Here is a 144,179-nt window from a genome sequence, read left to right as displayed (position 1 = left end):
TCCCATAAACTGTGAGATCATGACCTGAGCCAAAGTCAGATGCTTAACCAACAGAGCCACCCAGGCACCCCTTCCATATATTAGTTCTTAACAGGATATAAAGATTTTCTGGGATAACAAATAATAGAGTAAATTTTCCAAATAGTTTACACAGTTCATGGCCTGTTCCAAAGTACTAGACAAATTAAATGATTTGATATAACAAAACTAGAGTAGCACTTTCAAAATAAAGCAAATCTCCAATGAACTGAATGTGGCACATCTTGGCCTATTTCTATGGTAGAGATTGACATGAGGAGAAAATATATATCTCATTCTTGTTCAAGGACCCAGAGTTTATAGTTATTTATGTATATGTTTGTTTGATTTATTTAAAGTAATAGACCTGGGGCGCCTGGGTGGCGCAGTCGGTTAAGCGTCCGACTTCAGCCAGGTCACGATCTCGCGGTCCGTGAGTTCGAGCCCCGCGTCAGGCTCTGGGCTGATGGCTCAGAGCCTGGAGCCTGTTTCCGATTCTGTGTCTCCCTCTCTCTCTGCCCCCCCCCCCCCCGTTCATGCTCTGTCTCTCTCTGTCCCAAAAATACATAAAAACGTTGAAAAAAAAATTTAAAAAAAAATAAAGTAATAGACCTAAGATAAGAAGTGTACTGTAAAATACATACTACGTGGCCTCAGACAATTCATCTGTTGATACCCTAGATAACAGCTGAAAGCATGGTTATGATTTATCATAACCATGTTTGGAGAAACTACTAACTACTATATAATTTAATTTTCAATAATGGCCTGAAGTCTCATCTTCTAATCAAAGTTTCAATTATCCTCCAAATTCTAGAATTTCTGAAGTCAAATGCAGTCCCAGAAATATATACATACTTGATCAGAAAAACACTGATGTGTTCCAATGGAAAAAGTTTACTGTGAGTGTTGGGGTGGAGGAGGGGGTGAGGGTGACAGAAAGCAAAGTAGGAGAGAAAATTAAATATCTAGATAGATTTAAACTACATGAATATATATACATATATATATTATACGTATATATATATACATATATATATATATATATACATATACATATATATATATATATATATATATATATATATATTAAGGACTGCAAGGAAACTTGAAAATCTCTTAGCAATATCTGGGATGGGAGTAATCAGCTAAATTCTATATGGTTAGGCTTGCTTTGATGGTTGGGATTCACAGTCTAGCAATGTGCATTTGGAATATGAATAATCATTCTTCCTTTTGGGTATAGATTAAGGGATTTTGAGCTTTTATTTTATTTTTTTAATGTTTACTTATTTGAGAGAGAGAGAGATAGAGTGCATGAGCTGGAGAGGGCCAGAAAGAGAGAGAAAGAGGATCTGAAGCAGGTTTTTTGCAGTGAGCACAGAGCCCGATGCGGGGCTCAAACTCACTAACTGTGAGATCATAACCCGAGCCAAATTCAAGAGTTGGCCTCTTAACCAATTGAGCCACCCAGGTGCTCCGAAGATGCCTTCCAGAAATTAGTTTACTACATGCACTACATTCTCTACATACACTCATTTTCAGATGATTTGCCTCTTACCCTCAAAGAAGAATACAGAAAGTAAAATCAGTTATTGAAATAGTTTTATTGAATTCATGTGATAACACATATGAGCTAGACCTATATACCCTAATAATCAGCTTAGGTTGGGAATTCCAAAATGTGAATTTTGTGTCCTTCCGGACAACTCAGATGCTTTTAGAATGAGCAATTAAGATATTGAATAAAGAAAAGTTAGGAAGTGGTGAAGTAACAACAAACCCACTGACATGGTTGACTACGTCATAAAATTGAGTTTCTCCCCTAGAGAGTAGGCAGTCTCAACAGCAACTACGAAATGTCATTGAAAGATTACCCAAGATAATTTTTACCACCAGGCAAGTTTGGCAAATACTATCTTAAAGGAAATTGGAGCCCACGTCGAAAGCTCAGAGGAAGTGTTCTTCCTAAAGATTAGAGGCAAGAATGAGAGATGTGTTTGGCTCCAAAGCCCCTAATATTTTACTACACCAAACAGAACCCCATTACCACCTACCTCCAAACTCCTTCCAGTGCCATAATCACCTAACCAAATTCAGTTAAGTATGCCACACATCATGGTAGTTGTTACTTACATTATTATGATGTTCTTGTCTGAGAAATCACAATTTGCAATTCTATCTCCATTTTCATTATAGTGACTCTTCTTGGTCTAAATGGAAACCGTCTCACTTCTGCATAAAAGAAGGAATTGTAGATGCAGTTAATAAGCTGTAATATTTGAATTTAGGATGCCTTTGAAAATGTAGGCAGGCAATAAAGAGCATATTTAAATTTGACACTGCTTTTTAAAAAGCAAGAAACAGGGGGCTTTTTGCTGTAGTGTGAAATTGGGCCCTTTAGCATGAATCACAACAAAGAAATAATTTCCTCTTTTTCTTGAAGCTAAGTTGCTCTGAAACTATGCTTCTGAGTCTCACAGCTTAAGGCTTTTAAAAAGACTGAGAAAATATTATATGGATCCATTTTAAATATCACGGGACTTTCCAGCTTATTCACCATTGGTACTCACAGGTTCCCAGTCAATAGTCTAAAGGCCAATGGAGTTCACTAATATTACCCCCATAACAATTTTAAACAGATTGTAGATTTCAGTACCCAATGGAAATTTAAAGACGTAGCTTGAAAAGATCAGGAAGCAGCTCTTTTTGTGTCTGTTACCTGGCTAAAGCATAGAGAAGCCCCCCACCTACTTCTTTGTACTCACTCAGGCAGGTAAGGAAAGTATATGGACCACTTCCATCTTCTAGGTTTTTCTCAGTGGACAATCACCTCATTGCAATTTCCTTTAGCTTACCCTGCTCCAGATATACTGTACCTTTTTGTTTCTCAAGGCCAAATCCTTTTTACCTTAAGATTCCACCCCCAATATCATATCCATAGAGAGGCCTTCTCTGATAACTGTAAAATAGCCACTTTTGTTTACTTTCCATCATAATGCACATTTCCCCCCCACAGGACAGAAGATTTGTCTGCCTTGTTTACATATGTATACCCAGAACATGTAACAGTCCCTGGGTCACTGAAGGTGCTAACATAAAATGAATGAATGAATAAAAGAGTGAATTGGTAAATCTATCCTGTATTCAGCATTCACCTAGACATTAGAGATGCAAAGTTCAATCAGACATGGGAAACTCATGGAACTTACTAGACCAAAAGAATGCTAGACAAATTTAAAATCCAAGGTTCATATTTTGGAAAGATTACTGTGGATAGGAAAAGTTTACAAATGGATTGTAAAAGAGCTGGACTGGATGTAGGCTGCATATTTTGGAGGCTATTCCATAAAGTAAGCAAAATATTATGAGGCCCTGAAGTAAGGCAGTGTTAAAGGGAAAGACAGAGGACTGATCCCAAAGATGTTAAAGAGGATGAATTAATTGTAAGATATGAAGAAGATGTTGGAGTTTTGACTTAGAGTACAGTCTTAGGTAGCTACATAAATAAAAATAACATGCATTGAAATAAGGATATAGTAAAACATAGAAAGAGGGAAGATATCATGTATTAACAATCTAATATATTGTGTTTGCACTGTCCAATATATGTGTTTTTTCCACACCACCAAGTAATGAATTCAATTATCCATGGACACTGACAGTGCCTCCCACAAATTTAACTCCCTTCTGATACTATGTATCTGGAGTTAGCCATCAAATCATACAGGTTAAGGATTCAGACCCACAAGACTGCCCTCCCTTGCCCACTTCAGACACCAATTCCCAAGTTCAGATTGTCAACTGGTTTTCTGACCAACAAGCTATAGATTGGAGGTTCCAACTGTTGCCAAGTGGACTGGAGAGACCTCAGGCCTAAGGCCTCAACCCAGCCCACCCAAAAGATGTCACTGGAGGCTCCTGGTCTTGTCACAAGAAAGAATTCAAGGATAGACACAACACAGCAGATGAACAGTGCAAGCAAAAAAGCTTATTAAAGGGAAAGTACACTCCTGACATGTGAGAGCAGATGTGTTCCAGGGAGGACTACACTCCCTGGGGTCTGGGTTTCCATCTTTTATTGACAGTTGTTAACAAGTGGGTGGAATATTCATTACTTGAGGAAAGGATTTCTTGGAAGCAGGTGGTCTCTTTAGGAATGGGGGTTACATACTTTGTTTTTCCTTATTTGGTCACGGGTTTCCTGTTATGACACCCTTCGGGAGGAGATTTTAGCATGGCAATATAGTCTAATAAAGGAATATTGTGAACTTTGGCCTACTTTGTCAGCCATCTTGGGCTTGTCTGGTTTGATCAGGTTCTGGTTCCTCGTGGTTTTGTCTTGGAGTGCTGCCAGGACAGGCCCCTGACTCCCCCAGTGTTGGCCATGACTTCCTCTTTGTTGGCCTCTAGGCCTCCTGTTTTACAACCTAACTACCTATACTAACACAACGACTCACTCCTGGGGCTTGATTAATTTGCTAGAGCAACTCACAGAACTTAAGAGAAACATTTACTTACTAGGCCACCAGTTTATTATAAAGGGTATTACAGGAGCGGCTGGGTGGCTCAGTTGGTTAAGCGTCCAACATCAGCTCAGGTCATGATCTTGCTGTTTCTGAATTGGAGCCCCGCTTCAGGCTCTGTGATGACAGCTCATAGCCTGGAGCCTGTTTCAGATACTGTGTCTTCCTCTGTCTCTGTTCCTTCCCCACTTGCTCTCTCTCTCTCTCTCTCTCTCTCTCTCGCTCTCAAAAGTAAATAAACATTAAAAAAATAAATAAATAAAGGGTATTATAAAGGGTACAAATGAACAGCCAGAGGGAAGAGATGCATGGGTCAAGGTACGGGGAAAGGCCTGTGGAGCTTCCATGCTCTAGAAGTGTACCATTTTCTCCAAATCTCTACATGTTCTCCAATCTGGAAACTCTGGAGGTTTTTATAGAGGCTTTCTTTCTCAGGCATGATTGACTGAATCATTGGCCACTGGTGATTGAACTTAATCTCCAGCCCATCTCCCCTCCCTGGAAGTAGGGGTGTGGGGTGGAGACTGAAAGTTCCAACCCTCTAATCAGATGGAGGTTGGTTCCCCTGGCAACCAGCCCCCATTCTAGGGTTAGCCAGCAGGCTTTCCAAAAGTCACCTCATTCACATAACAAAAGACACAGGCATTGCTCTCAGCACTTAGGAATCCAAAAGGGTATAGGAGATCTGTGCCAGGAATGGAGACAGAGACCAAATATATGTTTCTTTTTGTAAACCCCAATACCATAACTGTTGGATACAGAAGTTGAGATATTCAGGGGGCATTTAGATATATGTGCCTGAGTATTCAGGACAGAGATAGGGTTAGAAATTTAAATTAGGTAATTGGTACACACAGAGACAGTACTGGAAACCATAGAAAGAAAGGAAATAAGCCAAAGAGCATCAATAGATAACAGAAAACAGGAAAGTCAAGGACAAAATCTGAAAGTGTACGTGCAAACTGACATTCCTAGGAACACATGCAACCTTTGAGTGCGGGGGGTGGCTATCTAAGCATTCATAAAAGGTGTAAAAAAATCCTACTGCACCTAGCTAAAGCAGTTGCACATAACAGCATAATTATAGAGTAGAACAGTCCCATTGGGAAAGGCATGTGCTGAATGGGAGAGTTGGAATAAAGCCAGACACTGTCTTCTGAGTAGAGTGGTTCCAGTACATCATCATAGCCTTTCGTAACTGTTGCCCTTTAAGAAAACAAAACAAAACAAAACAAAACAAAACAAAACAAACCTGACATTTACCAAAAATGTAAAATTCTTTCCTTAGAAAAGTCAGAATTGTCAATATAATTTGGTGGACTAGAAAAACAGAAAATAAGATAATACAAGTTTTCAGGCTCCTGATGTGTGTCTGATCCTCATGCTCCCAAAGGAGTCTTCTTATTCTAGAACTACGTACACTTGAACTACAAAATTATAAGGGTAACGTGTTTACTGAGGATGTGCAAATTTCAAAAGTCCCATGACTGAAGCACTATGGTTTTTTTTTTTAAGTTTATTTATTTATTTTGAGATACAGAGAGACAGAGAGCACTAGAGGGGTAGGGGCAGTGAGAGAGGGAGAGAGAATCTCAAGTAGGCTCTGTGCTGTCAGCACAGAGACTGAGGCAGGTCTCGATCTCAGGAACCGTGAGATCATGACCTGAGCCGACATCAAGAGTTGGATGCTTAACTGACTGAGCCACCCAGGCATCCCAAAGCATTATGGGTTTTAATAGCCAGTGAAGGCTTGGTTTCATCCCCACCACCCTGCTGTATCCTAAATCACCAAATAAGATACACAGATATTTGTAATGATGGTTTGAAATGATACCTGGAATTATTTCTTAAATGCAGAATTGTAAATGAGAGCAAAACTTTTTTATTTTAATTAAAATATAAAAACAGGCTGTTTTACTTTATATACAGCTATTAATGATGTATTTTATTATATTATTATATATTATATATTATATATAATATATATTATATATTATATTATATATTATTATATAATACAATATATTATTATTATATATAATTATATTATATTATATTATATTATTATAATAAATTATAATGTAATAAAATAAATTATATTACATAAAATAATTACATAAATTATATTACATAAAATAAATTACATAAAATAAAATATATTACATACATACTGTATATATGTATATATGTAATATATACAGCTATTTTTTTTTTTTAATTTTTTTTTCAACGTTTTTTATTTATTTTTGGGACAGAGAGAAACAGAGCATGAACTGGGGAGGGGCAGAGAGAGAGGGAGACACAGCATCGGAAACAGGCTCCAGGCTCCAAGCCATCAGCCCAGAGCCTGACGCGGGGCTCGAACTCACGGACCGCGAGATCGTGACCTGGCTGAAGTCGGACGCTTAACCGACTGCGCCACCCAGGCGCCCCTATACAGCTATTTAATGACATATTTATTTCAGTCTATAGTTTAACATAGACTTTTGAACTTCCGTACTACTTAGCTTTGCACACTCTCCCTTCATTCTTTTATCTCTGTTCTAATCAAACAACCAAGTCAGTTGCTGAACGACTCACTAGCCCTGTGTTAGATGGTGGGATTATAGCAATGAACTAGACCGTGTGCCTGCTGATAGATAGCTCACTGTCAGGTGTATATAGCCCAGCTCCTGCTGGATTTCTGTGCTACTTCACTCCATTATGATTTATTTTGGCAGATCCTTGCTTTGGGCTTTCACCTATTCTACCTTCTAACAAAAGAGCCCTATCCTGATCCAGGATACTAGACCACCTGCCCTACCACCCCTAAGAGCAGACAAACCCACAAATCCACTGGCTCCTTCTTCAACATTTGTGTTTTTCTTTATTAATTTTGGCTCCAGAGTAGAGAGAAAGTAATTTCAGAGGGAGTAACATTGGAGCTGGGACTTTAAAATAAAAGGATATTGAAAAGAGTATGAGGAAGGGCACAGAGGTGCCAGAATTTTTAAATATTAACAATGTCTGGGGCACCAAAAGGAATGGGATACAATAAAGACATTGCAAATACAGCGAGAACATGCATTTTACTAGGCCTTATAACAATGGTAGATAACGATGTCTTCTTTTTTGTTGAGGAACATTTGCTTAGAAGCATGCACTGTACTTAATAATCTGTGACCTCATTAATCCACACAGACTCAATGAAGTGATTCCTGTAGTTAGCACCATTAGAAGAGGAAACTAATACCTAAAGAACTGAAATCTGCATCGAGCTCTATCTTATCTCAGAGCACTTTCTTTTACATTAAATTTATTGGACAAGCCATGACACTTTCTAGCACTTTGGGAATCTAAGTCCTATTTCTCACATTGCTTCCAGAAGAAATAGGTTATAACTTCCAAAAAATTAACTTTCAAATGAACTTCTAGAACACAACCTATTTATAACTACACGGAATTGTCTACATAGTTTAAAATGCCTTCTGTCCTCACGCAAGATGATGTTTCCTACACATCTTGCTACAGCAAGGCACAGCAACATTGCTAGATACGTGAAGTCTTAAGGGAGAACATATGAACTCATAGAACATATTTTCTCATTCTAACCTGTCTGGAAAATGTAACTGAGCATTGTGTACTATATTATTTGTTTCCTTTTTCTTTTCCGTTACATCATATTTATCCAAGGCATATCTCGTGGTACCAGTAGATGTCTACAAAATAAATTATCCAAAAAGAAAGCATTAAAAGATAGTTACACTGGGGCGCCTGGGTGACTCAGTCGGTTCAGCGGCCGACTTCGGCTCAGGTCATGATCTCGCGGTCCGTGAGTTCCAGCCCCGCGTCGGGCTCTGGGCTGACCGCTCAGAGCCTGGAGCCTGTTTCAGATTCTGTGTCTCCCTCTCTCTGACCCTCCCCCGTTCATGCTCGGTCTCAAAAATAAAAATAAACGTTAAAAAAAAAAAGATAGTTACACTGTAAGAACTTAAATGTCCATATTTACCATTCACACCCACATCTGGGTTCTGACTTTCTAATAACCTTTTACTTCTAGGCCTTTGTCATTTAACCCTTTGTTTCACAATTTTTTTCCACTTGATAATGCATACTTGTATTAGTCTCTCCCATTCAAACCTGACACTACCACCACCCCAGGCAAAATCACATTTATCATATTTCCATTAATCAGTCAGAGCTTACCCATCTAATAAATATGAAGATCGCTTTATGTACTAGACACTCAAGTGTACTAGCACTGCTCAAGTCCAGTGCTCTGTGCAGGATGCTGGGTGTACGTAATCCACATGTGTTTCAATAGAATCACATGTTCTCTCTAAGTTAGGGAAATCCTTTGACTGAGGCAACTGTCTCTTAAGCCACAGGCCTCACTTGGACATAGATATACTGATTAAAATGTAAGGGACTTCATGCTTCTCCTATTTACTAGGAATACTTTACAGTTACCGACTTTTTTTTTAATTTTTTTTTTTTAACATTTTATTTATTTTTGAGACAGGGAGAGACAGAGCATGAATAGGGGAGGGTCAGAGAGAGGGAGACACAGAATCTGAAACAGGCTCCAGGCTCTGAGCTGTCAGCACAGAGACCTACGCGGGGCTGGAACTCACGGACCGTGAGATCATGACCTGAGCCGAAGTCGGCCGCTTAACCGACTGAGCCACCCAGGCGCCCCCAGTTACTGACTTTAATACACACTCCAAAACAGTAAATATTGGGAATGGAGGGTTAATAACTGTGAACACCAATTACTTCTAACAACAAACAATATTGCTAGAGATGTTGTCAAAAGAATTAAACATAAATCTTTAAACTTTAAAGGGAAAAATATACAAATCTAATATTGCCCCTTAATTTATTATCAGCATAATATTTTATTTTTAATTATCTACTAAGAGCTTTAGTGAAATTTTAATTGTAGTTCTTTTATGGTGGTTTTTTTCTCTAGCACTGGGAATAAGAACTGAATTTTGATATCTGTATATTATAGGAATAAAATCAATATTTTATATTAACAAAATCAAAGGGATTCTGGTTCTTCCATTCAAAACATTCATGATTTTGTGAAATTTTCCATCAGATCAAGATTTTTTATTGCAACCATGAAGAAAAAAAGAGTAATTGATTTCTATACCATTAAATAAGAAGGCTTTGGCTATATCTGGAAATTCTGTTGAAAAACATGGCGGAAATGTGTTTGCTACCCATAGAAGGAAAGAAGAGCAAGTCACTGAGAAGGATTATGCCCAAACTAAGAAATATTATGGCTAAGAATTGAGAAACTAGAACAAGACTACCAAGGGTCACATACTGTCATTACCATTTACTAGCTCTGTGACCACAGGCCCCACCTTCAAAATGAGAATGAAAAGACAAAAAGAGACAATTCTTGTTAGACTCCTTAGGCCAGCCTCTGGCAAAAATAAGTGCTCAACAGAAACAAACAACCCATCATAAAATAAACTGACTGTCATATCTGGCAGCATGCTAAGCCCCTTATGTAGTTTATCTCATTTAATCTTCTCAACAACACCAAAAAGTAGATTTTTTATTACCCTCATCTTCCGTGAAGCCAGTATTATGCTAAAGATAGAGAGAGACAGAGACAAAACACACACACACACACACACACACACACACACACACACACACACATCGAGCTTCTTAAAAATGAAACGGTGATAACAGAGAACTTGTGTTAGTTTGTGTTTAACAATTCTGGATGTTATAAAAATATGTTAACTAATTAGCTAGATATTTAGAAGCAATTCTATTTAATTATAAACATTTCTCAATTATTCAGTGCTTAATATGAAGGCTATTTATTATCTGCAAATTTCATTGCTTTTTCTCCCTCCATCCCTTTCATGGAACATACAGTTATTGTCAGGAAAATAAAGCTAAGTCAGACTTTAATTCTATAGCACATATTTAGTGAATAGTTTATACATGTGTGGCACTGCAAAGGTCCCTGTTTGGAAGGGGAGGGGAGAATTGAATCAAGAAATAATATTGTTAAGGATGTGGGAGAGATTGAGCCAACAAAATCTGGTGGGAGAAATTAAAGATACACAGCCTATCATTATGAATAATCAAGACAGATTTTTAAATACTTACTAATAGTTAAGCTTCAAAGTAAATGAAGATGTCCATTTAAATAACCATTCACAGATTAAACACATTTTTTTATATCATTTCTGTGAGTGTTTTTCCCCCTAGCACTCCACTATCCTCCTTAAAATTTATATGAATCTTTTGTTTCTCAAATTTCTCCTCAGGCAAATTTCCTGTGCTATATCTCCAAAGACAAATAGAGGTGAAGAATATGTCTCCTGGTAAAATAATAATTTCCCCATCACTATTAGTTAATCTCTGCTCACAGTGGCTGTATTGAACATTGCTTTGGCTCATTCATGCATTTGAATGATTTATCAGTATAAATGTAAAAGAGAAATAGTATATTTGTATAGTGTATACATGATTCTTTTGCTGTTCAGCTTTGCATAGTGTATACATGATTCTTTTGCTGTTCAGATCTACCCCATTTAGGATATTTCCAAACCTGACAGCCATTTTTCAGTCCAGGACAAAGCTCTCATTTCAGAATTTCCCAAAATAAATTATTCTAAAAAGTTATTTAAAGTTCTCTACTTTTGTTTTTTAATATCCATTCCATTTTAGTAGCAAAATGTGTTGCATAATTTTAAGTGTCTGGGCATAGGGAGTTTATTAATCACTATTCCATTTTATTTTGTGTAACTGGAAAGTGTTAATTTACTTCTAGAATCCCACCTCTATAAGGAAGGTATAATGGGCTGTCATAATTTCTTCTTGTGATGGGGGGAAATGTTAATGCATGAATGGTCACAGCCTCCTTCACTCCCCTACCCTTGCTTAGTGTCTGAGTTCTTCATTATATTGGTCTTTATGTCAGTCAGGATTAGAGTTAGGTATTAAGTGACACAGTAAAAAACAAAAACAAAAAAATAGATTACTTACATTATGACAGCTAAAATCCATTCTAGGAGAAAATAATGAATTTGGAAAAGAAGGAGGAAAACAGAGAAAGAAATAGAGAAGACCAAGAGTGGTTTGAGTTTCAGAGACAATTTTTGGAGGGAGAGAAAGACAATGAAAGAATGTCGAAGGGCATCTGGGTGGCATGGTTGGTTAAGCCTCTGAGTCTTGGTTTCAGCTCAGATCATGATTTGACGGTTTGTGGGAATGAGCTCCGCGTTGGGCTCTGGGCTGATGGCACGGAGCCTGCTTGGGATTCTCTCTTTCCCCCACCCCCCTGTTCTCTCTCCTGCTCATGTTCTCTCACTCTGTCTCTCAAAATAAGTAAATAAACATGAAAGAAAGAAAGAGAGAGAGAGAAAGAGAGAGAGAAAGAAAGAAAGAAAGAAAGAAAGAAAGAAAGAAAGAAAGAAAGGAGAAAGTTGAGGGAGAAGCAAATAAACCAAGAACTGGGTGTGAAGTGAAGTGAAGGTTGAGGGCAAAAACCTTACTGTGATGACTTGGGAGATATTTGGGTGTAGCAGATTTTTCAGATATTTTGCAGTGGTTCATGTGTAATCAATCACTCTTGGTATTTTTCCAGAATACATAAAAAAGTAATTTAAATTGGTTTTCAATTTCTAGACTGAGTTCTTCATGCATGCCATCCCCTGTGGGACATTATTCTGTTGAAATGGGCCATGTGGGGGGCATCTGGGTAGCTCATTTGGTTAAGTGTCTGATTCTTGATTTTAGCTCAGGTCATGATCTCACAGTTTGTGAGTTTAAGCCCTACATTGGGCTCCATGCTGATGGTGTGGAGCCTGCTTGGGATTCTCTTTCTCTTCCTCACTCTCTGCCCCCCTGTTCGTGCTCCCCAGCCAAAATAAATAAATAAACTTAAAAAGAAAAAGAAATGAGCCATTAGGAAGTTCAGCTTTATTCAGATTATTTACTATGATATTTACCTTTGTTGTAATTGTGTCTTTAGTGGCCTGTGCTTCTTACTAGACTATAATCCCCATAAGGATAGGAATTCTGTCTTAATCATTTTTGTAACCTTATCATCTTGAACAACATCTGGTTGGTACTAGATGTTCAATGAACATTAATTTAATTAATTAATTAATTAATAAGATGCCAGAAGTCTTATACCAATGTCAGTCACAATAACATGGAGGAAAAATGTCTTAACATAGAAAAGTTCTTCAAAGTTTGGAATCAGTTATGTAACAAAATTTTTCCCCAAAGGTAAGAACAGACATGGCCTACATTTTTCTGCAGCATTGATTTATCTTTTTGCATGGGCAAATTACACATCAGAGCACCCACACACAGTGTCTTGCAAAAGAGGACAAATATGATAAAGAAGACATTTTACCGATTGTAAGGTGAAGAAGACACAAAGTAGACAGTAGAGACAATAAATGTGTTGATGTCTATAATTTACTGCACCTATGTGATAATCTACTACAGTTTTTAACTATATTTTTCCCAAAAGGTCAACATATTCAAATCAGATAGTTACAATCTTAAAATATACTGGTTGATTGTGAATGAAGCCAGTAGGAGATTCAATTTTTTGAAACTTCAAAGTTTGTAAGTCAAATTTTATTATATGGTAAATTATATTTTAATTGCCTTTTTGTCAAGAAGTTTAATTAAGGCAATTCATTCATTCATTAGCCAGATATATAATGAGCATTATTATGTACCAGGCACTGTGCAATGTACTAGAGACTGAACAAAGAACAGACACAATTCGTACTCTCAGGAACCTTGGAACAATAAAATACAATACAATGACTATACAATGGAATTGTACATGGGGCAAATGAGAGATCCTCAGTCTGTGAAAGAGCCAGGGAAGGGTTCACAGATAAAGGCATATCTGAAGCTATACTGTGAACCAATTCCCTATGCAGGTGAAACCAAACAAACAAACAAACAAATATAAAGACAAGGAGCTCAGGGCCAGCTCAGTGCACTTAGTGAAGGGCAACTTTTCCAGTATTGTTACCACTTAGGAAATGAAAAATGATGGGAGAATTGATGAAAATTGAGGCTAGAAAGGAAACTAGCGGCCTTGTATGCCTTCCTAGGAAGCATGGATTTCATGTTGAGGGAGAGATTTGTGTCCTGTGGTTGCATCGTGAGGTAGGTTAGAGAGTGTGAGACTGAAGGCAGGGGTCTTAGAGGACCCGTGGTACTGTCCAGGGGAAGAGTGATGAGGATCTAATACAGGGCAGAATTGGTAGGGGAAGAAATGAACGGTGAGTAGGAAACACCTTTAGAAATTTGCAAGACTTGGTATCTGACAGGATGGGGAGAGGAATAAATGTAAAAAATGACTCTCAGCTTTCCAGATGGGAGACTGGGTAAACAGCAGTGCCAAACCCTGTATCTGGGAATACCGAAAAGGACAGAAAGCTGATGAGTTCAGTTTGAGGCATGTTGAATTTGATGGTGATGTCTAGAGATGTGCTCAGGAGCAAACTTCTGGCTCAACAGAGAGATTTGAGAGTTTTGTGGGTCCATATGGCCGTTGAAGACTGAAGAGAACACCACAAGTGTTTGGAATATCCTAACAAAGCTATTACCTTCAATTTGTCTACATTCTAAATCTAGACTTTCACAGATGAAGGTTTGTTGAAAACAGTGGTTCATAAACTTTTGTTTCCTACTGCATAACATGCAGGAAACATGAAACACTCTTAAAAGGTACCAGAAGCTCAGTATAGCAGGATTTTTCCCAACAAAAGTTAAAGAAATTCATGACCACTAAACCAGCCCTACAAGAATTATTAAAGGAGACTCTTTGAGTAGAAATGAAAGACCAGACCATAAGCAAGAGTAAAGAAAGTAGGAAGTAGAAAGACAGAAAAAAAAATTATGCCTATAAAAATCAGTCAAGGGACTCAGAAAATAAAAGGATATAAAGTATGACACCATATACCTAAAATATGGGGAGGCAAAAAGTAAAGAATGGGTTCAAACTTAAGTGACCATCAACTTAATATAGACTGCTATATACAGAAGATGTTGTATACACACTGAAGGGTAGCCACAAAAAAGAAGTAATAAATACACAAAGGAAAAAAAGAGAGAAAGGAATTCAAGTATATTACTAAAGAAAGTCAACTTATTATGAGAGAAGAGAGCAAGGAAAGGAATAGAAAAGTACTACAAAACAACCACAAAACAAGTAACAAAATGGAATAAAGCTATCGTAATTACATTGATGTAAATGGACTAAACACTCCAATCAAAAGGCATAGGGTTACAGTATGGATTAAAAGACAAAATCCATCTATATATTGCCTACAAGAGACACATTTCAGACCTAAAGACAAATTGGTTGAATTTGTTGAAATTCATTTATCATGCATTTATCATGCAAATGAATGTAAAACAAAGACTGTAACAAGAGACAGAGAAGGACTATATAATCATCCAGGGGACAATCCAGAAGATATAACAACTGTAAATGCACCAAACATGAAAGCACACAAATGCTTAAAGCAGTTAACAAACATAAAAGAAATATATGATAGTAATATAATAATAGTAGGGGACTTTAACACCCCACTTACATCAATGGACAGATCTTCCAAATAAAAAATCAACAAAGAAACAGTAGCTTTGAATGACACATTGGACCAGATGGATTTAAAAGACATATTCAGAACAGTCTATCTTAAAACAGAAGAATACACATTCTTTTCAAGTGCATATGGAACATTCTCCAGAATAAAGTACATATTAGGCCACAAAACAAGTGTAACAAATTCAAAAAGATCAAAGTCATTCCATGCATCTTTTCTGACCACAATGCTCCAAAATTAGAAATTAACCACAAGAAAAAAATCTGGAAAGAGCACAAATACATGAAAGTTAAATAATATGCTACTAAAGAATGAATGGGTCAACCAAGAAAGCAGAGTTCAAAAATACATGGAGACAAATGAAAATGAAAATACAATGATGCAAAATCTTTGGGATACAGCAAAAATGGTTCTGAGAGGGAAGTTTATAGTAATACAAGTCTACCTCAAGAAGCAAGAAAATTTTCAAATAAACAACCTACTATTACACCTAAATGAGCCAGAAAAAGAAAAAAAAATGGCAAAGTCAGTAGCAGGAAGGAAATAATAAATATTGAAGCCCAAATAAACAAAATAGGAAGTAAAAAAACAATAGAACACATCAGTGAAACCAGGAGCTGTTTCTTTGAAAAGATCAACAAAATTGATAAACCTTTAGCCAGACTAAAAAAAAGGGGGGGGGGGGGGAGGCAAGAGGACTCAAATAAACAAAATCAGAAATGAAAGAGAAGAAATAACAACTGACACCACAGAAATACAAAGGATTATATGAGAATATTATTAAAAATTATATGCCAACAAACTGGACAACCTAGAAAAAAAATGGATAAATTCCTAGAAACATAAAGGTTCCTAAAATTTAATCAGGAAGAATAGAAAATTTGCACAGATTGATTATCAGCAATGAAGTTGAATCAATAATAATAAAAAAAAAATCCCAAGAAACAAAAGTCCAGGACCAGATTGCTTCACAGGTGAATTCTACCAAACATTTAAAGACTTGTTAATCCTTTTCTCAAACTGTTCCAAAAAACAGAAGAAGGAAAACTTCCAAATTCCTTCTATGAGGCCTGCATTTCCTTGATACCAAAACCAGATAAAGACACTACAACAAAAAAAGAGAGCTACAGGCCAATATCTCTGATGAACACAGATGCAAAATCCTTAATAAAATATTAGCTAACAAAATCCAACAATACATTAAAAAAAAAAAAAAACATTCATCGTGATCAAGTGGGATTTATTCCAGGATGCAAAAGTGGTTCAATATCTGCAAATCAGTCAATGTGATATGACACATCAATAACAGACAGGACAAAACCATATGATATTTCAGTGGATCCAGAAAAAGCATTTGACAAAATACAAAATCCATTCACAGTAAAAACCCTCAACAAAGTAGGTTTAGAGGTAACATACCTTAATATAATAAGGGCGACATATGAAAAACCTACAGCTAACATCATACTCAAAGGTGGAAAACTGAAAGCTTCCCCCTAAGACCAGGAAAAAGACAAGGATGTCCGTTATCACCACTTTTAATCAATAGTACTGGAAGTCCTAGCCACAGCAATCAGACAAGAAAAAGGAATAAAAGTCATCTAAATTGGAATTTGTAATGAAGAATTAAACTTTTACTAGTGCAGGTGATCCTGCATATAGAAAACCCAAAAACTCCACCAAAAAAACTTTTAGAACTGATAAATGAATTCAGTAAGGTCACAGGATACAAAATTTGTGTACAAAATTTATGTAATGCATGTCTATACATTAATAATGAAGCAACAGAAAGAGTAATTAAGAAAGCAATTCTGGGGGCATCTGGGTGGCTCAATTGGTTAAGCACTTGACACTTGATTTTGGTTCAGGTCGTTATTTCACAGTCGTGAGATGGAGCCCTGCATCAGGCTCTGTGCTGGGTGTGGAGCTTGCTTAAGATTCCTTCTTTCCCTTTCCCTCTGCCCTTCCCCCTGTTCATTCTCTCTCTAAAAAACAAACAACAACAACCACCAAAACAAAAACAAAAAACAAACAAAAAAAAAGAAAGCAATTCCATTTACAATTGCACCATATAATAATAAAACACCTACGAATGAACCTAACTAAGGAGGTAAAAGACCTATACTCTGTAGACTGTAACACACTGATGAAAGAAATTGAAGATGACACAAACAAATGGAAAGATATTCCATGCTCATGAATTCGAAGAACAAATATTATTAAGATGCCCATACCACCCAAAGCAATATACAGATTTAATACAATTCTTACCAAAATACCAAAGCATTTTTCAAAGAACTAAAACAAATAACCCTGAAGTTTATATAAAACCACAAAAGACTCCATATAGCCAAAGCAATCTTGAAAAAGAAAAACAAACCTGTAAGTAACAATTTCCAGATTTCAAGTAATATTACAAAGTTATAATGATCAAGGCAGTATGGTAGTGACACAAAAATAGACGTATAGATCAATGGAACAAGACAGAAAACCTGAAAACAAACTCATGATTCTATGGTAAATTAATCTTTGACAAAAGAGACAAGATTATACAATGAGAAGAATACAGTCTCTTCAATAAACGGTGTTAGGAAAACTGGACAGCTACATGCAAAAGAACAAAGCTGGACCAATTTTTATATCATACACAATAATAAACTCAAAATGGATTAAAGACCCATATGTGAGATATGAAACCATAAAAATCCTAGAAGAGACAAGCAGTAATTTCTTTGACATCAGATGTAGCAATATTTTTCTAGATATGCCTCCTGAGGCAAGGGCAATAAAAGCAAATATAAACTATTGGGAGTACATCAAAATAAAAAGTTTCTGCACAGTTTCTTTCAACAAAACTAAAAGAAAACTTATTGAATGGGAGAAGACATTTGCAAATGACATATCCAATATCCAAAATATATAAAAAACTTACACAACTTCATAAAAACAAAAATCCAATCAAAAAAAGGGCAGAAGACATGAACAGATATTTCTCCAAAGGAGACATACGGATGGCCAACAAACACATGAAAAGATGCTCAATATCACTCATCATCAGGGAAATGCAAATCAAAACTACAATGAGATATCACTTTACATCTGTCAGAATGACTAAAATAAAAAACACAAGAAACAACAGATGCTGGCAAGGATGTGGAGAAAAAGGAATATTTGTGCACTGCTGTGGGAATGCACACGGGTGCAGCCAGTGTGGAAGATAGTATGGAGGTTCCTCAAAAAATTAAAAATAGAACTACCCTACTAGCCAGTAATTGTATTACTGGGTATTTACCCAAAGAATACGAAAACACTAATTTGAAAGGATATATGCACCCTATGTTTACTGAAGTATTATTTACAATAGTCAAATTATGGAAGCATCCCATGCGTCCATTGATAGATGAATGGATAAAGATATAGTATATAAATATATACTATATAAATATAATATATTTATGTAAATACATAATACATTTATAAATTATATTATATGAATATGCTTAGTATATAAATATATACTATATAAATATAATATATTTATGTAAATACATAGTACATTTATAGATTATATTATATGAATATGCTTGGTATATATTATGTATACTATATATAGTATATTATAGAATACATTGGTATGTAATAATATAATATAATTACATTATATCATATAAATATAATATATTTAGTATATATGGTATACTTATATACTATATCTTTATCCATTCATCTCTATATATACAATGGAATATTATTCAGCTACAAAAAGAAGGAAATCTTGCCATTTGCAACAACATAGATGGACCTAAAGAGTACAATGCTAAGCAAAATAAGCCAATCAGAGAAAGACAAATACCATACTATTTCACTCATGTGTAGAATTTAGAAACAAAGCAGGGGCGCCTGGGTGGCTCAGTTGGTTGAGTATCTGACTTCGGGGCAGGTCATGATCTCGTACTCTGTGAGTTCAAGACCCACGACGGGCTCTGTGCTGACAGCTCAAAGCCTGGAGCCTGCTTCGGATTCTGTGTCTCCCTCTCTCTCTGCCCCTCCCCCACTCATGCTCTGTCTCTCTCTGGGTCAAAAATAAATAAAATTTAAAAAAAAAATTAGAAGCCAAACAAATGAACAAAGGAAAAAGAGAGAGAGATACCAAGAAACATACTCTTAGTTATAGAGAATAATCTGATGATTACCAGTAAGGAGATCAGGGAGGGAATGGGTGAAATGGGTGAAGGGGATTAAGAGTACACTTCTCACGGGTCGCCTGGGTGGCCCAGTTGGTTAAGCATCTGACTTTGGTTCAGGTCATGATCTCACGGTCGGTGAGTTCAAGCCCCACGTCGGGCTCTGTTCTGACAGCTTGGAGCCTGGAGCCTGCTTCGGATTCTGTGCCTCCCTGTCTCTGACCCTCCCCCATTCATGCTCTGTCTCTCTCTGTCTCAAAAATAAATAAAAATTTAAAAAAATTAAAAAAAAAAAAGTACGCTTCTCGCGATCAGCACTGAGTAATCTATAGAATTGTTGAATCACTGTATTGTACACCTGAAACTAATATGACACTGTGTATTAACTATACTGTAATTAAAATAAAAAACTTAAATTTAGTCCTTGATCACAAAAGTGATATAGTTTACTAACGACATTTCAAGTATGTTATTTCTAATATTGGAAGAATTTTGTGGCCTTGATTCTATTATATGAATTCTCATTTTTCACAGAAACACACACACACATACATGCACACACATAGTTTGCATTAGTAAAACATTTTCCTCTTTTTTCTACATTCGAATTCATATATCAGATGCTACAAGTATCAATTACAGCTCCCTGGCTACAATTTGTTTTTTTGTTTGTTTGTTTGTTTGTTTTTAATTTTTTTTTCAACGTTTATTTATTTTTGGGACAGAGAGAGACAGAGCATGAACGGGGGAGGGGCAGAGAGAGAGGGAGACACAGAATCGGAAACAGGCTCCAGGCTCTGAGCCATCAGCCCAGAGCCTGACGCGGGGCTCGAACTCACGGACCGCGAGATCGTGACCTGGCTGAAGTCGGACGCTTAACCGACTGCGCCACCCAGACGCCCCTACAATTTGTTTTAAATTACTTTGCTGGCAGGATGATTATTTAGATGGTTTCATTATTTAGACATTTGTGCTTACTTAATGTGCTATGGCAAAAATAATAGTACTATTTTATGATTATATTTAAATTTTTTTTAATCTTTATTTTTGAGAAAGAGAGAGAGACAGTGAGAGCAGGGGAGGAACAGAGAGAGAGTGAGACGCAGAATCTGAAGCAGGCTCCAGGCTCTAAGCTGTCAGCACAGAGCCCAAAGCAGGGTTCTAACCCACAAACCATGAGATCATGACCTGAGCGAAGTCGGTCGTTCAACTGACTGAGCCACCCACGCACCCCCCGTGATTAAATTTTAATTATATTTGCTTCATGTAAATGAAGAAAGTAGATCTCAGAAATAAAGAGGGATTGACCTGAGATTCTCAAAGTCTATACCCATCTGAAAATATTTAACTCCTTTGCTACTTTTTTATTAGGAAAAAGTAAACTCGCATATCAAGAATATGAACACATCCACTGAAAGCCCATTATGTCTGAGCTGTTTCCAAACAGGCCCACCACCCTCACCAAATTTAATCTTTGTAGAGTGAAGACTAATCTACATCTTCCCTTACTGTCATCCTTTTCATTTCCACCTTCTCTTCCCCTTTCTTGCCCCCCACATCCAAGCCTGAAGACACCGGAGTATAATGAAGAAAGGGAGAGAAGGTCACACACAGAGTTACCAGTGGCTGAAGAAGTGAAATGGTGAAGGAAGTGAGGTACCCAAGCAAGCAATTAGCATAGGGCAAGTGGCTAAAGGGTCAGGGGATGGTGGTGGCAGGCAGCATGGATGAGGGGAAAAGGTAGAGGAGGCAGCTGTAGTGGTTGGAGAAAGAGTTGGTGTCCTTGAGTAAACAAGGTAATTTGTAGAATAAATAAGTACATACATGAAGAGCCAGATTTCTCACCACTCAGAAAGGATTTACAAAGAGGAGGGGAAGACTACTGTGGAAAAAAGTTGTGAGAGACTTTGAAATGGACCAAAACTACCAATGAAGGTCCTTGGAGGAAAACTAGTGCTAAGTGTACGCTTCTGGGATGTCTGTTTCTAAGGGGTCTCTGTGCCTTTCATTGTCTTTGAGCTACTTTACTGTTCTGTAAGCCGTAGATATCAGATATCAATGCAATCTTTCTCATTTAACACATGTACATGAATGTTGTCAAATGGAAACATAATGGATCTCCCCCTTACCCCTCTTCCAACCACCACCCTTGGAATAAGCCAGTTTTGTATCTAGTTTTAAAGTTGCTTAAGCATTCCTTATCTGCCTTTATATGTGTGGCTCTTTGACTTCTCCTTTTAGCCAGATGCAATTATCTTGCTATTCACTCATTAATGTGAGTTAAGTAAAATATTTGGGTAGTGTTCATTTCATACCTGCATAAGAAATCTAATTTTACTGTTAAAATTTATCTTTTAACACTATTAAGCAATCCTGAAGGGTTGAATTGGAATTGAAAGTATCTGTATGTACTCACTGAGTTTTCAAAATATTGACATAGATTTAGAAATAGTCATGACAGTATATAGTAACACCTCTCTTTCTCCCATTCTCCACTGAAAGGAACCTGGGCTTCCTGGGGACATGGCTGACACAAGGGAGAAACAGGGAAAGATGATAAACTTGGGACGTTTTTTATGCAATAAAATTAAAATATTCTGAAAGGAGTCAGCTTGAAGGATCTCTTACAGGTCAAAATTTATATAATTTGAACATCAAAATACATAATGAGTGTACAGAATTATAGCCTACTAAGTAAAATAGGAACCTATTATTCTATACTAAACAAATAAAACATTCTTTCTTATTTCTAATAAATAAAAATGATACAAATGAATAATCAGTTTTGGGCAACTCTCATAGTGCTAATTGATAAAGATGGATGCTACCAATAAATCTTAAAACTGATAAGATTTGATGAAGACAGTGTGTTGGGGCAGTGTCAGAATAACTTGACACAAAATACGAATCAAATTCCAAAGGAAAATGATGACTTTACATTGACAAAATTTGGCAACCATCAAACTGACCAGGTGATCAGTGGTGGAAATTCGCTAAAATTGTGTGTGCTCTGATGTAGTACATGGAGAATGAGAACAGCACTTTTTTCCCTTGCTCTTTTAAATATTCTTGCCAAGAATGCAGGAATACATTCTTAGACTGAGAGTTTGCTCATGAGAAAACATCAGTCAGACTCAGCTTGAGGGCTATTCTACATAGTGAAAGACCTGTACTCTTTAAAACACTGTCAAGGGAAGGGGAGACACGAAAAGTGAGCAACTATTTACAACTGCAGGAGATTGAAGACACCTAGCCACTAAATACAATGTGTGTTTCTGGATTGGATCCTGACCCAGGAAGGAAAAAGATGATGTGATGTTTAGTAAAATTTGAATGCGATTTATGGATTGTATGATAGGGTTATATTACTATTGATTTGGTAATTTGAAAGGTTATAATGTATAGTGATAATGCAGGAGAGTTTTTTTAATTTTAATTTTTTTTTTTTTAGAGAGAGAGTATGACTCTCTCTTTTAGAGAGAGAGGGGTTGGTGGGGGGGAGAGAGAGAGAGAGAGGGAGAGAGAGAATCCCAAGCAGAGTCCACGCTTAGCATGGAGCCCTATATGGGGCTCCATACCACAAACCCGGGATCATGACCTGAGCCAAAATCAAGGGTGCTCAGGGGACTGAGCCACCCAAGAGCCCCATGTAGGAGAGTTTTGATGTCTTAGGGAAATACATCCTGGAATTTAAGTATAAACTACATGCCAAAGAAAAGCCTCACATAAGTGTGTAAAAATAACAAAAAGGCCATGTCATCCGGTGAACGTTCTAAGCATGAATTGATCAGGGTCTAGATAGAAACAGATGTACATTTGAATTGGGCAATTTAGGACAGATTAATAAAGGGACTATGTTAAAAAATAGGGGCGTTATGTGGAGAAACCACAAGCAAGAGTATGATACTCCCAGACGAGGAATGGCAGGATACTTTGTGGAGAGGTTCATTAGTGATTCAGGTGACATGAAGGGAATCAATACCTTTTCTCATGTTATTTGGCTCTGGTGATTTCTGTTTTATCCCACATTTCCCTGGTGCTGAATAACTCCAAAACCTTCACCACAGCATTCACTCTGGAGCCACAGTGACAATGATAGTACGCTGTCTTTATAACCTGAATCCTTGCTCTATTTTGGGTTCGCCAAGTGACCAGATAATAAGATATTTTGCTTCTTCCCTTTTCCTCCAGGCTGAGTATGCTAACCTTGATTAATCACTCAGCTTAGCCTGCCAAAATTGAACTGGTCACTAACATTGTTTCTGGCACTAAACAAAGCGGTTGACAAAAGATTATTTGAGTGATCAAGCAGAAATCTTAAGGGATGTCAACTGTTGGCATCATTAACTTGTAATGCAGAAGCCAGCATCTGTCCTGATGATCTGCATACAATCGCTGCTGAACTTTTCTCGAAGTGCTTAGTGATTGTGCAACCCAACTCCACCCAATGTTTTGCTACAACAATCAACAGATATATTCCAAAGTTTTACCTTTGGGTTCATGGATAACAATTTAAATCATGTCTTTTTGGGAACATAATTGAATTTGAACAGACCAGCCAGGGTTATCAACGCAATTGTTACAAATGGCTGTTGTCCAAACAACCCTCCTCACAAGGGCTGTTTCTAACACATCAGCCTTCCTTTATTTGCATCACATATCACTCTTTGTTACTTGTTAGGATTTTCCTCCAGTTCTAATACCAAAATTCAGAAGCGGAGGGCATGGCAAAGACACCATATTGCTGTAGTTTTCAACACTTTTGTTCCCAACCCCAAGTACTTGAATGAACATATACTTCAAGGCAGGATTTTGAAGCTCATTATAATACAAATAAATGCTTGCCTTGGTGTAGATGAATCACCAAGGTATTTTGTTTCACTGCACCAATATTGCCTCATTTTTATTTATGCACACACACACATGTGGCATGGGGTTGGGGGCATGTGTGTAATAAGATGGGGGAGAAAAATGAAGGGGTGAGGAAGGAAGGAAAGGAGAGGGGAGGAAAAAAACAATGTTTAGGTAATAGATATAGTATAGATATGTCCCAACATAACTGAGAAGAATATGGTAGTGATCAAAACAATGAAAAGCCGCAAGACTATGTTCACTTCTTTACTGGCTATTCCCCACTACACTGGTTTCCTGAGGCTTCTGTAACAAATTACCACAAACTTTGTGGCTTACGATATGGAAATTGTTTCTTTGACCATTTTGGAGGCCAAAAGTCCAACATCAGTTTCTCTGGGCCCAAATCAAGGTGTCATCAAAGACTCCTTTTTTCCCCCCAAGTATTATAACATTCACAGGTTCCAGGGATATGGGTTTCTTTGGGGGGCTATTTTTCAGCCTACCATGCCCACCAACACACTATTACAATCACTCCTCTTCCACTGTTAACAGTTGTTAAAACTTGTAAAATGGTTTTTGGACACAAAGAACTAGATCAATCTGGCAAAAAGGCTGAGTCTGAAATGATGAGACAACTCATTATTATTTGTAGCAAATGGGCCATACCTGGAAATACAGTCTTTCCTTTTCCCTCCAGTCTGAGAGCTCTCTGAAAGTGGAGTCTGTCTTGTTATCTTGGGATCTTTCATGATCAGCTCAATATTTCCCACACGGTAATAGGGAATAGTGTCCATGCAATAAACAAACAAATGTGTGAATTATGGTCATGTATCATCTTATAGTTCCCATGCTTCCTTCTACATTGACAAGATCAATGATGGAGGTCTCAGTTACAGTGAAGTTAACTGATGGGTTCTTTAGTCCTGGGGCTTTGCACCTCTGATCCTGAGGGCCTATTTTGTTCCTTTTCCCAGCACAGTTTCGTGTGGCTCTTTCTTCTTTCTGTGTCTTCCTCATGCTACGAACCACAGTAGCCAGCAACTGGCTCTTTTCCCAGTACTGTCGCCTCCAGCAATGTAGCTCTTGAGCAGAAACCCAGCATGTGGCAATCCTTCAAGGATAGACCATGAAAGGCCCTGCAGAGAGACACTGCCATTGGCCAAGACATATGCAATGGTGCAATGGGCCTTCATCTGTGCCCTGATTTCTTTTTGTTACATTCTTTTCTAAAACTAGGAGAAAGTCTTTTCTTCTATATATCAGCAAGTCTCATTGGGTATATTTGGTCAGGGAAGTTTTTTCACTGTCTTTCCCTCCTGAAATTAAAGCTTTTGCTCTGCTTTGAATGCTGTGTTAAGAGAATTCCTCTGATTTCTCCACCATTTCACCCACTGACCATGACCCCCACACTCACCATGACCCCCACATTGACCTCCACACTCAGCCACATCATACTTTCTCATACCTTTTTTTTTATTCCTTTAAAAACTTCATCTTCAGACTTTGGTTTTTGATTTCTTATCTCTATTCAACCCCCAAAAAAGTATGTATTCAACTATGAGGCTTGGGGAGAGATAACCAAAGTGGAATCATGTCATGTTTGGGTCACACATGTTACACAAAAGGAAAGTTTCTCTGAGGCTTCCTTCCCAGAACACCATTGCACTAAAGGTGTTCGTGAATTTACTGTAGGATTTGGGGTGCTAGTTGAGTAGCTGCAACCTTTATATTTAAGTTCAGATTTCAACCTACGAAACTGTTCCAAACAGCTGACATGTTTCCTTCTACAATGGCTCCAAAAAACATTTTCTTTTATAAATTGCAAGACAGACAAAATAGAAATCACCTAAGTCCTCACTTAGAATATATAGACATCTTATAGGCAAGAAGAGACCAGCTCTTTTGTTTCTTTTTCTCTTCTTTCTTTTCTTTTTTTTTTGTTTTTTTTGTTTTTTTTGTTTTGTTTTGTTTTGTTTTTGAGAGACAGAGAGAAAGTGCATATGAGGGAGGGACAGAGGGAGGATCCATGCCCAGTGAAGAGCCCAATAAGGGGCTCAATCTCACAACTGTGAGATCACGACCTGAGGCAAAATCAAGAGTTGAATGCTTAAACAACTGAGCCACCCAAGCGCCCCCGAAGAGACCACCTCTTAAAGATGATCTGTTTCATTGACATAAAAAGGACGCCAAGGTCAGTATTATTAATGAAAAATATGAAAAACCACTTCACTGGGAAAAGAATGGCAGAAGAATAAGCGTGGAAATGGAGAAAGGGAAGTGAGGCCAAAGGAAGCACAAAATAACAAGGGCAACTGATTTGCCCAAGATCACAGGACTAATAGTTGTAAAGACAGGATTGGAATTCAAATATCCAGAGCCATAATGCAGAGTTATTTCCTCTACCCAGAGTTTCCCAGTCAGCGTGTCAAGAGTGAGCTATAAGTATAGGAAATAACGATTCCTTTTGCACAGCAGATGGAGCCCGGGATGGGAGGACTCCATAAGCCAGTTGCTGCTACCAAAAATAGCCCGGTTCTATTTACAAGAGTGTGCTAATGTAAATATAAATTTACTTGTGTTCTAGGATATAAAAAATACTGGGAAGCACTGTGGAGTCTTGACGAGACTTGCGAGGCTTTGCAAGACCTGGAGGGAAAGTTTTTGACTGGGATGGTAGATAGGCATCTTTCTAAAAATGCCTTGTCTCACGAACCTGAGAGGACCTACAGTCTATGTCAGGGTACCCCGAGATTCTGTGGTAGGTATAAGGACAGGGAGTACTCCTGGAAGACAATATTATATTGAGAAGACCTACGTTAAAGAAGGAGATTACTTGAAATTGCACTGAAAAACAGACTTGACATGTGAAAAATCTTTTCACACATCTGTAATTGAGTCATCTAACATAGAATGACATTGAGTCATCTAACAAGTCAGCTTTATGCAGGCTGGCTTGAGGACCAGCTAGTAAGCTTGTGGAAAGCTTCCACTTTTGGCTACTCCCTTCTAGCAGGTAATAGAGACCATTTAATGTGGCTGATATGAGGGGTTTTTATTGTCTCTGCTAGTGTAATGTTAGTGAGGAGGGCTTCCTGAAACAACAAGAGTGAGAAGTTCAGAAAAATCTCTAAAGCAACATGCAGAGAGCCAGCAGCAGCCACGGCTTAATTAGAGCCATGCCTTCAACAGCAGCTTGATCTGGGCAGAGTGCAGAGTTTCCTTTTGTGGTCCTCTGTTCTGCTTTCTGTGGCCTTTAATTCACAAAGCCTATGTCAGTTTCAAAACATGAATCCAAATTCTTTGCTTTTTGTCATCAAGAAGTGTCATCACCCTTCTCTTGAATCTTGGTGAACTTATTAATGCTGTGACCAGTTGATTGCAGTGAAAGAATGCTGTGGGACCTGAGACTAAGTGGGGAAAAGCCATGCAGCCCCCATTCTTTTTAGGAACTCACGTATGGAGCCCTGAACCATTATGTAAAAAGTCCAACTACACTAAAACCTCTATGCTATGAGGAGGCCCAAGCCACAAAGAGAGGCCAAGTGTATGTGCTTTGGTCAACCGGCCCCAGCTGTGCTCCTAGCCAACAGCAAGCATCAATTGCCAGGCATGTAAGTGAAGATAACTCCAGGTGATTCCAACACGTAACTGTTAAGTCACTTTCAGTATCTGAATTTTACAAGGTGAAAACCAAACACCCAAACCATTCCTGCCATAGGCCTTTGTAACCTCCAAAGCGTATCATGTAAGCTATCGCACTGCTCCACTGTGTAAGGTCAATACTGAGTCCAACTCCCTGCCGAAGCCAGATCCAATTTAAATGTTTTGTTACTTTCCCCCACATCCAATGCCCCTTTGTTGCAGATCTGTTACCATTTTCAAATGGTCATATATTAATACTGAAGACTTGTAATGTCTATATTTAAATACATATTTAATAATAACTTTTCATGCTCTATCTCTGGATTATTTAGCATTAAAATCCATTTTTTTCTGGCAAAGAAATGACATATGGCAAATAACTGATACAAGTGGAATTAACAGAATAGCAAGAATCTAGTTCCTAATACCCAGCTCTGTCCCTTGCTCAAGAAATGCTTAGTGACTACAAACATAGGACAAAGAAGAAGGGTACAATAAATGGCCTCCATTTCTCACTATTTGTTTTAATGCTTCCACGTTCAGTACTTCTCCCAGAAGAAAAAAAATCCTTTACTAAAAGTACAACCCCTTCTCCACAGAATCTGTGGTTCTATGAAGCACACTGAAGATATTCCATTGCTTAGTCATAAGTCCATTTATCTAGGTTGTCAAAGAAAGATAAGATGGTCTGGATTCTAAAACACTCATTGCACACCTGCTTTTTTTTTTTTTTTTTTTTTTGCCTTTACCAACTATAGTTCAAAAGAAACAAGATATCAGTCTTTTAATCCAAAAGGTCAGGTAGTTAATACACAGACCAAACTCTTAGACAACTTACCTTTTGGTGTGACCTGACTCACAAGTTCTCCTCTATGCTTGTTTGAAGAATAGAAACAGGTCAATAAGTAATCGATGTTGCATTGAGAAAATTACCAAAAGCTAATGATCACTTGAGCCTCAAGCTGCATACTAACTGGAAAATTCCTATATGGAAGTAAATGGTATCATCTGAGAGTTACTCTGAGCACCCTAGTATTAATGCCACATCAAACATATACATGACCTGGGGCAAATCTCTTAACCCCTCTGGCTTCTATTACTTTAAACTTAGAAAATTGGGGTGCCCGGGTGGCTCAGTTGGTTAAGCGTCTGACTTTGGCTCAGGTCATGAACTCGCAGTTCCTGAGTTTGAGCCCCGGGTAGGGTTCTGTGCTCACAGCTCGGAGTCTGGAGCCTGCTTGGGAGTCTGTGTCTCCCTCTCTCTCTCTCCCCTGCTCACACCCTGTCTCTCTTTCTCTCTCAAAAATAAATAAAGATTAAAAAAATTTTTTTTAACTGGAAAATTGTACTAGATCATCATGTGGGAATGTGGATTCTCAAATAAATTTGTACATTTAGGCCAGCTTCTTATTCCTAGACTCTCTGTTTATGCTACCCAGAAGTTTGTGCTGCCTGCGTTTGCCTATGTGCTTTGTGCATGTGCCCACTTGTGCTTGTGTGCGCACACACGCACACACACACATATACACACAGCTTTTGCTACATACAACATACTATTTACTTAATTATATTTGTATAATTGTAGTAGAAGCCCTAATTTTTTTTTCTGTTTTGTAATGTGAGTGCCTGACTTAGGTTTTGATTGCTGAGGCATCCACTTCAAAAAGGCAGCCACTTAAAAGACAGCTGTCTCTAATAAACACCTTGCCAATTGCACAATGAGATCAAAAGCCAGGCTGCCTCCCCCCACCTGAGTCTCCTTTGTTTTAGAGATCTTTTCTTATTTTCTGTAAATAACCATTTGGGCCACTTGTTTTTTTCTCTTCGCATGCTAAATTCCTGCTCTTAGGTATTTTTTGTTTCAAGTTTATTTATTTTGAAAGAGAGAAAGCATGCAAATGGAGTAAGAGAAGGGGGAGAGAGAGCAAAAGAGAGAGAGAGGGAGAGAGAATCTCAAGCAGGCTCCATGCTGTCAGCACAGAGCTGCAGGGCTCAATCTCATGAACTGAGAAATCATGACCTGAGCAGAAATCAAAAGTCTAACACTTAACCGACTGAGCCACCCAGAAACCCCTCCTGCTCTTATGTGTGTGGGTTTTTTTTTTATTTTAAAAATATTTTATTTATGTTTGAGAGAGAGAGAGAGAGAGAGAGAGAGAGAGAGAGATGCAGAGTATGAACGAGGGAGGGGTAGAGGGAGAGGGAGACACAGAATTTAAAGCTGGCTCCAGGCTCTGAGCTGTCAGCACAGAGCTCAACACAGGGCTTGAACTTGGGAACCTTAAGGTCGTGACCTGAACCAAAGCCGGACATTTAACCGACTGAGCCACCCAGGCGCCCCGGTTCATATGTTTTAAATTTGCCAAAAAAGAGTGAGCCTGTGGCACCTGGCTGGCTCAGCCAGTAGAGCATGTGACTCTCGATCTTGGGGTTGTGAGTTAAAGCCACATGTTGGTCATGGAGCCTACTTAAAAAAAAAAAAAAAAAAAAAAAAAGAGTGACCCTGTGAAACCCTAGGCCCTTACTCACTACCCCAATAAAAGCAGAACCCCAGGCCCACACCTCCCTCTCCCTCAACTTCTCTGTGTGATGCCAGGTATGCCAACTAATTTTTAAAACTTGTAGGTAATAAACCTTTTTGTTTTCAAAGTTTCCTGATGGTTATTGCTACAGGCATCTTCCAATCATAATAAGAACCACCAGGGTTAGTCCAGCCACAACAGTGGTTATCAATAGGCTGAAACCAGCAAATACTATATTTGCATAAACTTGTATGTCATACATTCAGAAAAATGTAGAAAATATTGAATGAAAACCAACATGCCCATCATCCAAGCTTACCAAATACTATTATATTATTTTGGTATACATAGTCTTGACCCTCTCTCTTTTTATTTCATTTTTTATTTTTTAAGTTTATTTATTTTGAGAGATGGAGCATGCTTGCTCATGAGAGTGGGGAAGGGGAGAGAGAGAGAGAGAAAAGAGAGAATCCCAAGCAGGCCCCACGCTCAGTGCAGAACCGAACCCAGGGCTTGATCTCATGATGGTGAGAAACCAAGAGTCAGATGCTTAACTGAGCCATCCAAGCACCCTGATCCTCCCTCTTTTTAAAAACAAGTAAGATGTTGCAAACATAACTAAGCAAACATAACCAGGGAACATATTCCCCACCCACTCTAATGTTTTCCACTTCTTGCCTTATCATTCTATAACATCCTGAAGGGTGTATAGAGCTTTCTTTTTTTTTTTTTTTTAATTTTTTTTTTTCAACGTTTATTTATTTTTGGGACAGAGAGAGACAGAGCATGAACGGGGGAGGGGCAGAGAGAGAGGGAGACACAGAATCGGAAACAGGCTCCAGGCTCCGAGCCATCAGCCCAGAGCCCGACGCGGGGCTCGAACTCACGGACCGCGAGATCGTGACCTGGCTGAAGTCGGACGCTTAACAGACTGCGCCACCCAGGCGCCCCAGGTGTATAGAGCTTTCAATGCGTATTTTTAGATTTTACACATATGTAGAATTCCATTACTAATATAATATAATATAGTAATATAATATAATATAATATAATAAATATCCTCTGGACTTCTAAAAATTACATAAATGGGATGATACCATATTTTTCAACAACTTGCCTTTTTCTGGATTCATTCATGGTAATACATTTATAAACTTCATTCACTTAAACACTAGTTGGTACATTTAAATGAACGTACTACAACTTGGGTGTGTTTTCCTTTATTGTTAAAGATTTAGAGATTTTCCATTTTTCCCCTTTACAAACAGTGGCACAAGGAATATCCTCTTCCGTACCTTCTTGTGCACCTGAGCAGGGTACATTTAGAGTAGTGATCTAGGAGTGCAGTTGCTGTGTCACAGGGCGTGTTTATCTTCCACCACGGTGGTTACCACAAGGCAGCAAGCCAAAGTGGCTGTGTCAACTTAAAGGCCTGCCTGGAGTGTGCAAGAGCTCCCATTTCCCCACATCCAAAGTGATACATCCAACTTTTTTCCGATCCAGTGGGAATGATATCACAGTTCATTACTTCTATTGGCATTTTCAAACTTTTTAAATGTTTATTTATACCCGAGAGAGAGAGAGAGACAGTGTACAAGTCGGAGAGGGTCCATTTGCATGTAGAACACTGACACAGAGGCTAGGAATTTTTATGGTTTTTCTTATATTTCTTGGCCACATGGCCTCATTTTCTGTGGATTGCCTTTCTTCTAGTGCCTTTCACAGAGAGGACTCACTCGGAGGAGTCAGATTATAAAGTAAAATTGGGGGTGAGGGCTGTCTTCCAATCTCTGAGCTCAAGTCTTTAGCCACGTCCATGCCTCCTTTCCCCAGGTGAGTGTTAAAATGCTAATTCCACAGTCCATTTCCAGGTAGGCTATCACCCAGGCTGCAGACAAGCCACACAGGGCTTACTGGCTTTGAATATCCTCACTGATTCCCACTTATAGATCCTTCGTTCCTTCCTCCTTTCTTCCCTCTCTTCCTTCCTCCCTCTCTTCCTCCCTTCCTTTTTTCCTTCCTTCCTTCCTCCTCCCTCCTTCCTTCCCTCTCTTCCTCCTTTCCTCTATTCCTTCCTTCCCTCTTCCCTTCCTTCCTTCCTTCCTTCCTCCCAGCTTAGTCATATTTTTAACTTCTTTTGTGGTGCATTTTTTCATAAAGAACCCATAAAAGGGAGAAAATGGTTGATGCCTTCATCTACCATGTTGCTTGCACTAGAAATCCCTGCTACTGTTATTTCATTTTAAGCCAGTATCTCTGCCTACTGTTCTGCCTGAGTCCCTTTTTCTCTCCAAGATAGCTGTGGAAAAGTATTGCATTTCAAAACTTCTCTATTCTGGTTTTCTGGACATTTTAGAAAACTATCTACTAGTTGATCTCCCGTCAACCACGTAGAAAGAGTAATTTTCACGAAATGAAAAAAATGATAGAAGAGGTTGCGAGAGAGATACGGCAGGACAGAGAAAGCTTGGTCTTTAAATCTTACCTGTACTGAAAGCTGAGCCCTTTCTTGGCACAGAGTAAGACTAATTCTATTTGGCTACAAGCCATGGATTGCTCTTAGTGTAAGGTTTAGTTTTCTTTTTCTTCTTCTTTTTTAATGTTTATTTATTTTTGAAAGAAAGGGAGAGAGAGCACGAACGGGGGAGGGGCAGAAAGCGGGAGAGAGAGAATCCCAAGCAGCCTTTGGCACTGACAGCACAGAGCCCAGTGCAGGGCTCAAACTCAGGAACCGTGAGATCATGGCCTGAGCCGAAATCAAGAGTCAGACGCTTAACCGACTGAGCTACCCGGGTGCCCCAGGTTTAGTTTTCTTGATCAAGTCACTGAAATTTCAGATCAGGGAAGATTCCAGGTGGCACTAGGCACAACCTAGGAAAATCTTAATTATCCTCAACATTGCTCTTTTGGTTGTGGAATCCCAAGATATTCTACTTTAGGCAGACTTCAGTTTAAAGTCACAGTACTTCTGGGCTGACAAGTACCTCAGGGATCAAGGAAATAGTGCATATGATAAAAGGGGTCATCATGGCTTCAAAAAACCTGGTAATGCTGGATGTTTTTAGAATTCAGATATCCTGTTCCCTCCCTAACTTAGAGGTTTTGGGTGTTTTTTAAACTACCTGTATTAACAAAGGACCACAGACTGGATGGCTTAAAACAACAGAAGTGTATTATCTCAAAGTTTTAGAGGCTGGAAGTCCAAAATCCAGGTGTAGGCAGGGCCATGTTCCTTGGAAACCCGCAGGGGAGAATCCTTTCTTGTTTCTTCCTGGTCTTTTGGTGGTTTATTGACAATCCTGGGCATTCTTTGGCTTGTAGCTATCTTCAATCTCTGCCTTATCATCATGTGATGTTCTCCATCCTATTTCCATGTCTCTTTTTCTTGCAAGGACACCAGTCATATTACAGTAAGGGCCCACCTTACCTCTGGTATGACCTCATCTTAGCTGATTGCATCTGTAGTGACTCTGTTTCCAAAAAAGCTCACATATTGAGATAGTAGGAATTAGGACTTCAACATATCTTTTCCGGGACACAACTCAACATACACCATTACACAATTTCAATAATTTGTAAGAAAGAGCTTAGTGGTGATAGATCTCTTAAAATAGGATTTTCCCAAACCATCAATGAGAACTAGTATCTGCTCTTACAATGTATTAATATGACCAAGTGAATATTTATGCATTTCATCATTTTAAGTAGTTTTGTATAAATATTCATCATAGGTTGAATAGTATAGGCCCAAAATTCATGTCTACCTGGAACCTCAGAATATGACCTTATTTGGAAATAGGATCTTTGCAGATGTAATTAAATAAGGATCTTGAGATGAAATCCTCCTGGATTTAGTATTGGCCTTAAATCCAATCACTGGCAAACTTATAAGAATCAGAACACACAGAGACACGGGGAAGGAGACCATGAATAGAGCAAAAATTGGATTTATGCTGTCACAAACCAAGGAGTGCCAGGAGCTACCAGGAGCTTGAAGAGATAAGGGAAGATTCTTCCCTAGAGCCTTCAGAGGAGTGGGACTCTGCCAGAACTTTGATTTTAGATTTCCGGCCTCCAGAAGCATGCAAGAATAAATTTCTGTCATCTGAAGCCACCAAGTATGTGATAATTTATGGCAGCCCTAGGAAACTAATGCAGTATTCCTTTTACATAGATTGAGATAAGTTTAGTTTGCCAAGCCCTTACTGGTAAACAATCAGGCTGTCTCCAATTAGAAAATAACAATTAGGTTTTTGGATTTATTTGTGGTGGGTTTTGCATTTTTGCTATTATAAACAACAATGAAGTGAATACTATACATACTTTGTGTGGTAATCTAGTAGTTTCATTTTTTAGGATTTATTTCTATACATGGAATTGCTGTTCGAAGGATTTTCAGACTCATACATTTAGCAAAGGGCTCTCCATGCAAGGCTACAGAAATGCATACTTCTAGAATATTCAAGAATATCTCTTCTGTCATTCCCTTCATGATACTGGATGTTACTAGTTTTCATCCTTGCAGGGGGTGAAAATCCTTTAATCATTATTTTAACTAGTATATTCTTCTTTTTTTTCTTTTTAGAGTTTACTTATTTATTTTGAGAGAGAGAGAGAGAGCACAAGCAGGGAAGGGGCAGAGAGGGAGAGAGAGAATCCCAAGCAGGCTCTGTGTTATCAGCGCAGAGCCAGATGTGGGGCTTGAACTCACAAAATGTGAGATCAGGACCTGAGCTGAAATCAAGAGTCAGGTGCTTAACTGACTGAGCCACCCAGGTGCCCCTGAAATGTCTTTTTTAACTTGTAGTTTTATATTATGTTGGGAGAATGGATCAAAGGGGAGAAATTCAGGAAACAGGAGGAACTGTTGGGAGTATTTTGCAATGGTTCATATGATGAAGGTTTAAATTAGGGAAGTAGTCATAGGACAGAAAACAAGGATAGATTTTGGAAATATTTATGGAGTAAAATCAGCAAGACGTCTTGCTTAATTGGATGTGTGGGAGGTGAATAAAGAAAGGGAAACATCTAAGATGAACATGAAGTTTTTCGCTTTGTTTTGATTTGCTTTTTTTTACATTAGCTTGAATAAATGGTAATGTTATTAACTATTAAAGTGAGTTTTGAAGACGATGTCATCGTGAATATAATTATCTTGAAGGGCCTATAAGAAAAAACACTCACTAAACATCAAAGTGTGTGATTGTGACTTTCAAGGTTAAGTTCAGGGCTGGCAATCAAAACTCAAGGCTCTTCATTAAGAATGTGATTATTCAAATCAGGACAATGGACATAATTTTCCAAGGAAAAGACATAAAGAAGGAGTTCTCAAAGTTCATGACACATAATAATCATCTGGAGATCTAGATAAAAGTACAGGTTCCACTCACAGAGATTCTCATTCACTGGGTCAAGGGTGAGGGCCAGGAGTCTTCGTTTTCATCAAGTGATCCAGGAGATACTGATAGAGGGTCGTGGTTCTTTTTGAGAAACACTTTTACAGAGTAAGAGAAGCTATAAGCCAGAGTGAAACACCGAAGAGCTAACAACACTTAACATATCCAGGAAAAAGAATCGAGGATGGAGTGTGCGAGGAATAATCGAAAAGGTAGTAAGGTTCAAGAGAGGACAAAATGGAGCACAGCCTTTCAGGAACGAGGAGCGAGACCCAGCAGTGGTAAATGCAGCAAATGGGCCAAATAGTTTCAGGAGAAGGAAAATGCCATGATTGAGAAGCTTTTTGTGACTTAAAGGGGAAAGGGTTTGGTCAGAAGGAAAATCACTGATTTATGGTACTTCATTCTCAACAAGAGTGATAGAATTCGTGTTCCATGTGGACCTAATGCTGGCAAGCAGGCTCTGGGGACCCAGAGAGGGTCCAGCAGGACAAGTCAAGAGGGTCCCTGTCTGCATGTAGGATGGAAAGCAAACGCAAGCCAGCAGGAAGTGAAAGCAGAGTTTACTGAAGATAGCAGATACAAGACGATATAGGAGGAGTGTCTGGGAGACTCAGGAAGGAAAAGAGGGCCTCTCCCCTTTGTTTGGGGTCTGAGGGTTTTTACTGAGGACAGTGGTCTGGCGTATGTGTCCTCTCGGGCGTCCAGAAACAGAGATGAGGGCCCAGGTGTTATTCCTCACCAGTGGTCTGGAACACACCTATGAGAGCTTTGTCGGGCATTCTCACCTGGTCCTTCCTTAGGTCTTACCTATTCTAGAGAAATCATTAACTCCTTGTCCTTTACAAGGGAGACATATGCTATTTGTATTACAAGGCAAGTGTAAAGTGGGGTAGGGGTGTAGGTCCTAGCAAGGAATAGAAGCAGGAAAAAGAGAAAAAAACGGATTTTTATGGAGTCCTTCAGTGTCCTTGTTTCAGACAATGTGTTGTTTGGGTTTATACTCCATATTTTTTTGAATCTTTAGAAATCATAGTGACCTCTTTGACATGTGAAACACTTAGTTTAAAGAAATCTTTGTTTATCAAACATGTGTTCAGTAATTTTCAAGTTAGTATATCAAATGTAGAGCAAGAGCCATTCAGTTTTCTATTTCAACATGAGTTTGATACAATTGTGTGCAAAGTCAAGCAGTGTAAGTTTGGTTTGAAACTAAGCTTCGAGAATAATAAAGACATTTCTTCCATCTGGACAATTTAAAACTTTATGCCAATCCCCGTACTCTCTGGAGAGGGAAAAAAAACTATTTCATAAACTGCTTAAAATTCCTGGGAATTTTAGTAAATAACAAATGAATTTTCATATGTAGAATAAAACAGATGCATTCACACAAATAACTAATTCATGAGGTTATAGCAAAAAAGGAGAAGAATAAACAGCATAATTTTCTTCAACTTATAAAATAAGCCAATAAAAGCGTTCACCTTATTTCTTGGAAAGCATTTTTACCTTCATCCTATTTGTCTTGTCGATGTACATACAAGTATTTATTTATTATTATGTGAGATTTGATATTAATTCAAAGAACTCTGCATTTGGGCAGCAAAACACAGGGACAGTGACATTTCCTTTGAAGGGTTGTTTTGAAGAGTAAATGACATTTCTGCACGTGACTAAGTACTTTGCATATAATAGTTACTCAGTGAATGTTAGTGGCTCTCCTTTTTCACACGGTAGAGGAAATAAGGGAACAGTTACACAAAGGCCTCATTCTAATTAGTAAGAGCGAAATAACTGCCATAATAAAATTGACAAATTCCTTGGTAAAAAATAAACACATAATCTCAAAGTTTATTGGGAAGTTGGCCCAGTTGGGGAAAGTGAGCATTGTAATATTTTAGACTTTGAGAATTAAACAGTCAAAATGTCAGAGAAAATATTGGCAACAAACCCTCACTGGAGGGAGGTGGGGGAGAACATAGCAAGAAGCTAAAATATGTATTTGAACCTGCTGAAAAGAATGAAGGAGATACTTGCATTACCATAAAACCTAGAGCCAAAATGAATGGGAAGAAACTATCAGAAAACAATTTCAAATCAAAATAAACATTGTTTACTAATAAATACAGTTCAAACTGGGAAAGTGGCAGCCTTAGGAGAGACAATACCTCTTCGTCCTTTAGGCACAGAGGCGAGTGAGTACTCGGTGTAAAGTATTTAGAGGATATTCAGGCATTGAATAGTGAGTTGAACTTGACCATTAAATGTCCTTTTATTCTAAAAGTCTGAGTCTGGCCTCGGGAGATAGTGCTATGGGGAAGAAAAGTAGGAAAGAGAAATATCACAATGGAGGAAATTCATTGAAACAACAAACCAGACCCCACACAACTCTCTAGCGCTTAAGAACATTACCACTTTGCCATTTAGAAACAGGAGGTTTAAAAAAGAAATTTTAAAAAATAATGTTAATGGCAAATTACATCTGCCGGGACAGGCTTAGAAGAACTGATTCGTTGAGCATGAGCATCGCTAGGGGGGTATTTTGCAGACCTTTTTGTCGAATCCCCTCAATGTGTGAGATGCAGAAACTAAATTCAGGAAAGAGCGATAGGTCCTAAGTCACTTAGCTAGTTAATGACAGAAGCAAGACTTCAATCTAGATTTTAGATCCGACTGCCAAACTGATTTTACATTTTCTTTAAACAGAGTTAGAACTGAAAGAATTTTTCTGGCATTGTTCTTTCTTCTTCTTCTTTTTTTAAAATTTAGATATTTAGTTGGAGAAAGAGAGAGAGTGCAAGGGAGGAAGGGGCAGAGAGAGGGAGAGACAGACTCTCAATCAGGCTCTGCACTATCAGCACAGAGCCCAACACAGGGCTTAAACCATGAGATCACAAACCATGAGATCATGACCTCGACCAAGATCAAGACTCAGATGCTTAACCAACCAGGGACCCCTGGCATTGTTCTTTCAGCTGATATTTAAAACTCTAGTTTCTAAAGGTTGTAACAAATTACCCTCCACCAGAGGATGACTGTATAGATATTTTCATTTTTTCAGGGCTTTCCAAATACACAGAACCTTTATTTTTCCAATTATGAATCACACCCAGGTGGTGAGATACGGAAATCTTGAAAATATGTTGAAAGTCAGAATTTAATCATCTGCGCGCTTGTGAACTATTCCAACATTAAATATATTTACACCCACATTAGCTAATCTTATATAATTATCATGCCGAAGTTTTTAGAATAAGAAAAGCCTGATCTTTTTCCCCTTGTAAATGAATGTGAACTGAATATTATGGAAATGTCATGTTTATGTATTTCTCTTTTAGTGTGTTAACACTGCTATTATTCAACCACTTTCAAAATACCCCAAAAGACTATATAATATAGAAGGTTATAGTAATTTGGGAAAGTGATTATGAACTAAAAATGTGAAAACATTTATGATCTCAAAAACATAAAGTATTAACAAAAATGTGTGCATATAAGGCAATAGATCAAAATGCTAACAGCATGAGGTGATCTTCCCCACCTCTCTTGTGTTTTTCATATTTTCCATAATGATCATGTATTTCACAGCAATAGCCAAAATAATATATTCTACAGATTAAAATGAACCTAAGAAACAAAATAGTTTGAAAATCTGATTTCTCAATAAAAATCAAAAGCTCATCTATTCTTTACCTAAAGGGATAAAATTCATTAATCCATAAGATATGATCTGATATATAAAATGAATTTCTAAGTCTCACTGAGTGCTTCTACAGAGGGTTGTTGTAAATAAATATCTATCTATATGTTCCCTTGGGTAGTTGATGATAAATACCTGAACAATCTCATAAAGTTTTAAATGTATATGAACACTGAATGTGGAATGCTTTAATGTTAATGTAGTACCTGGCATTATAAAATTTGCTCACCATATGCTTTCTTTTTCCCCCGTAGCTTGTTGTGCATCTATTCAGATTATGAAGAAACTTTCTGGATCTTATTCAGCAAGAATCCAGCTGGAGATCATTATCAAATTAATATGCAACTGATACGAACATTAAATTTGTAAATTCTTTAAAAAGAGAATTATAATGACTTTGTTTAGAGGTCTTGTTTACCAATGGTTAAAGGTAAGTTGGTTTTCCACATCACTGTTTCCTATCCAATCTTGCCAGCTGCAACTGGCCTTTCAGACAAGTGATGGTTTATTCTAAAGAAATCCTATCAATTTTAAAGAGATTTTCCATTAAAATTAAACTGAACAAAGAAAGGGCACCTATGAGATAAACTGAAACTCATTCTTGACCTGCCATCGTGTCAAGTTTTTGTTTTTGTTTTTGTTTTTACTTTTAAAGAATTTACTGAAATGTATGCTAACTTAAAATATATTTACAAATATTATCCTCCCATGAGGATACTGTCTTTAAGAAACCTAGATGCTTCTCAGAAATAAATATGATGTGTGCACCTTGAAAAAAATGTGCAAAACAAATAGGGAAGGTAAAATAGCACGCAATAGCTCACAGTTTGTAGACACATATTTCCACTGATTATGTACCGGCATATTATTTATCAATATCAAAAATACCAATTCAGGGGCGCCTGGGTGGCGCAGTCGGTTAAGCGTCCGACTTCAGCCAGGTCACGATCTCGCGGTCTGTGAGTTCGAGCCCCGCGTCAGGCTCTGGGCTGATGGCTCAGAGCCTGGAGCCTGTTTCCGATTCTGTGCCTCCCTCTCTCTCTGCCCCTCCCCCGTTCATGCTCTGTCTCTCTCTGTCCCAAAAATAAACGTTGAAAAAAAAAATTAAAAAAAAATACCAATTCAGCTGCAAATTAGATAGAACTCATTATAAAGAGTACTACAGATTGGGTATCCACTGGCATCCAGAACAAGTACAAATGGGATTCCTAAATGCCTAGTTTGATACTTCATCTCTTTCTCTAATGGTCTTCTTACTTCTACATTCAATTAACATGTATCCTTATTTATCCTCTCTCCGCACTACTGCTGCCTTTGTTTCTGGGCATGAATAAATACCAACCCCTCCTTACTGGAGATGGTAGAGTAACAAAAGTTTACGAAGACAACATTTATTATGAATATTTTATTCTGACTTTCCAATTCAGTAGTTCTCTCTAGTTCTGTTTATAATCTTTTGGTGGGCAGATCCTAAGATCATCCCGTGATTCACACCTCCTTCTATTCATGACCTTGTGTAATCCCCTCTCCTTGTTCCTGGACTGGCCATAGTGGCTGCCGACCAATAATAGTCTTGTCAGCAGATTCTCTCTGTAGGCTCTTTCGTCAAGCTGCCTTGTCGTAACCTGCTCTACTGGAGAGAGGCCCATATGGCAAAGAACTGAAGGATGATGCCTCCTTCCAATGGCCTTGAAAGAACTGAGGCCCCCTGTGCAACAAACTGCTTGCAACCGCAATCATTTGAAGCAGATCTTTCCGTAGCTGAGCCTTCAAATGAGACCCTCCCCCTGGCCAATACCTTATTGGCCAATACCAATACCTGATTGCGGCTTCTGAGAGACTCTGAAGCTGACCCAGTTAGGCCATGCCTGGACTCCTCACGCACAGAAACTGTAAAACAATAAACGTGTGTAGTTTTAAGAAGTTAAGTCTGCAGTTAATTATGCAGATTGGATAACTAATACAATGTTTTTAGTTCTTAATTTTATTTACTTTTTTTTAGTTCTGAAATATGACTCTTGCAAGTCTTCAGTAATATTTTTTATAATTTCCAGTTCTCTACTGAAATTTTAATCTTTTATCTCCTTGAACACAGTAGCCATGTGAATTTTAAAGTCTATCTCACAATCCAAATATTTGGTGCCACTTTGGATCTGTTTCTATTGTCTACTGTTTCTGCGAGTTTTCATTCCTGTTGTCTTTCTCCCCCTGTGCCCAGTTATTATATGGAAAAACTGTATTTGAAAAATTATTTGTAGAAATAATTTGAGGCCTAGGAAAATGTTCTTTCTCCAGATTTGCATCTTTCAGATTCCTAGGGACATTAGAAATCACATTTCATAGCAATCTGCTTTCAAAAGTTCCAATTTTTCTGAGCTGTCTAGATGACTCAATTGTAAACTATATTCTATGTGAATGGTTAGCTTCTGGCTCACTCTTACTGCTGGGATGTGGATCTTTAGGTCTCACACCAAAGAATCCTACCAGAGTCTCAAACTTAGAGGTCCTACACCCTAACTTTTGTCCTTCTGGTCTCAGAAAGTTATTAAAATATTAATCCTCCTCTCAGCTTCCTATTCTTAGTTAACAAATCTTCCCTTCCAGAGCAAAAGCAGTCTCAATACCAGACTCATCTCTTCAGATTTCCATTTTCTTCCAGATATCAGCCTGACAATTATTCACTACCTTGTTAGCTCTCTAACGCCTCCAGAAGGTGTTACATTTAGTTGGATATTATAGCAGAAAGATCGGAATAATCTAGTCCACCATTTCTGGAAGCAGAAGCTGAAGTTCTGTTTTTTTTTTTTTTTTTTTAATTTTTATTAATTTTTATTTTTTTAATGTTTGTTTTTTAGAGAGACGGAGTGCAAGTAGGGGAGGGGCAAAGAGAGAGGAAGACACTGAATACAAAGTAGTCTGCAGGCTCTGAGCTGCCAGCACTGAGCCCAATGGGGGCTCCAACTCAAAGAACCCAGAGCTCATGACCTGAGCCGAGTGGGATGCCTAATTGACTGAGCCACCCAGGCCCCCTGGGTTTGTTTTTGTTTTTGTTTTTGTTTTTGTTTGTTTTTGTTTTAATGGGTTGCCTTACATCTTTCTAGCCAATCTGTGTTTGAGCTGCCATTTGGGCACCTTCTGTAGTCTGATAAGTGCTGGACTCTGTAAGAACCTCCTAACTATTCTACAACAGGGGAGGTCAATGCTAGAGACAACCCAATTTAAGCTAGAAAAGGAAACTACTCGTTGTAGTGTCCGAATATTCTTTGGTTACCAATTTTGGTTCTATGAAAATGGACAAAAATTCTCCCGACCTTGTTATAACTGTCAAACAAAACAAATCTGGATTCACTTTGCCATTCATTTAGCAGAACAGAAAGGGAACAGAAGTTTATATATTTTGCCAAGTAACTGTATATAGCATCCTCCAACTCAAAGGCCAGGTTTTGTTTCATTATCTCAAGTGAAATTGAATTCCTCCGAATTTATCATTACTTTCATGTTTGTTGTTAAAAAACTGAATTTTTAAAGCTCAAAATGTAATTGTAAAGGTTGAGTTTTGCCACCAATAATACAAGTTCTTATTTGCAATCTGGCCTGCAGGGGTCATAAACTCAATGTTCAGGGACAAAACATCGAACAGGAAGTAATGAGGTATGCCTGATGATGGCGGCCAAGTGAAGGAAAGAAGGAGTGGGGGGATTGTGCCACTGGAGAGAGTATGTCCCCTCTAAAGGAGCATAGAGCAGATAATTTCAAGCTATCTGTTGTTAACATGCAGAATGTATGTTGACCCCGAGTAGAATGTAAACCGGGAGTCACCGTATCGTAACAGTTTTCAAAAGAATATGAAACCTGGATGTTTAAAACCCCTCTCTCTTTTATTGTTGACAATTAAAACAAAAAACCCACACGGTGTAGCATAAATAGCATAAACAAGTCTCAGCTGCTAAGGTAAATTATCCCTGATGCCATTTCAGCTTTAAATCCTACCTACCTTCTTTATCAGTACTATTAATGAGTGAGAGAAAACTCTTTTTGAAAGATTTCACAAGATCTTAATAAAGTGCTTGTAACATGCATATTGTTACTTTGCAAGTAAAAGCAAAGTTTTATATGGACTAACGATCCAAAGAAATACTTCCCAAGCGGCTAAGTATCATGCAAGCTTTCATTTTCCTAAAATCAGGACAGTTTTTAGTTTCAAACCTGGAATTAAAATAATAATTAAAAAATACAGCTAGTGCATTTATAAAGCTATTTGGGGTACATATTGCTGCATTATGAAATATTTTTACAATATGAAAAAAGCCATAAGTCCATAGCAAAAATGAGTATCATGATCCTCATTTTGTATATACACATCACACCTAAAAGATGCTACATTTGCAAATGTCTTTATATCACACACAATTGTCATAAAAGTATTCTAAGGGTGTATATATTGAATCAAAATATTAAAGCATCAAGTTTATAATCATTTATACAGTTATCTAATTCGAAAATTTTCTAAACTGACTGATGTATTGGTTTTTGCTGATTAAGTATATATGTCACCAAGCCAGCACTAACGTAAAGCTTCGTTTATTTTATCCCAAAACTAAAAAGGCAAAAAAACCCACCACCACCACCACCAACAACAACAAACTAATGAGATCGCATTTGCATTTATCAACTTGGGATTCCATACATTTAATTCATTTCTAGAGAATATTGTATTTTAAATCCAATGGCAGTACTTTTACACAGTTTTAGAAACAAATCAAATGACTACAACCGTAACCTTCTTTTAAAAATGCAGAAAACCAGGGGCACCTAGGTGGTTCAGTTGGTTGAGTGGCCAAATTCCACTCTGGTCATGATCTCACGAACCCTGAGTTGGAGCCCCACATCAGGCTTGCTGCTGTCAGTGCAGAACCCACTTTGGACCTCTGTCCCCACTCACTGCCCCTCTCCTGCTTATGCTCTCTTAAAAATAAATAAGACATTAAAAACAATTTAAAAAAAATGTTTTTAATGTTTATTTATTTTTGCGACAGAGAAAGACAGAGCATGATCAGGGGAGGGTCAGAGAGAGGGAGACACAGAATCTGAAACAGGCTCCAGGCTCCGAGCTGTCAGCACAGAGCCCGACAAGGGGCTCGAACTCACAGACTGGGAGATCATGACCTGAGCCGAAGTCGGATGCTTAACCGACTGAGCCACCCAGGCGCCCCTAAAAAATTTTTTTAAATACAGAAAGTCAGAATTACAACCTATACGTTAAACCTCAGACTTACATACAAACTATCATACAAGTTTCAGAAGCCAATTTGAAGTGTCAAATGCTATTTACAATTCTACAAAGTGTCATGCAGAATTCTGTAAGATGACAATGAACACAAAATGCAATCAAGATCTGGGACAGAATTCAAGTTTTGTTTTGTTTTGTTTTGTTTTACACAGGAAAAGAACAAACAGGAATGTGATTGAGAAAGGAGGTTAAATTGTACTAAAAAGAATGACTTAGAGAAGCATTATTTAAAGCAGGCTAATTATGAGAATACTCAAAGTTATCTAGTCCTGTAAGCTTTCTGCAGAGATAGGCTTATTTTGATGGTACCTATGGCCAAATTTTAGTCTACAATGCACTTATTACTCCAAGACAGTAGTCATGTCTATATATTTGGGATATAATTACGTATACATTCTCATTCTTTGTGGAATTACTTCTTCTTCTGGTTTGGGTTTTTTTAAATGCTATTGTTGGTTTTATAAAGCTTTCCATACCAAACTCTGGACAACTAAGAAGACCTTTCTATGACAAATTCAACCTGCTCCAATTAAATATTGGTCAGTATCAATGTTGTGCACCTGCGGCCCCGTTTTTTGTTTTTTTCTTTTCTAGATATTCACTAGAAAGGTTTTGCTCATTTAGTTTGCTCCTCATGCTTTCTCCTGCCTCTATCCAAAGACATTTTTCCAATTTCTGTAATAGTAAATGAGCAAATTTCAAAAATTATTGTGCCTAACATTTTATGTGAATTAACCTTACCTCATATGTAACTTAAACATCATCTAAAATGGGCTAGAATTTGATATAAAATGCAGAATGCATAGTAATTAACTTGTCTATTAAAATATCTCATGAAAAAAACTAAGATCTTCATGTCTAGTATCTAAGTTTTCAGTGTCCAGGGGCCAACAACTTAAAATAAGTTAGAATACTCGTGTGATGAAATTTATGTGAATCTTGTTGAATAAACATTTTCTTAAATAACTAATATAATTTAAAAAAGCTTTTTCAAATACAATTTCACAGTGAAGTTGTTTATGAGGGAGTGGAATTTGACAGAGAATGGTTGTTCCGTATTAGAGCCCATTTAAGAAAGATGACTAGTTTCAATTAAAATGAAATTATTTTTTTCTGATTCTAAAAATCATATGTATTTTCTGGGAATTTAGAAAATTTACAAATGAGAAAAAAAAAATCACCAACACTCTTAATTACTCACACCTGTTCAGTTACAATAGTCATGCACACAGTTCAGATATGCAATATAAACTTGAAATCAAACTGTAATTTTGAAAGCGTTTATAAATATATTTAAATCCATGAGACTTGATAAGGTGGAAAGGGAAAGAGTGTGGACAAAGAAAAGATGGAGCCTAGACAGAACATGGAGGCAAACCAATATGCCTCGAATTAAGATTCGAGGAAGAACAGCAAAGGGGAATTTGAAAGACCGGTCAATGAGAAAGGAGGAAAACCAAGAGTATTTCTCACTGAAGGCAATAGGATCCCATATAACACTAGATGAAGAATGAAGGGGTGGTCAACCATGTCAGATGAGTCAGATATACTGAGTTAAATAAGGTCATAGAAGTGTCCAGTGGACTTTGCTACCTGGAGGTTAATAACCGTCCATGCTGATAAGCAGTTTTAGAGGAACCCAAATCAGATTGGACCTATACACCTCATGAGAATCAACTAAAAAACCCCTTCATTTAATGAGCCAATTAAATGGACTTTTACAAAATATATATCCATACTAGCTACTTAAAGCCATTTTTAAAAGTTATAAATCATACAATTGGAAAGAAAAAAAAATTCATTCACAATTACACAAAAATCTAGGCATAATGAAGAAATCTTTCATACAGAAAATGTTAAATTTTGCTGAGATATAAAAAGTGCAAACAAATAAGGATATACACCAAATCTCAAATTAGAAAAACTAGCTTAAGTTCATTAATTTCTATCCATTCAACAAACTTTACTTCTATGCTTCCAGCACTTGAATTAACACATAAAGGTCAAAGCTGGCAGTCTTACCAGACTTCAGTGGGAATAGCACCTATATTTCACCATTAAACCTAAGTCGGATGTTGACTAAAGGCTCTCATTAAAGTGTCTTACCTAGGTTTCTTTCCTTTTTTAAACAAGGATAAGGATTTAATCAAAAGCCTTATGTTTCTCCTTTGAACTAGTGATGTCCTCTATTAGCATATTTCCTAACATCATAACAACAACCCATTACTTTAAATCTACCTTTTTAGGATGGATTCTTTTAATTGTTGAATTTGGTATGTTGGCATTTTATTTGGGATTTCTGCATTTATACTGATATGTGCATTTAACTTATAATTTCTTACTGATTTTTTTTTTTAAAAATTGGGAGACTATAGAACCAGTTATCGCATTTATGTGGTTTTTTTTTTCCTCATCATCTTCTACATTTGTTTTTTTTGTTGTTGTTCTAATTTTCCTTAGTTTTTTTTTTTTTTTTAACTGTCTGGCAAATGCTGATTTTATTTTAAATTGTTTTTAATGTTTCTTTGTTTTTGAGAGAGACAGAGCATGAGCAGGGGACGGCCAGAGAGAAAGGGAGACACAAAATCCCAAGCAGGTTCCAGGCTCCTGGCTGTCAGCACAGAGCCTGACATGGGGTTCAAACCCACTAACGGTGAGATCCTGATCTGAGCCAAAGTCTGGCGCTTAATTGACTGAACCCCCAGGCGCCCCTATTTTCTTGATATACACATATAGCATTATAAATTTGCCATTAAGTAAATTGGCAAACAGGTCTCAAACCTAAGACTATAAGGAACAAAAGCTCTTCCAGAGTTCTTTTTTTTTTTTTTTTTCAACGTTTTATTTATTTTTGGGACAGAGAGAGACAGAGCATGAACGGGGGAGGAGCAGAGAGAGAGGGAGACACAGAATCGGAAACAGGCTCCAGGCTCTGAGCCATCAGCCCAGAGCCCGACGCGGGGCTCGAACTCACGGACCGCGAGATCGTGACCTGGCTGAAGTCGGACGCTTAACCGACTGCGCCACCCAGGCGCCCCCCTTTTTTTTTTTTTTTCAACGTTTTATTTATTTTTGGGACAGAGAGAGACAGAGCATGAACGGGGGAGGAGCAGAGAGAGAGGGAGACACAGAATCGGAACAGAGTTCTGAGATTAGTGAAAATTTCTTTGAACTTCATGTTTTCTCTCTTAAAATATATATGGCTTTTTACATTCTACTCCATGTGTTTTAATATAAATATAATTTTTCTTGGGGTATTAAAGCAAAGACAGTTGACGACTGCAGAGGGAAGACGGATTATGTTTAGTTAGTGGTTGCTTCCTGCAGCATCTTCATGTATCCAGGAGTAAACGTGTTCAGAATAACTTTATCCCGCTAGCTTTGTATGCACTTTACTACATTGTAGTCTAGTTAGAGTTATATTTTTACATTAATATAATGCTCTCTTGGTCAAAGAAATTAGTTAAGCACAGAAAATGTACAAATATCTAGATTATATAAAAATATCTGACTAAAAAAGGAAAGGGAAGTAAGACAGTTTTCATTTTTAGATTGTGACATAGCTCTGGAAGTGTTTGATTATATATTGAATATTCTGTCCAGGCAAGTTAATAGCAACTCTATAGTTATTTAGGGATACACTTTTATTTCCCAATGATTACATGCTCCTGGTTAAAAACTGTATTAATAACTTTTTGAATATTCTGTCCAGGCAAGTTAATAGCAACTCTATAGTTATTTAGGGATACACTTTTATTTCCCAATGATTACATGCTCCTGGTTAAAAACTGTATTAATAACTTTTAGATGTATTGTGGTGTGAATAGAGTTCATGACCTATATAATGCTGACTTTTAAATTTCCCGAGACTTTCTGTAATCTAATCAATGATTTTGTATACAAGTTCTATCACATTTTTAAAAATCTGGTTTTTTTCTAAGTTACCAAATTTTAAGTCAGCTTGACTAATTATTCCTTATTTTTAGTTACTACAGCTTAAGATTTACATTAACATTTCATATACTGATTACAAGTTGCAACACATAATGACCTTTTAATACTGGAATTTGTTTTTGCCTTGAATTGTTTGAAATTAATACTGCTAACTCTGCCTTATGCTTTATTTTGTCTGATATGACCTTGTGTACTCATTATATTCATTTCGATTCTCGTTCATTGATCCCTAGTATCATTTGCTCATCAATTGCAGTACATTTTCATAAACTTATTTTGTAAGTGACGCGGGTGTTCCGACATTTTTTTTCAATTGTTCTGCATTATCTAGATCTAGGCTGGTCCTAGATTTCTTCTGCTGTGACTTTCCTCTGGAAGTCTGTAACATTGCTGCACTGTTTCCTAATGTTCAGAGCTATGCAGGAGTCTGAGACCTGTTAAGACTTTTTTTCTTGATAAATAATTTTTGTTTTCCCTAACTGCTTTTAGGCCACATCCAACTTGCATAAATCAAGCTACTACCTATTTCCCAAGTACGTCCTGAAGCTTTCCATCTTCACTCACAGCTCCATCCACTCACTGACTATCTCTCTGTTTTTGGAAAATGCCATCTATCAAGAACCAATTTAAATGCCACTTGCGCTAACACACATTTCCAGGATTCATATTAGTCAGAATTAACCTATCCTTTATCTAAATTTATGCCACTGTTATACAACTGCACCACTGACATCTACAGTGTATTGCTGAAGAATATATACCAGAGTGGTGATGAGTAGGTTCTGGAGTCTGAGCACCAGGTCTCAGATTTCAACCCTGCCATATTCTAGTTGTAAGATCGAAGTTATTAGGCTCCCTGTGCCTTCTTAACTCATCTGCAAAATGGGAATAGAATCTAGCTCATGGAATGTTTGTGATGATTAAACGAGCTAGCATGTAAAATATCTAGACCACGCTCTAGAATATACTTAAGTGCTATGTGAAGTCCTGACATATACATATAGGTATGTATGTATGTATGTATTTATGTTATGTTCTCCATTTGTCATGAGAAATATCATTACAAGAGAATGAAACAGGTGCTACTATAGAGCTAGAAGTATTCAAAGGATGGAAATGAAACATGAATTAAATATAATCAGTTTAGGGAATGCAACGGCATTTCTACTGAATCCAACATATCTTAATTACATAGAATTTTAAAGGCACTTTAGTTTGCACTAGCTCATTTAATCCTTAAACTTTGGAAGATAATTTTGTTTTGCAGAAATAAAGGATGGCAACTCAAATTGCTCAAGGTACAGAGTTAGAAAGTGAAAGCTAAGATTAAGAAAGGTGTCATTGTACTTGGAGCTTGGTAAGGTCGCTTCTCTCTACACATCTGCATTTTTCCATCAGGGGTAAATGGGAATGCAATAGACAGGTTGAACAGACAGGACCCCGGGTAAAGAACAGTATTCCAAGGTTTGGAAACTGCTTAAATAAACAAATGGTGGTGTGTAATTACATGGCTTTCTGGGTAAACTGAAACTAACATAGCACACTGCCTTGCAAAGGAAGCTCTTGGCTGAATTGAATGCCATTGTTCAAATGTTATTCCTTTAGTTTAGCAATCATTTGTGGCAAATAATCCCCAGGCTTCTGGCTGAGGAATCTATCAATGTAACTGTGGTCTCCATCTTGAAAGAAAGATAACAAGAGAGGGAGGGTGAGAGGGAGGAAAGGAGGAAGGAAGGAAGGAAGGAAGGAAAGAGAGGAGGAAGGAATGAAGGGAGGAAAGGAGGAGGGAGGGAGGGTGGGAACAGAGATTTTCATATGACTACAGTACATAATGGGGTTTTTAAAATATTCATAACAGGAGGTTATATAAAATAAAAAGCAGCATGACTATACAAAGGTAATTCTTTTTTCCTCACTAAAATGTTTCAAATGAATCTTAATTCTCAGCAAGGTTAACAATTTTATCAACTGACAACTGATTTTGAAACATAATCTTTGGGATGGAGCAAATTACAAAACAGAAATATATTAACATTACTTCTTAGTGCTAAGAACCTAAATTCCACATATTTCATCAGCTATATTATTAACCATCTGTGAAATTGTGGAAAATTCACTTAACTCCTCTGGGCCTCAGTTTCCTATCCTTGCAAAATACTGTTCAGTTTGAGTAGGACTCTGAAACTATCATGTTATTAATGAAAAAAATAAAAACAAAAAAGAAAACTATAACACATCTACATACTCAAGCTTTTGAGTTACTGCCCTTAAAATACTTTCAAAATAACATGTAATTAATACCAGATATTGAAGATAGCTCAGTCTCATCAGTTAGTCATATATGAATAAAATTACCTTAAAATAACATACTATATTTCAAATGAAATCTTTCAGTGTGTACTCTGAGCAGAATGAGAGGTCTAATCACAGGTTAACATATGAAATATTTGTCTCAAAATAATGCACTTGACAGTTACAGGTCTCGTCATTAAAATTCTTTTTATTTTTCCTCCAGTGAAATTTAAGTATCCCCAAAGTCCTGAATCAATGATTTCTTCTTAGTTTTCCAACAGCTGTGATTTATCTTCTTTTGGTCTGTTCAGTAGAAAGTGAACTATCTGAAGTAGGACATCATCATTAAAACCTTTCACATTATTATCTTCGATGGTTTCATAAAGAGGCTTACTTTGTGTTCCCCAACATATATTTTTACGAGGGTTATTTTGATCAGCTTGTGTAGTCAGTGCCAAAGTATTTAACTGGTAGCAGAAAAAGGAAAAGTATTTTCCATCTGTGATCACTCCCTGAGAGACAAAAGGTCGAGTAACATCTGCTTCACTCCAGAATCCTATAGAAAAAAGTTACACTGAAATTTACACATAGAATATATTTTACCAAAACAAAATATACACATTAGAGGGATCAAAAATACCACCTGAAACCTAGATATTTTATCTACCAAATTCCTGAAGATCTTGAGGTCTTCCTCATCTTCTCCATTCTAACCCTATATTCTATATCTGCATCAAAAATTATTTCCTCCCTTCTAACATCTCCAAACTCAGGACACATTCTCAACAACTTGGGCCTTCAACAGCTTTCAACCTTAACTCACTTCACCTAAAATAAGCAGCCAGCTCGATCTATGCCGATGTCCCCTGTATCTGGTACTAACCATGTGCATCATTACTGACTTCAAATACATTCCCATCTTCCCAGCACCAGCAGCACCTGCCATCCAATAACCATTACGGCCCTTTACTTCACCAAACCTAAAAAACATACCTTCAGACTTTCTAAGGACTTCAGTCATGTCCTTAGACAAATTCTATATCTTCCCTTACATATTTCAAATTTGGTTTTATGAGGTGCCGTCATTTTGTCTTGTGTATCTTGTGTCATAAGGTTCCAGGAGGCCTTTGAAGCCTTTACTACTCAAATTTGCTGGCTGCTTCTTGTTCTAGACTGACTGGTTTTAGTACTTAGTGCCAGGGCCAAGCAGTAGTATTATTTCTTCATACATAGCTTCTATCAGCCTTAATGAAGATAGCCAATGAATAATATTGTTAGTTTTGTAATTAATTACAGGAAAAAAGAAGCACTTTATCTTTAATGCATAAACAGTGCCACTCTAATCTATCTTTGAGAAAGATTCCTCTGTTTCTGCTTCTGTCCAATTCTATTCTCATTCTCTCCATTTAAGTCAACAATTGTGAGTAAAAAATTACAATAAATTATACATATTTACATATCTATCTATATAGATATATATATAGATATCTATCTATCTATATATAGATAGATAGATAGATATGGAAAAAAGTGAGCTTGGAAATAATTAAATCAGTATTAAAATTCCTCCTGGGAACTCATATAGGATTAATCTGGTTGGTTACATATTACAGTTTATCACTTCGGGTTTTGTATTAAAGCCCATGCTTCACATTGGGCTCTCAAAGTCCTAAGTGATATGGTTGCTGGCTTCCTCTATCTCTTCCTCCATCATCCTCCCCCTCCCTTTCTTCATTGTTCTTTAAATACTTCAACTCTGTTCCTACCTCAGAGACTTTTAGTTGTATTCCTTTTGCCTGAAAGTGTCTTTCCCCCAAGTTTATGCTTAGGTAGCTCCTCAACAGTCAGGTCTTTGTTCAAATGTCATTTTTTGGAGACCTCTCCTGAATTACTCCATTTAAATAGATTCTGTTCCATATCCCATCTGCACCCCATAAATCATTCTATCCCTTATGTAGTACTTTTCCTCTATAGTATTACCACTAGCTAAAAGTATTACACGTTTATTATCCTTTACTCTTCTCACTATAGGCTCCTGGACAGCAAGATCTGCCCACCTCAATTCAACACTGTTATCTCCAAGGCCAACGGTGCTTGGTTCATAAAAACCATGCATTCACTATTTACTGAATGAATAAACAACCTCTTAATCCACCACATCCTGGATATAGCCCTCAAAGATATTACATAGGATAGTCGTAATTTAATCTGAAATTTAATCCACCAAAGCACTTTCCTTTTCCGGCTTCAGAAAGCTGCCATCATCTACAAAGTTGACTTGGTTGGTTATAGTTATTCACATGCTTGAGAACATCAGAATAAAATTCATTCATACAAAACTGGTCAAAGTGAAAGATCAAAATAACTACCTAAATGCCACTTGCCAACTGCAAATGTTAAATATTTAATTATGAATTTTAAAACAACTATATTTTGTTGAAACTGCAAAACCGCAACCAAAGTTTTCAATGTGATAAGATTCAACCTACATCTTAACCCAAAGAAAACAATTTAAACCGGTAAATTCTTAAAATGTCACAGAAATCTTCCAAGAATGGCAATGGCATAAAATTAGTTTTACCTTGATACATAGCTTGTGCTCCAGTCCAAGCAAAAAGGCTTGCGATAGCATTGGCTCTAAAAACAACTTCTATCTGATCAGCACAGTTTTGTTTCAAAAGCCTTTCCCTTTTTAATTTGTCAGGTAACAGATGAAACTGGGTATGACCATAACAGTATGGATCTGCTGTCTTTGAGCCTGAAGAGCAAAATAAAAACATTTCATTTTTTTTTTTTAATTTTTTTTTTAATGTTTATTTATTTTTGAAGAAGGGAGAGAGCCTGAGAGGGGGAAGAGCAGAGAGAGAGGGAGACACAGAATCAGAAGCAGGCTCCAGGCTCCGAGCTGTCAACGCAGAGCCCGACGCGGGGCTTGAACTCACGAACTGAGAGATCATGACCTGAGCTGAAGTCAGATGTTTAACCGACTGAGCCACCCAGGCGCCCCAAAATGAAAACATTTCAGATGAAATGTACATGTGAACATCTGCAGCACGTCGTTAGTCTTTGCTTCAAACCCACCCTTCTCCTCTACACATCATGTGATCACTATTCAAAATACACAATTGGGAACGTTTATTATTTATTTCATGGATTATAATAAAGTTAAACTTCACGTGAAAGTACAATCTGCTAGCTATCATCAAGCCCACGATGACACAGGGTAAGTCAACAGAATGTATGTAAAATTTATTTAAAAGTTTCCTTTATCATTTTAATGTAATAACTACATACTTTGTTCTTATTTTTAAAAAATGACTTTTATACTATATTTCCAAATAGGGAAAAGAATAGCCAATATTTCATAAAATGCTGATATTCTTGAGTTTAGTAGTAGTCTTTTCAACCAACAGTTCCCATAATTCACTCTAAGACCATAATGACCCAGAGGGAGCAGGTCTGGAAGACTAGTATAAAGCTGGTTTCTTAAAACCATCAAATCGACTAGGAATTAATAGACAAAAAGACAGCAAAAGTACAAGCTGCGCAAGGACAGATATCAGGACTTATTAACTTTTATATTCTTAATGGTTATCACAGTGTGTGGTACTAACAGAAGGCTTTTATAAAAAAAAAAAAGAGAAAAGAAAAACAATCACTGCCTCAAGTCTGATTCTATACTGGTTTACTTTTGAAAAAATACAAATTACTTTTTTTACACAATAAATCAACAAAGCCTAATACATGTAGCTATTTTTTAAAGTACTGCTAATTAAGTAGAAACAAGTAAAATTTTAAATGGTGAGCTGAAAGAATATTTTCTTCTCAATTTTCATGCATACTGCAACAACCTGAGATTATGGATTATACTGCTTGTAAACTATGTGAAACCTCTTGGTCATCAAGAATTATGTAAATTTGCATGGGATCCTTTGGACACATTGATGGCACAATATTTCAAAAGGGAAACTTACCAGGGTGCCTGGGTGGCTCAGTCGGTTGAGCATCCGGCTTTGGCTCAGGTCACGATCTCACAGCTCGTGAGTTCAAGCCCCGTGTCTGGCTCTGTGCTGACAGCTCAGAGCCTGGAGCCTGCTTCAGATTCTGTGTCTCCCTCGCTCTCTGCCCCAACCCACTCTCATTCTGTCTCTGTCTCTCTCAAAAATAAATAAACATTAAAAAAAGAAAAATTAACAAAAAAGGGGGAAACTTACCAGTAAATATGGTATTTTCATATTGTCGTTTGAATAATGGAAGTTTGTCTGGCTTACAATTCATCACAGGGATTTCGACAGGTACAGAATAATCCAGCGGCACAAACTTAAAGGAAAGTCATAAATGAATTCACAGAAACACTAGTATGTACACATTTTACTCACATTCCTAATAGATTTAAAAATCTTAAAATGAGATTTTTTTTTTTTTACAAAATGATTTGGTAACACCACCAAGTGGGCCAAATCCAGCCAGCCACCTACTTGACAAAGTTTTACTGCAACATAGTCACACACATTCATTAACATATGGTCCATAGCTGCTTTTACAGTATAGGAACTAAGATGAATAGTTGCAACACAGACTTATGGCCCCCAAAGCCTAAAATATTTACTGTCTGGATCTTTACCAAAAAAATGTGCCAACTTCTGATACAGATGCAAAGATAACATTCAAAATATACTTATTTTCTCCAAAAGAACTGTAATATATACAATGACCAGGTTATAATTATAAAAATGCCTTGATTGATGATCAGGCAGTGTAATCTATTATAAATTACAATCATAAACTATTTTCAATTGTTTCTGTTTTTATAGTAAGAAAAAGTATGGTCTTGAAAACTGATGCCTTAATCTTATGATTATTTGACCTTTAAGGACTAGACATTCCATAAAGGTTAAAAAGCTAAAAAAGAATTTCAGATGAGATGTACTTGCAAGAAACTCAAAAGGGACCCATCCAAAACTTTTTATCCTACTAAGCCCATTACCTAGGCTGCCTACGACATTTCCTCACCAGATGTCAGTAGATATATAATGCAACAAATCCTTACCTCTGGGAGTTGTTTGGACATTCGAATCTGGTTGTGTGGTTTATCATTTATTTGGTATCGCAGAGCATCAACTCGACCTTTCCGATGACCACTAGGAATAATTTCTTCACCACGCAACCAGTAAAAGTGAACTGGGCGTTTACAATCTATCATGAGATATTCAAAATTTTCTTATCTCATCATTTAGATAAATTTGGTTATTATTAAAATACCAGCAATACAGAACTCAAGAATAATTGTGTAAATTAAAAATATATCAAAAATTACTCTGATGTAAGATAGAGTCTGGCTTATAGGATGATTTAACTTCAATGATCAGGACTTACGCTCAAACACTTATTGTCTACTTGTGCGATGCATCACACACTAAACACTGTAATGAAAGAGGTTTCTCAGTTAAGAATAAACAACGAAAGTAAGACCAACAGGAATATCACTCATGAAAAATAGTAAGTTTTTTTAGTAGTCAGAGCTGTCTTAAGAATTACTAATTCAAGGGTCGCCTGGGTGGCTCAGTCGGTTAAACATCCGACTTCGCTTCAGGTCATGATTTCAAAGCTCAGCTCATGGTTCCAGCCCCATATCGGGCTCTTTGCTGACAGCTCAGAGCCTGGAGCTGGCTTGGGATTCTGTGTCTCCCTCTCTCTAGGCTCTTCCCCCACTCACGCTCTGCCTCTCTCTCAAAAATAAGTAAATGTTAAAAAAAAAATTTATATAAAAATTAAATTAAAAAAATTACTAATTCCATCTTCACAGTAACTCTCAAAGGTATGTATGGTTGTCATCACCTCCATTTTATAGAAGAGGAATTTGGGTCTTGATGAAGTCAAGCAAGTTTCCTTAGGCCAACAATTAGGAGTCAAAATCGGTGAGGATCGCTCAAGACCACTTCTTTCCCAACTGCGAGCGAAGTAAAGTAGCACGCACGCTACAAAACTCAGCTGAACACACATCTACACTTACAATAATAACATTAATCCAACAGGTATTTATTAAGACACCTACTAGGCCGTAGATATAAAATAAACAGGACGTCAGAAACACTGACTTTTAAAACTATCCATTAATTATTTTTCAAGTCTGCACTAAGCAGTTCATAAAAGTTGCTGACTGTTTCCTGGGAGCCCAAAATGGCTAGGTTTGAGTCCTTAATTCCAATCTACCAGCTAGAGGCTCTCGACGAGGTTCATTTTACCTTTTTGTACCTCAGGCTGTTTTTGCCCCATTTATAAAACAATGCTACCTGCCATAAACGGTTATTGTGAGGATTAAATTGGTTGGCACATATAAAATTTAGAACCGGGCCTGGTACACAGTAAGTACTTAGTAAATGTCAGGTATTTTAATCCCTATCACCCTATCACCTTTAATGTTCACAATTCTATGAGGAAGTGAATTGACATAAAGTCACGGGACGTTTTGGTGGAAGAGCCAAAAGCCAACTCCAGGCCTGTCCCCCCTCTAAGAGCCCCTTTTCCTAACCAACACTGCTCTTCCGTTTGGCTGGATCTTCACAAAGCAGAGCCAAGGACTGGAGGCGTGCAAGGTTGTACAGCTAGTAGGTGGCAGCACCGGCCCGGGAACCCACCCAGTCTCCAGACTGCTAGTTCAGTACTATTAAACCTGGTGGCGCCCAGCAAGGCGCGAAAGGACTAGGAGAAAAAAAAAAAAAAAAAAAAAAAAAAGACAACGCAGAGAGAAAGACATGAACAGCCCCCACCACCCTCGCCCGACGTGGCGGCCCCAAGGCTCACCGAGGGCGGCGGTGGCCAGAGCAGGGTTGTGTGCGCTGAGCAGGCCCACGAGGGCCGCCACCAGCTGATCTAGGAAGGGCGAGGCGATGGCCTCGCGGTCCTGGTAAAGGGGCGCGCGCCGCTTGCGCCGTAGGTAGAAGTGCTCCTGCAGGAGGCAGTCACACGCGGCGGCGCGCAGGGCCTCCAGGTCCAGGGTGGGCGATGGCTCGGCGGGCGGCGGCGGCGGCAGTCCCGACAGGAACACTGTCTTGGTGAAGCCCTGATACCAGCGGTCAGCGTTCAGGGCGAAGGTCTGCGGATAAACCACGTACTTCATGAACTGCATCTTGGTGAGGATTCGCAGCTTCTCGTCCACCGACTCGGCCGCGTGCACCGTCGCCTGCCACCGCTCCACTCGCCGCTGCCGTGCCGCCTTGCTTTTGGCAGTCAGAGAAGCCACAATCGGCGGGTAGCGCGCGACGGGGGCCGCCGCGACAACTGCGCCGGTCACTTCTGGAGCCGCGACAGCGGCCTCGGCCGCAGTGTGCAATGACAGCCGCGACCCGCGGAGGGCTAGCCTGCAACACCTGGCCGCCGCCATCTTTGCTCGGGGTTTGCGACCCAGAGGTTAATTTCAGCAAATGTCCCTGCCCTCTTTGCCGTAAGGACCAATGGAAAGCGGAATTTGAGAAGGAGGCCGATTCTCAGAGGGCCTGAGGTACGTTGCGTCATTCATTTCTTAGCCAATCATATCACTCCTCCAACTTAGTTTCCAGTGTCCAGCAATGTTTGTAGACCGAAGGCAGAACTTGTGTGCCAGTAGGTTTCCCACCGGCCTGGCTGGGAAGAGCAAGACTTTTAAGAAGGAATTGCCGCCACCTAGGTTGCTTTTCCCACCACGGCACAAGCCTCCTGCAGGAAACCATTTAGGAACGTTCTGCACCGTAACCTCTAGCCCTTGGTTACATTTACTAGTTTGCATTGTGTGTGGCGCATCCACCTCTGTGCTGTTTTAGTTCTTAGGGTTGAAATTTGTTAAAAATATTCTTCTAAAATGTTTTATTGATAATACGTTATTTTTTAAACGATGCAAGCAGCACTTAAAAATGACTATTACTAACCTTTGAGAAAATAATTCCATGTCTCTGTATGCTAATTGATATGTAGATAATTGGCTTAATTTGTTTTAATTCCCCTGATTTTTCAAAACGGGGAATTTACTTTTACATGGCTTTAACTGGAAAAAAAAAAAAAAAAGGAAGGAAATAAAAAAAAAAAACACTAAGGAGTTATGTTCAAATTTTGCTTTGTGTTAAAACTCATTATTTCAACATGAGTTGATTCCTACTAATCTGTGAGCTCCTTGAAGAAAGGAACTTTTATTTTTTTAATCCTCAGCAATCAATACCTGTGCGTAGTAGGTCATCACTAAATACCAGCTGAAAATGTCACCTAAATCACTAAAAAGTTTAGCTTATTTCAGGCAATCTAGTTTATGGACTCACTCTCCATTACAACTAGGAACTGGAATCATGTTTGTTTGCATTTATTGCAATAATTCTTGAGGGTATTGAAAACCAAACATTTTGTTGCTAAAAGAAGTTATGACTTATGTATACCTTTGCATAAGAAGTGATGGTACAACTTAACTATGAACTTGCAGGTCTATTAAACTGACATTTAGAAACATATACTTTAAATTCATTACAATAATATCTTCTGTGAGAAGTTGCTAGCAGAATTCTCAAATATCTTGACATTAATATACCAAAAGGAGGACATAAGAGAGTTAAGATCTTTAAACTTTTTTCAGTATTTAAAAGGTAAAAGCAACGTGTTCAGTATTACCCAAAGTGACTCTTCTTTGTGTGAAGAAATCATAAATATATTTTTAGAGAATATATCATAGAAATCCTAGCTCAACAGTTGTAGGTAGTTTCATACTATTCCAACATAGATTTTAGGATTAGAAATCAGAACTAGAGACCAATTAACACTGTAAGACAGAACAGTATTTTCAGAAATTGCTTTTATACTTTTTTGGTCTGTGAATCAAAATAATTTTAATTATCCAATATTTGCTGATTGTCAACATTATGAACCAAGGAGGGAGGCTCTGGGAAAGGAAAGAGCATGCTTACTGAAGGCTGGGGCAGGACCACATAAGTATAAACAAAAGAGCATACTAGTGAGAAAGAATCCAGTCAGGACCATTTGGAAAGAAGTAGGCTTTCTTTCCAGTATGATCCAAAGTTCTTATATTACACACAAAGAAAGAGATATAAAGGGCAAGTCATACAGCATGGTAGGGGCAATATCGGGACTAAAACCCAGGTTATCTGCCTCTCTGTCAGTTGTATTTAATGAATAATTATTTAATGCATTTTATGTGGTAGGCAGTGTACAAAGTGCTTGGGATACTCAGTGAACCAAACAGACAAAAGCTTGTACTCTAACGGAAGGAAACACATAATACAATGTAAAAAATGAGTAAATGATATGATTTGTTAAAAGGAAGTAAACGTTATGAAAAAAAAACAGCAGGGGAAGTAAGGCTCATCAATGCAGTCTGCAGGGAGAGGGTTTGCAATTTAAAGTATGTAGTCAAGAGTAATGCTCATGGAAAAGAAAACACTGGAGTGAAAGCCTGAAGGAAGTGAAGGAGTGATTCATGCTAATATCTAGGGAAAGAGGATTCCAGCAGGACGCTGAGATGGAAACATACCTGGTGGGTTCAAGAACCAGGAAGGAGGCCAGTGAGACTGAAGGAAATGACACATGTGGAGAGTAGAAGGAAATGGTATTAGAAATGGAACCAGAATTTATAGGTTCCCAGAGGCAATTGCTAGGATTATTAAGACTTCATAGTCGGGGAGGAGTGGGAAGCCATTGGAAATTTCTACTCAGAGGGAGGTCCTCGTGTGTCTTAGGTTTTAAAAGAATTACTCCATGTATTAGGTAGCTTGTGTGATTTAACAACAAAAATGTATTTTCTCCTAGTTCTAAAGGCTGCAAGTCTGAGATCAGGGTAACAGTATGGTTGGGCTCTGGTGAGAGCTCTCTTCTGGCTTGAGGACAGTTGCCTTGCAGTGTCCTCACATGGCAGAGAGAGACTGAGCTTGCTGGTGTCCTTTATCATAAGGAGAGAAGCCTGTCAGATTAGTGTCCTAATTGTATGACCTCGTTTAACCTTAATTACTTCCCTAAAGGCTCTACCTCCAAATACAGTCACATTGGGGGTTACAGCCTAAACATATGAATTTTAGAAGGCCACAACTCAGTCTAGAACACTATGGCTGATTGGGAAATAAAGATTGTGGAGGGTCAAATTTGGAAGCAGTGAAACCATTAGAAGACAATTTGGCATATTTTTGATTCTGGCTAGAAGCAACAATAGCAGTACAGAAGGTGAGTGGTTACAGATTCTGAACCGAATGTAGGTATGAGAAAGTCGCCCAGTCAGATAAGAGAAGGTCTATGGACAAGAGATGCATTTTTCCTTTAGTCTCTCATATTTTTCTGGGGTGGATGTTGGAGAGTGAGTTGATTTGGGGAAGGAAATAGGAGAATTTGTGAAACATGAATTTATTTATATGTGTTTATATAATTGAGACTCTTCTGGGGCGCTTGGGTGGCTCAGTCATTTGGGCGTCCAATTTCAGCTCAGGTCATGATCTCGTGGTTTGTGGGTTCAGTCCCCATGTCAGACTCTGTGCTGACAGCTCAGAGCCTGGAGCCTGCTTCAGATTCTATGTCTTCCTCTCTCTCTCTGCCCTCCCCCACTTGCACTCTGTCTCTCTCTCTCAAAAATAAATAAACACTAACAAAATTTAATTGACATTCTCCTAGAAGAAAATGGATATTAACATCTTCCCTAGTAAGGTTGCCACTGGTCTTCAATTTAAATATTGTAGTCAAAAGCTATGACATTCACCAAGGATTTTTGAGCCCTCTCTACTTGATTCATTCAATAAATATTTATCAAGTGACTTATTACATGCCAGCATATATGTGTTCTAGGTACACAGGATATGGCAGTGAAATAACGGCTTTCATGGAGCTCACATGCTAGTGGATAAAGTCATCTAACCAAAAAATCAAATATACGTGTCTATGTTAGATGGTGATAGGAGGTAATAGGAAAAATACAGCAGGGAAGGAGACCAAATAGTATAGGGTTGAGTGGAGTGATTTCAATAGACAGGGCAGAGAAGCTCCCCTTCCCCACCTCCCCCGGAAGGATAGGGCCACGTGGACATCCAGAGGACAAATCTGAGAAAGGGCAAAAGCCACAGTATACCTGGAAAGTGGGAAGCATATGGAGGCCAGTGGGCTAACATGGAATGGGATGTTGCCATTTTGTCAGTGACAGCCAGTATCTTACTCAGAAACAGGTTCTGATGAGTTGGGTGATATTTATAATCACAGTTTCTCCCCTCTGTCGTGGTTGGGCATCAGAACAGTTCTGCTGATGTTTGGGTGAGACAAAAGCTGCCTAGTTGATTGTAATCCTTAGCCGAGCTTCTTAGGTCTACAACTGAGGATGTGGGAAGGAAATGGCAACAGGATATTTTCTATGTGCAGATAGGGATGGGAGTGACAGCTGGTCCTTTTGAGCTGTTTCCTTCACATATATTTCTTACCTGGTTGCATATATAACACATTTACATAAAACTGAAAATATAGGGGCGCCTGGGTGGCGCAGTCGGTTAAGCGTCCGACTTCAGCCAGGTCACGATCTCGCGGTCCGGGAGTTCGAGCCCCACGTCGGGCTCTGGGCTGATGGCTCAGAGCCTGGAGCCTGTTTCCGATTCTGTGTCTCCCTCTCTCTCTCTCTGCCCCTCCCCCGTTCATGCTCTGTCTCTCTCTGTCCCAAAAATAAATAAAACGTTGAAAAAAAATTAAAAAAAAAAACAAAAACAAAAACAAAAAAACCCTGAAAATATAAAGTATTACTAGGGGAGGGTGTGTGTGTGTGTGTGTGTATGTGTGTGTGCAGGTGTGAAGTATTTTTGATGGTTGGTTTAGAATCCACAGGAAGGAAGCTAAGTATCTACATCTTATGCCAGGTACCATATTAGATATTTCATATGTGTCATCTCCCGTAATCTCACAGTCGTGCTCCAAAGGGAATATTATTTTTCTTCTGGTTTATTTGCAAAATCATGGAACTCTTGCTCAGAACAAAGAATAGCTCAAACAATTTTGAAAAAGAAGAATAAAGTGGGAGGATCAGGCTACTTGACTTTAAGGCTCTCAAGATCATCGTCAATGGAAGAAAGATAGCCTTTTCAGCAAATGGTGTTGAACTAGACATCAACAGGTCAAAACCAAAACAAAGTAAGAAAAAAAAAAAACAACATTTGACCTCTTACATCTTTTGGAAAAATTAAAGTGGATCAAAACTTAAACATAAAATTATTAGAAAAAAGTAACTTGCAAAGTACCCTCTTAAGAACTTGAAAAGTATAAGTTTGTATTTATCATTCTTGGTGGTGGTGCTGGTGGCATTGGAGGTAGTTAAGCAGTACACATGTAAATAGGGGTGTAACTCTTGTTTTGACAAAGTATATATGTTGGCCATTTTCATAATTGAAAATTTCAACTACAAAAATAACTACACATGAGAACACGTCTGTGATTTTCACTCCTCAAGATAAGTTTGATTAACAAGTAGATAGCATTTCAGACTTACAAGAAATTCAGGATTCTCCAACTTCTTGGTTAGCTTCTTTTATTGGTATTCTTTTGATCAGAACTTGCTACTTTTCAGCACGTTTACATAATTTATAATCAATGTTTTACAAAGGCAAATCAGAGCCACTGGAAGGGTTTAGTGTCCCCCTTAAAATTAATTTTTCTTAAATGATACATGGCCAAGCTAACCAATGCAGAGTCCAAAGAATGTGCAGTAAAATTCTCTGTTCCTTCCTCATTCCCAGTCCCTCCTTTTCCTTCTCCAGAGGCAATTACTGTCAACAGCCTCCTGTACATTCTTCTAAAGAATGACATTCCTGCATAAGAATATCTATGTACATATACACATACTCAGAAGTCGTGTGAGATGCTGTTTATTCTTGTTACTGACTGCCTATTCAAGCCTGCTCTGAAAAGCTATTTCTTTCCTGCATCTTGGAAAAAATTTAGGGCAAGTTCTATTATTTTTCTAATTGATCTTAGATAAGTCCTCCAGTTGCTTCTAGGCACAAAAATATCTTAGTCCTATAATTACATGCTCAGTTCAGTGCAATAAGAAACAGAAAAAAAAAATGCTGTCAACTTTATTTAAAGTTCTGTCTTCTCTCCGACCTTTTCCCAGTCGGCCTAGGCTGTCTGCTTGCTGTAGGAGGAGGGCAGGCTTGCCACAGGCTTCCTCTGTTTCCCCACAGCAGCTTCTCACCCAGCTCACTAGGCTGCCAAGTTGTGAATCAGGCACCAGTCCACTATCCTCCCAAACTCTAGAAGACCAGTACTAAGCTCCTCCAAAGGGTCCCATTAGAAGGTCATTTTCTAGCTAAGTTGAAGGTAAGGGCATCACCTTTTCTGCCCTCTCAATGATGACGTTGGGGAGATAGATTCTCGGTGTACCCTCTCAGTCTCTCCTGTCTTTTGGGATGGGGGAAGGGGTTAAAAACACAAAATTATGTTCTATAAACTTCTTTGCAATTCCTGCATGGGTAGACTGGCAATTTACCTAAAGTGGAACTAGCTGGTACCTCATGTTTTGGGGCTTTACCTGAAAATAAGACAGCAATAATTATATATACACATATATAGATATATAATATTATTATATATACATATATGCATATATGCCATATTATATATTATCGTGTATACATGTGTGTATATTATATATACATATCTATTATATATGCTAAGTATATATATTAAAGTATATATTATACGTATAATGTTATGTATGTGTACATATAGAGAGAAATTGAGAGAGAGATGGGGTGAGGGAGAGAGAGAGAGATACCCTCTTTTTTTTAATATGAAATGTATTGTCAAATTGGTTTCCATACAACACCCAGTGCTCATCCCAACAGGTGCCACCTTCAGTTTATTCTCAGTTATGCCCTCTTTTTTGAAAGCATTTTACATATATAATTAAGGACTCAAATATTCTCATTATAAGTTTTGAGTTTTACATTCTAATACAAGCATGGGTCACTCACTGGAATGTATGGTCATTTTATAAGAACAAAAACATTTGATTAATCAAATCACCCATTTCCTCATCTTTTGCCTTACTAAGAAAGTCCCTGGGGAAAGCAATCTTTCCAGAACATAAAGACAAGCTTCACAAGGAGAGGCTCTTTGCCCCCCCACCCCAACTCTTTTTTTTTTCTCTTCCTGAAATGAAGACGCAGGAAGACATAAACCATCAAGACAAAAGCCCCATCCTAAGAGTGGATAAGAAGCAGAGAAATAGGTGCTCCTGGGACATTCATGTCATCTTTAAGTCATACACTAGTCCAGACGCATGCCTCCAGCCTTTTTGTTATGTGAGGGGGAAAAAATGAACAATAAACACAGGTTTATTGCTATGCTATAGATATGTTTATCTGCAATCTGTTTTCTTTTACTCTTGGCTTCAGAGCAGCAGACCTGATCACTGCCTCCCACAAAGCTCATAAAACTATAAATATTGTATATTGATGCTTATATAGAGAGAAAACATATGAATTTTTCTGTTTGAGGAGGATTTATTTTAAATAAAAAGAGAATTAATCTCATACATACCACGAACAGTCCTCTAGGGCAATAGATAAAAATATAACTCACTTTTTTCCGTAGCTGCATTATAGTCATGCTATGCATTTACCATAATTTATTTAGGCAATCTCTTTGGAAGAATATTCAGGTTAATTCAATTTTTTAAATATCTTTCTTTCCTTTTTTACATTATAAGCAGTAAGGTAATAAATATTTTTAAGTACTGATGCTTTTATTTTTGTGGGCTAGACTCTAAAGAGTGGAGTTTCTGGGACACAAATAATATGCATTTTTTTTTAAAAAAAATTAATGTTTATTTATTTTTGACAGAGAAAGAGAGAGAGACAGAGCATGAGCGGGGGAGGGGCAGAGAGAGAGGGAGACACATAATCGGAAGCAGGCTCCAGGCTCTGAGCTGTCAGCACAGAGCCCGATGCGGGGCTTGAACTCACAGACCACGAGATCATGACCTGAGCCGAAGTCGGACACTCAAGCGACTGAGCCACCCAGGCGCCCCGCATTTTTATATTTAGACTTATTACCTACCATTATGTTCCCATCCTGGTCATAAATGCACATTTTCTCACATTCTCACCATATTTGCCAAAGTATATGAAATGTCACTGTTCTTAATAATACCTCCATATAGGTATTATCTCCCATAATATAAATTCCATGAGAGCAGAATCTTGTCTTTGGCACAGCGATCTCCCTAGCACCAGGAGAATATAGATTTCCACAGTAGGCAACTAAGAAGAGATCTTATCTTTAGGTATATTCTTTTTAAACACATATATATACCCAAAGAATAATAATATAATTACTTTTCAATATTCATGTGCCATATAGATTATCTATTATCTTCCTTACAACCAGCTAGGAGAAGAAATCTAGGAATAGAATGTATTTACGACTTATTTGGTGGCAGCGAGGTAAGAAAGATGGAAGTCTGGTTGGGAGAATATAGCAGGAACTTCTGATTCTTTTGGTGGTCACATGAATATGCTGTGCTCCTCAGGAGAGACAGGACTAAAAGGGGAGAAAAGAGTTAAGTGGGGCAAACATGTGGAGCCAGTAATAAGGTGTCTCAGTCACCTCCAGTGCAAACCTTAAGGGGTGCAAAAAACTCAGTAATCAACATAAATAATAATTTAATGAAACATCTTTAAAAATCAAAATCAATATCAAAAAGTCCATGATGAACAAACTATGAACATTTTTTTAAAACGGCAGGATCAGGAGAAGCACTCATATAGTCACAATCTACTCAGAGTCAAGAAGTGAGCCTCGACAAGCATGCATATGATGCTTTCTTAAATGTTAAACGGTGAGTTTCCCTTCATCCTTTTCTCTATCTGCCGGTTGTTTCTGGTCCTCGCTCCCCACCAAGAACTTTTTAGGAGCATACCAATGAAATTAAATATACTTTTTTTCTTATATACAGGGCTAGATTTTAATATTGCTTAGTATCTCACCAATCTGATTATACCCTAAACATAAGGCTACATATTTTCCTATTTCTTTGTCATTGAAATGTGAACATGTCTGCAATATAAAGTTTCTGAAATGCAAACGTATATTTCAAATGTTCTTTCAACTTACACAACACAGTGTTCCTTAGGCACATGGCAGTAATCTGTTATATTTGGAACATATGGCTGCATTTGATACATCAAGTGTCTTTTACAAGTGAAGTCATCATCCCAGTTTTATGGAAACTTGTCTGCAATATGACACAGGGGAAAGACCATGATTTTCCTCTCATTATTCATTACATTTTTTTTCAAATTCACATCAATATAAGTGGGTCTAAAAATTAATTTTTCCTAAAATAACTCAAGTAGTTAAAATAATCTTAAACAACTTATTATAAGCAGTCATCAAAGTATGGTATTCACAGTGGGAAAATAAATTGTTACCGCCTTTTGGGAGAGTACTTTGGTGATACAGTTGAGCCTCCTAAAACGCCCATTACTACTAACCCTGAGGAAATTACTCATAATTCAAAGAGAGTGACTCAGTATAATTTGAGTGCTGCCCACTCCCAGGAAAAAGTTGAGCTTTGCCCAAGTCGGGGCCAGAGGCTGACCTCTCACTGCACCATTACCATCACTGTCACCACCCCCTACGCGATCTAAGTCCCTGCTGTCTTATCAGGGATGTTTGAAGATCCCAGAACCACTGAACCACATATGGGATCCATCCTCCGTCTAGGACTGCTTGTCTGTGCATCCTTCCACCCAGCTTCCTGGTCCTCCACCAAGAACACTCTTCCCTCCCCTTTCCAATTAGTGCGCCCTCTGCCCTGTCGACTGTCTTCTTTCTTGCATTTGTGTCTCCACTTTGCCTCTTCCTCTCCTTCCTCTAGGCTCTGTTTTATATAGTCATGCATGAGAAGGAAAACAGCCCTGAAAACATGGTCTTTACTTCAGGTTACAGGAATTCAATCACTGTTTACCTTGCAGTGACATCTGAGGTAGAAAAAATGGTCTCAGGGTAAAAGTGAAAGAGGGTAAGAGGGAAAGACATAAAGAATAACTTGCTTGGCACTTTGCAATATAATGTTTGTTATTTGTCATAGGAAATTTGTGATCGTAAGTAGTAAACATTTGTAATTGCAAATAGCATACTTACACACAATTATCTAATAACAAGGGATTGTTTAGATAAGGTGTCGTACATTTAAATTAAAAAATACTATGAAACCAATGAAATAAAATTTATAAAACAATAAAATGCTGGGGCACCTGGGTGGCTCAGTCGGTTAATGCCGCTTTTGGCTCAGGTCATGATCCCATGATTTGTGAGTTTATGAGTTTGAGCCCTGTGTAGGGCTCTGTGCTGACAGCTCAGAGCCTGGAGCCTGCTTCAGATTCTGTTCTCCCTCTCTCTTTGCCCCTCCTCTGCTTGCGCTCTCCCTCCCTCTCAAAAAGAAATAAATAAACATTAAGAAATTTTAAAAAATAACAATAAAATGCTTTTGAAATAAAGACAAATTTTAAAACCAAGATTTACAAGAAAACCTGCATAAACCACATGATCTAATAAGACCTATATGCACACAAAGACACGTAGAAAAACCCAGGAAAGAAGTGCAATTAAAATGTTGACGAAGGTTGAAAGCAGGTGATGAAATTATTGGCATTTTTCTTCCCTGTAATTTCTAATTTATCTTTATTCTTTCTTTCTTTTACAAATCAGAACAAAATTTAACTTAGAAGAAGTTAAGAAAAAAAGTAAGATATTACCAGAATCTGAATAGATGCCTCAGATATTATTCCACCAGATGGCCAATTACTTGCTAAATATATCTGATCATATAGTAAAATTCTAACCCAAAGTAGAATTCTGGGTTAGATTGTATTGACCTTCCATGTCAAAGTTTAATTGTCTGCTCACCCAAGTTCAAATTGGAGAGAATAAACTAGAAAATTCAAGGGCTAGAATTTGGAAGAAGCTATCAGAAGAAGTGGAGTCAAAACAGAGAATAACCTGAAAGAAGCCAGTGTGGAATCAGAACAAGTTAACAGTTACCCCGGAACAAGCTCACTTTTGGTTTAAGTGCAGGCTTAATGGCCTACAACTTGAACTGACAAAAACAAAACAAAACAGCAACAACAAGATGGCTTCCCAAGATGGCTTCCCAGAACCCAAGATGGCTTCTCCTTGCAGAGGCTTCCCAAGGAGACAGGTAGCAGGAAGAGGACCAAGATGAAAGGCACAATGACACATCCAGCCTGTCTGCACTCTACATCAATGGGAGAGTAAACAGAATCTTAGACTTGTGCCCAGGAAGTGTCATTCTGAACTAGCGAGAAAGTAATGTCTTTGACAGAGGAGCTGCCTTTATAGCCACACCTCCATGGTTCCCTGAGCCCAGCAGTCATCGAAATATGAAATCTGTGATGTGGGTTGAAGACTCTGGACCTGAGTTTATCCTTTATATTGTAATGGCCATATCTCCATGTAGAGTCTTGTATGCCATATAAATTTCGTGTATGATATTTGAGGCGATGGCCAACTAGGGCGGAACTATGAGCAGATAAATTATTCCATATGAGAAAGTTGCTGATGACAGCAAAGATTAAATATAAGGGGTCAGAATAGAGGCACAGGAAATTTTAATAAAGCTATTGCAATGGTCAAGAGAAAAATGATGAGAATCTGAACAAAGCTAGCTGAAGTAGTGGTGGAAAGAGCAATCTATAGGAGAGACATTTTGGGTGTATGATGAACGGAATTTGTATGAGGGAAATAAAGAAAATGAGAAATCTTCTGGAATAACTCTAAGGGAAACAATACAGATGGTGGCATCATTTTCCAAATGTGAAGAAAAAATGTTTGTGGGAGAAGATGATGAATCCAGTTTTGGATAGCTTCTTACCAACCATTTGCTATATGACAATGGAACTCAGGACAGAGGATGAGGCTAGAAATACAGATGTTGGGATCAATAAATATGTGGTAGGTTGAAACCATGAGCATCAGTGAGATTGCCTTAAGACATTATTGAGAATGAGAACAGAGTGGTTTGGAGACTTGATGGCTACCAATATTTTAGGGGTTGACAGATTAGAGAAACTTTGCCAAGGTAAAGGGAGAGAAACCTCTTCAGAGGGAGGGAGAAGGCCAGGAAAGAGGTTTGGTAGAAATCATACTAGGGAATCCCAAATAGTGTTGAACCCTGAAGAGAATTCAAATAAGAAACAGATCATTCCTATTGATTTGAGAACAAAGAAGGTATTACTGACACAAGTAAGAACACAATTATGGAGTAAACTGAAAATGATATTGCTGTGGGTTGTGTAGGCGAGGAGGTGGAATCCATGAGTTCTTTTAAAAAACTGTAATTTAAGATTGAATACGTGCAAGATGATATTGATAATATTTTTCTAAAATTTAAAGAATAAAACAAAATAAACAGGCAGGTACCCAGTGCTCAGTTCAGGAAGTAGAACATTACCAGTAGCTTTGAAGAATTCTCCTTCCACTGAGACCCCAATCTCATCCCTCTTTCTCCCCACCCCCGAGGTAACCGCTATCCTGAACTTTGTGTTTGCAGTTCTTTTGTTTGTCTGTATAGTTTTATCTGAGTGGATATTCTTAAATATTTACTCTCTGAATGTCAGCCCTGGACTTGTGCAGTGAACAACTGTTGTGACCATTCAAGGTAGTCCTAGTTGTATATTGTTCAGTTTTGATGTTTTGGAACTTTTTATAAATGGAGTCATGCTAAGTATTTTCATCTGTGATGAGTTTAGCCATTCAACTTTAGGTTTCTGAGACTTACCTATTTTGGATAGGTAATTGTAGTTTGCCTTTAGGTTATATAGAATTACCTTTATGGAAAGATTTCAATAGGGTAATCCTCCTGTTCAACATTTGCATCGTTTCTCATTTTTGGGTATTTCAAATTATCCTCCTTGAATGGATCTTCCCTATGGTATATGCCAGAAGTGGAACAGTTGGGTCATCTTCAACTTTATTAGGGTGTCAAATATTTTTTCTAAGAAATTGTTTCCACTTACTAGAAATTTATCATCAGCAACACTTGATATTGTCAGAGTTAAACTTTTGCTCATTTGGTGTGTGTAAAATGATCCTTTTTGGTGTGGTTCTAATTTACATTTCCCTGACTACTGGTGAATTTGAACATGCTTTAATACATTGACTGGTCATTTATATTTCCTCTGTTCTGACATGCCTGTTCAGGAATTGTTCATCTTTTTTCAAATGATTTGTAAATGTGTTTTCCAGTTTATGACCCGACTTTTCACTTTCTTTATTGTATCATTTGATACATATAATTTCTTAACTTCAGGGTGGTCATATTTATGTTTTGCTCATTTTTAAATCTGTTTGAAGTGATATTTAGCAACCCTGATGTTGTAGATATATTACTTGTTTTATTAATTTTTTCACATTTTAATCTTTAATTCATCTGGAATTGATTTTTGTAGATGATGTGAGATAAGGGTCCATTTTTCATGTGTTTCCTTATGACTAATAAATCATTTCTTCCCATACTACAGGTAGCTGAGATCAATGGTAACATTCCTGTAATAGCTGCATTTCTGGATTTCCTGAAAGCAACTTTCCTGCCTCTAATTTCCTGCATTAACACATTCTGCTCTCAACAATCAGGCTGAACTCTGAGTGTTACAATATTGTTGAAGGAATAGTCAAATGTAGAAACTTGAATTTGCTAACAAATCTAGACGATTCTAAATGTTTTCCCAAGCAACGGAGTAAAAAAGACAGCTGGGGATAGTACAGAAGGATATTGCAAATTTCAGAGGATGGGACATTGAGGTTTATAGGTTGAGTGATTAGAATAATCACAAATCAGATAGGAAGGATAGTATGTTCACCTGTGCACACATGAGCACACACATGTATGTACACAGAGGCAACCCTCAACATTCTCAAGTTTGGTTTTTGTACATTATTCAGCAAATATTAATATTTCTCAAATTGCCTCTTGTACAATGAAGTTGAACTTTTATGCATCAGAAAATAGTAGACTTCAATCTCTAGTTCAAATAGTAGATGGCAAAGATCCTTAGAATTGGTAGCACTTAGAGATCTATGAGGATCAGTCTAGTTCATTCAGGATTTAAATCATTTGAGTTGTTGAGTTCATCTTTAAAATGGAAACAATAGCCTATCTACCTGATAATAGTATTAGGTTTAAATAAGATGATGATACTTCAGAGTGCTTCCAAGAGTGATAAGCATGTTGTGAATGTTCAATAAATTTTAGCTGCTGTTGTGATTATCTAGCGCTCTGTCGTCTTTGGGATAGGGATCAGGAAGATGAACTAATCCACACATCCTAATGAGATAACAGACACTACTTTTCCTGAGCCTGCCCTCACCGCCTAAACCCCCAACACTCACAATATCTATTTTCTGTTTGTGAGAAGTTTTCATTTATAACACCCCTAACACGTACCACTTGGGATCATAAAATAATATTCTGTAGAGCAGTGATAACATTGTATGGACCTCAAACTAACAGTATCAGCATCACCTGGGTACTAGAAATGTATCTTTGGGAGCCTCACCCTAGATCAACTCAAACAGAAACTCTGGGGGTATGGCGCCCAGCAATGCACATTTTAGCATATGCCTTAGGTCATTCTGATGCATGCTAAAATTTGAGAAACACTGCTTTAGGGTGTCATTCTGGGTCATGGTTGGGAAAAGAATTTACCCCATATGGTACATATAGATTTTAACTAAGACTACTTACAGAGGGGTAGACAGGGTTAACAGAGCAAATGAGGGATGGTGAAATACTCAAAGACTAGCCACTGTCGTCAGACATGCCCACCTCAAGTTCTGAACGGGCGAAAAAGAGAAAGCATATTACCAGAGCCCTGAGAGACCTGTGCTCTGAAGGAGGAACCACTTGATGGGATCTGTCATCATGGGAAATACAAAACAGGGAGGACATAAGGAAGAAATACCCTAACTTCTCTCCTCTCATATTCTTTATCCAAACCAGCTACAAACCAGTCAGCAAAGGAGCCCCAAGGCAGGCAGTCCTCAGGACTCAGCTTCCCAGTTTAGGGAGCATGGCAGAGAAGGACAGAGAATAGATTTGGAAGCTGGGTGCAAATGGACAATAACCAGCAGCTATACTGTGAAGGCTGAGCAAAGAGGCCGACAGAAATAGGAGCTGAGCGCACTGTCATTAATATAGGCGGTAATTCGAAAGACAGATCAGGCATCTCCTCAGTGTCTCCTCTTCCTACTTCCAGTTAGAAGGACTGAAATAGTAGACACCAGTTTCAGATGAGAAAATTTTAGCGTCATGGAACAAATGGCTATCATGTGATTGACACTGGACTGGGCACTGGGGATTCAGCTGTGACTAAAACAAAATTCTTGCTCTGATGTGCTAGCCTAGGGGGATGGAAAATAAACAAGTAGGTAATACTCCATGTGGATAAGCACTCTGGAGGATGATAAGATACAAGATTAGAAAACAGAGAGTGATGATGGGAGGTTGCTTGTTTAATCAAGTTGATTTAAAAAAAAGAAAAAAAAAAAAAAAAGAACTTCACTATGGGGGATGCCTGGGTAGCTCACTTGGTTAAGTGTCTGACTCTTGGGTTAAGCTCAGGGCATGATCTCCTGGTTCATGGGTTTGAGCCCCTGCATCTGGCTCTGTAATGGCAGCTGTGGAGCCTGCTTGGGTTTCTCTCTCTCCCTCTCTCTCTCTACCCCTCCCTCACTTGCTCTCTCTCTCTCTCAGAATAAGTAAACATTAAAACAAAACAAAACAAAACAAAACCAAAAAACAAACAAACCTCCCTAAGGGACATTTGAACAGAGAACTGAAGGGAATAAAGGAGTGAGCCTTGAAGATATCTGAACAAAGAGAGTTTCAGGCAGACAAAAGAATAATTGCATAGGCTCCTAAGGAGCAGAAGGAGGAATGGGAGATAATATCAAAGGTAGCAGGAGTTACTTCCATTGTATTTCTAATCCCATAATGAAATCGGCTTGTTTATGGTTGGTATCCAGGGCTAAGCCCTAAGCCCTCTTTCTGTAAAGAAATAAGGTTTTTATTAATTGTATATTTACAGCAATACAAATTCACTGCATAAGATCTGGAACATTTAGAAACTGTTAACGATCTTTTTCTTTCTGTAAATCTTTGTAGTAGTTGTTGTTTGTTTCTTATTTTTGGAAAGGGTGATACGTCCCATCCAATAAATCCCATCATATTTCATAATCTGAGAGTATTTTAAAATTTAAATAAACTTCTAAAAATTTTAGAATACTTTTAGATTTACAGAACAGTTGCAAAGATATTATGGAATTCTATTTCTGTATACCCCTCAACCAGTGTCTATTTTTAACATGTTACATTACCATGGTGCGTATGTCACAGCTAAGAAACCAGCACTGGTGCATATTCATTAACTAAACTCCACTCTGTTTGGATTTCATTCGTTTTTCCATAATGTCCCTTTTCTGTTCCAAGAGCCCATCAAGATACCGCATTACATTTAGTTGTCACATCTCTTTAGCATCCCCTGGTCTGTGAGAGCTTCCCAGGTTCTCCTAGTTGCTCATGACCTTGACAGTTTGGAGGAGTACTGGTCAGTTTATTTGGAAACTACCTCTGAAAGAGGTTTGTTTAATATTTTTTCATGGTTAGATTGGGGTTATGGGTTTCAGAGAGGAGCACCACAGAGCTAAAGTGCCATTCTCATCAAATTATATCAAGCATACATGCTATCAACATGACGTATTTTTGTGATGATTTTAAACAAAGAATTTAACAATTACAGACTTGCATAGGGGATAAACACCATATATATATTTGGAAATGCAAGGAGAAATTGGGTATTTTTGTAGTAAGGTAAGATGATATATTTCTGTACTTTGCATATATATACACAAACACATATACACGCAAAAGGATATAGTTTTTGCATACCTACATATGCTTTTTTAAAGTAAAAACTGACCACAAGATGTCGCTGTTAACTAATGTATGAGCAAGACGGTTGCTTCAAAGAGCAGTTAGGTTTTGCAAGGCATATGTGGTTAGAACCCATAATTTTAAAACTTTGGCAATAAGTAACCCCCAAAATGTTTCAGTTTTACAAAACCACTAGAATGTTTTGAGTTTGGGATGTTACATTTTTTGTCTTTGAGTTTCACAAAAAAATGTTCCCTGGAATTCACACCCAAGTCTATTTATTTGGAAATTTAATTTAAAACAATATGTTTTTTTTTTTTTTTTAATGAAGTTGAATGCTCTATTCTTAAATAGAAAACAAATCCACAGAAATCACTCTGAGTTTATATTATCCTTTTGACCAGTAACAATAGCGTTATTTTCACTAATGAGGATTTCCTCAAGAAAAAAATTTAATAGAAAATGAAAGAGCATCATACACGATGCTTTACATAACTAGAATGGGCCTTATCCCCAAATAATAATTTAGAAATAAAATTATTAAATTTGGATCTTTTACTTTTCCACTACATAATTTTAAAAAATGACTCTGCATGTAAAGAGGAAAGAAGTCTATTTTTAACCCCCTACTTCCAGCATATCCATATTTAAACTTTCCTGGATATAACAGTTTTAATTTCCAAAGCAGATCCTGTAACTCTGACTCTGTTATGGTTTTGCTGTTTACTCACCCTACTTTCTCTAGAGTCTTCTCTCCCCTTGTTTTTCTTCTGCCCCTGACAGTACCTTTCATTTGTTCCATTCTTTATGAATTTAGGGTAGCCTTGTCCATTGTTGAATAGCATTAATGACCAGAAAGGTCTTAATAGTTGAGCTACCTGTCTACCTCTCTGTAGCTTTTACCCACTGGCCCTACTTTTGTCCTTGGGAACCATGCAAAGCTAAATTCTTTCTTGCTTTACATAACAGATTTTCAAATACTTGGTGACAATTGTCTTTTACTTCCCTAAGCTTCTCTTTCATTTTCCTAAACTCACCCAGACTTTTTGGCCATTTTAATATTAGTCCTGCTTTTAGATCTCCATCATCCTACCACTCTCCTCTGATATTATAGACTTGCAATGGTCTTCTTAAAATGTGAAGCACAGAACTGAAATTTAATATGGTAGACATAGCTGGAGGAGCGAAGAATGCATTGGGGCCATTTTGGTAACCTGAAGACATTACCCACTTTATTAATTTATCAACCCTTTGTAAACCCTCTGCTAATGAAATACTGCCACCTGGGTTCCTAGTGGTCTGATGAGTGTGTGTGCATGTGTCTGGTGTCTGTGTGTGTGTGTGTATGTGTCTGACTCCCATCTACCTCTCTAGCCTTATTCTGAACTTTAATGCTTCTGACATCTAGGTTATGGCTGACCAAACAGAAAAAAAGTTTCACTTCCTCTTTTAATGACACAGGCCAAGATGTGTATGTTTGACATAAAATTCTCTCTCTCTCTCTCTCCCTCTCTCTCTCTCTCTATATATATAGATATATACATGTATATGTATGTGTGTGTATATTTCTATATATCCAATGAGTTCTTATATCATTCATGTGGAATCTTTCCATGTGATTATCAATAGTACAGAAAAGGGGAAAGTCATATTTGCTAGATTTCTTTAATAATGTAGCCAAGGCAGGCCAACTGGAACTGGACTTGAAATCCCAAATGTTTGAATTGTCATCTAGATTTAAAACCTAGGACCTAAATTAACTTATGAATTAACGAACTCTCTTGGAATACAACGCCTAAGCTGGATGGCTATATAAATAGCACACAATGGGATAGTAGGATAGTGAAGTGGCTTAGGATGTAAGGATAAGAAACAGATGGACTGGTTTCAAGTCTGTGTCTCCCGCTTACTAGCTATGATACTTGGGCAGCCCCCGTATTTGCTTTGATACCTACTCCCAGGGTCGGTGTCAGGGTTAATTGAGGTGAGGTATATAGGCTCTTAGTATAGCACCTGGTCCATAGAGTGCACTCTGTGAAATATAGCTATTATGATTAATAGCAAACAATTCTTAAATACATTCGTGCTTTCTGTATACATAGAATTGACATATTTAAAGAAACACATTGATGGATTTACAATGATACCAGAATACCTGGCCTCTCTGTAGTCCAGTTAGTGCTTATGAAAAAGCTGTCAAGAATTGGAGAATTGGCTTCCTGTGATGGGATAGAACTATCTCACAGAGGATTGATTTTTACCTGAAGCTTAATCAACAATCTAACCAAGTGATCTTTCTCCTTTCCTGAATGTGGCAATAGTAGCATTTGGCTCTGGTTTATTGGACCACCAAATTTTAGTCTGCATGGGGTCATGACAGAGAGGGTAGCTAAACCTCCTTCGTTTCCCTCCTCACTACCTCTTCAAATTCTGGGTCTTCTTTTCAACTTGGGGCTCTCAAAAAACTGAGACTTGCTGGAGGAAAATAAAAACCTTCGTATGATAAACCACACTTTATTCCCTTGGTATTTTAGAAGATGGTTCCATTAAAATCAAGGCCTCTGTATTGGTTCCTTTAAATGAAGACAGTTTGGAGAATTTCAAAAGGCTTTCACCATTACCTCATTCCCATCCCATGGGTGCCTTTAAACAGCCAGTTCAGCAGGAAATCAGATGATGGATTTCTCAATACTGTGTTATAAACTAAAGAACGACAGACTTTCCTCCCATGTCCAGTATCCATCGTTATCAGTCTTTCACCAGAAGTTCATCATCTGGCACAGGTCTTACAATATGTTGCCCCAACACAATTTGGCTCTGGCACAGTGACCATTTCATCTTCACTGATAATCTAGTGATTTGTTCCGACTGATTTGTCTGACACTAGAATATGTCACAGTTACCAAATAGATCTGCTATTATGAAATATGTATGTTATTGAGTTATTAGGAAAGCAGATTGAGCCATATTTACTTACAGCCTCTATGGTATCATGAAATTTAAATTAGGCAATTTGAAAAAATTTATTAATTCTTTTAGCAATTTACTACATAAGTTCTGTAGTCACAGGTATTTTGTCAAGTTATTCATACAGATATCCTGACTACAGTCCTGACTTAGGGAATCTATAAGATCTGTAGGGGTTTCCCCTTCTTTTCTTTGGATCTTACTCTATTAAAGAGACAATTTTATCATACATAAAGCTAAAACTTTATTTTTGCATTGATAATTGGCACGCAAAAGATACCTTCTTAAGTCAGGGAATTTCAAATTTGGATCCATAGTTCCGTTCCTTTCCAGTTTGTGAGAACAATTTTTTCCCTTTGAAAGGAATCTATACATTAGCTTGAGAGGCAATACTTAGAGTGCATTTATAAGCAACAAGCACAATCTCATTAAGTTCTCTTTAATTTAATTTCAGTGATATTGATTTTATCTGAAGGACACATCATTCTTGATTTTTCTGATGTGCAAGACTGTACACAAATTGCTGTAAACCTCACTCTCTGGCCTTTTTCTCTCAGAGGATGGTTAAGGTCAGCGATGATGTATGTTCCAGGACATTGTCAGGAAGGACAGTAAAAAGTCCTCTCTAAAAGCTGTCCTCTTCACTTGTCTTGTTATAATTGGAGATGGGCGGGGGGTGGGGACTACCCACCAACATGGTTGCTGGCTCTAAATCTGTGTACCTGCTTCACTCTGGAGCTCAGCGCAATCTGAGCATTGGGACAGACTCTCTGTGGGAGTTGGTAGAAGTTCATCACTCAACCCTGTGCTTATAGACCATAAATGTTCCAGGAAAACATCACAGAGCACTGGGCCTGTTGGCTCAATGGCCCCAGACTCTCAGTCAGTCCTCTTTGATATAAGTGAAATAATCTGGGTTCTAAAACACAATGCCTTTGCAATCCAATGGATCACTAAACAATTTATATGACGACGTTGACTCAGCTTCTAAAGTTGGTCGGTGAATACCAGGAGCGGTGTGCTGACTTACAATTGGAAGACAGACCTAGCTTTACTTCATGTTTGTTTTTTGTAAGATAGCTAACCAAAAGAACTACCAACTTTGGCATGTGAATACGAAATGGATATTTATACCACAATTCACTTATAAATGACAAATTCGTGAGAACAGGGAGGCTTATAATGATTGATCTCCCCATGTGCGCATGGCTCTGTAATGTTACAAAACTGACATGATTTTCCAAAGAAAAGCATGTTTTCCTTCTACTGAGTAGATCCCTCAGATTCTGCTCTCATTTATGCACTATGGGCATCAGCAGGGAATCTGGCAGAGACACTCTCTGCTATTAATGACTTTGGACCAGGAAATTTCCTTGAAATTCTTATTGGCACTACAAATATCATCTTCACTTAATTTCTGGAGTTTATAGGACTTGTTGGATTTGCAATGGCTCATTTTAATTTGCGGTTCTAGATGATTTCCATGGATCATCATCAAAAACTGTGTGTTAAAACTCTGTCACTTAACTCTATTACCTAATATGGATTAGAAGCCTTCCAATGAGGTAGAATGAACTGGCTATGGATCTATTTCCGCATCTGAACTTAAGCACTGAACTCCGGTAATGCCAGCAGCTCGTCACTGCCCTCATCTTTGTTACCTGCCCTTCCCCCAGTGATCACACAGACAAATGTAGCTTGAGTCCCCTCCCCCTTCCTGTCCATCTGCCACATATTCACTTTTCACCAGCACTTAATTCTCTATCAAAATATTTTTCCAGGATGAGAAAAGAACCAACTTCCAGGCAAAAGAAAAAAAGTGATTCTAGTTAATGACTTCCAGATAAGAATTTGCTTATTTTCCTAATGGCCTACTGTGTCCTGCTAAGCTATCATGTCACAAACAGAATAGATAACTTTAATGGGAGAACTGCCTAAGGATCTTGGGACATAGCCACAGCCCCTTTGTCTACATAAAGTATTTTTTTTTTTTAATAAATAAATTAATGGGAGCTGCAAACAAGTGGAATCTAAGAATAATATAACTAAGTCTTTGGGCAAAATATGTTTACAACATGTGAAATTAATAAACATAAAATCTCTAGAGACTAAATGCATCATTTTTCATCTATCATGAGAAAACATTTTCTGTACATGGGAGACAGTGTGGAAAAAGGTGACTGTGGTGAGAACGCGTTTGTTCCCTCGAAGGCAAGATGGAGAATTCCAGTCTTGCATTGTGCCACGCACGCATCCCCCCGCTGCTTTCTGCCATAATTGCCTGAGACACATCACCCAGCGCAGCCACTAATATGAAACCCCTGCTCAACAGAATGTAAGGACTACACAAACAGTAATGATGGTCTTTAGCTCACCACAGTGGGCTGACCACATCAAACGTGAATGGATAGTTGGTTTCCAGAATACTGTCAAATAACAGAAAACCATCTGTTGCTGAAAATAACATTGGGTGGTGGAAAAAGAGATCCCCAAATTGTTTTTTTCCCTCATAATAATAAATGAAATACAGTAAAACTATTAATAAAAACACAATAGCAGACCGGAGCTATCATTTAAGAAAAACATTTCAGTATGTTTTATTATAGTTAACAGTTACAGAGAGGAAAAGTAAAAATTTGGGCAGAACTGTGGTTACCATTTTCAGAACTGCGCTAACATGGAGAGTACCTCACCTGCCTCCAGGAAAACACTTCCTTTTTGCCTGTTTTTCTCAATCTGTAAATGATGCCCAAGGGGGATCTCTTTAAAGAGATACTGGGTTTAATGTTTGTAACGTGGTTTTTTGCCCCGAAGTTAAAAAAAAAAAAAAAAAAAAAAAGTAAAGTACAAAGTATTATTATAGCATTTGTGGCATTTAAACCTATAATTAAAGTGACCAAATATTTTCCATACCCCCCCCTTACATTCAGTTCTTTACAAATTTTTTGCAAGTTCATAATTTGAAGCTAAAACTTTCCCCATTCTCTTCATTAGTAGCTTGGAATCACTTAAAAATTATTCAACCAAGTTTATGTTTTGGTGATCTGTCTTGGATAATTTGAAAGCCACTGATGTTTCTATGTAAAGCAAAAATAATTCTGTATTTTGGATTAGACCTTAAAATGAAATGTAGCATGCAGGACACCAAAGGGAGCTTAAATTCAGTTGGGAAATAATAGTTTAATGATAATAATATCATTCATAGATTAAAACCATGATGTAAACATGTTCTGTTGCAAATTTTGCTTTGGAAATGCATTATTGATACTTGGATCAGTTCCTCCTCTCTCATTTGACTTATTACCTCATCAACTGGTTGTTTGAATGCTGTACAGAAAACCTAGAATATAATAATTGTTTTCATATTTTGAAAAAGATTTTATTTCTAGAAACAAGATAGATTCCAAAATTTTCCCTTACATTATGCTTCTTCATCGTTTAAGAAAAACAGTAAGCATGTAAACTTTTAAGATGAATTATGATCTTATAAACATATACTATAACAAAATTCCATCAGAGATTAATGATAATATTTTAGTTTTTGCTCTTTAACACTTAAGCAATAGATATTATGAGGCGGGGGTACAGGATGAGGGCGGAGAGGAGGAAGGTGAATAATCCTTTCAACTTTAGGTATTACATATACATTTCTTTTATATTTGTTTCAAATCCAGTAACCAGAAAGTACAACTGGCCAGGCTATTCATTTTATGTTGTCAATAAAAGGAACCAGCGGATGAAGACTTGTTTTTTTCATTCTCAGAGGTTTGGTAAAGATACTGCATATTTTGCACACTTAAGAGCACAGATCATCATATGTTTTTTTGAGAATATTCCACGTTCCACTGGATCAGGCAAAAGCAGCACCAAAGAATTAGACACAGAGAGTTATTTCAAGGAATTGAGAGAAGCAGAAAGTAATTTCAATACAGCGTGTTGAATGATACCTTGAAAGTAAATTTTCAGGGTTTGGGCAGTAGCTGGAGGAGAAAGTTGTAACAGCCCTGGACAGTCGGCAAGGACAGTTTAGAGGATGGTGAACTACCTCAGACCTTTTCCAGTGAGTCTCCAAATGCTCTGGAATTTAATGGTCATAGTATGGTCCAGGGACTGGCATCATTGCATTTCCTGGAAGCTTGTTGATATACAGAATTTAGGCACCCAATCCAGACCTCCTATATTTTAGGGATTACTAGGCAATTCATGTGTACATTAAGTTTGAGACGCATTATCCTAGATTCTGTCTTCTTAATAACCTTCAAACCCAGCTGAAAACAGGCATTTGTATTTCCTTCTATGTTTGAATTTTGGGAAGACACCTCTCAAAGAGCGCCTCCAGTTCACGCAAAGTGTTTCAAGCGGAAAGAATGGGCCCCAGATAACCCTTGATTCTAACTCCCCACAGCCTCCTCGTGAGTCAAATGGTTCACAAGTTCCTGTTTGCCAAGGGCACGTGAAAGAGATAATAAGAGGCCTGGGGATCTGAAGCTGGAAAGGATCAAGAGGGCAGCTCGTGGAACAGAGGCCCCTTCTATCTCAGTCTTAGAAATTTCTCCCTATGCTCAGACACCCTCCAGGAAGAGGTGAGGAAGAAGGGTGATGCGGAATGGGAGAATTAGCACAGGGCAGAGTCTTTGATTTAGCCAGCTCATCTGAAAGAGACCAAGTTTTAACCAGAAGAAACTGGTTTGCCTTGCAGGGTGAAGTTTATAAGGTTGTTCTCTATTAGCAGATAAGGACTAGAAGCAAAAATAATTCTTTTCTGCAAAATAAAACTGTACTTTTGTACACCTGATTGATAATATGACCATTTTAAACCACAATATAAACAAGAGAGATCTTTGCTTAAAATCCTTTAGTGACTTCTTATGGCTACGGAATTTTAACTTGGCACACATCATTTTATTTGGTTCTTGCCTTCCTCTCTAACATCACTTCCTAAAACCAGCAATGGAGACTGGAAAAAAAAAAAAGTGTTATAGAAACAGAAGGAAATTTCAATGCAAGTTCTAAGCCAGTTAGACCTCTTGGCATGTGTGTGTATGTGTATGTGTCTGTCAGTTTGTCTGGCCGTAATACATATGACAACATTACTCCTTTACCAGTTAACCCTGACAAAAATAACATTGCATTAAAAAATCATCCCCAAACTGAACAGGAGGGAAAATAGCCAAATATACAACTGGCATCAGAATCATATGAACAATTTGTTACAAATTCAAATTCTGGAAACAAAATTGGCTTAAAACACTAAACCGCTTGTACTCATTGATCTGCACATTGGCTGAACGTTTTCGAAGCTGGGCTTGTTTGGGTGGTTCCACTGGTCATAACTGGACCCACTCCGGCTTCTGAAGCCAGCTTGGTTAGGCCAGCGGTTGTTCCACCCCACGGTTGATATCCTCCTCAGGAGACCAGAGGCTAGCCTAAGCTGCCCTTCTCACTGTGCTGCCAGAAGTTCTAATCTACAGAGCCCATCAGGAGACAGATTATAAACCTGCTTATGTCATTGATGCCAACATCTCCCTGACCAGAGATAGTCACAGGAAAACACCCTTTGTCAAGGAGTGGGAAAGTCTGCTCCTCCAACTATAGAAAAGCACTGCGAAAGTTACAGGCCAAAGAATATGGATGGATAATTCAATAACTATGGATGGAACAAAGAACAAAAAAAGTAATCCACTTTGACACAAATCTCCTCTTCAAAATAACTGACACCACATCATAAGGATCTAGCGATTAGTAACAATTAGCGATGCAAATCTAGCCCAGTGGTGGTTAATCTCTCCACAATATGTTCCCGTGATCAAATCCTGTTTTGATTTTCCTATCTTTTAGAAAAAGTTATGTATAATTATAAAATTAATCACCAAATTATGTTTAATAATTTACACATTTATAAATTCAGTTGTATTACTTTCATGTTCTAGAGAGGGGTCAACAAACTATATAGCCTGCAGGTCAAATCTTGCCAACCATCTGATTTTGTAAATAAAGTTTTATTGGGTCACAACTACTCTCATTTGCTTACCTATTGTCTATGGCTGCTCTCATATATAGCTACAACAGCAGAGTTGAACACTTGTGGTAGAGATCATGTTGCCTGCTGAAATATTTACTGAAAAAGCTGAAAATATTTACTCTCTCACCCTCTATAGAAAACTAGACACTTCTGATTATCATATTTAAGGCACAATTACCAGTTAATTCTTCTTAGATACCACTAACGATTATCTTCTTTCAAAAAGAAGAAAGCTTTATTAACAGAACCAGGATTGCAAAGCACATCTGGCTGACTCCAAGGCCAATGCTTCTTCCAGGATACCATACTGTGTCCACAGTATTTATTCTACTTTTAAGAATGCTCTCCATTCTGATATGGGAGGGAAAAGAGAGGGACCTATATGTCACTTACATTAGAATCATGTGAAAAATTTTTTGAAAATTCAAGCTCTTGAAACAAACTGCATGCTTGAGACTTTGATACCTTTTTAAAAAAAAATTTTAATGTTTATTTATTTTGAGAGACAGAGCATGAGCAACAGAGGGGCGGAGAGAGAGGAGACACAAAATCTGAAGCAGGTTGCAGGCTCTGAGCTATCAGCACACAGTCAATCACGGGGCTTGAACCCATGAACCGTGGGATCATGACCTGAGCCAAAGTCGGACACTTACCCGACTGAGCCACCCAGGTGCCCTGACACTTGGCTATCTTAACAAATGTCATAGGTGATCCTTATTTACATGAAAAAGAAGGAACAAGAGGTGTAAGTGAAAGAAACAACTTATGATGTTGGATTTGAGAAGAGTCGTAAAAGCTTCACATCATTATGGTAGTTCATAGAGAATCAATGAGGCAGGGGAAAAAAAGGACTGCTAGGGAGAACTAAGACTTTGATCTGAAGTCGTCTAAAATATATCTGGAGTACATTATATTCCAGCCCTTCCTCAGTTTCTCACTTTGGCTCTACTTTTGTTAATTATGATTTTCATGTGAGTCTCTAATCCAGAAGTAATTCAGATACATAGAAAACTTGGAAGGACAAGGGTAATGTCTGCATGCTATAGACACAGATGTCTGCTTTATGAATGGAATATTCTAACAGCCCACTTTTCCAAAAAGCATTTGGGCAGGTTTTAACAACAACAAAATGTGATGCAACATTAATGCAGTAGAAATAGATTATCTTTGTGTATATCTATATTGTGAACTTTCTTTTGATTTGAAATGTTGAATATGACTTTTCTTTTTGTTTAAAAATTTCAGTAAAGGGAGGCACCTGGGTGACTCAGTCGGCTGAGTGTCTAACTCTTGATTTCAGCTCAGGTCATGATCCCAGGGTCATGGGGTGGAGCCCCATGTCAGGCTCCACGCTCAGTGTGGAGCCTGCTTGACATTCTCTCTCTCTCTCTCTCTCTCTCTCTCTCTCTCTCTCTCTCTCTTTCTCTCTCTCTCTCTCCCCCCTCCACCTTGGCCCCTCTCCCTTGCTCTCTCTCTCTTTCTAAAATAAATAATAGTAATAATAATAATAAAATAGAGAAAGAAATTTCAGTAAAGAAATAAACCTAGACAAATTGTTATTAGCATTCCATTTCCCAGGTTCAGAAAGATGTCTAGAGTGGGCTCCAGCCTCTAAGCTGCAGGGCTTGCTCAGAGGCATTGGAAACAGTCTTACTACCACTGCCTAATTGGCATAATAGGAGCAGTGTTGCTTTTCCCGCCCAAAAGCCACATTAGGCACTGAAAATCTTTCATAAAAACTGGAGAGTCCCTGCCCAAAGAGATGCCTGGCAACTGGTCTTTCCCAATTCAAGGCTTTCTGAGATGCAGAGACAAAAATAGCCCAACTCAAGCCACAACTAAAGAACATTCCAGTGAGAAAATTCTCAGAATAATATTCTGAAAAGCTTAGAGTATGCTTTCCTTCAAGTATGAGGAAAACTTAAAGATACCTGACATGCATCCTCAAATTTGAAAATAGACACATGTTTCTCTTCTGGTAGAGAGATTTCTGAGGCCTGGAGGTTTAATGGAATGGGCTATGCCTTCTGGTTTTCAAGGGCCCATGTGTCTGGGAAGAAGATGGGGCAACTTTATTCCTGACCCAGTTCTCTGCAGTTTTTTAAGAGTCCGAGAGAGGATTGCATTGGTTTTTTTGTGTGTTTGTGTGTTTTTAATGTTTATTTATTTTTGAGGAGATGGAGACACAGAATCCGATGCAGGCTCCATGCTCCAAGCTGTCAGCACAGAGCCCGACGCAGGGCTCAAACTCACAAACCATGAGATCATGACCTGAGCCGAAGTCAGACTCTTAACCGACTGAGCCACCCTGATGCTATATGCGAAGGAGCATGAAGGTTAGTGGTGGGCATGAGCTGAAGAGCTACTCAGGAGGTCATAGAGGTCAAGTGGTTAGGCATTCATACCAGAGACAGGATTGATGATTCTATACCTTTGGCCTGTCAAAGGGAGTCAGGGCTGTCCTTTGGAGACAGCAAGGAGAAGAAAAAAGGAAAGGTGAAGAAAAAAATATGCCCAAATATCACCTAAGCATCATGTTAATAGAAGATAGTAGAAGAAGATGAGAGCAGTCAATACCAGAGTGAGGCCAGAGATATTTCTCTGTCACCAACACTATTTTTGCTTCACCATGCCCCCAATAGCAGAGAATAAGTACCTAGAAAGGGAAGAAGATGGGGTTTCTTTGAGCCAGAACCTGCCGCCTTCTTCCAAGAGCTGAGGAGGGAAGATTTTTAGTCTGTGGTGGATCAGGGAAGGGGATGATCCTTGAACTGAACTGACATTAAAATTTTTACAACACGGACACCTGGGTGTCTCAGTCAGTTAAACAGCCAACTTTGACTCAGGCCATGACCTCATGCTTTGTGAGCCCCACGTCAGGCTCTGTGCTGACAGCTTGGAGCCTGGAGCTTGCTTCGGATTCTGTGTCTCCCTCTCTCTCTCTCTGCCCCTCCCCTGCTTATACTCTGTCTCTCTCTCAAAAATAAATAAACATTAAAAAATTTTTTTTTTTAATTTTTACAACAAAAAGGAATATATACCATAGCAAACAGAGAAATCTCAGCTAGTAACTGGAAATAATTTCTGGGAGAAAATTCTCCACGGGTCTCTTGCATTTCTGCACTTCTTTCAAACAGAGGCACTTAACTGCCTTTGTTCTGGACTACCTTTTCAAAGATAGCTGTATAATAAATAGCACTGAAGACAGATACAGTGTCTCCTGATGCCAAAGGCCAGTATAATAAAACTAATGTCTCCCTTCAGAGCAGTAAGCCGATTTACTGCCCATACTAAAAGATTTGGGTTCTGTTAGCTTGGAGTCCCTCTCCTACAACATCACCTACTATGTGTGCAGGTGTAATATGGTCCTCTTTAGGTCACTCTGTGAGGATTGAGACTTATGTAACTAGCACAAACATGATAATCCTCTGGCAACTACCACTGCTAAGAGTAACAACAATCTGTCTCTTAGCTCTGACCAAGGTGTCTTGTATCCTCTACCACTAACAGTGAAACTGTGGCAGGCTAATTGGTCTCATTTTTTTACAGTTCTTGATGGGGAGTACACAAGGGTGTGTATATCAGGGGATGTGCAAAAAGGGAACCTTTGTGCACTGGTGGTGGGAATGTAAACTGGTACAGCCACTATGGAAGACAGTATGGAGGTTCCTCAAAAAAGTAAAGGTAGAACTACCATATGACCCAGCAATTCCACTTCTGGGTATTTATCTGAAGGAAATGAAAATATTAACTCAAAAAATGCACTCCATGTTCATCCTTAACATTATTTACTATAACCAAGAAAAATGGAAGGATTCTTGGCTACTTTTCTTGAATTAGTGATGTATTTATTGAGTTCCAGAGACAAATGTAAAATTTTTCGCATCAGACTTAAGTATCTTAATTCCCTAATTTCCTGTTAATAATATCCATCAAAAGCATTACATTGACTTTTTCCAAGTTGTTACTCAGGGGGAGATGTGTATCTATATGTTCTTATTTTGACGTATTTCTTGTTAAAACTTACAATCTTTACACGATTTCTTTTTCCTCTGAGAGCAACTGAATTATGAAAAAAACATAGCTATGAAATTGATTTTAAGTGAGGTAGCCAAGAATCCTTTCCAGTGGGAGTGGTAACTTCAATTTTCAGATGGTTTTTATATAAATTGTCCCATTTGATTTTCACAAGAACATTAGATAGCATGACAGGCATTTTTATACACATTTCCCTAAATTAATTTTTTCAGGCTCTCGAGTGGGCTATTGTGGGGATTAGAAATTGAATCGAGAAGGACCTCACACCCTTTAATTGTTCAATAAATCATAGCCATCATTGCTACTGTTTCACGTGGGTGAGAAGTGAGACTCAGGGTGATTAGGGCTTGCCACAGTCTCCTAACACACAGTCCAAAGTACCTCGCAGGGATCTCCACTTAATTTTTCCCTTCCCAAAATGGGGATTGACTTACCAATAGAAAAGCAACATGAATAATCGCACTGATAGTATTCTACCTGAGGGACCTCAGGGTTTTAAGCTCAACATTTTTACTTCTGGACAAAGGGGCTCTGCCGAGTCCCTGATCCCATCAACTCCCCACACTCCCAATGTTGATCTTCAGAAGACAAAGAAAAAGGGGCGCCTGGGTGGCTCAGTCGGTTAAGCGTCCGACTTCGGCTCAGGTCGCGATCTCATGGTCTGTGAGTTCGAGCCCCGCGTGGGGATCTGTGCTGATGGCTCAGAGCCTGGAGCCTGCCCTCTCTCTCTCTGTTCCTGCCGTGTTCATGCTTTGTCTCTCTCTGTCTCAAAAATAAATAAACATTTAAAAAAAAAAAGAAGAAGAGAAAGAAAGGAATCCCCTAGTCCTTTTCTCTTAAAGGTGGAGGAAAACACCTTTCGAAACGGCTGCTGCTGTCAAAGTCCAGGTCTTGATTTGTGAAGCTTGGTCTTGGAAAAGTACTAAATAGTAGTAAGATGGATTTACATTCGTAAACTTTGCTTCCCCTAAATGGGAGGAGAAAGACCACTCATGGGAAACAAAGACACCAGTCCTGCATCAAGACAATGTAGAACAGTAAATTAACTGCACACAAGCTCGGAAACTCAGTGTGAATGTAGGCCTAGAAATTTTATTTTAAGATAGTTTGAAGAGTCAAAAAACTCCCAGAGCCTATTCATCAGTCTTCACACCTCCTCTTTACCTGAGTCATGCACGTTGCTGGGGAAAGAAAAGCCACAAATGCAAATGCAGTGAAGTTGGTTGGAGACCAGTTGAAAGACAGGTCTCCTAAACCTAACCTTCTCCAGATGGGAAGATGTAAGTGTGAGAATTTAAATAAACTCAGATGCGGCCATTGAAAATCTGCTCAATATGCAGAGAAGACACGTGCAACATTTTCCAGAATATAGCAGTAAAAAGTTTTCTTATTTAAGAGGAAAACCATCTTAAGCATTCCCAAATAAATTAGCTTTGACTATTTCAAGCCATGGGAGAACCTGGTAATAATCATTCTTATGACCCACTGTCTGTCTGCTCATATTTCTCACAGAATTTTCCTGCTCTTTTAATTACATCTGTTTACATTTTTATCTGGCCCCAAAGAGGACTCAGTGTTGTCTCTTCACTTTCTGGCCTCGGTTCCCATTGACATCAGATTTCTCCATGTGAAAATCAAGCAAAGTGTATAAAATAAAAGTACAGCATGAATGACTTTTATCAATTTGCTTTGTTTTAGTGGCTTTTCCTATATAACGACTTTGCAACTCAATTTGTAACTTCAAGCAGTAGTCTCAATTGAACTGGGAGAGAAAGATCATGTCAGGTGTTGAGAAGCCACAGGGAAGGTGAGGGGGGTTGAGTTGATAAAATAGGAAAGAGGCTAATAGGCCCATATTCTTATCCTAGAAGCTTACCTACCATAGAAGAAGCCTGGCAGATGCCGTAGGGTGAGGTCAGCAAGGACAACTGGGCACTGGATTTGAGGACTGAGGCCAGGAAAGTGGCCCAACGAGGCACAGACCCCAATCAATTGATCTGAGCAACAAAAAAGTATCTGGGCATAAAGTCTTGAGGGACCAGGAAAAAGCTAGAGCAAATACTCCATGAGTCTCCCAAAAGCCTTTTTTGAAAGAGCGGCTATGAAACATTAAGAGGAATTTTAGGTGGCTCAGTCGCTTGAGTGTCAGACTCTTGATTTCGGCTCAGGCCATGATCCCAGAGTTGTGGAATCGACCCCTGCATCGGGCTCCACCGTGGTTGGAGCATGCTTATGATTCTCTCTCTCTCCTTCTGCCCCCCGCCCCAAAGTAAAAAGAAATAATTAAAGAGAGGAATTTAGGTGTGTCTGGTATTTTAGCAAACATCTCAGGGCGTATACATCTAGATGTGTATTGTCCAGCATATGAATCACCAAACAAAATTAATCTCTAATCCACTGAGGCTGCTGTTAACAAGCTCAGTTTTGAAATTCCTATGTTAAAGTTGCTTCTACAGCCCACTTAGCACACAGTGAGGTCAATGATATTTTTCACAGAGAAGGCTAGGAGAATTCATGTTGCGTCTGCTTGTTCACTCTACTTCCAAAACCTCACCCCTACACTCACCATAATCTCATGTAAAGGCAAAAGACTAAATTAGCTATTTATTACCTGTTGTGGCAATCAGACATTTTGAAATTAAAATGTAGAACTGCTGCCTCACTTACACCCTCAGATCACTAATAGTGGCCTAGTGAGAGTGGTACAGAACGATTCCAGGCACGGAATAGCTCATTCCCAGAAGGCATTAGAAAGTTCAAATAGTTACAAAGGTTTATATGAGACTGCGTCTCACTGAAGTGGCTTGAGTAACCCCAGTGAATGTTCTGAAAAAATACACTTCTCATCATCTTACTCTGCATGTCCCAGTTGCATTGACTGGACTGCCATTGGCCCTCTCCATATACTTGCATGCTGGCCGAATCCCTTCCCAGGACCACAAACAGAAGGCAGGTTGATGTGCAGAGTTCTTAGCCAAATAGGTACTAAGTGCCAGGGAGGTGCTGCTGATCTGAGATAGGGTCTCCTATTACCTCAGTGCCTAATTCAGTACTCTGGCAAAATGTTTTCAAAACTTGAATATTCACTGTTCTCAGTTCTTTCTCATTAATATCTTTCCAAGACACTTCATTTGTAGGAATTATACCTTCTAGAATGTTAGACCACCTTTCCCTACCACACACACACACACACACACACACACACACACACACACACACACACATTCCTGACCAGCTGTTTTCTATCTTTATAGTTTCCAAAGAGATGTACAAGCAGAGAGAGTCATAGTAGTAACAGCCATTGGGTTGTGGGGAGTGAAGAGAAATCTCAAAATAAGGCACCCGTTTAGTAGTTACCTAAGTTCCTAGACTGATGATTTACTTCTGACACAGGAAAAATAGCAGAGAGGAAAACTTTTACCTATTCTTAATTGTCAAAATAAGCTTGGAGTACCTGTTGCAATTTTCTACCCAATTCTCTTAACTTTGTAGTTTATGAAAATTCTTCATGGATACTCGTAATGGGCTTATTGTCAATTCTGGTTTAGAGCGCTCTAACTTTTGTGATTTTCCTCTGCCTTCACAGATATTTTTGTGCAGAGTTGAGACCAGCTGGATCCTGGGCTGCAGACCATATGCCATTTACAGCAGAAACCTCTTTCCCCTCTGGTCCTGCTTACAATTACTCCCATCTTCTGATTTCCTGGATTTTGGCACCTCAGTACAATTTTTACATCTGCTTCTTAACTGGGTTGGTGACCCTCCCTTTCCAAGCTTCTTGTACATTGACTCTGCACACACTTCTGGGATCTGTTCATTTCTTTGGATTTGGTGACATCTATCCCCATCTCTTAACCTACTATCGTTCCAGTTTTTGTACCGATACAATGACTAAACAGACTTGCCCATCACCACTGAATCACAGCCAAACAAAGGGTAGTAATGATTATTTTGTAATACCACAGTCTATGTATAGTCCTTGAATCAGGTGAGTTTTTCTTTCTGGAGTGTAAGTATTATATTATTATTATGTACTTATTAATGTTTTTGTGTGCAGCCTATGGCCTTTTACCACTAAAGACAATTTCCCCTTCATGGGCGCTAAATAGAAAATGTATTTATCACTAAGGCAGGAGCCTTAGTGAGATCTGGATTGCCAGAGAATATCTTATATTTGGAAAAAAATACAAAATTATACATGAGATCATTTGAAGACCTATGTGAAGAACTGAAGCAAGACTATGAAGTGTGGTGCAACAAAAAATTATTGGGTTAAGATCTGGAGCTTTTATGTTTACAGTATTATTGTAAACCTAATCTACTGAAACTAAATTGATTCATAGGATGGATATCTGGTCATGCTTAATTGTATTAGTTCTCACCTTTCCTTCTCTTTTTGGACTCAGAGGTGGGAAGGAACAAGAATTTTGATGTGCTTGGTGCTCTCGCCCAAGCACTGAAGCACTTTACAAGGGAACAAAGGTTTGTGCTTTTGAAATGACCTCACAGTGGATCTAACAATGTACCAGTTAAATCTTATTCCAGAATGCAATTATTTCATTGTTAAAATGAAGCACAGTGAGTTAGCTGCTGTTAGCAGCTGAAAAAATAGCATCACTGATTTGGAGAACTTAGAGAATTCTTCAGACATCCACCAAAAAATCAGAAGGCCAGCACCCTGAGCAATGAGGTCACGATCTTTAAGGTGACTACTCTAGTAATATGTTTTCTGTGTGTGTCCTGTCTCTCTAACTCTTTAAACTTTTATCATATAGTTAAAAACATCTACATTATTTATATATTTCTATGGAGCAGTATACATTTCTTTATGCATCTGATTTCACAATCCCTTTTGGATTAAAAAAGGCATGAGAAACAAACAGCATACTTTTGAGTTGTCATGTAATTTGTTTAGTTACATATCTTTTTTCCCTTTGTGAAGGGATTTGATATTTTTATTTATATTTTTCTTTAAATGTCCCCTTCTTATTCTTTGGAATATGAGGCCAGCATTCTTTAAGATATTACGTCTTTGAATCTGAAGTCTTAATCTGATGTGATTTAGTTTCTACATAGTTTATACATGTACATCACTATATTTCTAGATACTTAATTTTAAAAAAAATTTAAGTTTATTTATTTATTGGAGAGAGAGAGACAGAGACAGAGAGGGTGGGGGGAAGGGCAGAGGGAGAGGAAAAGAGAGAGAATCCCAAGCAGGCTCTGCACTGTCAGCACCGAGCCCGACGTGGGGCTCAAACTCACAAACCGTGAGATCATGAACTGAGCCGAAACCAAGAGTTGGATGCTTAACCGACTGGGCCACCCAGGCCCCAATACCTAATTTTTGAAACTGATTTTGTTTGCTGCTGTATAAAACACTTAATTGGATTTATACTACTAATGAACAAAGACACTGAGGTCTTTTTATTGTGTTTCTCTGTTTCTTTTTTTTTCTTTATTTTTTTAAATGTTTCTTTTTTTTTTAATGGCACCTTTCTTCCCCCAGAAGAGTCTATATTTCAGAACATACGGTCTGCCAACTTTGTTCCATTTCACTGCTGCATTGATACTTCATTGTGATGCTATATTGGGAGAATTCATATATATTGAACAGGGGCTGCCCAGAGTGTGTGAGATGAGCCGACAACAATAGCATATGACCAATAATGAATTAGAGAGAAGACAGCAAAAACAGAACTTAGGGAACTAGAAATAAGATTAAAGTACAAAATGCAAGTACACACCTGAGAAATTAGTTTTAGTTCAGCAGGACTATCGTTTGATTTTCATAAAGCAGACTCTGGATGCTGTCAAGTCTAAGTCTTTACTGGCAACAAAATTTTCTGCAACGGATAGTATTATATGCATTGGAAAAACATCATTAGTCACAATTAGTTATCAACAAACCGTGAGTTCTTTGATGGCAGCATCTCAGTCTATTCTTTGAATAATCTGAAATATTGAATGATCTATTAAAAACCACTTCCTCAACCCTACTAGATATTATTGTTCATGAACTAGGATGTCCTTGGCATTAGAGAGTTCAGCGTTGCAGAAGGGAAGGCAGACAGTAAGCAGGAGCCACAGATCATTATGACCCGGTCTCAAAAAGTTTGCATTTATACAATCCATCAATAAAAAATTTTAAGGCATGCTCCCCACTATATGTATTTTTTTATGTATTTTTATTCATAAATGTTTTATGCATACCTCGATTAATGCTTATTATCTCAAGTTACAATTCATGCTAAAAGGTTCATTTTCAATGACTTTTGTTATAAATCCACCTTCAAATAGTATTCTTAGTTATTTCAATTTTTGGTCTGGTTTCCTTAGATAATAAAATTATCTTAGCAAATGATTTTTAATGTGAGCTCTGCCATTTTTTTGCTCACATGTGCTTGCATTATGGCCTCATGTTTAATCCATGGTTTCTTTGCAGAAACTTTTATTTTTTATTTTTTTTTCAACGTTTATTTATTTTTGCGACAGAGAGAGACAGAGCATGAATGGGGGAGAGGCAGAGAGAGAGGGAGACACAGAATCGGAAACAGGCTCCAGGCTCTGAGCCATCAGCCCAGAGCCTGACCCGGGGCTCGAACTCCTGGACCACGAGGTCGTGACCTGGCTGAAGTCGGACGCTTAACCGACTGCGCCACCCAGGCGCCCCTGCAGAAACTTTTAAAATCCACCCTTTAAAGGCTTACTTCAGAATTTTAACTTGATAACATGATATGTAAATCTAATTATCTGGGCACACACCAGATTGCCATGGGTCCTCTGGTACAGTCCCTGCAAGACGAACCCCCTTAGCAAGCCTTCATAGGACACAGCAGGCACAGACCCATGTTGCAAAAATCTCTTACATATACAGATAACTTTTGTGGTTCCTCCCAAACTCATGTGCAACGCTCTTCTATGTAACACCACTATTCACTAATGAACCACCTAAAAGATCAGCACACAGAACTGCATTTTCCATTTGAAAAAGTCTGTGAAGAAAAATGCCAATGAACAATTTGATGAAAAAAAATTTAAGGTAAGACAATTAACAAAACACAGAGTTTGAATGTGGAAAGAGCTAAAATTTGTCCATATGGGGGAAAATAATCAGTCCACCAAAATACAGAACACAGATACTATAGTAGTAGAAAGATGTAAGAAGAGAAAGACATTGAAATGAGGTTAATGGAAAGTTTATGAATCTTTTTGTTTCTTAATTTTGAATCTTTATGAGTTTTTTTTTGGTGGGGGTGTAAAACATTTAAGTTCTACTCTCTTAGCAAATTTCAGTTATATAATGCAGTGTTATCCATTATAGTCACCATGTTTTACATTAGATCCTCAGAACTTATTCATCTTACAGCTAAAAGTTTGTACCCTTTTATCAACTTCTACATATTTCCCCCAGCCTCTGGCAACTGGCACTACTTTCCTACTCAGTGCTTTTGTGAGTTTAACCTTTTTTAAAAAAATTCCACATATAAATGATACGATGCAGTATTTGAATTTTCTTTCTCAGACTGACTTATTTCAATTTGCACTGCCCTCAAGTTCCATCCGTGTTGTTGCAAAAATGGATTTCCTTCTTTCTCATGGCTAAATAATATTCCATTGTTATATAATATATATATATATACACACACATATATGTGTATATATATATACACACATATATATGTGTGTATATATATATATATACACACATATGTGTATACATATATATATACACACACACACATATACAATGATATATACATATACAATGATATATATATTATGATATATATGTGATATATATGTATACAATGATATATATATAATGATATATGTGATATATATATATACAATATCACATATATATGATATATATATAATGATATATATGTATATATACAATATCACATATATATATCATACATCTTATTTATCCATTGATATCTGTTGATGGACAGTTAGGTTATTTTCATGTCTTGGCTACTGTGAATAATGCTGCAATGAACATGGGAATGCAGATATCTTTTCAAGATTGTATTTTCATTTCTTTGCATATATATCCAGAAGTAGGATTGCTGGATGGTATAGTAGTTCTATTTTTAATTTTTTGAGGAACCTCCATACTGTTTTCCATAGTGGCTGCACCAGTTTGCATTCCCACCAGTGCACAAGTGTTCCCTTTTTCTCCACATCCTTGCTGACGCTTGTCTCTTGTCTCTTTGGTGCTGCAGTTCTAACAGGTGTGAGATGATATTGTGATCTTGATTTGTTTTTCCCTGGTTAGTGATGTCAAGCACCTCAACATGTCTTCTTTGGAAAAAAGTCTGTTCAGTTCCTCTGTTCATTTTTTAATTGGACGATTTGAAGCTTTTTGCTATTGAGTTTCATGACTTCTTTATGTATTTTGGATACTAACCCTTTATCAGATACACAATTTGCAAATTGGTTGCCTTTTGATTTTGGTGATGGTTTCCTTTGCTGGACAGAAACTCTACAGTTTGATGTAGTCTCACTTGTTCATTTTTGCTTTTGCTTCTTTGCTTTGTGTGTCAAATCCAAAAAATCATTGCCAAGACTTAGTCAATTACTGTATAATTTCTGTACAGTTTTGGTTTATTTTGTTACCACACAGTGAATCCTTAACTCTAAGCAACAGTTTACAAATGAGTTTGATTGTTTAATCCCAATCTACTAATGATTTGAAATAAGTAAACATATATATTTATTTAGAATCTATTAATGGTAATGGATCATTAACTCTCTAAAGAAAATTCATACACATTAAGAGTTCTCAGGAGTGTCACCTAAATGTGATTCCCTTTTGAAAAACAGAGAGCAAACCATAATAAGCAAAATAACATTTTATTTTTATTTTTTTTTTTTTTAATTTTTTTTTTCAACGTTTATTTATTTTTGGGACAGAGAGAGACAGAGCATGAACGGGGGAGGGGCAGAGAGAGAGGGAGACACAGAATCGGAAACAGGCTCCAGGCTCTGAGCCATCAGCCCAGAGCCCGACGCGGGGCTCGAACCCACGGACCGCGAGATCGTGACCTGGCTGAAGTCGGACGCCCAACCGACTGCGCCACCCAGGCGCCCCAGCAAAATAACATTTTAAAGTAACTTCTGCACTGTTAATTATTTCAACCAATAAAAAGTTGCTCCTAGGGGTGCCTGGGTGGCTCAGTCAGTTAAGTGTCTGACTTTTGATTTTGCCTCAGGTCATAGTCTCACGGTTTAGAAGTTCAAGTCCTATGTCAGGCTCTGCACTGATAGTGTGGAACCTGCTTGGGATTCTCTCTCTTTATCTCTCTGCTCCTCCTCCAGTCATGCTTGCTCTTCCTCAAAATACACAAAAAAATAAATAAAAATTAAAAAATAAAAAGTTGCTTCTAGTCATCAAACTTTGATATAACAAAGAATAATAATAGTATAAATAATGTGATGCAAGTTAAGAGGAAAAAAGGATACTCCATTTACTGAAAGTCATTTAACTTGTCATGCAGACAACTTCCTGAAACACATGTTCAGATAAGAATTAAGACACTGAAACATATAACAGTTACTAATTCTTAATATATAAATAAAACAGAGTTTATATTAAAAGTCATCCAAGAAATGCAGATTCATATTGCTTCCTAGAAATTTCTTTTGATATAATTGGCAAAATGAAGAAATGTGACGACATCCTAGCTTTGTATGTGTATCTTTTAGTTGCCTAGAGAATGCAAACATATTTTAAAACCCAGAAATGATATGGATCTAATTTCTGTTTTACTGTCTTGCTAAATTAAGTGGCTATAGATAACATGCAGAATATACCTTTTTTTAAAAACTGAGAATATAAACTATTTATAACAGTTACTTTTATTTAAACAGAAAGACATAGGCATTTATGTGATTCCTCAGGCCAGCACTGTTTTGATGTGACAAAGAAATAATCATCAAAATGCAGCTCCTTAAGTAAGTGTCTGATTTCACACTTTAGGAAATGTGCTATCTTTCTGGTTGAGCCGGCAAGAATTGAGAAAGATTAAGAAAGTGTTTAAAGATGTTCATTAAAAAGTAGTTATAAAAATGTGAAAGAGACACAGCACCAAGCATGCCAAACAGAGTAAAACTGTCATCAAAAAGATTCAACAGCTATGAAAAGAGTTCTTCAAAATCTGCCACATTTTTTTCCAGATAAGAAAATCTATCAATTCCAAATGTCCACATTAGTCATGCATAAAGGCACCAACGTTTCACAGAAAACAAACAAATCTATCCCAACGAACCCTTGCTGTTTATCACATTCACCAGAGAGGCTAGAAAAAGTCGAGGTAAGTTTTAGTTCTTAGTGAAGTTTTTAGTCCTAAGGTGTTTTTCCAGAACATGAACATTATAGCTATTTGGTTCTCCTTAAATTTTTTTCATCGCAATTTTTATCATTCTACTTTTATTTTTTTCAATGCATTGTTTTAAAAATTACAGACGTACTACATACTCATATTAAATTGCGAAATAATACAAGATATATAAAGAAAAGGTTAAAATTCTTTTTTCCTCCTCCAAAATCTCTATGTTTATTGTCCTGGGAAATGTGCTAATAGCCTGATGTGTTTTTTCCACCATGGTTTTCCCTCCTCATAAATACTTATAAACTTTTATATACATGGATATTCATTTTTTATTTTTTGTTCTTATTGCACTTGAATTTTTTAGAAACCAAAACAATAGCTCTGAAATTTGCTTTTTAATTAATTAACTTATTTATTAGAGAGAAAGAGAGTGCACACATGAGGGCGCAAAAGCAGGGGAGGGGCAGAGGGAGGGGGAGAGAGAATCTTAGGCAGGTTCCATGCTCCTGACTTGGAGCTCAATCTTACAACCCTGGTATTAAGACCCAAGCTGATATTAAGAGTCAGAGGCCTAACTGACTGAGCCACCCAGGTACCCCTGAAATTTGCTTTTTTTTAAAAAAAATGTTTATATTTGAGACAGAGAAAAACAGATGGTAAGCAGGGGAGGGGCAGAGAGAGAGAGGGAGACACAGAATTTGAAAGAGGTTCCAGGCTCCAAAGCCATCAGCACAGAGCCCAATGAGGGGCTCAAACTCACAAACCATGAGATTGTGACCTGAGCAGAAGTCAGAGGCATAACCAACTGAGCCACCTAGGCACCCTTGAAATTTGCTTTTTAAATTGAACTACATGTCCCTACCATTCAGATCAATATAGTTGATGATTAGCACCATTATTTTAATAGCTATATAGTATCTATAGTATGGTTAATCATTTGTGTGTGATTGTGTGTGTGTATGTGTAGGTGTGGGTGTGGGTGCAGGATATTCAGGGATCTCCCCTCCCCTATATTTTCCCACTACCAACAATGCTGAAACAAATATTGAACATGTATCTTTATGCTTTTATTTCTATGAAACATATTGTCAAAAATGAATTGGCGAAGTCCAAGGATGAATGTATTGTTACTTTTAAAATTATTTAAAACTTAATATCCAAAATGACCTTGTAATTTACACTTGGGACACTTAATTTGCATCTTTCTATCAGTAAGATGGAGAAATATTTTATGCTTATAGATCTTTTGGAATATTGTTTTCATGAATCACTATTATCTATGATAGCCAGTACTTAATATTGTTTGTCTGTTAATTTTAGACATTCTGGGGAGCATACAATAATGTATTAATTTCTTAGCTCTTAGAGTTCCCCAATTCTTTATTACTTTGTGACGTCTTCTGAAAAAGTTAGTCAACTGAAATTCTTACTCATTAATTCATTATTTGGCTATTCATCCCCTCTGATGAGCCCTTTGGTTAAACAATTTTATTTTTCACTCTCAGTATTTCCAATTGGATATTTTATGTAACTGCTCCTACTTCATGGTTATCACTGTTATAAAGAGAATCTTTATTCTCTTACAGCAGTTCACGGACAACAGGCAGGTGTTCCGCCCTGGGAGCCAGTTCTGTGGAGGTCTCTGCTCTGGCACTTTTTGAACCCACAGTTGATGGTTCACAGGAATTTCTCTCAGACACTTAAGTCTCATTTGCATAACATAAGACAGTTTTTCTCTGTTTCAATTTGTTCCAAAAATGGTTTCTAATGAACTCTAAGCTGTAACCACTTTTTATTCTGAATAATCTTTAAAATCCACATTTCTCATAAAATCTCAAACTTATAATTAAAAAATCATTTACTCAGGGATAATCACTAAATATACACTCAACCTCTTTACTACCTTCTTTAATTCTGTCAGGTAGATTTTATAATCATCCCAAACTAGAATTGAGGGCTGTCATTTAAGGCTAATATGTCTTCCTCAAATAGAGTATTATTTTCTAAAACATACTGAGAACATGATACATTATTTAAGAGGCTTTGTAAGAGCTTAAATATCTAATGATTCATTTATCAGGGAAAATTTCATCGAACAAAAAATTGACACCCGCCTCACATGCAAGCATTTATGGAGAATTTATTCCCTGTAATTCTGAGATAATTTAGGCATTTAGATTATTTCAGCAATTCTCCCATAAGTGCAGCTTTTGTTATGTCTCCTAGGTCAGTTTTATTTTTAGTTTCTCTTTGACTCGAGCTACATATAAGTGATTCTTAATTTCCAATATTACACCCTTTATTGTTAATTTCTAATTTATTAGATTATCTATCATTAGAATAAACACAAGTGGGTTTTTTTTTTGCTCCCACAAACAAACAAACAAACAAACAAGCAACTAGTAAACCCTTACCCTCCTAGTAGCCATGTGGGAGAAGTCTCTCTCCTCCAGGTTCTTTCTACATGCCAACTGCTTTCCCTCCCAACTGCCAAGGCTGGGGAGAGTTCAGGCCAGTAGTACAGCGTCCCTCCAGTTCTAACAGCGCTGGCATGAACCAACAGTGCCACCAAGAGCAAGCCCAGGCATAGGCATTTTGCAAAGGAACCAACAGGCTTCTGCCACTTGAAGTACTCGTGTAAGATTTGTGCCCAGGTTCTAAGCAGTCGTCTTCTCTGCCAATAATTTCTTGGCTCCTGCCTGGTACCAAAGAGAATGAAGTCCTATAGCCCCCTGGATCTCAGAAAGAGCCTGCTATGTCCCCTCCAGGTGAGGTCAGCATGCCCCTCAGTATTTTGTAAATGCCCGGAGAGAGAGAGAAGGGAGGACGATGGCACCTAGGAGTGTGGCCAAAATGCCATCCTCCTGGAATCTCTCCAGTTGTCAGTCTAGAAAATCTAAATCAAATGTTTGAGTAGCAATCTTAAACATAGACGAAATGATCACATTGTCTCTGGTAGAGATCTACATGAATGTTACAGGTATGTTTTTTGAAATATTAATAGGTAATAAGTCAAGTACAGCAAGATTACCTAAATAAATGCATTTGGAAAACAATTATATCTGAAAAGTTTCTTTCCTGCAAGATTTGTAAGAGGCTTGAATATGAAAATTTTCAGCACATTTATTGCTGTCAGAGGTAGAGTTCATGGTGTTTCTGATTATTTTGACGTATTGTTATTTTTTTTTTGTCATATTATTATTGTGGCTGCTCATGGTATTGTTTTAACACCATTTCCAAGACTGTATTTCTACAAAACATACTTTGGAAAAAGTTGGCCTTTACTTTTCCTCCAAAAAATTACTGAATATATTATTATTTTAATTTTCAAGAGGGTTATTATACAATTATAATTTTAGTACAATTACACAATTTTAAGTATTGAAATAATTTATGTATTTGATAAAAGTAATCAACCACAAATTATTTCCACAAATTATTTCACAATTTTAATAGTCAAACTATAAAATAGGGGATAGAATACAGAATTAGCCTGTCTCCCATCCTAAAATCCAGTCTGACTCCCCAGAAGTTAACACACAAACACACACACACACACACACGCACACGCACACGCACACACACACACACACACACACACACACAGATTTTCTAATGAAGTGTTTTTAAACATTTATACAAATAGACCCATATCCTAATCCCTGTTTGGGTCATTTTCAGAATACTCTTTTTTCTTAAGTTTATTTATTTATTTATTTTGAGATAGAGAGTGTAAGTGGGGGAGGGGCAGAGAGAGAGGGGGAGAGAGAATCCCAAGCAGGCTCTGCTCTGTGTAGAGTCGGCAGAGGGGCTTAATCCCAGGACTGCTAAATCACTGCCTGAGCCAGTATCAAGAGTCTGTCACTCAACCAACTAAGCCACTTGGGCACACCCAAAAACAGCCTTAATTGTACCTTTGGATATCTCTGCATTACCTGCACACCACTCACTTTTAATAACTTTATAATATTCTATTATATGGGTACGCTTAATTACTCCTCTATTGAAAGGCTTTTGGATTATTCCAGTTTTTCACAATTATAAACAAAACAGAAATGAATAATCCTGTAGATGATTTAGATACACTAAACAGTATAAATTTTTTATAGGCTAGATTTCTAGAAACGGAATTCCTGTGCTAAATATCAAGCATATTTTTAATTAAAAATTATCTTTGAAAGCAATTATAGCAATATAAACTTCTAACCGTGTAGGAGACTGTGTGTTCATTCACATTCTTGCCAGGAATTCTCACATTTTAAAATTATTGCTAATCTGATCCCTGGAAATATGGAAACACTGAAAATGATGGGATCTGAAAATGGCTGGGGATCTTATCGCAGCAATAAGCTGTTTTCAGTTCCTTATTTGTGAACTCTTGATTTTGTACATTATTCTAATAAAATTTTAGAGTTTCTTATTTATTTGTGAAAGATTTTCTCTATTAAGGGAATGGGATTTTTTTTTTACTCTGTTGTATAATATAAATATTTCCCAAGTTTGTTTTTGTGGTTATGTTGTTTTTATTTTGTTTGTGATGTCCTTATTGCAAAGACGTTTTAACATTTATAAATCAAATGTATCTACTTCTATGGCCTTTGGGTTTTGAGTCTTGTATAAAAAGGCGTTTCCTATCAAAGGTTAAAAAAAGAAATCATTTAATTTTTGTATACTTTAATATTTATATGTGTAAGTGTCTGTGTGTGTTTACATGTTTGATCATTAGAATTTTATTTTGGTATAAACAGTTATGTAGAAATCCATTTGATGAGCCTCGAAATGACTGTGAACTCGACACCTTGTCTAAACCCTTATGACGGACCCTGAACCATGGGCACCCAGGTAAACTCCTCCTGAATTCCAGACCCACAGAATCTGTGAGATCATAAGTACTTATTTTTAAAAATTTTTACGTTTTGGAGTAATTTGCTCTGTAGCCATAGATAACTGACAATATTCATTTAATCAATTTTTATTTAAGTTTTTTTAAAAGTCAAGATGGGATGGTGAATTTTGCCAAATGGCCTTATTTTTTTACCATTCAACTTATTAATATGATGAATTATATTAGCAGATTTTTAAATAATGTATCATCCTTATGTTCCTGGAACAAACTCCATTTTAAAAATATTAGTCTTTAGATACACTGCAGGATTATATATATGTGATTTGCTTGAGGTTTTACATTAACATTCATAAATGATGTATCTATATATGTTTTGACTGTCAAAAGTTTTGGCAGTCTACACTTGGAAAAAAGTTTAAAGTATTGGAATTTTCCATTCCTTCAAAGTGTAATTGACTTCACCTGTGACTCCACTCAGGAATGGTGTGTTTTCAAAGTGAATATTTGAAAATCCTCTCAATTCTTTACTATAATTGTGTTTAGATTTCGTATTTCACCTATGGCAAAATGTCGTGGTTTTTTTTTTAGAAAACTACATGACATCTGTGTTTTAGTAACTGAATAGAGTTGTGCAAAAGACTTTTATATTTCTTTCACATTTCTAGCCATCCCTGGTCATTTCCCCATGTTTAGCTCTCGACCCTAAACTGATGCGAGCTGGAGGTAAACACCTCCACTTCCTGCTCACGCAGGTGGGACAACTCTCATGTATGATCTATGGTCTGTCATTATCCCTAGCTGGACAGAGCCCTGTTGTCCAGAGCACAAATCGATTCCATATTGTATGACATTCCGTCTGGTGATTTTTTGGATCACCTCCCAAGGAAGCTACTCGGACTGGAAAGCCTAATCCCACTGTCGAAACCCTGGTGAAAAGAAATGTAGACACCCACCCCAGAGACTCTTCCAGCAGCGCCATAGCAAAATCCGTTAAAGCTTTATTACCATTAATTGTGAGTCTTATTCTTTTTTCCCAAGGTCAGAAGAGAGAGAGAAATTAGACGTTGTGGGAGGAGAGTCAACGATGAGAAGAAAGCTCTTTGTAGGGATACTCTTTTCAAATTCAATGAACAAAGCATTAGCTCACAAATAGCATTGCTCATCATTTCATGATTTATTGTGATTGCTTTTTTGAAAAATTTTTTGAACGTTTATTAAATTTTGAGAGAGACAAAGAATCCAAAGCAGGCTCCAGGCTCTGAGCTATCAGCACAGAGCCTGACGCAGGGCTCAAACCCACTAACCACAAAAGATCATGACCTGAGCCGAAGTCAGCCACTTAACTGACTGAGCCACCCGGGTGCCCCGAGATTCATTACGATTATTGAGTAACAAAGATTTTCTATATTGGTATAAAATATTATATTATGTTTTTAAAAAGAACAATTGCTAAAGAAAACTAAAGCCGTCATAATTCTAATTTGCCCATCTTGATTGACTTTATAGAAAATCTGCATTGGCCTACACTTTATCTTCAGAATCTAACGTAATGTTCTACAATTTGAAGAGCTTTATAATTACTCACAACAACTTGGGATTTACAATTCTCTATACAGTATGGGCTTGTTTCAAATAATGAAAACTGATGCCAAAGAAAATCCAATAGAATCTTAGTATTTAAAAAAGCATTCACAGTACCCCAAAAGGACAGACATTGATGAAATAGTTATTAATCCGTTGATTATATAACAGAACTAATTGATCCTTAGAAGATGAACCTCTCTTGTGATTTACCATAACCTTAGTTATATCAGAGGACTGCAATGTTCACTACTTGTTGTAAGACACAGGGCATTTGTGACAGCCCATCTCTTCCAATTATGGTATTAGCTGAAGAAGATTCAGAGCAGTACTTAAGTTTTCAGATGAGCAAACCTTATTCTTTCTGATAATGACAAGCTCGCTGCTCCTAACATTCATACCTCAAACACATTGATACTCTCTTACAGGGAGCTGATTATCTCAGGAAGGCCAAACATTTCTGGTCTATTTCAAGTGGGTGTTTATACGAAACAAATTTTTTGATGCATTTTCCCTGAGAAGTGATTTACTTTTTCCATGATCATTTAACCACACTTTTTGATGTCATCTTATTCTTTAGTTATGTCCCTCTCCTCCATCCAAATTCACACCTCTCAAGGAAGCTTGTGGATTTTGAAGATTTACTTAGCCTAAAAATTCATATAAAGAATGCCCTTGTGAGCATCTGTTTTTATTAATCTGGATTCAATTCACGTTTGTTCTGTATAGGCTTATAATTTCACTCTCATAAGATAACAACAGACAATTTTACAGGAAAAATAATATAATTCTTTTTACTCATATTCTTTAATAAAACCTACATATGTAAGAGGAAATACATTTTGAGCGGGCTTTGAACACTGCTATTTTTATTAATGTAGATTTTTTCCTTTGGAAAGTTGACCTATTGTTTGCGAAAGTGTAATTCAGAAAAAAAAAAAAACTTCTAGGGCTAAAAATTATTGTTAATAGGCCTATTTTTCTTCCTTTGCTCTTTAAAAATATGGCCTCAATTAATGAAAGCTTGCAGAAAGAAAATTTAAAGATGTTCAGTAATTACATTCTCTATGTCATCTTTTTAACTAAATTGTGTTCTGTTATGAAAATTAACTGTGGTGTTTAATGTATTTTTTTCTCTAGATAATGTTCTAAGAAAGTAAGTTTCTAGAGAAAACTTTCAAATGTGATGGCAAACATAATGAGCTATTACCTACAGATAGAGATTTGGTGAAATAAATACAAAATTGTATACAAAATGGTGAAATAAGTAAAATTTGCCATGAACACTCATATACCCCTTATTCTCTTGAAGGTAGGAGAGAGGGGACCTTGACCACTGTCCCAGAGCCTTGGATAAAGTACCAAATCCATCCCCAATGTGGTCTGGGAAGATACCCGAAACAAAACAGGACTGGAAATGCCAAGTGCACATTTCACAAGTGAGTCAAGACACAAAATGACAGGTAATTGCTCAACTTCCACAAACAGAGTCCAAATTAGAAAAATTATGGGTCATGTTGCAATTCTGATAGTAAAACCAGTCATATCCAGGAAGTCACAGACATTATTATTGATTGACCTTCTATGAGTCAAGGAAGTTAACTGCAGTATTTTTTCATTAATATAATACGAAAACATATTTAACTCTATAAGGCCATATTACAGGGTGACTTCTTTTTTTTAATTTTTTTAACATTTATTCTTTTTTTTTTTTTTGAGAGACAGAGAGACAGCACAAGCAGGGGAGGGGCAGAGAGAGGGGGAGACACAGAATCCGAAGCAGGTTCCAGGCTCCGAGCTGTCGGCACAGAGCCCGATGTGGGGCTCGAACTCATGAAATGCGAGATCATGACCTGAGCCGAAGTTGGACGCTCAACCGACCGAGCCACCCAGGCGCCCCGAGTGACTTTTAAAATCTAGTTCATATTCAGTCTCCTCTAGGAAGCTTCCACATTGTTCCCCTCAACTCAGTCCAGGATGGATGTCCTTCCCACATCCTTCTGTAGTTCCGTTTTTCTATACTTTCCCTACTTTGATTGCCTTATTTCTTGCCTGTCTCCTCCAGTGAATTCTATGCCCTTCGAATATAGAAATCATACTCAGGCATCTTTGTGACCTAAGATTATATTATTGCCTCAAATAAGATAAGGTCCCATTCTGTGCTTATTTTCTAAATGAATGAGTGAATGACAATTCACTGCTCCCAGACCCTGTTACTACTGTCTACCCTGATAAGCTGCTCACAGCTTATTCTCAACTCATCAAGATTTTAACTGATATAGGTTGCCATGTTTTTCCTTTAAAGGGTATCTGAATGTTCCCTGGGGACACATTAGAATCTAAAGGAAATCTGGTAACAAACTTTCAAGAATTGTAATATTCAACTGGGAGGTACTATTTTAAACAGAGACATTCTATATAATCGTATTATGTACACAGCCAGTGCCATCACTTCGTAAAACTAGCCTAGCTTTGTTGTTATATAGAAATGTACAGATACGTATATTTGGAAAGAGAACCAACGAGTCTGATGGATGCTAAGAGCCATAGAACTATACTCCTGCAATTGAACCTGACTAGATAAAACTTCTTTTTGGTTTTCTTGGTAAGGCCTGTGGTATGAGATGCAGTGAAAGAAAAGAGGGAAAATACCCTGTCTTGGCCGCAATGGTACAGTGGCTAGTTGTGCCCTTGGTAAGCATGTGTCTGCTGGCTGCTGAGACATCTACTTTTTGCTATTTTGCTTCTCACCTGGTAATGATTCCAAACGTATGATATTTGAAAAAGACATAGATCATTAGTTCCCAGTTAGAACAATTCTAAAGCAAGCAATGTGTTTGGCATTTTCAGAAATGCTTTATTAGAACGATCAAGGAGTTGAAAGGCTGGAGTTAGGTATAATGATCATTTCCCTTAAACAGAAGAAGGTCATGATGAAAGTTGCTTTTTATCAGTAATTAGAGTTCTATAGCAGCAACATGTCCTAATTATGATATTTAGACCATTAGCAGATGAACAATGTTATTTAGATTCTGCTACGGAAAACCACCCCAGGCCATGTGGCATCTTATGGAAGGATTGAGTATAATGCTATTTGTGGTCTACATCTCACGCACTTACCCAACCCGCCTCACATACACACTCCATCTGGACTCATTTATTAAGGGCACTTTTTTGTTCAACACAGAACCTGAGAAGTGGCACCTCAATCGGCTTGGAGATGAAAACAAACATCCCTGTGCCTTACTAAATTTTGCACAACATGGAAAACATTATGAATGGTGAGATAGAGTGAAACTTCAGTATATAACGAGCAACAAACATTTATGAATGACCACAGTCCCGTTTGAATTATACTTTCAGAAACACAGGCAAGGAAATCAGGAGGATCCAGAATCAGAAATTAGAAAAATATAGAAGTTGTTTCAAAATGATTTGCCCAGCATATTTTTTTAGGCTAACTCATCAGACATATTCACTCATCATTCATATTCAGGGTCATGCATTATACGAGGCATTGAGAATAGGAAGAATCCTTCCCAAAAGATGCTTTTGCTTAGAAGACTCTGGAAATGTTAAGAGAAAAAATTCTGTCCAGTGGACTGTGAAATGGATTGTTGGTACAGTTTCCTGGACAGTTTTGCACTTTTTCAGAGTGAGAAGGAAATAACACTGGTTTGATGTTCCCACAGACACAGCTGGGTGGGTGTTAAGCAGCATGGAATTTCCCTGGTTTAACTTGTGCTGTTAGTCTGGCTTGGCTTGCCCTGGGCTGGCAGTCTAGTGTCACTTGACCCAAGCAGAAGCTCAATCACTTTGGTCACAGGACAACAGTACTTTAGAGTTTAAGAGCTCTTTTGTTTCAGGAAATTTTCCCAATTATTCAATCTAAGGTTTCATTTGTTTAATGACTTCCTCATTTTACCATCTAATGTGCTTCCCCATGCCTTCATCTTTTTGCCTTTTTATTTTGTTTAGTTATTCTTTGGTCTAGCTATGGTTAATTTAATCTTTCCTCCTAAGTCAATGCCTCTAACCCCTGGAGGCACAAGGCCAAAGGCCAAATGACTTTAACTGCCAATATATAAAAACTCTCAAAGGTTGGTGAGGTGAGTGTCATTACTGAAGACGTGTAAGTGGTGGGGCGGGAATGTCTATACCGTAAGGCATAGTAAAGTGTCAACTCGGAGGTGCAATCATTCAATATGAAGTCCTTTTATTGGGGGTAGTAGAGCTTTTAAAGGTTTTTCCTTTCGTGTTTATTTAGGCATTTTGTCCCATTAATTGGGTGGGAGGGATTGAGGAGTTTATAGGAACAAGTTCAAGGAGCACAAAGCAGAGTTACCCTGGGTGATGTGTGGCCGGCCACTTGGAGCTCTAAGAGGGAATGTGTTTTGTGGGAAATACTTAAACACATTTCTATAAAATGTTTAACAGAATTTGTGCACAGTATAGTAATACTTTAAAAGTTTTACTAAGCAGCTTAATTCCTAACCTGTAGTACGACAAACATATAGAGCAGTGGAAGAAATCTCACAGGCTTTAAACATATCAATATGTGCCCATTGCTCCTTTGTCAAATATGTGATTTTCTTTTCGTCAGAATCAATGCCAGATGCATTAGAGTACTCAATAAATGTTAGTTAAATGGAATAATTTTTTCTTTATATTCATCACAATTTTCTTTCTTTCATTATTTGTGTTTTTTTTTTATTCCATGAACTCTAATCTTATTTTGTCAGTCCTCTTTCCTCTAAGTTTTAATTTTAAGCTTTCTTTACATTTTTCTCTAGTATCTTCAGGTTTTGTTGTCAGAATTTACACTTTGTACTCCCTCTGTCACTTATTCACGTTTGTCTTTGTTCCATTTTGGACATTTTTTTTTCTTTATAATTCCTTGCCACTGCGTGTTGCCTCTGCAAGTGAGCTTGCACCAATTTTCATTTTAAACAGCTTAGGCGCTTCTGCGTGGCTTAGTCAATTGACTGTCCGACTTCAGCTCAGGTCATGATCTCGTAGTTCATGGGTTCGAGGCCCACATAGGGCTCTGTACTGACAGCTTAGAGCCTGGAGCCTGATTTGGATTGTGTATCCTTCTCTCTCTGTCCCTACCCCACTCACACTCTGTCTCTCTGTCTCTCAAAAATAAATAGTAAAAAAAGAAAGAAAAAATGGGGGCGCCTGCCTGGGTGGCTCAGTCGTTTGAGTGTCTGATTTTGGTTCAGGTCATGATCTCACAGTTCGTGAGTTCAAGCCCTGCATCGGGCTCTGTGCTGACAGCTCAGAGCCTGGAGTCTGCTTCAGATTCTGTCTCCCTCTCTCTCTGCCCCTCCCCTGCTCATGCTCTGTCTCTCCCTCTCAAAAATAAATTAAAAATAAAATCCTTAAAAATAAATAAATTTAAAAGACAGCTTAAAATTTTTCAGAGAATTATTCAAGCCCTGTTTTAAAATATGTTTCATAAAGTGGTTTTTACAGAAATCAGAGATTGAAAAATGTGTGGTATTAGCATAATATGTCACTTTTTTCATTCAACGAATACACAACTGTTTTGAAAATCCTAGTTCTTACCTTCAAGGCAATTTTTATTTTTTTATTTTGTTTTTAAGTTTATTTCTTTTTGAGAGAGAGAGAGTGCACAAGTGGGAGAGGGGCAGTGAGAGAAGAAGAGAGGATCTGAAGCTGGCTCTGCACTGACAACAGAGAGTCCGATGCAGGGCTTGAACTCACAAAGTTCAAGTGAGATCATTACTTAAGCCATAGTTGGACACTTAACCAACTGAGTCACCCACGCACCCCTTAGACAATTTTCAAAGTCTTTTCAAAGGTATTTCATTACCTGGGAAGTAATTCTCATATTTTCATATTTTATAGTCTATCTAGCACATAGTGCCCATTCAATAAATGAAAATTACTTTATTATCTGATATACTTTGCGTTCTAAGAAACCATTTTACATACAAAGGAGAACATAATATTGGGAAATAAGGTGGACTGTCTCCTCCTCTTTTGAGCCAATTTGTCTATCTTTTACACTAATAATCAGTTTCAGAGTATTTAGAGAAATTTGTTGGTCCCTTTACTATAGCCAAATGAACATCTACCAGCAAGTGCAAGAAAATTCTTCCACTGCTTCTATTAGGTTAAACTGCTTTAGATATTTGAGGATTGGTATTCATGGAAAATGCCATGTTATGAGATTTCTAAATATAGATGCACACAAATTGTTATTAAATATTTCCAAGCACCACAGGTTGAACTAGGTTATCACTCTCTGTGCTTTCAGATATCTTAACGATTGATTTGAAACGTCACATATTTCCTCTAGGGGTAGCAGCCACCAAAATAGTCAAAATTACTACACTGGCATGTCAGGTCCAGTCTGGCGGGAACACATAAACATGATCATCATTAGCAAATATGGGCCAGATGTTCATCCTCTAAGAATCTATGGGAATGATTACTTGTGTTATGGTGTGTAGTCAGTCTTGACATGAAAAAAACAAACTTAATTTAGCATAGAAGAAAGTACAAAATTGCAAATGATCCTACTGCACCTCTGGAGAAAAGAAACGATATGAAATTTTCTTAAGTACAGTTGGTATTTTGGATATTGATAACCATTAAGTTGTCCAATAATAGTAATCTTTCCACCTGTTCCTAATTGTAACCTCTATTGTATCATCTGATCTACTTTATTACAATGGCCTAATTAAAAATTTTTCTAATATTTATTTATTGTTGAGACAGAGAGAGAGAGAAAGAGAGAGACAGAGCATGAACAGGAGAGGGGCAGAGAAAGAGAGGGAGACACAGAATCTGAAGCAGGCTTCAGGGTCTGAGTTGTCAGCACAGAGCCTGTTGCGGGGGCTCGAGCTCACGAGCTGTGAGATCATGACCTGGGCCAAAGTCAGACGCTTAACCAACTGAGCCACCCAGGCACCCCTGGAATGGCCTAATTTGAAAGAGTGAGAACTTTTTTTCTTTTTTTTAACTTGGATATACCTCTTTTCTTTCAGTTACTCTAATTTCATCTACTAATTTTACTATGGGAGACAATCAATGGACAGTCAATTTCTTAACTATCCTTCCTTGTTTAAAAAATTACTATTTTTTTGTTTAATGACTATATTCTAGCATACCAACTGGCTTGAAGACAGAAATTCATTAATAACCTTAAAGAATATGTCACTTATGATATTTTGTTCTACTTTGTTTTCTTCTCATTAGCATGAAGGCCAGATAAAACTTACTTTTTTTTTTTTTTTTTAATAACAGCTCTGCTCATAGCTGGTACTTTTATCTTATGTTGTCATAGAAATAAAAGCTCAGTATTATACATTAAAATATGGCTGCAAAATAAAAGAATATAGAAACTTCTCCTGCAGAAAGATTTTCAAATACTGTGCTTGAGTTGCAGACTATGGTGAATTATACCAGGTTATAGTGAAGTAGGTCATTGAGTTATGATTGCACAGCCATCAAATATTAATTTGGGGGCATTATTAAAAATTACTGTAAGGGCATGTACCAGATAATTTTTCATACATCTCAATTCCATGCGTAATCTTTCACTGGTATATTTGGAGCAAAGGTTTTCAGTGAAGCTGGATGTAGATTGTCTATACAAACCACACTGAAAAGAATTGAGACTCAGTTCAAGAGTGTATACTTTCAAAGTCATGCCATAATATGTTCATCAAAACCTATATAGTTGTGCTATATAGTCACAGTCTTAAAATGTATTCTACTTAGAGTCATGTATGTAATGGCGTATCTGAAGATTGCTAAATGGCCAGGATTGACCAAGCAATGTTCAATGACGTTGAAAGCATTTGATGGGGCACCTGGGTGGCTCAATTGGTTAAGCGTCCAACTTCAGCTCAGGTCATGATCTCGTGGTTCATGCGTTCGAGCCCTGCGTCGGGCTCTGTGCTGACAGTTCAGAGCCTGGAGCCTGCTTCAGATTCTGTGTGTGTCTCTCTCTCTGCCCCTCCCCGCTTGTTCTCTGTCTCTCAAAAATAAATAAACATTTAAAAAAATTTAATAAAGCATTTGAAAGCATGTTTAAACAAGCTGATTATTATCTACGGAGCGTATGAGTTCTATGTGCATGAGTCACAGAGTCATGAACACTGGTGGATACCAAAATCGATATGATCACACCCCCTCATATAATGTCAAACTTCAGAATCCTGTAGCTAATGAATCAACATGTTTTACTTTTCTTAAGCATTTTTAGCCTGAAATTACATTGAAAGTTCTCTGGTGTCAGTCTAATAATTACTTTTCACATTCCAATAATACAGTGCTTAAAAGTATTTTAAAACTAAGCACTTTGTACTTTAAATATACTTTATTGCTAATATATAGTTCTTAGCCTAATCAATCAAATATCTATCAATGTGTACTGTGCAAAGAGCATGTTGCCAAATTCCCCTGGGCTTATTCTTTTATGCACATCAGAGATGAAGTTTCTAGTCTACTGGAGCTCAAAAATTAGCCACAGGTCCTAATACCACTTAAATTAGTCACATTTAGGTGTGGAAGAAGGTTAATTGACAGACTAAACAATAGCACTGGCATAAACTTGAATTTCTTCTTTTAATCTTTATTAGAATAATGGTATTAAATATACTTGGATTTCTCTGATGAATTTATCTTGTGAATTTAAGTATATGTGCTGCCGAAGCAAGCACTATTTTGTGAATTTAAGGTTCTTAACAAATTAATAAAGCCACTCCTTCCTTTAACTCTTATCTCAACTCCTGATGTCCCAAAGAAATACCACTTAACTTCTGGTCTCACATTTCTCTCTAACTGGTGTCAGTATGGTTTTTGACACTTAGCCACTTACTGTGTTTTAATATGATTTTCAACTAACTTCATGCAGGTAACTCCTGATAACATCCTCTCACACACTACCTTGTATTTATTGGATGTTGGGTATTTCTTTTTCATCTTCCTTACTTTCTTTTTGTAGCACCTAGTAAACTAATGTAAAAAACTACTATTTGAATTAAGAATACATTTTTATTGGGGTGCCTGGGTGGCGCATTTGGTTGAGCATCTGACTCTCGGTTTTGGCTCAGGTCGTGATCTCACAGTTTTGTGAGTTCGAGCCTTGCACTGGATCTGTACTGGCAATGCAGAGCCTGCTTGGGATTCTCTCTCTCTCCATCTGCCCCTCCCCTGCTTATGCTGTGTCTGTCTCTCTCAAAGTAAATAAACTTAAAAAATATTTTTACAAAGATTAAATTTTATTAACATATTAATGAATTCTCATAAACCAGTGAATTTCCATATATGTTTATACATATGTATGTACATGTGGATGTACATATACATATGTAAATAAGGTTTTCTGTGTGAGATAACTAAAGGATCAGAAAAGAGTATGAAAAAATACACATATTTACACACCTAGTAAAATGACCAAAATCCAGAACACTGAAACCACCAAATGTTAGCAAGAATGTGAGCAACAGAAATTCTCACTTATTGCTGGTAAGAATGCAAAATTGTACAGCCACTTTGGGAGACATTTTGGGGTTCTTACAATCCAGCAATTGTGCTCTTTGGTATTTATCCAAAGGAATTGAAAACATGTTCACACAAAAACCTGCACTCAGATGTCTATAGCAGGTTTATGCATAATTGTCCAAACTTGAAAGCAACCAAGATGTCCTTTAGTAGGTGAATGGATACATGAACTGTGGTATATTCAGACAATGGGAATGGTATGTCCAGCACTAAAGGGAATGAGTTATCAAGCCACGAGAAGACATGAAGAAACCTTAAATGCATATTATTAAGTAAAAGAAGCCAGTATGAAAACGCTACACACTATATAGTTCCAATTATATGACGTCCTGGGAAGGCAAAGCTATGAAGACAATAAAAAGATCAGTGGTTGACAGGGGTGGAGCGAAGGAGGGAGAGAGATGAATAGGCAGAGCACAGAGGATTTTTCAGGTCAGTGAAAATATTAAAATAATGGGTATGTGTCATTATACATTTGTCCAAATCCATGGAACCTACAATATCTACAGTGAACCCTAAGGTAAACGACAGACTCTAGATGATAATGATGTGTCAATGTACTTACATAAGTATATACTTATATCTATCTATCATCTATCATCTATCATCTGTCTATCTAATTAGTAGATAGCTTTATATATATAACTGTAAATAGATAGCACTATTTACCAAGGGAAATAAAAGTTCCATATTTATCATAGAGCTGAAAAAACTACTATTACCTATTTATTCTTCTTGCTCAAGTCCTTCTCTCCAAATGCCTTCATTAAATGGGCTCTCATCTCATTGGGCTGAAGATAAGAAACAATTTTTGAACTATTTTCAAACAATTTGTCCACGTAAAATAGCTTATACATGTTTATTTTGAGTCCTTAATGATGGATATAATTAGAGGGGAGAAATTTTGCAATGATTCCTTGGAAGGAATACTGGTAGTTGTCAGTAGGTTCTAATCACATGCATGGCTTAAAGAAAATGATTGACAAAAATCTTCAAATCTTAGCTTAAGTCCAAATGGCTGGATTTTCATACAAACATACTAAAAGTTTATCCTTTGTCCAGTGTCCTCAGGGCTGCAACTGCCCAAACCAAACTGAAATTTGATTAGAAAGTTTGCCAGATTATCATGCTAGCTTGAGTTCACCAAGCCTTTGACCTGAGGAAAACTGGAATTCTGAAAATTGGAATAGGAACATACAGAAGGAAAACAGCCTCCCGTGGACAGTGAAATTGGCTCCTTTCCTGTAAATAGGTCTTAACTCTAAGATACTGATTTCCCTAGGTGGAAGGATCATGCCAGGTTCTCATGTCACCTCACATTGCTCCAGACCTATAATCAGAACTAGAATCAAGAATATTTGAGCAGAGAACCTACAAACAAAGCCCCTGGGATGATAAGATTTTGATAACTTATATAATTTATATGGATACAGATGTGGAGAATATGTGTAAGAATGGAATATGAAAATTCTAGACATAAGAGGGAAAGGAATAATTTTAGAACAGGTTGAACTAATCAATACAGATTCAGTCACCAAGTTGATCACCATGCTAGCTAGAGCAGTTGGGTGTGGTTCTTTTTTTCCTTTTCTTTCCGTTTTGTCCCTCCCAGTTTGGTTAACTTTACCCTGAGCTCAAATTCTTCAGTATAATGTAGAGGAAAAGAATGTAGAGGCTCACAGATTAGTAAATGTTGGAGAGGAGTGAACACAGCAGACTGCTCAATTGCTCCCTAACCATCCTCTCTTAAGGGGCCAGCATGTATTCACTACTCCAAGGTTTTGAGAAATATCCCAGGGAGTGGAGTCCCAACATCTCTTAAAGGTGATGCTAGGGGCTGCACTCTGGAAGAAAGTGATGCTTGTGTGTGATACTGCACTTGAAAAGGGCTCCTTGATACATTGTGATACTAGATTCCAGGGTGTCAGAAGACAAGGAATGGAACATACCCGTTAGGTTGAGTCACAGTGACTCCAAAAAGCAGCAGTATCAGCAAAGGGATCAGAATGGTATGATCCATAAGGTACTTTGTGGTGGTATATTGATCATTGGGCCCCTGAAATGAACAAAGAACTGAATAAACCCTGGACTTAGTGAGTGGAGGCCTTACCTAAGTCACCAAAATTTGTAATATTTCTTCACCCAATTTCCAGACATGGGTTAGTTCAAATATCTAGTGGTCCTCTGACCCAGAGAGGGATAGAAAATTTTGAGTTTGAACTCTGTTATAATATTCTAAGTGTATACTTTGATTCTCCTTTTTAATGCTTTCCCAAAGGGATCTGTGTCTATTTACCAGAATAACTATGTCTTTGGAAAAGACAGTGATCAATGACAACTATATATAAATTATATAATTTATCATAAGGAATTAGCTCATATGATTATGGATGCTGAGGCTGAGATCTAGAAAAGCCAGGGGTGGGGTGCCTGGGTGGCTCAGTCAGTTGAGCATCAGACTTCGACTCAGGTCATGATCTCACAGTTTGTGGATTCGAGCCCCGTGTCGGGCTCTGCACTGACTGCTCAGAACCTTCATCCTGCCTCAGATTCTGTCTCCCTCTCTCTCTCTGCCCCTCCCTCGATCACACTCTGTCTCTCTCTCTTTCAAAAATAAATAAATATTATAAATTTTTTTTAGAAAAACCAGTGGTATAGCTCTAGTCTGAGTCCAAAGACCTAAGAACCAGAAGAATCAGTGGTTTAAGTTCTGGTCTGTATCTGAGCTATCATTTGTCCTTGTGTAAGTTCCAGTCTGAGGGCAGGAGAAGACTGATGTCTCAGCTCATCAAGTTAGTGAAAATTCTCTCCCTTCTTCCATTTTTTGTGTTTAATTCAGGCCTTTAATGGCTTGGTTGATGCCCAGTTCCATTGGGAAGGGCGATCTACTTTACTTAATCTATCCATTCAAATGCTAGTCTCATCTGGAAATACTTCCACAGACACAGCCAGAAATAATGTTTAACTAAATATCTGTGGCTCCGTCAAGCTGACACATAAAATTAACCATCACCAGCAGACTGGGAGGACTGGTAGAAATCATTGTACAGATATTCCAAGTCTCGTAAGAAGCACCTTCACCAGGGCAGATACTGGCATTCTTTCAAGAGACTGTGCATAGCAGGTGTTGAGGAATAGGAGCCAGATCAGAAGTGGAAAAACATAAAGATACATGTCACATGGCAACTGTGGCTGACAGTCTGGGTTGAGGGTGAGGCATCCTTTGGAGAACTTGAAAGGATAGTTGGAGGGTACACTATAAATGGAATTAAGGCATTGCATGAGTGGATGGGCACTAGATGAGGAGCCTGTGGTTGGGAGATTAACATGATTTAATACTAATATGGTTTAGTGGTGTCTGGGTGGCTCAGTTGGTTATGTGTCTTACTTTGGCTCAGGTCATGATCTCATGGCTCGTGAGTTCGAGCCCTGCATCAGGCTCTGTGCTGACAGCTTGGAGCCTGGAAGCTGCTTTGGATTCTGTGTCTCTCCCTCTCTCTCTGCCTGTTCCCCGCTCACATTCTGTCTCTCTGCCTCTCAAAAATAATAAATAAACATTTAAAAATTTAATATTAATATGATTTAATCTGTACCATAGGAAATGCCTGATGATATGTGGTTTATACAAAAGAAGGAGCATTTATACTATAAAGTGCTATATTGCTGTATGTTATAATAGTTACTATATATGCTCACTTCTGTCTTACCTTTAACATGCTTCTAATCCTTTGTAATGTCCATTCCTAACTGCCTTGCACACCCATTAGCTAGTCTTCTTTTTGAGAGGTGGGAAAACTTAAAGAATATATTTTAGGTTCCTACTAGCATATTTAAAACTACTCAATTTACAACATTCAAAAAATATTAGCTGATTTATTTCAGGAAGGATTTAAGGTAATTTATCTGTGGAACCCACAAGATTAAAAAGAAATAAGCGAAGAAGTTACAGTTAAAAAAGAAAACACATTGGGGCGCCTGGGTGGCGCAGTCGGTTAAGCATCCGACTTCAGCCAGGTCACGATCTCGTGGTCCGTGAGTTCGAGCCCCGCGTCGGGCTCTGGGTTGGTGGCTCGGAGCCTGGAGCCTGTTTCCGATTCTGTGTCTCCCTCTCTCTCTGCCCCTCCCCCATTCATGCTCTGTCTCTCTCTGTCCCCAAAATAAATAAACGCGTTGAAAAAAAAATTTTTTTTAAAGAAAACACAGGTAAGAAAATTAAATTAAAATTTGGATAAAGATTTATCCAAAATGTCTTGTATAGTCCATAGGGGTATGTCATATATTTGATTTTATGCTTCATTGTAGCAAAGATAAAACTGGAATCTTGATCCGTTATATGCATCAACATCCATAAAATAAAAACTAATTTCCCTGAGTACCTATGGTTAATCCTTCTACTGAAACCTGAGGGAAATTTCTTTCATAAAATGAGACAATGTAATATAGTGAGCATAAACCATATTGTAAATATGATGATGAGATTCTTAGAGATGTTTATTCTAAGTTGAAATGTAAGTGGAGAGGTAATAGGAAAGCCAAGATTAGTAAATTCTAATCTTTGAGGGACCAAACAATCTACCACATGTGATTCAACTCCTTGTAGGTCTGGCTCCCTCCCAGAATAACATTTAGAACATCTAGAGCAATCAGACAATCTTTAGGAATATCATCTCTTATAATCATGTCTATTAGATGTCATCAACAAAAGTTTCAGGTTATATTTCCCTGCAGTGCCCCAAAGAGGTGAGGTGATTGTTAAGTTGACTCCAGTAAAAGAACAACAGTATCGTCAACAATGTCAGTGTTGTCTGAGTTATGAAAATTGCAGAATTATATCAGGCAGAATGCTAAGATGGCCCTAAGATCCTGCCGACAGTCACGTCCGGTATAATTTCCTCCACTTGGTTGTGGGCAGTACACATGAATATGATGGCTATCATTTCTGGGATTAGATTATGTAACATGTCAGGGAAAGGTGAAGGGATTTGCAGGTATAATTAAGTCTGTAATCAGGTGATGTTAACATAATCAAAAGGAAGATAATCCTGGGTGGGCCTCACCTAATCAGGAAAGCTATTTTATTTATTTATTTATTTATTTATTTATTTATTTATTTATTTATTTTTTGAGAGAGAGACAGAGCATGAGTGGGGGAGGGGCAGAAAGAGGGAGACAGGATCCATAGCAGGCTCCAGACTCTGGGCTGTCAGCACAGAGCCTGAGGTGGGGCTCGAACTCACGAACCACGAGATCATGACCTGAGTGGAAGTCGGATGCTCAACCAACTGAGCCACCCAGGTGCCCCCAGGAAAGCTCTTTTTAAAAGACTCAAAGGAGTAGCCACAGGCAAGGAGCTGCTCTTCTTGGTGTACCAAAAATACATTTAAAAGATGCGTGCCATGAGCATATATAGCAATAACCATATGAATATTTTGAAGGATTCCTACAGAAAAAATAGCCAGGAAGAAGGAAGATAATTAAGGAGTTGTTCTCCTAAATATCCCAGGGTTGTTTTTTAAAAGGCAGGGCTGTGGGAGAGAACAACTCGGGGTCCAGAAATACAGCAGTAGCTGCCCATTGCAAAGCCAGACCTACTCAGGCAGACTGCTTAGTAAATGTGGATCAGAATGAGATTTTTATTCATAATGGTTAATTAGAAGCTAATTAAGAGGATCTATTGAGCCTAGAACTCCCTATAGTCTTTGTCTAACCTCCTGCCTGCTCCTCGGGAGGATGCAGCTTTGCCCTGTGGACAGCGGTCAGATGTCAGCTATGGACAGCAGTCACGTGTTAATGGGCTGGATACATTGGTGAGTAATGCTTCACGTAATAAGGAAAGTGCCCAGAGTGTGTACAGACACAAAACAAACCCTCTGGTTGCGGGGAGTCTTGAAGTGTGATGGTGAACAGTTGCTCTTGCCACAATAAAAACCTTCTGTGGGACCCTGCCACGGCCCCCTTGAGCTGGCCAGGCTGCCTGTGGCTTTGGGGCTTACTCCACTCTGACAGCTAATATAAACATGCTAATGCAGCTATGGCAAGAAAGAAAGTTCAGAAGAGAAGCCTGTGATAAAGGTGATCAAGCCCAAAAGAAGGAAAAAAGAAGTAAAGGCAGGGGGAAAGACACATTTTTCTTTCAGCCTTTTAAATGCAACAATCCACTTAACAAGAGGGAATTAGAATGTTGGGACCATGTAGTTTCTGTGAAAATTCATCATTTTAATGATGAATTGGACTCAGGCTTCAGTTGTGTGAAAATTGTTTTCACCAAGCTGTGTGTGGATTATGTTTTTTTTTTTTTTTTTTTAATTTCTTTTTGGGACAGAGAGAGACAGAGCATGAAAGGGGGAGGGGCAGAGAGAGAGGGAGACACAGAATCGGAAACAGGGTCCAGGCTCTGAGCCATCAGCCCAGAGCCCAACGCGGGGCTCGAACTCACGGACCGCGAGATCGTGACCTGGCTGAAGTCGGACGCTTAACCGACTGCGCCACCCAGGCGCCCCTGGATTATGTTTTAATACTTGTAAGCAATAATTATCATTAGCATGAAAAGGATTGATTGAATCTCTAAGAGCTAATACCTTTTACTGTGTCAAAGATTTTTACATTAATTACTTATTTTTTTTCCATAAAAATCCCAGGAGGTAAATAGGGCTACCATCATTATTTTTACTTGAAAGACAGAAAAACCAGACTGCTGTGGTTAAGGAACTCAGCTGAGGTGGTTTGGGGAAGCTGGTATGAAAGAAGCCAGGTTTGCTCCCAAGACAATCCTTTCTGTCACAAGACTATTTTCTTGCTTAAAAGAGAATAAAGCATGTTTATTATGGCAAGAGAAAGCCATTTTGCAAGAATATTACTAATTTCATTTCTAACTATAATGATATTCCTGCGGTGTTGGAGATAAAGCGGTATAGTTTTTTCAGGAAAAATAGAAAAAAAAATGACAGGCCAGGGACAATCACTCTGTAATTAATAGTCACAAGTTTCAGACTTACTCTCCACCTCTTTCTAAGCAATTAACTCCCCAGGGTGCTGTGTTTTGGTCAAGTAGCATCAGATGGCCTCTTTAGGGGCACCTGGGTGGCTTAGTTGTTTAAGCATCCGACTCTTGGTTTCTGTTCAGGTCATGATCTCAGGTTCGTGGGATCGAGCTCTGTGTTGGGCTCTGAGCTGATAGCACAGAGCCTGCTTGGGATTTTCTCAGTCTCTCTCTCTCTCTCTCTCTCTCTCTCTCTCTGCCCCTCTCCCACTCATTTTTCCTCTTTCTCAAAATAAATAAACTTTAAAATTAAGTAGCCTCTTTAATATACAGGGCTTATTTGACAAAATGAATGACAATACAGGGAAATACACAGAATCAAGAACAGTGTAGTTGATCTCAATATTTGTAGAGTTTTGCTATTTACTTTTTACTATTTACAGATGAGCCCCAAGATTTAAGATGCAGAATTTGTCATGTCATCAGGCATGTCTTTCTGTCACCTGCACCTTTAACTTGGTAAAGCAGAAATTGTGTAGAAAGCTATATAGCCCATTGACTTTTTCTGATATAAAATCACCTTTAAGTATCTTAGGACTGTTATTATAATGGTCAGCTTTATAGCACTGCAAATGTCTCAAGGCACTGAGTAATACAAATGCCAGATAAGCCAGCCTTGTCTCTATCACAGAGAAACAGAAACAACATGTTAAATTTCATGTAAGTTATTTTGTGCTTTATTAGTATGTAGTTTTAAAACTTCACCATGTGTATTCTTTTTGGGTCACCAAAGACGTGTGTGTGTGTGTGTGTGTGTGTGTGTGTGTGTGCGCGCGCGCGCGCGCGCGCGCGCGCGTGCCTGCAAATCCCGAGGGCCATTTCTTTGTTCTCAATTTCTTTACTGATTCTGTAGCTTTTTAAAAAATATATTTTATAAATATTTAATTTTGAGAGAGAGAGAGCGAGCACGTCCAAGCGGGCGAGGGGCAGAGAGAGAGGGAGACAGAGAATCCCAAGCAGGCTCCGTTGCTGTCAGTGCAGAACCTGTGATCCAGGGCTCAGATCATGACGTGAGCCAAAATCAAGAGTTGGATGCTCAACCCACTGACCCAGCCAGGTGCCCATGATACCATAGCTTTTGAAATTGATGACTTTCTTAAACTATCTTACTCCTTTGGCTTCTGTGACATAATGTGCTGTCTTCCTGCTTCCCCGATTAATCCTCCTTTGTTTCCTTTTCCTGGCTCCTCTGTAACCACTGATACTTCCCAGCTTCGGTTTTTGGATCTTAGTCTTCTTTCATATGTAATCACTTTGCAACTATGTTGAGGACTTTCAAATCTGCATTTCCGGAACTTTTTCTTCTAATCACTGGCTTTCTCTCTATACCTTCTAATACATTTTTTAAAAATTTTTTTTAACATCTATTCATTTTGGGGAGACAGTGTGAGTGGGGGAGGGGCACTAATATTTTTAAATGGGTTCTCTGGTGTTAACAGCAAACCCAACACGTTCAAAGGTGAACTCATAATCTTCTCCACCACACTTTTGTCAATTCTTCCTTGGGACTGAAGGCAAGAAGTTATCTTTAATTCATACCTTCCTTTGATATATGTAATTAGTAAATAGTGAAAGCAAACCCACATTTTGGGGGATTTTTTTTTAAGTTTATTTTATTTATTTTGGGAGAGAGAGAGAATCCCAAGCAGGATCCGTGCTATCAGCACAGAGCTGGATGCGGGCTTAAACTCAAGAACTGCAAGATCATGACCTGAGCCCAAATCAAGAGTCAGAAGCTTAACCGACTGAGCCACCCAGGTGCCCCAGGGAATTTTTAACCCAATTTTGCTTCCACCTACATGCATTGCTACAATAGAGTTATTTAGAGGGATTCCTGCTTGCAAAACCAATGCCAGCTGGACTTGACCCACCACTTTAATAAGGTCTCTTTTACTCTGAAACCTGCAATAAGATCTTATTTCCAATCAAAGTCAGGGGAGGCTACTGCAGGTGGATTTAAGGCATGGACTACCTGAGCCTACCCTACCTGTCCTGTTTCTTTTTACTCTCGTATATACACCTTTCCCTTTCATCAGGGAAGACTTGTTTTTATTTCTTCAGTGAGCACAGCACTCTCATTCTGCACTCTGTGCCATTATTGTGTTGGTTGACTTGCCCGGTATCCTGTCTCATCCTCTTCATCTCTGTGTGTCCCCCAGTCTTCCAAGTTCCAGATCCCGTCCCACTTCCTCACGACAGGAGACCTCCACAGATAGGATCTTCTCTGAAGTTGTTTAAAATATGACGTAGAAGGTGTCTTCCCAGGATACCACCGAATCATGTTACTTAATTTATTTTAGATTGAGAATCTCCTGAGGCAGGAGACGTGGTTAATAAGCAGTGTGTCAATCCTGGCTCCCAGATTAATGCATACAAAATAGGGGGTCCATAGTTAATTGCTCATTGAAAAATCGGTGTTTTCAGATTTTTCAGTCCTTCATATTATGTCAATTTCCCATCTGGTCATTTGAAAAAATAAAGTGGCACCTCACAGCTTTCAGGATAAATGCAACTATGTTCTCTTGTCTAGTTAGGAATATAGCTTTCCAGTTCAACATTGGGAAAAGAGAATAAACATTGAACTTTTGATTTTTTTTTAATTAATGGAAATAATTTCATGAGTCTGGCCCTAAGTTTATCCTAATTTATTAACAGGAAACACCTGAGAAATAATTGCTTTTTGGCTTACGGAATCCTGCTTTATTATTTTTTTAGGCTTTTCCATTTAAATACAGATATAGCTTTAATAAATATTATAATCACTTATGTTTAGAAAATATAGCACTTTTTGTTTCTATGGCTGGCTGAAATTCTTTAATTTAAGGTGATTTTAATTTGGAAATTCAAGATGTTGTGAATTAAATTCTACTGTACTTAGAGGAGAAGGAAAATATTTGAAGTGCTACTCTGGCATTCTGTAAGCTCTGGAAAAAATGCCCAGTATAACCTTAATATATTTTCATTAAACTGAAACTTATGGATGTACAGAAGTAAATTTTTACTTTGCAGCTGTAGCCGAGTAGTTTATTGTGTTCTTCCAGATTTTTCCCACTAAAATTCTGTTATTTAAAGTTTTAGATTTTTCAGAAATGTCTCACATTCAGTAGCGTATCTTTCACACATCAAAATGAGTTCAAATTGATATCTTTGTTTCATTCTTACTAATTCAACATAGGAGTAGAGATTCTAGCTGCCAACTGGTATGGGTTTTGGGTGGGACTGGTAAGATTTGGGGAAGGTGAAGGAAAAAACAAAGTAAGCCAGATGTCATGGAAGCAACTCTTAGATCTCTCATAAAGCAGGAGGGCCCTCCTACTAGAATCTAGAGCTAAATAAGAGTGAGTGTGACACATTATCTGTGGGCTGTGACTTTACATTATTAGATCAAGTGGAAAAATGGCATTTTGGGTGGCACTTTAGTGCACCTCTTGGGATTTCCACTTTGCACTTGGCAAGAACACATTCTAGACATACCTCATTTTTATGTTTGTTTGTTTCTTTTTTTCACAAGATTTGGTGGTGAGACACTCAATGAGAAGAGGGATAAAGAAATCTGAACCTCCCTTTATAAAAGTAGCTTGATAGGTCCGAGGTAGGGGAACCCTCTATTAGAGAACTAATTGCTAATTATACTAAGTGCACAAATACATGCTACCTGAAAAAAGCTGAAAGCATTAAGGATATAAATCAAGTCAATTTTGAGAACATTATTTTCAATTCTAGTTTCCTGTCTTCCTTCTCAGAAATACAGTTATCAACTTGGTGTGCGAACTTTTTCAGTTAATTTATGTGCATATGTTTGCTGTTACAAAAATAAATAATATTGCCTGATAATATTTCTAGCAATTTTATTGAGATATAATTCACCTGTCATACAATTCACTCATTTAAAGTGTACAATTCAATGGTCGTGTATATTGGCAGAGTTGTGTGTCTATCACCACAACCAATATTAGAACATTACTCCAAAAAGAAATCCCGTTCCCATTAGCTATTATTTTGCAAATCCTCAACCCCACCAACATCTCCCTGAGTACTAGGCAACTACTAATCTACTCTCTGTCTTTATAGATTTTCCTATTCTGAATATTTCATATAAATAGAACTGTACAATATGAAATCCTTTGTGATTGCCTTCTTTCATTTAGCATAGTTTTCAAGGTTCCTTCATGTTGTAGCATGCATCAGTACTTTATTGTGTTTTATTACTGACTACTATTCATTTTATGAATATACATTTTACTTATCCATTAATCAGTTGACAGACGTGCAGTGAGTTGTTCCTTCCTTTTGCCTATTATGAATAATGCTGTTATGAACAGTCACGTACAAGTTTTTGTGTGGACAAATGTTTTCTTTTCCCTTGCCTGTACACCCAGGAGCGGAATTGCTGGGTCATAATGGTAACTCTGTGTTTAATCTTTTGAGGGATGACCAGACTATTTTCCAGAGTGGATGCACCTTGAATCACTATGCTGCATACCTGAAACTAATGTAGCATTGTATGTCAACTATACCTCAATAAATAGAAACTAAAATACAGAAGAGGGAGTATGCTTGGCATGTTACTATAATAAGAAGTATAAAACCAAAGCAAAAACAAAAACAAGCGCAAAGTGGATGCACCATTTTATATTCCACATGCTCACCAATACTTCTTATTATCATAAGTGCATTCTTAAAATACAATATCACAGTTTCTGGTTGTTTTATAATTTTCCTTTTTTACTTAGTATATATTCATATGTTTAACAGCTGTAAGTGCCTCCATACTATAAATATGCAATAATATCTTCAGTCATCGTTATTTCTAGAGACATTCAGTTTGCTTCCAATTTTTCACTGTTAAAAATGATAGCACCTATACAGTGAACATCCTTGTACAAGAGGGTTTTTTTTACAGGTATATGTAGAATAGAATAGAAAACTAGAAGTTACATTACTAGCATATATATATATATATGTGTATATATATATATATATATATATTATATGAGCATTAATAGAGCATGCAAATAAACTTTAAAGTGTGTGCCAAAATAGTCAAAATATATTGTCAAAGTGGCTATTTAAAATATAGCTGTGCTTGGGGCGCCTGGGTGGCGCAGTCGGTTAAGCATCCGACTTCAGCCAGGTCACGATCTCGCGGTCCGTGAGTTCAAGCCCCGCGTCAGGCTCTGGGCTGATGGCTCAGAGCCTGGAGCCTGTTTCCGATTCTGTGTGTCTCTCTCTCTCTCTGCCCCTCCCCCGTTCATGCTCTGTCTCTCTCTGTCCCAAAAATAAATAAACGTTGAAAAAAAAATAAAAAAATATATATATAGCTGTGCTAGCAGTGAAAGTATCTGTTCACCACAGCCTTACCAATGTATCACTTTATTAAGCTATTTATATTTTTATAAATCTAATTTATCTTGTTATCTCAATTTCCATTTCCCAGATTACCAGCTATTAAACATCATTCATGGGACGCCTGGGTGGCTCAGTCAGTTGAATGTCTGCTTCTTGATTTTGGCTCAGGTCATTATGTCACATTTCATGAGACTGAGCCCCGGATCAGGTTCTGTGCTGAGAGTGCAGAGCCGGCTTGGGATTCTCTCTCCCTCTCTCCTACCCTTCCCCTGCTTGTGTTCGTTCTCTCTCTCTCTCTCTCTCTTTCTCAAAATAAATAAACATTCAAAAACCATCATTTATGATTATTGGGCATTTGTTTTATGATCATTGACAGTTCTTTTTCTGTTTCTTACTGATACATAGGTATTAAAATGTTTGTATATCAATCCTCTGTCAGTGATATGTTAGTTTGTTACCATTCTTTTAATAATTTAGAAATAAACTTTAAATTTAAACATAACCAAATGTATCAACTTTTCTGTACTATTTTTTTCACCTAAGATGATTATTCCTCTCATAAATTTATAAATGCAAATTCCTCTGCTTTCTTCAATGCTTTTAGTTTTATGACCAATTACTTAAATCATCTGAGATTAATTTTACTAAAAGGTATGAAGTAGGGATCTAACCTTATTTAAGGATAGACTATTCAACACAATTTTAAAAACTGTCTTGAGCAATGATGGTATGCCAGGTATATTTCTAGATAGTAGCGCTCCAATCAAAAATATGGCCAGCTTGCTCCTGATAGGAGCATCCTAACCAATTTTTTCAGTGACATTTACTAAATAGATTATTCTTTCTCCACTAATTTGAAAAATCACATTTTTCACATTTTAAATACCACACACACACACACACACACACACACACACATCTGGCAGCCATGGGAACAAACCACTCATATCTGCTGCAGAGCATAGTTGATTGACAGTCCATATGCCAACCCTCAGGATCTACCCTATTCCCCTGGGCAACTCCCAGTCAATCCCAATCAGTGACCAAGCACAACAGTGACACTAATGCAAGCTCATTTCTATGAGTCATGGGACTTCTCCAATGGGCAACTTTGGCTCAATAGGCTCCCAATTGCCCTGCCTGAAAGTTCACTAGAACATGTATTAGAATACTACTGCCATAGGGGCTCCTGGGTGGCTCAGTCGGTTGAGCGGCCAACTTCGGCTCAGGTCATGATCTCACGGTCCGTGAGTTCAAGCCCCGCGTTGGGCTCTGTGCTGACAGCTCAGAGCCTGGAGCCTGTTTCGGATTCTGTGTCTCCCTCTCTCTGACCCTCCCCCGTTCATGCTGTCTCTCTCTGTCTCAAAAATAAATAAACGTTAAAAAAAAATTAAAAAAAAAAAAAAAGAATACTACTGCCATTGAAAGAGTATACCCAGCTAAAATGTCCTTCATCGTTTCCTCTCACAGACCCACACTGCTTTAAAAAGGCTTTCTCTGCCTACAGCTGCTTCTTCCATTTTATTCTTCACCTGTTCCCTCCAATAATTCTCTTGCATGTCTAGTCCCTTCTTGGTGTCTGCTTTTCAGAAGACCTCAGTTTACACAGACTGAACAGCTAACAGCTCTGCTGTGGCCAGTATTTGGTGCCAGGGCAAGTATCATGACAGAGTAGCTGAGGAATCCACTGCTTGTAGAGATGCACAATAGAACTCAGAGCAGTGGGGTGGAAGTTCAAGACAATTAATACGTGCCTCTCCCTGCCTCTAGTATCCCAAACATTCGCTTTCTATTAAGTGAGAAGTTTCTTATTATTCTGGCAATATCAATATTGTCTAATGCTATATAGAGTTATCATCTTGAAGCACCCCTTCATGCTGTGATGGTTGAGTGATATCTTTTTTTTTATTAAACAATATGTTTTTACTAAGCAATTAATGGATCAAAAGAGAAGTCAAGAGGAAAAAAAAATCCTTTGAGACAAATGAAAATGGAAATACAACATACCAGAAATTTTGGATGCAGAAAAAGCAGTTCAAGGAGGGAAGTTCACAGCAAGAAATGCCACATCATGAAACAAAATCTCAAATCACCTCAAGAACCGTGAAGACTACCTCTCTCTACTGTCCTCCACTCTTGTTCCAACCATGACATCAGACTGCATATAAAGAGTTGATAACCCATTGTACTCAGGTTCTTGTAGTTCCCCAGTACCATATCTCTGTGTAAGTTTCTCTAAGAGGGGTCCAGAAAAGTCCACTCATCCAAGGTGAAGTCCACAATCACCAAAGGTCATTGAATGATGGCCAGCAAAATGCCTTTGAAACACAGTGATTGAACGTTCAAATTATAATCCAAATTAACTATTTTTATCACTTCTTTCAACCCATTTGTTCACAAAGTCTCAGTAATATTATCTCTTAAATATTTCTTGAATCTCTCCCTCAGTGGGAACCACCTTAAAACTAACATTTTTCCTTTGCCTTGACTATGAAAAAATTCCCAAAGGGGTATTCTTGCCTTCATTCTGTGCCCCTTTAATCCTTCCTCCTCTTCTCTGACAATCTTCTCTTAAAAATAACAAATCTGTGTTTACATTTTTCCTCAGTGGCATTCTACCTATGTCAGAAAGCCCAAATTCCACTGAAAGGTCCTTCATCATGTGACCCATGCCCTGCTCCCCGGCCTCTTTGTAGAGGCTATTCTCACACTGAATGTTCTAGCTCACTAAATTATTTCTATTTCCCCAACCACAACATGCTGTTTCGGTCTCGCTGTTTTGCACATGAAATTATCTTAACCTGAAATGCTACCTCCTCATGCTGTCTTCAAATGTCCTATAGTGATTTAGTCTTCAAAATGGATATATGCATTATACTACATCAAGAAAGGATGAACAGTGCATATGACAAATTAAACCCTATACAATAGTGGTTTCTACTTTAATTAACTCCGTGAATTACTTGGCTTTCTTGGCATTTGTAATTCAAAATTACACCAATATAAATTCTAAGTATATCCCCACTCTGTCTTCTCCATCACATCTCTAAGTTTCTATATGAAACAATACCATTAAATAAATACATAAGAGGAACTGTGGCTTAGTAATGGAAAAACCTGTGTTTAAATTTTTTTAACGTTTACTTATTTTTTCAGAGACAGAGAGAACATAAGCAGGGGAGGAGCAGAGAGAGAGGGAGTCACAGATTCCAAAGCAGGCTCCAGGCTCTGAACTGTCAGCACAGAGCCTGACGTGAGGCTCAAACTCACAAACTGTGAGATCATGACCTGAGCCGAAGTTGGACACTTAACAGACCGAGCCAACTAGGCACCCCTGAAAAACCTGTGTTTAAGTGCCAGTTTTTATACTAATTCTATGATTCTAAAGCTTTCCAATCAAAAGTAAGTTAATATTGGCACTTCATCCATTGGGTTAGGGAAATATTAAATGAGACAATGCATATACAGTTTATAGTGCTTTGTACAAGGTAGGAACCCTATAATATTAGTCCCATCAAGACAGGCCACTTTTTTATTTTATTTCTACCCCAGTCTTTGCATGAGAACTTTGTACTGCCTCAGCTACACCCTAAATATCAGCTCTTGCTACTCTAGTTTTCGTCTTCAAACTAGCAAATTTCTGGCATCTCCTAGAAATTTATGAAGAAGCAGATTCTTAGGCACCCCCAGTATGGCTGAATCAAAATCTGCACTTCAGGATCTCTAGATGATTTGTATGCACAGTAAATTTTGAGAAACACTAAAGTCTAAAGCATATTTCTTCTAAACTTTCTATTCTGCATGCATTGCACCTAGTAATGTTCACTACGCTGAACTGTCCACCCACCACATGCTGTCCTGATAAGCATTATCATACAGTTGTGTAATACGTTTAAATATAACAAAATATGACCATCATATACATATATATGTATATATATATCAGATATTATATATAAATTGCAGGAATGCTGAAACTATCTGTGATTAACCATCCATTTGCCACATTCATCATCATGTAGGACTTTGGTGCCACTCTGATTTTGCCCTGGTTGCACGTCTTTTGTTCTGGCTTCAGAGACCCCCAGATTTCTGAGATATCTAATAATTTCACTCATTTCAGATTATTCCTAGATCGACAGTGTATATGTCTTTTTAACACAAGTTACTCTCACACATCTTAGGAGTTGTTCTGAAAAATTATGCCCTTAATTACTTTGAGACAAAATTTTCATATAGTCAAATGCATCCTTTTTTTATGTTTATTTTTGAGAGAGAGAGAGAGAGACAGAGTGTGAGCAGGGGAGGGGAAGCGAGGGAGGGGAAGAGAAAGAAGGAAACACAGAATCTACAGCAGCCTCTAGGCTCTGAGCTGTCAGCACAGAGCCCGATGTGGGGCTTGAACTCATGAACCCTGAGATCATGACCTGAGCTGAACTCTGATATTTAACTGGACTGAGCCACCCAGGCACACCTGGGCAAATACATCTTATTTTCAAAATATATGTAAACATAATGAAGTCATTAAAGGTTGCAATAAATGTTTGTAGGAATTACCGCATTATAAACTGTGAATTGTATAAACTGTGAATTATAGATTATAAAACATCATTTTGGATCTAATTGAGCAGAAACTATTCTTTTTTTTTTAATTTTTTTTAACATTTATTTATTTTTGAGACAGAGAGAGAGAGAGCATGAACGGGGGAGGGTCAGAGAGAGAGGGAGACACAGAATCGGAAACAGGCTCCAGGCTCTGAGCCATCAGCCCAGAGCCTGACGCGGGGCTCGAACTCACGGACCGCGAGATCGTGACCTGAGCTGAAGTCGGACGCTCAACCGACTGAGCCACCCAGGCGCCCCAGCAGAAACTATTCTTAATCCAGATATAGTTTACAATTATAGTTTACCTCGCATTATCTTGAAAAAAGCATAGGATTATTGAATACGAGCTTATAGCTAAGATTTTTTTTAATTTGAAAACATTTATGCACTTTAAAATATTCATTTATTTGCCATGCTTTGAAAAGTGACTCATCCGATCAAAGCCTTAAAGGTCTTAACTACATAGGAGCTCCTGGGTGGTTCAGTCTGTTGGGCATCCGACTTCAGCTCAGGTCATGATCTCACAGTTCATGAGTTAGAGCCCCGCGTCGGGCTCTGTGCTGACAGCTCAGAGCCTGGAGCCTGCTTTGGATTCTGTGTCTCCCTCTCTCTCTGCTCCTCCCTGCTCACATGCTGTCTCTCTCTCAAAAATAAAGATTTTTTAAAAATTAAAAAAATCTTTACTACATAATAAAATTTCTTTTAAATAGAACATCCTTGAAACTATTATAAGCAATATAATTTTTCTAAGTATTGTCATAATGTAAATTCTAATAATTTAGATTAGTTTTCTTCAAATTATGATGACTCGTTAAGGTTTTTGTATGTATGCATTTTAACATTCCACTCATAAGTTAGCATTTGTAAAAGATCTTTTTTCTTGCTCTTTTTCTTTGGCAATACAGATTTTTATAGGGGAAGAGGCAGAAAATATGTTAGGGATTAAGTTGTGCTCATGTATGGTGTGTGTTTCCTCTGATATTTGTGATTAAAGTCGTGTTTTGAGGGGACAGTGTGGGATGAAAGACTGGGAAAAGATGGCTGAAGATGGTCTGTATCTCCTTTTTGAAATCATTTCAAATAGCAGAGTGGCACCTTCCAATGGAGCTGTGGTTTTCTGCAGCACCTGCAGCCCGAGGGTGGACTGTTCTGGGTCAGCCAATTAAGGTGACCGTTCTTTGAAAGACTCAGTAAGGATGTGCTTAAGGCTGTCACTGAGCATTCCACAAGCTTGCTGATTTCTCTGTTTGGCTGTACATCTGTGTTATTTTGTTTTCAGGTCAAGTTGTTCTCTGTAACAAGGTAATGTTTTCTGACTTCTTTGTAACTTGCTGCCTTTATGTTTCTGAGATTGAAGCATAGAAGAAGTGGCTTTGCTCAGTGAGTGGCCCGTTTATGTTGGAAAGAGGTAGGCGATCAGGGAGGCAGGAAGCAGTGAACCAGCTCACTCAAAACAATGCCAAGTGACCTTGAACTCTGATACTTTAGCATGTTGGGGGGTGGGGGGAGGTGGGAATAATGGAGACTTGATCTTGGTCCAACAAGAATGAGAAGAGGATGTTTGTTACAAAACAATAAGCTTTGTTATTCAGATATTCCTCTTTAGGATCTCTTCCATAAACTAGTGGAATCCATTTTCCATTTGCAAACACTCCTCTGTGACCACCTAGAAATAGGCATGCAAACTTTTTTTTAAAAAGAGATATAAGAATATTTTTTTCAAAGAAAGCACTCAATTTGAATAGAAAGTAAAGAATAAACATAATTTTAAATTGTATCAAACATTTTGAAGAGTGTTTAGTTTCCTACAGATATTCTTAAATTAGTGGAATATTTTTATCCTCAGATTGACGTGGCATATATATGTATTTTTTCTCTATTTTAATACTTCCAATATATTTTTAAGTAATGTATGACAGTTGAGATAGTCTTTAATGTGTGAATGCTTCTTTGGCTATGAAAGCCTGGATTCTGATCTTAAAAGCAAAGAAAAACTATATTTTTTTAAAAAGGAAAAATTAAAAAAATTATTTAGAGAAATGATTTATGTCCACCTAAAAAGGTAAGTATTCACTATATGAAAATGTTCAGAATATCCCCCAGGGAAGTAAGTCTACCGATTGCCACTATCACAACGTGCAGACTTACTACAGGGGTTGGAGACAGTGACCCCAAATGTTCCGCACCTGAGATGTGAAACAATGACATGAAGTATGGCTCACATATGTCCCATATTAGTTTCTTATTTCTAGTCAAATGAAATCATCCCCTCTAAATCCAAGACCTGTTCATGATAGAATAGTTTTTGCCAACCTCAGGAGCCTTAGGGTCTACATTTATCCAGATGTTTTGATTTTTCCAACAGATGGTCCTCAAAAATTTATTCCTATTTCAGTTGCTGCTGCCACTTTAAGTGTTTCCTGGAGATCTTTAGCATACCCCTCTTAGAGTTTCATGGCATAACAGCCAGGCATCAGGGACTTTTAGTTGTGCTAGGCACATATTCACAAAAAGTAATGAAATATAGACTGATAAAAGGACCAGAGATATGAACTCTTTTATTTATAAAAGTGTGCTTATACCTCTAAAAAGTTCATGTGCTTAACGTCAGATCACCACTATGCAGGTGAAATGCAATGAATAATTATAATAAATGTATATTGCAAAGTGTTCATTATACATTTATGAACCTTTGGCATTCCAAACAGTGACCTCCTGGTCCATCTCCCCCCAGACTCTTAGTCATTTTCAGCCAGTTTATGGTGGTTATGGTCCATTAATATAATGTTTAACTTAGACTTGTTTGATAAAGGGAGGATGACAGCAGTTTGCTTACAATATAACAGTAGCACTTTTAGCACTTCCCCCAAGTGACAGCTCAGGTCTGTTAAGGACAGAAAGTAATCAAACAATCTGTTCTCAGATTAGTTTTAAGTTTTCTAAGGTTTTGCTAATCCAGGCTATATATAATTATGCACAGGTTTCTAGTTTCCTGAATTGCTCTTTTTTTTTTTTTTTTTTAATTTTTTTAGTGTTCATTTATTTTGAGACAGAGAGAAAGTGTGAGCAGGGGAGGGGTAGAGAGAGATGGAGAGAGAGAGAATCCCAAGCAGGGTCTGCACTGTCAGGGCAGAGCTTGATGTGGGGCTCGATCTCATGAACCGTGAGATCATGCCCTGAGTGGGTCAAGAGTTGGACACCTAACTGACTGAGCCACCCAGGCACCCTGCTCAACGTTTACAATAAGAATTCCAATTATGATGTGAATTTTTTTCCCTGTCAAACTGTAGATATTTTGTACATTTTTGCATGATTGACAAAGAGTTCAATATTGATTTAGAACTAAATATATTTCAGTGTTTTCAGGGATATCAGAAAATGACTTAGGAAAATCTTAACTTGTGAAAATTCTTAGCACATATCAAATCATTTATGATTTTTCTTACTTTTGGCGGTCTTTACAAGTAGAGGGCCAGATTTGTTAATCAATTTATAGTATAAGCAGACTGGAAGTAAAAGAAAGTAAGAGACAGTAATGTAAGATATGCCATTAAGGGCAGAGCTTAAATTACTAAATATCAAAGTGCAGTCCAGACAAGAAATAAATGGGGAAAGACAAATACCGAAAGAAACAAATAGTACAGAAGGAGATATTGATATTTTTATAAAGACTGCACAATACTGTTTGATACAAGGAACAAATAGAAAATTAAAACAAAACTCCCTAAACCTAATTGGGTTATAACTGAGAAGCTTTATAGCTTCCTCAGTTCCTCACTAGCTCTTCTTCTCTACAATTTGCTCATAATTGCAGTCACAATGTGGATACATTTTTACTCTGCTTCTTCTCATACATCCTCTATCACAAGATATTCTCAAGATACACCTGCTGCTAGCTTCTTATGCACTGTTTTGGTTCTGTAACAGAAATTGTTGAACTACAGCCCATAAGCCAATCTACCTGTTTTCATAAATAAAATTTTTTTGGAACATAGCCACACCCACTTGTTTCTAAATTGTCTACGGCTTCTTTTGTAGTACAACAGAAAAGTTGCATGTTTGCTACACAGACAATGCGGCCTGCAATCTAACAGGGTTACTAACTTGCCATTGAAGAAAAAGTTTGCTGCTGCCTCTTACTCTACCTTTTTTCTGCCATGGGATATTAAAGTTCTTTCCACGTCTTTTGCCTATTATAATAATATCCCCGTGAGTATTTATGTACATATCAATTTATCCTTTTCAAATATTTTTCCTAAAGAAACATACCAAGGGTTACTGAATCAAAACATACATGTATTTTTGTTCAATACAAAACTGATTTCCAAAAGTGTTGCACAAGTGGACACAGTCCAAGTTGCCACAAGTCGTGTTTCAGTTTATGAGATCCAATAGCATTTTGCAATACTGAATGTTATTATGTATTTTAATTTTTAACAGTTTTGTTACCATTTATATGAACACTGTATTTTTGATTATGAAAGAAATACAATACTGACAAATTTTTCAAATAAAATTTGACAAGCTGATTCTAAAATTAAGCCAGAAGAGGAAAAAAAAAACAAGATTAGTTTAACTAAAAAGTTTAACTGGGAGATGGATGATGGGAAAGTTTTACCAAATTTTACCAAATGCCATAATATACTATAAAGCCGTGTTTAACAAAATGCAGTGATACTGGCACCAAGTTAAATAGATTGATTAAACACAAGAGTTCCGAAAGACATAGAGCTTCATAATTTCGGTAATTTTGTGTATATTGAATGTAGTATTTAAGATATGTGGGAAAATTATGCACTGTCCTATGAATGGTATTCTAATAACTTAGCCTGTCTATTAAAAAAAGATTAAATTCTTCACTCTATACAACAAATTCTAGAGGATCTACCAGATACAAATTTAAAAAGCTGTAGAAACAGGGATGTCTGGGTGATTCAATCCATTAAGCATCTGACTTTGGCTCAGGTCGTGATCTCATCTCACAGCTTCTGAGTTGGAGCCCCACATTGGTCTCTGTGCTGACAGCTAAGAGCCTGGATGGAGCCTTCTTCAGATTCTGTATCTCTCTGCCCCTACCCCCCTCAAGAATAAACATTAAAAAATTCTTTTTACTTAAAAAGTTGTAGAAACATTTAAAAATAATTATAAGGAAAAATTAACTAAGATTGGTGAAGGACTTAGAAGAAATATACAACTAAGGTCTAAAGAGAGAATGTTCATTCTTCCCACACAATACTGGCAACAAGTATGCATTATCAAAAATATTCTTTCTCCCCACCTTGCAGCCTTAAAATGCCTGGCAAATGACTTTAGAATTAACGTAAGTTTCTTCTTCCCTGTTGACCACTGTATTGTAAAACAACTAGAATAATGTCTGGTGCACAGGAAGCACACATATTTGACAGATGGGTGTAGTATAAAATTTAATCTTTAAATTACTAACATAAAATCATGTTTGGAGGCAGGGTTTCTAAAACCAAACTGCTGTTTGGACACTGCATACATGTCTTCATCAACCCATTTGTTCAGCCATTATGTATGTATATATGCCAGTATGTGTTTATTACATCCTTATTCTAGATAAGCCAATCATGGTTTCTGCTTTCAAGGCACTCACACTGCATTGGGGAAGATAGATAATAACCAGGTAAGTCAGTGAGAAAGAAAAGATGAGGGGTTATAATGCTTTTTGGTAGATAATGGGGAATAGATGGTGGGGATCGTGACTCAGGGGCTACCTTTGGTTGAAAGATGAGCAAAGGCTTCTCTGAGAAAGTAACATGAAGCCAGTGGTGTGTTGGGAGGAGGGACAATTGTGCGCCCAAGGGGACATTGGGCAATGCCTGCAAACAGTCTTAATACAACTTGGGGGAGAGAAGAGGTTTGCTACGGGTATCTGGCAGACAGAGCCCAGGGATAATCCTGAATATCCTACAAAGCACAGGACCTCCTCCCCCATATCAAAAAAATTACCCAGACTAAAATGTTAATTGTATAGAGACTGAGAGATCCTGCATGACGTTAAAATCGATATGGCAAAAATTGATCAACCTTGAGCTGTCTGCTGCAAGAATATTCCAGGCAGAGGAAAATGTCTATAGCAAATATCTAAAAATAGGAACTTGTGTAATGTGTTGGAGAAATGAGAAGAAACCTATCTCGGGAAAGTGGGAGGAGAGGTAGAGAGGGGGTAGGGAGATGGTTCCCGGTAAGGGATTGGATATGTCATGTAGAGTGCAAAGGGAAGACAAGGGAGAGACTTACTCTGTGGTGTATCGTGACCTGCCTTGCATTTTTCAAAGATCACTTTGGATGCTTCTTGGAGGAAAGAAAACTGGGAGAGAGCCAAACGGTTAAGTAAGTGATAAAAAGAAATCATTTAGAGGCAACAGAACATGTTGGTCACTTGTGTGGAATGCAGCTAAAAGTTCAGTCATTTTGTGACACGAACATTTTTTATTTTTTCTTCGCAGTATCCAGGGCTATCATCACACACTGACTTGAGTCTAGCACTGAACACTGTGCTAAAAGTTGTGCGTACATCATGGAACAGAACCTTTTTAACAACCTGCAAGGAACGTACTACTATCTCAATTAACAAAAGAGAAGACTGAGGTCAAAAGAATTTGAGTAATTTATCTGTCATCACCCAGATAATAAATAGTAGAGCTGATTCAAACTCCTGTCTTACATTTCTTCATTCCTTGTTCTTAAACACTATACACGATCTTCTAAGGGAGTTAAGCATAGGCAAGAAATCCCAGACTTTTAAAAAATATATATTTATTTACTTATTTTGAGAGGGAGAGAGAGAGAGAGAGAGAGAGAGAGAGAATGAGCACTGGGGAGGGGCAGAGACGGGGAGAGGGAGAATCCCAAGCAGTCTTCACATTGTCAGTGCAGAGCCCAATGTGGGGCTCAAACTCACAAACTGTGAGATCATGACCTGACCTGAAATCAAGAGTTGGACGCTTAACTGACTGAGCCATCCCCGATCTCCTCTCAGACTTTTTAAAATGGCAGTTTGCTCTCAACCAAATGAGACAAAATGCATGGTTTAGCATTTTTGTTCTTCAATCAATCATACAGGCAATGAAAAACCTCTGCATTTCATGATTATCATTGGGTCTTCAAGGTTCCCAGAAGTTATCTTTATTCTATATCTTTAGTAGTATAGGTATTGCTTTCAAGTAGCTATTACTTTTAATGGATACATCTTTGACCATTTTGTCTCTCCTGGGTCCCACTTTATCCCTTCTATTGTTCTCTGGGTTCTCATGCTCTGTTCTATTCTCATATTGGGTTCTCATAAGATAATCTTTATCCTTTTCCTCCCCACCCCCAAATCCATGATGTTACCTCTCAGTCAGCCATGCATTCAAGCAGGCACAGCTTGTTGGAACAGCCTGCCCTTTGTGAGCACAAAATAGAACTGGATCCTGGCAATGGCTTATTCCTCATTTTGAATAACTATAAGAAACAGGGAACAGGGAAAGGGAATTTGAGGAAGCCCACCCATTGCTGTACAAAAAAACAAACAAACTTTTTTTTTTTCCCCTTGTTAAAAGGGAGTCAATATCTTCTGACCATCTTTTACCTCCAGATAAGTTACTAGCTATCCCTGGATAACGCTTGCCCTCCCTACCCCAATTGTACCCTACCCCCCTCCCTTTTTAGAGTGGCTCTTCATGGCTCTTATTCGTGAGCTTTATTCTTACATTCATGAGCCTTATTCCCAACGTCTCTGGGATGTGGCCAGCATTCATGCATTTGTTGAGATTCTATTTTATCATGTCTGTCTAAACATCTAATAAGTAAACAGGAATTCTAGGGGCCTCCTGATGTTAAAAATTGCTAGCCAGATGTATGAAAATTAGAACTTTTCTGTGATCTATATCTCACGAGTAATAACCACTAAAAAATGCCATGCTAAAATGGGAGCCATTAAAATATAGCATATGACTGATCAATAAAATTAAACCATATTCCAACACTATCCATTTCTAGAGCTATTGATCCTTATAATAAGTATTTTCATTGTCATTGAGGAAAGTGGCAGGATACAGGTGACTGTAAATATTCTGGACAAATTTCTAGACACTATGAAATCTGTTTCTGATGCTGCCACATCATTTAAACTTACATAAATTTAGGGAAAGTCTCTAAAACTTGCATGTTTGTTTCTTCTTTTTGTTTTTGTTTTGAAACATGTACCTAATATATACCACAGAACTGGTGTGACAACTGAGAGATAATATCGTTGAAAGTGTTCTAAAAAGTACACATCTAAAAATCAGTTTATTCTTACATAGAAATGGAAAATAGCTTCACATTTGTTCAGATGACCTAACTGCAGTCATAGTAAAGTCACAGTAAAGTGCCTGTATGTGTAGATGCTACGCATTTAACATTTTAGGTAATCACCAGCTAGTCTGAAAAGACAAAAGATACCTCTTTCTACAGCAAGCATCCTCACTTAGCAGAGATCAAGTTCTACTGCAACCAGTTTGGCATCAGTGGTAATCTTTGTGTTTAATGGTGGCTTTCTATTGTAAACATCAAAGTTTTCCAGGGATGAAAGAGAAAAAAAAAAAAAAAAAACAACAGTCATTGACTTAGCTGACGCTGAGGCATGTATACATAAGCTGTGCTCCCAGTCTCTAATAAAAAAGCTGGTGCTTTGTTCTCAAAAGCGTTCATAACAAGATTCCTCTTTTCTCCAATGCTGGACTGGACAGAGGATTGTGGAGGAAAATAAGAGATTAAAGGCCTTTATTTCTATATTGTTAAGTTATAGGAACTTGAGAATATCGTTTGGTTGTCATCTAATTGAGAAGTTCATTCAATGTACGTGGTATCCAAATTCACCTTGACACCTGATTTGCCATGGAAGATAAAAATCTAACATTGTTTGGGTCAGTTTTTAAGAACCTGGCTAAAAAGGATTTCTGTCATATCTTTTTTGATTCTTCCTTGCTTACAAAATTATACTTCACTGTAGTTAGGTAAGCAATGATGACATATGAAAGGTCTTCCCTCACAAACCTGATTATCTAGTTTTTCCCAAAGGAATTCCTTTGATGTTGCATCATGTAGAGGGTGGCTGGCAAAGGTTAAATGCATGAAGAAAATTCTTAACGTTTCTGCAACTGGAAAAGACAATTCGATGCAACATTTTGTGCAACGATCACTAGAAAAGCAATGGAATAATTCGGTAACTCTTGTTGGTAATTTTTAAGTGAAACTTCCTATCTAAGTGAAATTTATTTAAGTGAAATCTCTTCTAATTTTAAGTGAAATTTCTTTATCTAATGCTGACAGCAATAAATAGCTTAGCTTTTCTGTCTTCATTTATCAACAGTTAAATTCAATAGATACAGACTGGGGCTTAGGATACGACATCGGAATATGCAACAATAACTCTTTGTCAGCTGCACCATATAATGTGGACCAATGGATCTAGAAAAGGCCATCTCAAAGCTGCAGTTGGTGAACTAACACTTCTCAGTGCCAGCTTCATAATGTCATCATAAAACAATTGTGGCTTATCCCAATTTAGAGCTCTCTGGCTTAGCGAATTTAGGTGTGACTAAAAGAGTATTTTCAATAAAAGCACTTGCCAATTTAAGATATTCAATTTACTGTGCCAATTTAAAAACATCTTAATGTACAGCATATAATATGAACTTTTCAGTCATCTATGAGGTAACCTGAGCAGTGGAGGAAGAAACCTAGACTCATAATTACAAGGTCATGAGCCCAGAAAAGGATATGGTGGCATTCACTCATCTTGTCCAATTTAGTTGCCATAGTTTTAGTTGCTTATTTTCCCTCAGCATGCTGTGACTAAGGATTTCTCTTTTTTAATATTTAGCTCCATATGCAAACTATGCCTTCCCCTCCATCCCAACTGGGTCAATTTTTTTTTTTTTTTTTTTTTTTTACATTTCCATCCATGACTCCTGCATCCACTTTCTACTTTTGTTTCCTGGAGAACGGATATGGAATGTCCTGTTGGAATCTGAAGTCCGGGGCTGAATTGCAGTCTGGTTCCAGCCTCTCTCTCTGAGCACCATTTTTTATACTTGGGTGTTATACAGGCTCCTTGTGAGAATGAAGGGAGTTGGCATAAGTAGACACCTCAGGCAGAAGGTAGAAGGTCTGACCCAAAACACACTCCTCACACTGACTACAGAACTTACGTATCATTTGAACTTCACTTGCTTAGTTAATTGCTTCTTACATGAAATATCCTATATTACTGGGTAGATGGTATGCTCAGAGACGACGTGTATCGTAGACACATTCAGTATCCTTCACCTGTCTAACAAAGTGCTTTGTATACAGGAGGTAAATAAGTAAATACATAGATGGATAGAGGAGTGAATAAATGTTCTTGCTCCTGATCCTTATCCTACCAGTGGCTGCAACGCAGAAGACATTCTGCACGTCTGCTGGTGCATCAATTTAGGGAAAGTACTATGGAGAAGAACTGTGTTTAGGATCTATGTGTCCAAGATAAAGATGCTTCCTATGGGGGCTGACAGGGAGCATGAATACCTGGGACACTCTGGGGTATTTTGAACCAAATACCAAGTGTATATTTTAATTCCCCTTTCACACTCTATTCTCAACTGATTACCTGCTGATCCCACTTAGAATCATTAGCAAAAACAAGTCCCTGCATAATAAGCCCTTCCAGGTTTAACTGGGCCCCAAATGTCTATTTTTATATATCTGACAAATAGAGGAAATATTTTAAACTTCACCATTTCAAATTTGTAACGCAAATTCACATTCATTTCAGTTTTCTTTCCTCGTCATTTAACTGAAGAGAAATAGCCAGGTTATTAAGAGAGCAGAGAAAAAATGGCAAGGATTGCTTTTCTCCCTGACAACATAAACTTCAGATTTATATGTGTTTGCTGTCCTTCATCTATCGCATGCATGCCTTATACCGGGTGTCCTCTCTGTTGCCATTCAGGATGTTCCCAAGCCACCCTCTGAACCAGCGCTTGGTCAAGTTGGCATTGTGGTTCTTTCTGTTAGTATCCTCCTCAATGTCCCATGCCAAAAAATAAATAAATAAATAAATAAATAAATAAATAAATAATAAAACCACTAGCAGCAACAAACATAACACATAATAATAATGCCATACCTTCCAAAGGCCAACAGAGAGGATTTTTGGATTATCCACTATTCAGGATAATCTTCACTCCTGATCTCCCCTATTATTAGCGTGCATAATTGAGAATTCCCTGCATGTAACCTGACTTCCTTGCAAGAGAGCCATAAAAATCTCTGGCCCTTAGAGCAGTTTCAATGAATGAAATTAATTAAGAGAAAGAATTTGAGGTCCTGGGATGGGAATCATTGTAGAGCACTTTTAAATTATAGTGTCATGACTGGATATTGGAGTAAATTCTTTGATCTCCTTTCTCGTTAACAAGATGATATGATATTTTAAAGGCAATCATTCCATTTTGAAGGTCTGCTGACATCACCAACCATCAGAGCACAGTATGGAAATAAGATACCCACTTCTCTCTGCTTCCTCTTACTGATTTCATGCAATGACCTTGCAGTTATTAAATATAGGCCAACTTGCACTCTCAGACCTCAGGCAACCTCTTTTTTAAGTGATTGCTTACTCCCCAACATTTCTACTAAAATTTGATGCTTAAAGATCACTTAATGGAGGTAACCAATTTACCCCTGTCCCTTGGGTGGTCCCCCAGGGCAGTTTTTGCTGTTTCAATACAATTACAAAATGCTTCCAGGCTCTGTGAACTTGGTTATACAAGAAGGTTATGGCAACAAAGCCTGTTTTCTTTGGAAAATTGTTACAAAGTGCTGACCTTCCTAAAGTATATAGCATTCTGAAAAGCCTGAAAGCCCAGATGCTTAACACTGTGAGAGACAGAGCCAAATTCTAGAACCAGAGGCATGAGTTAAAGTGCAGGATGCACTGAACCAAGACAAGCTAGAAGAGAACTTTCTTTCAGGAACATTTATTTCATGTCCTGTAGCCTGGATTCAAACAAAATTCCTTTGTTGACTCTCAAGTATGTTTAGGAGAATCTGACCTAGGAATGGCTTTGAGTCTCATACATGGATCAGAGAGTTGTAGCAAAGCCAGGATGATTTTGAAGGATTGTAGTTTTCTGAAAAGCAGGATCTCATTTAATGACTAGCTGCCTTCCTGTTACACATCAAGAGCATGATTCAAACAACTAAGTATACAATCCAGGCAAGACAACAAATAAGTAAGATAAAAGCACTGGTTACAGTCTCAGGCTTTGTGTATACTCATTACAGGGCATCCACATGGAAGTTACATGTTATTTACTGAAAAATGCATATTTCCTAATTTTGCAGACCCACGTGAGGAAGGGTGTTCTCTGGGGATGGGGAGGGGCTGAGGGGGGTGGGGAAGTTGGTGAGAATCCCCCTCCACCCACAGAAGCAATTACTGGGACAGAAACAGCATCCCCTTCTCCCCCCCGCCCCCAAAGGCCAAACACTGTGGGATGCACTGAACACTGTTCAGATCCACAAGGATCTTCCATTTCTATTAAGTTGATTTAGTGCCATATAAGGAGGACATAAATGAGTAAGACCATAGGCCTTTCCTTGAGACCTAAGGGTTTCATAAAGCACCTTTTCAGAAACAAGTGGCCTCGGTAATGCTGCAAGCCTTAAGGCTACAAAGTCAGTATTTATGGTGTACTGATTTTGTCATACATGGATTTTGCTAGAATTTTAAAATGGATTTACAGTAATTTAATAAGTGGTTAAACTGTAACCATAGGACTAGAACTGTGTTCAGTTGTTCAACTGACTTAACTATTGCCTTATTAAGAGGCATTTAGGTTAATTTCTTTCTTGTATATTTTCTTACATTTTATCTTGTAGAA

The 144,179-nt window shown here is 37.8% G+C and overlaps 1 protein-coding gene and 1 long non-coding RNA gene across 6 annotated transcripts; one reads left to right on the top strand and one right to left on the bottom strand.

Moving 5' to 3' along the window:
- Positions 1 to 51,170: 51,170 nt before the first annotated feature.
- Positions 51,171 to 58,366, bottom strand: MRPS30 (mitochondrial ribosomal protein S30). Its single transcript, XM_025924426.2, has 5 exons — positions 57,787 to 58,366; positions 56,033 to 56,178; positions 55,197 to 55,302; positions 53,564 to 53,740; positions 51,171 to 51,538 (listed from the first exon to the last, which is right to left on the bottom strand). The coding sequence occupies exons 1-5, from the start codon at positions 58,364 to 58,366 to the stop codon at positions 51,249 to 51,251; spliced, it is 1,299 nt and encodes a 432-aa protein (XP_025780211.1). The 3' UTR covers positions 51,171 to 51,248.
- On the top strand, positions 58,361 to 137,932 carry LOC147584106 (uncharacterized). Of its 5 annotated transcripts, none has more exons than XR_015241137.1 (9): positions 58,361 to 58,483; positions 91,543 to 91,707; positions 91,828 to 91,944; positions 92,363 to 92,438; positions 98,142 to 98,278; positions 103,045 to 104,155; positions 106,036 to 106,186; positions 136,869 to 136,906; positions 137,733 to 137,932. It is a non-coding gene; the product is annotated as an uncharacterized LOC147584106 (long non-coding RNA). The 5 variants fall into 5 exon arrangements; XR_015241134.1 differs by having other exon boundaries at positions 91,543 to 91,944; positions 103,045 to 103,138; positions 103,941 to 104,155; XR_015241135.1 differs by having other exon boundaries at positions 91,543 to 91,944; positions 103,941 to 104,155.
- The last annotated feature ends 6,247 nt before the right edge of the window (positions 137,933 to 144,179 follow it).

The sequence above is a fragment of the Puma concolor genome, chromosome A1 (assembly GCF_028749965.1).
Source record: "Puma concolor isolate L17-30 chromosome A1, mPumCon1.1.hap2, whole genome shotgun sequence".
NCBI lineage: Eukaryota > Metazoa > Chordata > Mammalia > Carnivora > Felidae > Puma > Puma concolor.
This window is presented reverse-complemented; position numbering and strand designations above follow the sequence as displayed.

Bases quoted from the DNA above. Each gene is read 5' to 3' on its own strand.
- MRPS30 (XM_025924426.2), bottom strand. From the start codon at position 58,366: ATGGCGGCGGCCAGGTGTTGCAGGCTAGCCCTCCGCGGGTCGCGGCTG. The intron at 56,179-57,786 runs GTGAGCCTTGGG...ATCTCATGATAG, and splicing joins TCTGGCCACCGCCGCCCTCG to ATTGTAAACGCCCAGTTCAC. The intron at 53,741-55,196 runs GTAAGTTTCCCC...TTTGCTCTTCAG, and splicing joins TGAAAATACCATATTTACTG to GCTCAAAGACAGCAGATCCA.